This window comes from Populus alba, chromosome 11 (assembly GCF_005239225.2).
Source record: "Populus alba chromosome 11, ASM523922v2, whole genome shotgun sequence".
In the NCBI taxonomy this organism is placed as follows: domain Eukaryota; kingdom Viridiplantae; phylum Streptophyta; class Magnoliopsida; order Malpighiales; family Salicaceae; genus Populus; species Populus alba.
In genome coordinates this window covers 20895370-21018829 of record NC_133294.1, presented here as the reverse complement: position 1 = coordinate 21018829, position 123460 = coordinate 20895370, and the positions used below count along the sequence as shown (strand labels likewise).

At 34.5% G+C, this 123460-nt stretch overlaps 10 protein-coding genes and 1 long non-coding RNA gene across 14 annotated transcripts; 6 read left to right on the top strand and 5 right to left on the bottom strand.

Annotated features, from left to right (window-relative positions):
* The first annotated feature begins 23132 nt into the window (after nt 1–23132).
* Nucleotides 23133–27306, top strand: LOC118035698 (cold-responsive protein kinase 1). The gene is made up of 7 exons (XM_035041314.2): nt 23133–23306; nt 24283–24433; nt 24629–24744; nt 24859–25069; nt 25296–25539; nt 26111–26261; nt 26487–27306. The coding sequence occupies exons 2-7, from the start codon at nt 24364–24366 to the stop codon at nt 26877–26879; spliced, it is 1185 nt and encodes a 394-aa protein (XP_034897205.1). The 5' UTR covers nt 23133–23306; nt 24283–24363; the 3' UTR covers nt 26880–27306.
* A 558-nt stretch (nt 27307–27864) lies between these two features.
* On the bottom strand, nt 27865–35093 carry LOC118035697 (uncharacterized). Its single transcript, XM_035041312.2, has 9 exons — nt 33805–35093; nt 32164–32293; nt 31570–32063; nt 30848–30928; nt 30622–30726; nt 29738–29851; nt 29577–29660; nt 29239–29310; nt 27865–28301 (listed from the first exon to the last, which is right to left on the bottom strand). The coding sequence occupies exons 1-9, from the start codon at nt 34123–34125 to the stop codon at nt 28038–28040; spliced, it is 1665 nt and encodes a 554-aa protein (XP_034897203.1). The 5' UTR covers nt 34126–35093; the 3' UTR covers nt 27865–28037.
* Nucleotides 35094–37654: 2561 nt separating this feature from the next.
* On the top strand, nt 37655–42754 carry LOC118035678 (uncharacterized). The gene is made up of 6 exons (XM_073412293.1): nt 37655–37844; nt 37929–38127; nt 38477–38724; nt 41401–41685; nt 41766–41964; nt 42185–42754. The coding sequence occupies exons 1-6, from the start codon at nt 37655–37657 to the stop codon at nt 42459–42461; spliced, it is 1398 nt and encodes a 465-aa protein (XP_073268394.1). The 3' UTR covers nt 42462–42754.
* Nucleotides 42755–47675: 4921 nt separating this feature from the next.
* LOC118035701 (uncharacterized) lies at nt 47676–56523 on the bottom strand. Its single transcript, XM_035041316.2, has 6 exons — nt 54774–56523; nt 53952–54092; nt 52099–53857; nt 50580–50887; nt 49112–49968; nt 47676–49027 (listed from the first exon to the last, which is right to left on the bottom strand). Exons 1-6 carry the CDS (start codon nt 56295–56297, stop codon nt 47833–47835), a joined length of 5784 nt encoding a protein of 1927 aa, XP_034897207.1. The 5' UTR covers nt 56298–56523; the 3' UTR covers nt 47676–47832.
* A 1707-nt stretch (nt 56524–58230) lies between these two features.
* On the bottom strand, nt 58231–66016 carry LOC118035702 (uncharacterized exonuclease domain-containing protein At3g15140). Of its 3 annotated transcripts, XM_035041318.2 has the most exons (6): nt 65591–66016; nt 65187–65389; nt 64872–64952; nt 59286–59411; nt 59003–59132; nt 58231–58633 (listed from the first exon to the last, which is right to left on the bottom strand). In XM_035041318.2, the coding sequence occupies exons 1-6, from the start codon at nt 65870–65872 to the stop codon at nt 58430–58432; spliced, it is 1026 nt and encodes a 341-aa protein (XP_034897209.1). In that variant the 5' UTR covers nt 65873–66016; the 3' UTR covers nt 58231–58429. The 3 variants fall into 3 exon arrangements, with proteins under 3 accessions (XP_034897209.1, XP_073268789.1, XP_073268790.1); XM_073412688.1 differs by lacking the exons at nt 58231–58633; nt 59003–59132; nt 59286–59411; nt 65187–65389 and adding an exon at nt 60627–61490 and having other exon boundaries at nt 63118–64952; nt 65591–65729; XM_073412689.1 differs by lacking the exons at nt 58231–58633; nt 59003–59132; nt 59286–59411; nt 65187–65389 and adding an exon at nt 62605–62836 and having other exon boundaries at nt 63118–64952; nt 65591–65729.
* Nucleotides 66017–67020: 1004 nt separating this feature from the next.
* LOC118035704 (E3 SUMO-protein ligase MMS21) lies at nt 67021–69310 on the bottom strand. The gene is made up of 7 exons (XM_035041320.2): nt 69131–69310; nt 68977–69048; nt 68429–68539; nt 68234–68344; nt 67780–67919; nt 67547–67629; nt 67021–67470 (listed from the first exon to the last, which is right to left on the bottom strand). Exons 1-7 carry the CDS (start codon nt 69236–69238, stop codon nt 67322–67324), a joined length of 774 nt encoding a protein of 257 aa, XP_034897211.1. The 5' UTR covers nt 69239–69310; the 3' UTR covers nt 67021–67321.
* Nucleotides 69311–69415: 105 nt separating this feature from the next.
* On the top strand, nt 69416–72469 carry LOC118035703 (uncharacterized). The gene is made up of 4 exons (XM_035041319.2): nt 69416–69631; nt 70726–71062; nt 71163–71816; nt 71993–72469. Exons 2-3 carry the CDS (start codon nt 70742–70744, stop codon nt 71805–71807), a joined length of 966 nt encoding a protein of 321 aa, XP_034897210.1. The 5' UTR covers nt 69416–69631; nt 70726–70741; the 3' UTR covers nt 71808–71816; nt 71993–72469.
* Nucleotides 72470–91632: 19163 nt separating this feature from the next.
* On the bottom strand, nt 91633–95746 carry LOC118035679 (uncharacterized). Its single transcript, XM_073412357.1, has 4 exons — nt 95082–95746; nt 94681–94895; nt 92143–94146; nt 91633–92000 (listed from the first exon to the last, which is right to left on the bottom strand). Exons 1-4 carry the CDS (start codon nt 95744–95746, stop codon nt 91633–91635), a joined length of 3252 nt encoding a protein of 1083 aa, XP_073268458.1.
* A 4786-nt stretch (nt 95747–100532) lies between these two features.
* Nucleotides 100533–102512, top strand: LOC118035707 (probable glutathione S-transferase). The gene is made up of 2 exons (XM_035041323.2): nt 100533–100957; nt 101902–102512. The coding sequence occupies exons 1-2, from the start codon at nt 100640–100642 to the stop codon at nt 102241–102243; spliced, it is 660 nt and encodes a 219-aa protein (XP_034897214.1). The 5' UTR covers nt 100533–100639; the 3' UTR covers nt 102244–102512.
* A 4733-nt stretch (nt 102513–107245) lies between these two features.
* On the top strand, nt 107246–120364 carry LOC140956177 (uncharacterized). Of its 2 annotated transcripts, none has more exons than XR_012171269.1 (3): nt 107246–107642; nt 119130–119354; nt 119969–120364. It is a non-coding gene; the product is annotated as an uncharacterized lncRNA (long non-coding RNA). The 2 variants fall into 2 exon arrangements; XR_012171268.1 differs by having other exon boundaries at nt 119170–119354; nt 119969–120362.
* LOC118035706 (probable glutathione S-transferase) lies at nt 114949–117029 on the top strand. The gene is made up of 2 exons (XM_035041322.2): nt 114949–115351; nt 116440–117029. Exons 1-2 carry the CDS (start codon nt 115031–115033, stop codon nt 116782–116784), a joined length of 666 nt encoding a protein of 221 aa, XP_034897213.1. The 5' UTR covers nt 114949–115030; the 3' UTR covers nt 116785–117029.
* Nucleotides 120365–123460: the final 3096 nt, after the last annotated feature.

Genomic DNA, 123460 nt, shown 5'->3' with positions numbered 1-123460 from the left:
CCTTCGACATTTGGACTGACGATGAAATCACCACAGATGACCGATCTCTTCTTCCTATCCAAAGGAACCTCTCCTCCCTTGCAGTGCTCACAGTTGGAAAAGCACTTCCCCTGGAAACAATGAAGCGAACAGTACAGAGAGGCTAGATGGAAAATAGCTGCCAGACAGCAGGAGCAATAAAAAAGAGAGAACAAATTCATTTACACGTATAAAAAAGAGAAGTTGACAGCATGATTTCATATACATATATGAATTAAAAGTTGAATTCTGTCACGAGCAGTCATGGATTTTACCTCAGGATAGGCTTACAATTCCAAACAAATGAACTCGTGACCCATAATGAAAGTTCAACCAATAATTATCAAGAAGTTTTAAAGCAAGTCCTGATGGTCAATCTCGTCATGGTTGATAGTTTTGTTTTGTTTTTTCAAACAGAGGAGAGTGGAAAGCAGAACAAGACTCGTACTGCAGTCATTATTTGACTTGATTATTTGGAATTTTTACTTCTTACAACTAGGTTTAGCGATTTCTATTCAGCAGTTGAAATAGTTTTCAGCAGAAAGTAATTCCATTTCCTATTCTTATTAGGAATTCCTATCTCCATATTATGCCTCGTTTTTTTTTTTCAACGAAGCTGAGAGATACAGTGGCTATAAGATCTTAACACAGCAGCTGTTTCAATGATAATTCTCCACTTCCTATTGATAATTATTGTGTGTTATATATCCAGCGGCATGGATTCTGTTTTGGAAACAAATCAATGATAATGCTAAAACTGTGTTTGCAGATTTTACGTTACAATTTACAGCTGCAGATTTTACATTTCAAATATTGCGTTGATTGCAGATTCTGTGCCTTGACTTTCTGTTATTCCTTCGTTGTAGTGATCTGAGCAAATTCTCTGTAGGTTTCCCTGATACGCCCCCGCAAGATTGAGCTTCCATCAGCAAGACCAATCTTGGTACGTAACATAGCCGTTCGTTGTTTGGACAGAGGCTTCGTCAACAGATTAGCAAGTTGGTCCTGGGTGTGTACATGGCGAACTCGAAGACTTCCTTGTTGCACCAAATCACGGACAAAGTGGAGATCAATCTGAATATGTTTCATGCGTGAATGATTCACTGGATCAAAGCTGAGGTGCATGGCTCCTAGATTATCACATAACAGCAGAGGAGTGTCCTGTATGGGAAATGCAAGTTCTTTAAAGAGAGTGGATAACCAAATTGTTTCTGAGGCTGCATTAGCTAATGCCCGATATTCAGCCTCTGTTGAAGAACGGGCAACTGCTCTTTGTTTCTTGGATGTCCACGAAATAGGATTAGGCCCTAGGAAACTGATGTATGCAGACGTCGACGTGCGATCATCTACATTCCCAGCCCAATCAGCATCAGAATACGTGTGTAACACCGAAGATCCAGCCCTGTTAATCTAAATACCATAGAGGATGGTTTGTTTCAAGTATCTGAGAAGCCGTTTGGTAGCTGTCCAGTGACTTGTAGAGGGCTTGTGCATAAATTGAGAGAGTTTGTTGACTGCAAATGAAATGCCTGGTCTTGTCAAAGAGAGGTATTGGAGACTGCCCATAACTCGACGAAATTCTGTGCTATCCACAACAGCTGTGCCATCAACCAATTGGAGAGACTGTGAGGTGGACATAGGCGTTGATATATCTTTGGCGCCACTCATCTCGCTGTTAGCAAGAAGCTCACGAACATATTTATGATGGGTGAGAAATAGGCCGGCCTTGGTAGGAATGACTTCAACTCCCAGGAAGAAGTGAAGAGGGCCCATGTCCTTGAGAGAAAACATGTCTCCTAGTTGCTGAATGAAGGCTTTCACAAGCGTGGAATTGTTCCTTGTTATGACAAGATCATCAACATAAACCAGTAAGTAGCAGACATCAGATTCATTGCTGTAAATGAATAGAGAAGAGTCTGCCTTGGAGGTGTGGAATCCCATCTGAAGAATAACAGTCCTGAGTGCTATATACCAAGTCCTAAGAGCTTGTTTAAGGCCATAGATGGCCTTTTTCAACCAGCAGACATGATTAGGTTTGGACGGATCTCGAAACCCCGGAGGCTGCACCATAAAGACAGTTTCAGTTAATGCACCATTAAGAAATGCATTGTTAACATCCATTTGGCGTAGTTCCCAGCCACGCATGTCTGCAATAGACAGAACAGCTCTTATAGTTGCTGGTTTTACGACAGGGCTGAACGTTTCTGTATAATCAACCCCTGGACGTTGATGGAACCCCTTCGCAACTAGGCGAGCTTTGAATATGTCGACAGAGCCATCTGCATGCCGTTTTACCTGAAAGATCCACTTGCAGCCCACAGGGGTAGAGTTGGGAGGTAATGGCATTAGGTCCCATGTGCCATGTTGCATTAGAGCAGTAAGTTCATTTGACATAGCCTCACGCTAGTGGATTTGGGTAATGGCTTGGCTCACACACGTTGGTTCTAAGATTTGAGGAAGAGGATGTTTGGTTACTGTGTTAAGTTGTTTAGGTCTGAAAATTTTGTTCATGGAGCATGTTGTCATGGTACGGGTGGGAGGAGGAATATTGGATGGTGGTGTGGGACTGGAAACAAAGGAAGGTGGAAGAGGGGGAGTAGGGCTGTTGTCCAGTGTAGGAGGGTGAGGAGGTGGATTTTGCTCCAAGGGTAACACAGACGCAGGGATAGTGCAATTACCTGAGGAGAATGTAACAATAGCAGGAGAGTCTTCTAGAGACTGTGATGTGGCCGGAGCTGTGAAGACCATTGGGGATGGCACAACGATCTGGGGAAAGTCAAAATGCAGTGGAGTGATTTGATTACTGGCTGGACTAACCGGTGAGGGGTAGCAGTGATGTTGAGTTTAGTCAAACAACACATGACGAGAAACAAAGAATTTTTTGAAATGGGGATCAAAACATTTGTATGCATTTTGAGTAGATGAATAACCAAGAAAAATGCATGCTCTGGATTTTGGTTGCATTTTATTTGAATTGTAGGGACGTATGAGAGGATAACAGAGACAACTAAATTTTTTTAATTTTAAATAACTTGGTGTTTGTTCAAAGAGAGCTTCAAAAGGTGATTTGTGTTGCAGGAGTGATGTAGGTTGTCGGTTTATGAGGTAGGAAGCTATCTGAAAGGCATAAGGCCAGTATGTGAAATCAAGATTTGCATCTTGAAGTAGTGTAAGGCCCGTTTCTACAATGTGACGATGACGGCGTTCGGAAACACCATTTTGTTGGGGGGGGGTGTAAGGGGCAGTGGTGTAGTGAGTTATGCCATGATGTGAAAAATAAGATTTTAAAGCAATAAACTCACCTCCATTATCAGAGTAAAGTGTTTTGATTGGTTTTTGAAAACGAGTTTCGACAAATTTTTTGAATTGTGGAAAAATAGTAGAGACACTGGATTTAGTTGCCATTGGATAGAACCAGATATATTTTGTATAATGATCCACAAAAATGAGATAGTATCGTGAACTATCAATTCCAGTATAACTAGCTCGACCCCACACATCTGTGTAAATAAGTTCAAGGGGTGCATGACTTAGAAGGCTGGTGCCATGAAATGATTGTTGATGAATTTTATTAGTGGAACAAGAATGACATAATGATGAAAAATGTTTTTGCGATGAAATAGGAAGAGAAAAATTCTTAACAAGGTGATGAACAATTTTGAGTGAAGGATGCCCAAGACGCTTGTGCCATCCATCAATGGAAGTCCGTTCATGCACATTAGCAACTTTTGGTGATCGCACCATTGAATCCAGAAAGACATAGATGCCATTGTTACACGCTCCTTTTAGTAATATCACTCCCGTGGTCGCGTCCTTCACAAAAAAAAATGAAAAGGATGAAATTCAACGAAAACATTATTTTGTTTGGTAAAGTGATGAACAGAAATTAAATTTTTGTGAAGATTTGGAACATAGAGAGTGTCATGGAGTGTAAAATTTTGATGAGGAGACTGTAAATTCAAAGAACCAATATGTGAGACCGCCAAACTTGAACCATCACCGAGTATTACTTCATCAGTTCCATCATATTCAGAATGAACAGATAAATTGGAAAGATCACCTGTAATATTATGTGAAGCTGCCGAATCAAGTAACCAATTGTTGTTCTTCCCATTAGATGTTGTGGCACAATTGACAGATGCATTCGGTGGATGAAACTGAGGGCATGACTTTGCAACGTGACCAACTTGGTCATATATTTGACATTTTGGCTGATAACGTCGATTGAAGTTGTTAGATCTGCCAGAATTAAAACGAAGTCCATCACATTGAGTGCCACCAAAATTTCGGCCTGTGTTGGAACCATGATACCCCCGGGAGTTGTCATTTGATCTGGTGAACCACTGTTGACTCCCTTTGTAATTGGAAGGCCTCGTCTTTGTGTAGTTGGCAGAGGCTCCTAGGTGTTGTGTTGCTATGTCCAAGCGCCTCAGGTATGCCTCATGTCCCACTAGCAGATCATGCAGCTCCTCAAATGTCAGTGGTGATTCTCGGGCTCTAATAGGCGCTACAATCTCTCGAAATTCTGAACCTAAACCATTCAATACATAAAGTGTTAGATCATCATCTGAAATTGAGTTATCAATAATGGTTATTTCATCAACCAGGGTCTTCACAGCATGGAGATATTCTGTGATTGACCGGTTGCCATGCTGGATCAAGGTGATTTCCTCCTTTAACTGTATAGCACGAGTCCCTGACCGGCTAGCGTATAGATTCTTCAGCTTTTTCCAAGCTTCATAAGATGTTTTTGCCGTAGCAATGAGTGGTGTTATTGAGGATGATGTGGAGGCTAGAAGAGCACTCAGGATGAGTTTATCCTGCTGGATCCAGTAGAGCTTGCAGAGCTCATCAGTTGCTGTGCCAGAGGAGGAGGGACACAAAAGTGTGCCTTCGATATAGTCAAGTAAGTCGTAACCAATAAGAAGTGCTTCAAATTGAGCACGCCATTGAGAAAAGGTGGAGGGAGTTAATTTTTCATTGATCTGAGAGGTGATATTGAAGGCAATGAGTGGTTTGTCTGCTGTGGTGGAGGGTTGAGTATTGAGGGTGAAATTTGGGTTTTGATCTGAGGATGAAGACATTGTGATATTTTGGATCGGTGATTCGTTAGAATTTGAATGCTCTGATACCATATAAGATCTTAACACAGCAGCTGTTTCAATGATAATTCTCCACTTCCTATTGATAATTATTGTGTGCTATATATACAACGGCGTGGATTCTGTTTTGGAAACAAATCAATGATAATGCTAAAACTGTGTCTGCAGATTTTACGTTACAATTTACAGCTGCAGATTTTACATTTCAAATATTGCGTTGATTGCAGATTCTGTGCCTTGACTTTCTGTTATTCCTTCTTTGTAGTGATCAGAGCAGATTCTCTGCAGTAGGGGTGTTCACGGTTCGGCTCGGTTCGGTCTAGACTTAAAAAACCAACCGAACCGAATTTCAATATTTTAGATAAATTTTAACCGAACCGGACCGAAAACCGGTTCAAACCGGTCCGGTTGAATCCGTTTTTTTTTTTTGGAAAAAACCGGGAAACCTGATCCCTTCATCAAATCCGGTTTTTTTTTTTTGAAAAAAACCGGGGAAACCAAAATCCTTCATTAAATACGGTTTTTTTTTTCAGTTTTTTTAAAATTCACTTAGTCTTACAGTAAATTGAGTTTTAAAAGTTACAGAAACCTGAATTAATTCACAGCTTGGCTGCCATAAACGGGAATTCCTACTGAACAGTGAACACTTATCTTTCAATATGCATGCAATGTGGAAGTGCCATCTGCAAGGCTTTCTTCTCCTGTTAACTCCGAATTTTCTTCTCCTTTCAGGTTAATACATATGCACTTATGCAAACAACTTCAAATTCAAGGGGCATCCCAAGACTGATGACAAATAAATTTATTTTTCATGTTTTGTTTCCTGGTTTATAAGCCTGAAGTTGTTCAAATGATTTACTTTACACTTTACAGGCAGGCAGTGAGCTGTGCTGATAAACCATTGAATTCTTCACATGAATTTAGACATGAATTCAATCTGACAGATACAATACAATAAATCAATTTCAATATGCATGCAATGCAATAAATCAATTTCAATATGCAAGATGCATGATCAAATTTGAACACCTCAAATTAAAAGTTTGTTTGCACTAGAAAAGTTAATATTAACAAGCGAATACATTAGCAACCAGCAATAAATTATCATAAATATCCGGCATAAATTGAAGAAAAAAACACAACAGCAGCATCCAAAAATTCCAGCAACAGCAGCATGTGCATCCAAAAATTCCAGTAAGGATAATGCTATATATATAAAAAAAAACACTAGCAAATTAGCAACATATTAGAGTTCAACTATTGAAAGAATTAAATTAAGTATGAAAATATTAAAGGGAATTAACAAGGTAAAGTAAATTAATTACCCAGAATAATTATATTCCAAAATTACACCAAGCCACCAATACTGCTCACAAACAATCAGTTGAGATTTTTAAACTTTCACCAAATTCTACAAAAACATAAATTAAAAAGTTAGATTAATCATATGTAAATAAATGATATTATAAATTTTATAATACATTTAAATTTGTAAAAGAAATTACCTGACTCAATCATCTCAGAATTTTCAATATAATCCATGTAATTGTTGATGTTGATTGGAATTGATGCTAAACTCAACGAATTCTGACAACAAACCAGTGCTTGCACTGTCGATGGAGATAAAGAGCTTTGAAATGGATCTAAAATACGACCACCAGTACTGAAAGCTGCTTCAGAAACAACTGTAGATACTGGAATAACTAACACATGTTGTGCCACCTTAGAAAGAATCTTGTATTTTGTAGCATTACACCTCCACCAACCCAAAATATCTAATTTAAAATCATTAGGATCCTCATAATCATCACCTAAATACCTCTCAACCTCATTTTTTTTTTGTACACCGCCTTCTTCCTCTAAATGTTTTTTGAATTGAGAAGCTAAGTCATCCAACATATCATCATTTCCCACCATTAAATCAACATTAACATTTTCATTTATACTAGTTCCAACACCATGAACAACCTCAACATTCTCATCAACATTCATATAATGCTCAAACAACCTTAGCAAAGTGTCTTTAACCTTAATTGTAAAATTTTCAGTCTCTTCAACATCATACAATCTTCCAAAACAAAATCTCACATACTTCAATTTGAAACGTGGATCTAACACAACTGCTACATACAACAAAAAGTTTTGTGTATCTTGATCCCCCTAATATTTTTTATACTTTACCATCATATTCTTAGCCATTTTACTTACATAAACATCTTCACTTCTACAAAGTTGAGATATGCTTGTATGCATGGAAATCAATTCATGAAAGAAAGAATTAGATGTCACATACATTGAGCCAAAAAATTTCAATGTAACCGTGTAAAATAGTTTCAAGAACTTGACAAAAGATCTAGCCTTTTCCCAATCTTCTAAAACAGGAGGACCTAAGTTTTTTTGTTTTCCTTTTGAATCAACCTCAAAGTAACTCAAATACCTAGGATCGGTTTCTTCTAACCTCATAAAAACCACATCAAATTTTTCAGCCGCATCTAGCATCATATATGTAGAGTTCCATCTAGTTGCAACATCCAAGCAAATAGATTTTTTACTCCCAATTTTCAACCTCTCCGCACATTGATTAAAAACAAGTTGTCTAGAAGGAGAAGATCTAACAAACCTCACTGCATTCCTAATCTTAACAACTAAATCATCAATATCTTTCAATCCCGCACATACAATAAGATTAACAATATGTGCACAACATCTAACATGCATGAAGTCATTTGACAATATATTAGTTGCCCAATTACTTGTTACTCTTTTCAAATATTTTATTGTCAAATTATTTGAACTTGCATTGTCAACTGTAACTGTTAAAATGTTATCAATTCCCCATTCCAACAAACAACTCTCAATTGCTTGGCCAATTGTTTCACCTTTATGATTAGAAACTTGACAAAAGTTTAGAATTCTTTTATTCAAGTTCCAACCTTCATCAATCCAATGGGCAGTCAAACACATATAATTAATATTTTGGATTGATGTCCAAGTATCGGTTGTTAAACATGCACGTTAATCCTTAAGAGCTTTATTTAATTTTTCCTTCTCAACTACATAAATTTTTAAACAATCTCTCCAAATCGTCAAACGAGAAGGAACATCAAATCTAGGTTGCATTACTTGACAAAATGATCTAAATCCTTGGTTTTCAACAAAGTTAAAAGGTAGCTCATCAAGTATAATCATTTTTCCTAGGGCTTTCCTACACTCTTCATAACTATAACTCACCGCCTTAATAGTCACCAGATTTTCCTCTCCACTATTACCCCCTTTTATCATATGCCTAGGTTGTAAGACTAAAGTTTTTTGTTTTCGGTCAATCACAAAAGGAAACTTTTTGCATACACCTAGATGACTCCACATGTTACTAGTCCCATTAAGTATAGTATGGCATGCATAATCTTTTCCACAATACATACGTGCAGCCCTAGGAGCCTTAGCATTACCATCTAATTTTTTAAAGTGATCCCAAATCTGAGATGTTTTTCTTTTATTAGATCTAGAAGCTGGGTTACCTTCACTTTCAGTGTTGCTATTTGTACTAGAAGTAGCAACTAGGACTGGAGCTGGAATAGGAACAGAATGGGGTTCTGAACTTGAAGGATTTGATTCAATTGTTGTACGATCTTCCCGATTATCCATTTGAAATTAAAACAGATTATAAAATAATGAAAAAAACATTATTTGCAGCTATTAATTGAACTGGAACTGAAACTGAAACTGAAAGTGTGTTTTGTGATCTAAAAAAATTAATTGAGAAAGATGCCTTGTATATTTGTATGTGCAGCTGCCAGCTATTAATGAACTAGTTTTGTTTGTTAGTCTCTTTAAAATTGTGTGTAGAATTTAAAATTTATCACTGCTGCAACAAATTCTTTTTGGTTGAACCAGCAAATTGGAAGCTGACAGTGGCAGTAGGGAGAAAATTGTTTGAACCAGCAAATTGGACTGACATTCATGCTATGGGAACCAAAAATGAAGGAACAGACACCTGAATCCTCAAAACAACCATCAATAACTTCATATGAGAAGCTAGCAGTGGCAGTAGGGAGAAAATTGTTTGAACCAACAAATTGGACTGGCATTCATGCTATGGGAACCAAAAATGAAGGAACAGACACCTGAATCCTCAAAATAACCATCAATAACTTCATATGAGAAGCTGGCAGTGGCAGTAGGGAGAAAATTGTTTGAACCAGCAAATTGGACTTTAATCGGTCTGAGAATCATAATTCTTTTTTAAAATAAATAAGCATGAATGTCAGATTAGTATTTATGCTATGGGAATGAGTGAATATGTTTCTCCCTACTAATCGGTCTGACATTCATGCTATGGGAACCAAAAATGAAGGAACAGACATGAAAAAACCCAATTCTTTTCGGTTTAGTAAAAACCCAATTCTTTTCGGTTTAGAAAAAACCCAATCCCCGATTCCCCGATAATCATGAAAAAACATATTCAATTATTCACTCATTCACCAGACAGGCGACAAACATGAAAAAAAAATGTTGTAACAGGCGACAAACACATTTGAGTATTTGACTAATTGATAATCAAACAGAAAAACTATAACAATTAACAAGCATATTTCAATACCAACATAAATTAACAAAAAAGGAGATAGGGCCGGGAAGGAGGGACTAACCTGAAGATAGAAGCAAAAACCCTAGTCGTTGAATCGTTGATTAAATGGAAAAGGGGGCGAACCTGAGGATAAAAAAAAGAGAAGCAAAGGTCAGAGAACTGAGAAGCATCAAAGTTTGAAAATAATTATGTTGGACTTATAAGCAGTTAAGCACACGAAGATAATCTTACCAATGGAGGAGCCCTGTCGTTCTGCTGCAACCAGCAAGTGAAGAGAGAAGCAGGGGGCAAGACAGATGCAGAAGGGAAGACAGAGAAAGGAAGCAAATTGATGGAAGAGACAGATGCGGAAGGGAGAAGAGGAAGGACAAAATTTGATGGTGAAGGCCTGAAGGGCAAGACAGATGCAGGACAACAAAAAGGAGAAGACGATAAATCGTCTTTGGTGTGGGGCTGTGGGCAGATGGGAGACTCTTTGAGTTTTTGGTGTGGGGGCGGCGGCTTCTTCAGTAGTTCAGTTTAGAATGTTAATTAGATTTAGGGTTATGAGTGACTGTGTTCGTGTGTGACTGTGCGTGGTATTTATACTACCGGTTCGGTTCACCGGTTTAAGTGGTCAAACCGGAACCGAACCGAACCGGCGAGATTTTATGGTTTTAACAATCGGTTTAATCGGTTTTCTATCTCGGTTCGGTTTTCTCGGTTAATTTTTTATCGATTTTCTCGATTTTTTTGGTTAATCGGTTTTTTTAAACACCCCTACTCTGCAGGTTTCCTGATAGTGGCAAAGGGCCATTTCAAAGGCCTCTACTGTTCTGCACATCAAATCCCCAGTTTTCTTTCTAATTCCAACGAAGTAAAATCTTCCCTAAGGCACAGTACTGGAAGAATGGGACGACGTTGATTTTCAAAGCCGCGTGGCGCGCAAAAGTACAACGCAGGGATCTTCGAGCTAGTTCCATCAAGAAATTCAACAAGTAGCAGTAATAATGATGATAATTTATGGCAGTACTCTTTATTTCTATCATCACAAAAGGAAAATACCAAATGGTTCGTTGACATGGTCATGGAAAATGAAAGAAAGAAAAAATTCATTAGTTGATCAAATTTAGATTTTGAAACCTTTTAAACTTGATCTTCATATGAATTCAATATTTCTTATCATGCAAGATCCCTATTTTGTTTAGTTTGACAAGAAAAGTACTTTGATCCTTTCGTTGGACATCAATTCTTGCTTGAAAGTTCTTGTATTTGTATTAATTTGTACTTGTTCTTAATCTTTTATTTTTCTTTGTTCTATGATCTTGATATATACCTTCTATGACTATTCTATTGTTATGAAATTCAACAATATTGTGCCAAACTTACAAATAAGTGGGTCAATACAAGTACAAAACAAAACAATGCTATATTACTTTTTTTTATTTAACATGATGTTAAATTAAAAAAAAAAATACTATCATAAGTTAACTTGCCAAATTACTTGGTTTTTTTTTATTAATTATATTAATAATTTATAAAAAAAACTTAACTTGAGTTAGAATCTAATGTCACCATCTTTAGCCAACTAGCATAGGTGACTCAACAAAAGTTTAAAAGTCAACTTTTCTTGATGTGTATGAATTTATCTCATTAAACTTTTTTTTTGATAATTTTAGAGATATTATCATCAGAGTTCTATGTGTTCACTCTTGAGATAAGACAGTTATTTTTAGGTTGATGAGTAAAACCAAGCCACGATCCTCCTTTTCCTTTTTTTTTTTTTTTTTTTTTATTGTTGAGAAATTTGTATTTCTCTGAAACATAATGTTATTTTACAATTTCCTTGTAAAAATATCATGATTTTACAATATAATGTTATTGTTGAGAAATTTGTATTTCTTTGTATGGTAGGAAGAAGCATCTTGTTCTCTCCCCTCATTGTTGGCAAAAGAGATCATAGCTAAGACTTAAGAGACCTGAACATGGCCAAATGCCCAGTTATGGATGGGGTAAAATGACTCACGAGTCAGGTCAACATGAATAAAACGACACTTTATCACTCTCTCCTTTTTTTTAGCTGAAACAACATTATTTTTATTTTATTTTTCTTAACACGAAACAACATTTTATATATATAAAGTTAAACAATGTTTTGTTTTTTAAAAAAATTATTTGAATTTCACCTGTCCTTGCCAGGTCATTTGGGTTTTTCTAGGATAAAGATGGTTTAAAAAAAAAAACCTGAATTGAGTCAAAATACGAGTTGACAAGTTACTCAACAGGACCCCTAGGTGGGGACAAGCTTCATAACAGTGATAGAGACTAGCTGTTGGGTTTTCTTTCCCAAAGGCAAAGTCCTCGAGAAGGTGGACCATGATGCTGCCATTCTTTTCTTGAGTGGTTGATTATTTGTGTTGGGGGTGGTTGGTTTGGGAAGCCGAGATTGTTGGTCCGATGAAGTACGGTGCTAGTTTTGCAGGTTTGGACCTTTTAAAGATTGTTTTTTTGGTCTTCTATAGTGTTGAAGGGGAGCTCCTCCTTCCCAGGTCATCTGTTTTTAAGAGAATTTCTATGGAGGAGGTCTGTGATTGTGTACGAATTTTGATATTTTTATGTCACTGTTCTCTAGTTTCAATCCAAACTCGGCAAGCTCCAGTGGAATGTAAACCTGTAGTTGATATGATCTGACTTTTAATTTTGTTTTGTAATATCACTGGCATATAAAATCTTTGCACATTGTACCGTTATTAAATCTTGTCTTGCTGGTCAATTTAGGATTGGTCAACTTATCCATGGTCATTTGTTAAAAAAAGAAGAAAAAGTTAACATGTAGTTAATATGATTGTTGCGGGGGTGCAAGCGTCCTGATGTTGTCCGGCAATGATGGAGACTTTTATCGTGTTTTTTGTATGAGGTGTTGTGTGTTAAAACGAGTTTTGAATTTAATTATAAAATTATGATTAATAGGGGTGTTCATGGTCCGGTTCGGTCCGGTTTTAACATAAAACTTCAACCGAACCGGAAAATACTATTTCTTGTTAATATAACCCGAACCGAACCGAGAATCGGTTCAAACCGAACCGGTTTTGTTCGGTTCGGGTCGGTTTTTTAGCCTTAGAAACCAGAAAAACCGAAATCAATTAAATAAGAGAAAACTTGGCCCAATCACAATCACTTGACAAATTTGGTCAAATCACATTCAAAGAAATCCTTGTTGAAACCTTTGAATCCAAGCTCTCCGGTTGAGATCTGAAAGATCTCCATTAATTGAATCATAATCACTGAATCTATCCATATTAAAACAATGTTAACAAAGATTTCAATAGCATCCCGTAAAGTAGAGAATAGAAAGGCAACAATATAAGAGAAAATGAGTTGCTTTAAGTCTTTCTTGTGCACAGAAGAGAGGGAGAGGGAGAAAGGGAAGGGTAAGGCCACTGGAAAAGGGGAAGGGGGGGGGGAGAGCAGGGAAGGAGAGAGCGGGGAGGGGGGGGAGAGCAAGGAGGGAGGGATGGGTGGGGTTGCTGAAGGGGTTTTGAGGGGAGGGGGGAATAATTTATTATTAGGTTAGGTGGGGGGGGGGGGTTAATTTATTATGGAAAAGGAAAAGGGAAATGGGGAAAAGCTGCAAAGGTTTTGGGGAGGGGGGCGGGAAAGTTTTGGGGGGAGGGGGGGATAATTTATTATTAGGTTTAGTGGGGGGTGGGTTAATTTATTATTAGGTTTAGTGTTTCTTTTTATATAATTTTTTAAATTCAATTAAACCGGTTCGGTTTGGTCCGGTTTAATCGGTTTAAGCCTTTTTAAACCGGAACCAAACCGGACCTAGTGGTTTTTTAAATTTTTTAATCGGTTTATTCGGTTTTTTCTATCGGTTCGGTTTTTTCGGTTAATTTTTTCTCGGTTTTTTCGGTTTAATCGGTTGGTCGGTTTTTATGAACACCCCTAATGATTAATGTTCAGAGTAATCACCTATGGTTTACAAGAGTCTGGGTAAGGGATTAATTATACAAGGGGAAGACACATCACCCTCAGTGCACCCAACTTAAGGTAAGCCATATTGTTGTTTGATTTTTTTTTTCTAAGTCAGGTTTCTATTCGTTAGTTTTTTCTAAGGTTCAAGGCAGATCTTTCTTCATGAGAGAGTTTCTACCTTATCGAGTTAGATCCTAACCGTTTTAAAGTCTGAATTTTAGCATCGTATTTTTACATCTTATATCTTTAATACATGAGGGTGTACTTTATCGTGTAATTTTACACCTCATAAATATTAAATTCTACATCTGGATCCTAAAAAAAAAATGGAAAAACATTTTTGACATGTTGGCCAAATCATAATGGATAATCATAAACTGGTTATGATATCCATTTTAAATTTTTTTTTAACATGAAAAAGATGCAATTTTTTTTTTTTTATGAAGGTATGCTTGGAAAATTTTTAGGATTTGGTGGTATGCATGAAAGCAAAATATTTTTTTGGTTGTTTTAGAAAAGATAAATTAATTTAAAAGTTTTTTGAGTTTTTTTTGGAAATATTTCAATTTTTTTGAAATATTTTGGAGCAAACCGGGTATTTTAAATAACGAATTTGTATTTTACAATGTAAATACAACTCGATATCATGCAAAACGGGTAGAAAAATATGCGAGAAAATCACAATTTTTTTTTTGAAAGGGTTCTTGAATTTATTTTCCTTTTTTAGGGGGGACCGAGCAGGGCTTGAATTTATTTTTATTTTTTTGGGGCCGAGCCGGACCCGACTCGACCATTTAGGCGCACAATTGGCCCGACCCAATGGAGATGTTAATTATTTTGCAGACCATGAATAATAGTTCACGTTCTGAATGCAACTACATAGTTGCAGACAGTGAGAGAGAAAAATGGGAGGCAACTTGGCGGAGGGGATGGAGTTGATGTTACTGGCCTAGAGTGAAGTGAGTGGAGGTGCTAGTGGCTAGAGTTGGCTATGGAAGGAAGAAGAAAAAGTTGCAGAGGAGAGATAAAGGTTGGAAGGAGAATCTTTATAGGTGGTGGAAGAGGGAAATCTTCTCTACACTGGGGAGAAATTGCAGCCCTTGATTCAGTTGGTAAGGATCACAACCGTTGGTTTAAAATAGGAATCCTGAGTTGTTAAATTTACAGGAAAATATTGACTAAGTTGGCCTCTTTAGGTCGGCGCCGGCACCAATGGCTGTCATTCAGCCTGAACGGCCAATATGGGGCTGTAGATAAAGTGCAGAGGATCATTTCCGTGCAAGATTTGTCATTTTTTATGGAAGTTAGATACATTAGATGCACATGCAAAGTAGCCTCTCTAAGTTGTTATTTCAGAGATTTAAAGAAGAAGATGAACAATACCAAAGTTTTGTTTTTGGCCAAAGTTCATTTTAGTCCTCCCTCTTTAAATTTGATTTAATTTCACCCATAAATGACCCTAAAACTTCAATTTTCTTATGATTGTGCCCCTAATTTCCATCAATTAACTTGATAAAAATTAAATCTGATCTTTTAAAATCTCAATCTTCTCAATTAAGCCTAAATTAGGCTCTTAAACTTAATTTTTCACCAATTAAGCCCAAAATAAAATTAATTTGACTCATTTAAAGTATAATTAAATCCTTACACTTAATTAAATCCTTCAATTAGACTCAAATTAAACATAATTAAAATTTAATTTGGCCCATGATTACATCAAATTGGCTTATTAAAAATTTAATTATGTCATTGGACTTAATTTTTATGCAAATTCATCCAATAATCATTCAATTTGACCATGAATTTGCATTTTTCTTCAGTTTGGGCATAATGAGGTGCCTTAAGATTTCCTCGAAAATTGTTGCTTAATTTCCCGGCCTGCTTTCTTCACGTTGCCAACCTTTTATTTTATTTTGAAAAAAAAAGTGAATTTTTGGTAATAACCCATAATTGGGTTATGACAATGATCGATCCAATAAGTCAACTTAGAACTTGATCAAAATAAATATATTTATTAATAGTCCAACTTTGGTTAACCTACCCTAATCATTTGATTAATCATTCGATCAAAACCAATATAATTTTATTTAATTCAAAAAAAGTGTTTTTGTTTTAGATAATTGATCTAGATCATCCCATGATCCAAGTTAAACCCTAAACTAATTACGACAAATACCCACATTAATCGTTTGTTTGTTAGGAAACTAGAAACATAAACCTTTTTTCCTTTTTAAGATGTTGGGATGATTTCACTATCATTTTCTTAATTTAATTAAAAAGGATAGAAAAAGGAGGACCTCATCTTTGGGCTATTGAGAAATTAATTTATTTATCAAATGATAAGTTGTTAAAGTTATCGCAAGTGAGCGACGTTGTAATGATTATCCTCCTGGATCGGGATCGTCGGGAATGATATGAGTTGAAAAGATAAGGAATTCTTGTACTTTATTAGTAGAAAAAAAGGAATGAGAGTTGTCACCTATTATTTTGGTCATTAAGAACCCTAATTGTTTTTAGAGTCTAGGTAAATGGACTAATTGCATAAAAAAAAACGTATTAACATCCCTAATACACCTTACTCGAAGTAAGCTGCATTATTTATTTGTTTGATATAAATTAAAAAAATATTGTGTTTTCTAATCAATAGTTTGTTTAAGTTTTAAAAAAAGTCATCCTCAATGAGAAAGTCCTTATCTTATCAGGTTAAAAACCTAATCGTTTTAATGCCAGCATAAGAGCATAAAATAAACTATCTTTTTATTTAACATCTAGAATATGTGTTATATATAAGTTTATAATCTCGTATATTAAAAGAAACAAAATATTATTTTTTTTAGTATTTTTGAAATGTAGGCGCAAATCCTTTGGAAATTTACATACTTTTGTAAAATCTATGCAATATTTTTTAAACATGTCAAAGTATTTTAATTTTTTTTTTAAAAAATGCTTAAATAACTTTAAGATTTTTTAGCCATATGCAAGAAAAAAAAGAAAATATATTTTTCTAGGTTTTGTTTGGCAAAAACTCTTTTTTTTTTTTTTTTTGTAACAAAACTATCAAAAATAGGCTTAAAGGGTGTTTGTCAAATGCACTCTTAAACCCAAAAACCCTTAAACAAAAATTATAGCAAGTCAAACAGGGTATTAAATCCTTTGACCCACTTTTTTTTACCTGACCTGATTGGATTGACCTGAAAATTTTTATTTGACCATAAACCAAGCCAGAATTCTAGTTTGACCCAATAAACAACCCAAAAAAAATCTAAAGAAAAAAAAAACAGATTAAACACCCAAAAAACTCAAAAACTATTGAACAAAACAAATTAAACACACATAAAAACAAAGAACACCCAAAATGTACCTAGCAACGTGAGTTCTAAATCAAACCAAATTTGGTTACAATGAAGGCACATACATGTTGTAAATCATGTAAGGATCAATAACCTAACATCCAATCACTTTGATTATAACTAAAATATCATAATTTTGTCAAAATAGGTTTTGGTTCTAAATCGAAACCCTAGGATTAAAAGTAATTGAAATCATGTTATTAATACAAATAAACACTATATTATTGATTAATCATGCTTAAGGAAGGGTTTTGGGCAAATAAATTAAACAGAACAAGTCAAAATCATATAACTAAGGCAATATTCTTAGGAAGAACATGAAGAACAAATAAAGAACATTTAACGTGAACCTAACAATGTGGCTCTCAAACCAAACTAGATATGGGCAAACCAAAGGCATATACATGTTGCAAATCATGAAAGGATCAATACTCTAGTATCAATTCACTCCGATTATCAATGAATCATCAAGATTTGGCCAAAAATGGTTTTCAGTTAAAAACTGAAACCCTAAGATTAAAACCATTTAAGCATGTTATTGATCGGAATAAATACTTGATTATTGGTTAATCAAGCATAAGGAAGGTGTATGTGCAAAGAAATTGATCAAAATTAATCCAAATCTAGGGGTTGAGGCAATGTTCTTCTCAAGAACACAAAAAAACATTGCTTAAACCTAGAATAAAAACTCAACTATGCCCGAAAAATACAGCCACTGCCAAGCCTAGAAATGGGCCTTTTGGGCTTCTAAAACATGTCTCTTTTATCCCAACAAGTCATAATATCATACACAAACATGTTTGAATTACAAAAACTAACAAAAAAAAAATCAAAATCAATCAAGATGTACCAAATCCATAAAAACAAACTTAAAACAAACTATATATTCACACAATATGGATTCAAAATTGGTTTTCTAAACCAATTTTATGCATGAACATGCCTAGTAAACTCAAGGTAAAACACCCTTGATTTAACATGTATAACTTCAGTTAAACAAAAACTAAAACTAAAACAAAATTATATATATAACAAACAAACTTAAATAGAACATCAAAAAACTTCAAAACAAATATCATTAAATAAAAACACATCAACAAAGAGATGAATACAATATTATTTATTGAGTATTCAAACCTCTTTTGTATGCTTATAAAAATAAATATAACAAAAAAAAGTAAATAAACAAACATCAAAAGCAGGCCATAAATTACCTATTTTTGAAACAGAAAATTATATATAGAATAGCTACTTTCTCTTAGGGGTGAGCAAAAAAATCGAGAAACCGAGAAAATCAAGAAAAAAAGAACTGAAAAAACTGAACTGAGAAAAAAAACCGATTAAACCAATTAAAATTTTGAAAAAACCGATCGGTTCGGTTCGATATCGGTTTTAGGCTTATAACCGAATCGAATCAAACCGGTTTTTTCCCTAAAAAACCGAACCGAACCGAAACCGGCCGGTTCAAACCGATTTTGGTTCGGTTTCGGTTTTTTTTTGTAAAAAAAATTTCGGTTTGATAACTTTTTTTGATAAAAACCAAACCGAACCAAATTTGCCACCCCTACTTTTCTCTTTGTTGAGCATTCAAACATCTTTTATGTGCTTATAAACATAAATATAAAACAAAAGTAAATAAAAAAAATCAAAAGCAAGCCACAAAGGACCTATATTTAGACCAGAAAAATATACATAGAATAGCTACTCTCCCTTTTGTTTTCTTTTGGAAATTTTTGCCACTTATAAACCTGCAAAGCTAAGAAGTCTTCTATTTAGGCTTTTGGACCTCTACACTTACGTCTTTTATTGCTATTATTCTTCTTGTCCTTATATATTTCTTTTCTTTTTCTCTTGTCCTCTCTCTACCCTTTTCTCTTTCTTTAAACTTGGGGGGTATTTATAGGGTTTTGTGAGGTTTTTTGGAGGTTTTGAATTCATTTGTGACCTCTTGATCTTGAAAAAAAGGTTTAAAGCCCTTGATAAGAACTCATTGAGGAGCCTTTGTGTGGGAACACATGAAAACCAAACCATTTTTTGCATGATAGTTGCATTATTGAGGCTAATTGAGTTGCCTATTTTCAAGGCCTTTTTAGAGCAATTATGGCATCATCATTGCCTGAGACCACCTGAAGTTGGTAAAAGAGATGCACATATTTCATTTAGATCCATCCTTACTCAATTTGAAGGTTTGTAACTTCACATTTATGCGTTTGAAGTTGCTGACCGAATCAACCTGAAGTATAAAAATTGAGTGATGGTTGACGAGGGAAAAGATGTTGAGGGACAAGATTTTATTAATCTTGTATAATTGATCTTTCTTAACCGGTCTTTGAAAATTTCTTGGATGATTTAGTATACTCTTCTCATCTATATATACTTTTTATTTTCTTCTAACATTTTTTGATTTATTTTTTTTTAATTTTTTTTGTTTATGTGGTCCCAAAATGAGTAACATCAAAAGTGGAATATTTTGAAAAAGAAATGTTTGATCCCAAAAAATAATTGTCTATCAGCAGAGCAACTTGACCTTATTAATTAAAAATCCCCAGCAATTATCTATATGCAGTGGCTCTTGGCATCCATAAAACTGTATTTAACTATATTGAATGCGGCCAATTTGGTCCACGTACCAAATCATTTCTTTGAAAATCTAGAGCCCATCATAGGAATCTGCTTTTCTTGTGTGTGTCTATATATATATATATATTACTTCGATCATGAATATTTTCAACTTTAATATTAGTTTTCAATTCTTATCTATTCACCTTTAATTCGGAGGTCATGAAACCTAATTATATGTGGATAAGATAATTTAGGAAATTATTCTAAAAAAGTGTGCCTTTCTGGTCAAGACATTTACCCTAGCCTAAAGTTAACAAAACCCTTTTCACATGAATGATGATCAAGGTTTCCATCCCGTTTAAGTGGCTATTTGAAATCTCTAGCTTCTATCTGTTTCTAGATATATTTTAAGAGTTTTTGAAATGAAAAAAAAATATTAAATTAGTGTTTTTTAAGTTTTTTTTATAGTTTTGATATATTAATATTAAAAATAAAAAATAAATTTTTATATTTAATTTATAGTACCAAGCACGAAAAAATAATAATATTAAAGCAACCAGTTGTTTGGGAGTGTAATTGTTGTTGCTTTTTAAAGTGTCTTTTCTTTAAAAATGTATTAATTTGAAATAATCTTAGCTATATTTTTTAAAATTGTTTTTAAAATCAGCGCATTAAAATGATTTAAAAATATTAAAAAAATATTAATTTAAAGTAAAAATTTAAAAAACAATAATGTTTTTAAAACATAAAAAACAAACAGCGCATAATAATCTCTTTTCCATGAAACCTCCCTTCTTACTCTAATTATAGATTTATAGGTAGGTTGGAATTATTAATCAAGGGATGTTTCTTCGAATGCTTTTCTTGACCATTTGTGATCTAAGCACATAAATTTTATATGGCCTTCCAAAATGTGATATCATAAACGTTGACAAAAACATGAATTTTCCAGGAAAATAATATACTATTGCCGTCAAACCGAAATAAATAAAGCAGCAATCAAACCAAATAATAACCCTTGATTATTATATATTTTTCTGTTTGGTGTTCTAATAGAAGATTTATAGTAATTCCCAATTGAATAAATGAGTTCACACGTGAAGTTGAATTGATTTTCTTCTTCTTCTTTTTTTTTTTTTTTGTAATAAAAGTGTTGAACAAATGGTGTGTTTATATTTATAGAGGCAGGCTGGAACTGTGTTCCAAAAGGCATTTTAATAAATCTTAATTTTTTTTTTATAAAATTTTTTATATATATATTTTTATTATTTTTATGTACTGGTATTAAAAATAATTTTTAAATAATAAAAATTATTTTAATGTATTTACGAGTAAAAAATGCTTTAAAAAATAATTATTATAATATTCACAAGCATAATTATAATTAACTAAAAAATATTTATAGCACTGTGAAAAATAATTAAAATTTTACGTTTGTTTTTCTTTATTGTCTTGATACTCCCAACTTGTTGCTCGGCAACCTATAAAACGTTTTAACTTATTGACCGGGTCAAAGTTAGCACATGATGTGATATACACACACAATTAGAATTTAGATATTTTGTCTTATCTAGCTAGACAATTATGTTAATTAACTTAATTCAATTCTACCGGGGGAAATTATGAAATGTAAGAGAATGCTTGAACAAAGAAAAAGAGGAACATTTTATGAGACAACAATGGTTTTTCACCCGGTTCGGTTTAAGGCCCTGATTTCAAATTTTAATAGAGTTAATTTTTTTAAAAAATCAAAATGATGTTATTTCAATAAAAAAAATAAAAATCAATAAGTTATAACCGGATTTTTAATCGGGTCTTATCAGATTAGCCGGGTCATACAAAACTTTTTGTTTTTTAGTTTTTTTTTTAATCCAGTCTGATTTTAGACTCGAATTAAGTTTCAAAACTATAGTTTTTGGGTGCCGAAGAGTTTAATTGGAAAGATCATCAAATGTAAGCAACAAAAAATGAAAAAAACGAAATATATGTTTGATAATTAGCTATTGGTTTCCAAGTAAAAAACAATTTCGATTTGACGAGGACTTGTTGGTGCTCTATTTCATGGTCAAGGCTATAGCTTTCCATGAATTTTTCATTCATCACTTTCCGTCTCTATAAGTTGAGAGTGAGAAGTTGACAAAAGAGGAGAGGATATAAAGCTTAGGAATAGTCGCATTCTATTAAAAAAAAAATTCAATATTGGTGTGGATAGGAGAATTTGATGGAAATAGTTTTATTCTTTAACTATGCTAGAAAAAAGAAGAATGAAATCTAGGAAGGTATTTTTTTATTTGATTTAATTTTAAGCAATGAAAAAACAATATTGATGACGACATGATGGTGCCCTATTTTTTGGTAACGGGTATAACTTTCCATGAATTTTTCATTTATCACTTAATAACGACGGAACTTTTGTTTTTTTGTTTTTTAAAATTGATGAATCAAATGATATTTTTGTTTTATATTTTATATTTTTTTTTTCTTGTTGAATCAATTTTTTTCCTGCTATAATGTTTCTTTTTATAATAGTATTGAATATACAAGTTGAATCCTATATGTAAGATTATATAAAATAATATTTTTCATCAAAAACATAAATTTTATTAGGGTTATAAAAGAAAAACCAATAAACTAGTTGATAAAAGAGATATTATAATTGAAGTAGGAATCCATTTAATTATGCTATACAAATTAATTGGGTGAATGAGTTCATATTTAGAAAATTTCTTGTTTCAACTCATTTAGATTTAAGATATAATAGGACATGTGTTTGTGATGCGCTTCCACATATTAAAAAAAAAAAAATTATCATGTCATTTGAAGTATTAATGTATTTTGTTTTTTTTATTATGATATGTATTTTTGTTAATAATTTAGTTTAGTGATGATGATTTTTTTTTTCACCCTGGTTTTATGATATTTTAACTTATTATTTTAGAAATTTTATTTGTTTTAAATAAAATATTTTAATATTAATTTATTGAATATATTATATCTTTAATGTTATTTTCAGATTTTTTTGTTTTTTTTTTTTTAATAAAAAGAGAATGTCATCGCCCTATACGCCTAGGCAGGCCGTTGTAGTTGAAGAAACGTTCGTAGTTGACGGTTGGTGCTGAGAGATTCCAGCACACGGGGCAGCACTAAATGAGTAGCTGACTCAGTCATGACGTTGTCTAACTCGCAAGCTTACTTTTTTTTTTTTTTTTCTTTAACAGTTTTAATTCGATTTAGCTTATGTAGATGAGCATAAGAAGGTGATTGACTTTCCGGTTAAAATTAAAAATTTATATTTTGAATTTAAAATTATTTTTTTTAGTTTTTTAGATTATTTAAATGTGTTGATATTAAAAATAAATTTTAAAAAATAAAAAAAATATTATTTTAATGAAAAGTATCGTTCACATAAATCGACGCGCCTGGTCCATAGGACGTACAAGGTTATCAGCTGTCATCATCATCTTCTTCTTTTATTTATTTATTTATTTATTTAGTTTAAAGAAAACAAGAAAGGTCAATGACACTTTGCTTTTGTTATATAAGTCAGCCTGCTCTTCCGTTTCATAGAAAACTAAATTTAATGAACGTTGGGTTTCCTTTCGTGGACTTAATTTCCCAAGCTGTACCATTAACTAGCAAAGTTCTTCTCTATCTCTCTCTTACAGCTCAATACATCTTTCTCTCCCGGATAATCAAGCTGTGTCTTTCTTGAGCTTTTCTTTTGTTCAGGTGAGTTTTCTTTTTGTTCTTTCATGATTTTTTCAGTTTCTTGATTTAATTTCTTGTTTGTTTTGATTTTTCTGTTCCTTTTGGTTACCTGTTTCTTGTGTTTATCTGATATGCTTCAGTTCGCTGATATTGCGTTCTTTTTGTATGAATTTTTAGTCCATTTTTCGTGATCTAACTCAACATTTCGAACTAACCCCAGTTAAGAGTTAGATTTCTTCATGATTTTGATGTTAATCTCTGTTATTTTTCTTCATTTCAAAGTGAAAAGTGAGTCATGATTAGCTCCAAAAAAGTGCAAATGATGTTCTGTCCAGCTACTTACGAGAGGGGGGAAAGATTGAAATAATTATAAGAGAAAAGAAGAAAGGATAGGAAGGAAATCAGTTTTTGTGGAGATTGTTAGATGAATGACACACAAAACATTAGCTGTAATAAAACTCCTAGGCTCCATCTTCACTTAATTTATATGGTACCCATTTTTCTTCTTTGATCTTTAATAGTCTCTGTCTAAGTATGATCTTAATAAAACTCGCTGCCATGTTTCTAGTATTGATAGTTTTTTTGTACTCATTTTTGTTCTTCTCTTATGAACTTCTCTAAGTGTTGGGGGCTTTTAAAAATGTCCAAAGATTTAAGTACCCATATAATCGTTGCAAAAGCTTACTCAGTCTCTGGATCCTGTTTAATCGCTGTGGTATCTGGCTTAAGTCATTTTTCTTCTTTGATCTTTAATAGTCTCTGTCTAAGTATGATCTTAATAAAACTCGCTGCCATGTTTCTAGTATTGATAGTTTTTTTGTACTCATTTTTGTTCTTCTCTTATGAACTTCTCTAAGTGTTGGGGGCTTTTAAAAATGTCCAAAGATTTAAGTACCCATATAATCGTTGCAAAAGCTTACTCAGTCTCTGGATCCTGTTTAATCGCTGTGGTATCTGGCTTAAGTACCTGAGGTTAATTGTTTTTCTGATAATTCAGGTTTATCGGTGTTGGAAGTTTTTTATATCAAGCACGTGGCGGTTGATATAGAAGGGCTGTTCACCGGCAGATCAAAGAGATATGTCTTGTTTTTCTTTCTTATATGGTCGACGGATAGATTCTCCGCAACAATTTGGTGTAGTTGAAGAAGGTAGATAAAAAAAATGTGTGAATATGTGTGTTATACATGGACAGATTTAAATGTATCTTGTCAGGCGAAGCCTCCAGAGGGACTTTCTTTGATGGGGCCATAGCTTCCATATGCTTGAAATAAAGTTTTCCTCTTTCTACACATCTTTGTTTTTCTGTCAGCATGAAGGTTCTTATTAGTTTTATTTCTGAACAGACCTTAGCCACGTTCATAATGTTAAATGCTATTCGTACAAGGAATTAAGAAATGCCACCGAAGATTTTAGCACTGCCAACAAAATTGGGGAGGGAGGTTTCGGTTTTGTATACAAGGTAACTGTATGATTGCTATTAGAATGCATGGTCAGTGATATAACAGTAGTTTATATGGTACTTTTGTGTCTTTTAATTATGAATGGTACCTAAGAAATGATTGTGGATGTTCAGGGACGGCTTAAACATGGGGAAATAGCTGCTATAAAAGTTCTTTCGGCCGAGTCGAGACAAGGGGTGCCAGAATTCCTAGCAGAGATTAAAACAATGTCAGAGATAGAGCATGAAAATTTAGTGAAGTTATATGGCTGTTGTGTAGAAGGAAATCATAGGATTTTAGTTTACAACTACCTGGAGAACAATAGCCTTGCGCAAACTCTTCTAGGTAATTCTTGAATATCCTTCTTTTGAACGTCTTTATCAAGGCTGTTTTCAGTAGTTTAGACCTGGGAAAATAGTTCTGGCTTTTTGAACTTGGATTTCCAGGAATAAACTTGGTATTGGTAAAACATATATGCATAGGCGTACAAATCCATATGATTTAAAGAAAGCTTGCTTTTATTCCCTGAATCAAATGGCATTTGAGGGCTCAGGTATCTACTCACTTTCAGGTGGAGGTCACAGTCACATTAATATCCAGTTTAGTTGGAGAACACGAACTAGGATTTGCATTGGGGTTGCAAGAGGGCTTGCCTTTCTTCATGATGAAGTAAAACCATGCATTGTCCACAGAGATATCAAAGCAAGCAATATTCTACTTGACAAGGACCTAACACCAAAAATTTCAGATTTTGGTCTGGCCAGGCTTATACCTGACCACGTGACACATGTCAGTACACGTGTGGCTGGAACACTGTAAGTGTCTGTGATTTATTACATGTTTGAAGCTGAATATTTCATGTTCAACTTGTCATTGGATTTAAGATGTAGCTATGCTGCGCAAACAACGTATGGAGGGGGGGGGGTGTTGGGAATAAATTAAATCCATTTCGTTTTCCTTGGAAATGGAAAATGTACAATGGTTGGTGAGTTTGCATTTGCAACATCATACCCATTTTCCCACACTAAATACTTCTATGTCAATGAATTTAGTTTTCATGCTACCTTTTGCATTAAAGGTTATAGGAAATATTGATTTGGTTGAAATGATGCAAGGACTAACTATACTCCTTTAACATATATGGAACCATTGCAGTTTCCTTTTCACATGTTAGCCCCCCCCCCCTGAAAATCTTGATAAATTAGTTAATTCGCAGAGCCAAAATTCATTTACTGTCTTTCTTGTTTAGATTTCCAATACGCTGCCCTTTTATGAGCTTAGGATCTGTATGTAGCACTATTCAGCTTCTGTGAAGGGTCCTACTTTTAGTATGAGTTATCTTTATAAGCGTAGCTGCTAAAATTTCCTCTCTGTTTGTTGCTTTAGAGGTTACCTGGCACCAGAGTATGCAATAAGGGGGCAATTGACACGGAAAGCAGATCTCTACAGTTTTGGCGTCCTCCTTGTGGAAATTGTTTGTGGCAGAAATAACACAAACACAAGATTACCTGTTGCAGAACAATACCTCTTAGAACGGGTATGAATCTCGAGTCCTTGCTGCCATGTTTGAAAATTGTAATTGAAATGTGAAATGTCAATGCTATTAGTTGATGGTGTGAGCTATGAATGCTTGCTTTCATCAAGCATTTTTCTTGGTATCCAACATTTACGTAGAGAATGCATTTACATAAATAACCAACAATCAGGATTAACTCACACTTGGGGCCACAAGCTGACTTGATAATTGGTTCTACTGTTGCAGGCTTGGGATCTTTATGAGCGAAGGGAGCTGGTTGCTCTGGTAGATACGGCATTAGATGGTGACTTTGATGCTGAGGAGGCTTGTAGGTTTCTAAAAATCGGTCTACTCTGCACCCAAGATAATCCAAAGCTTCGGCCTTCCATGTCTACCGTAGTCAAAATGCTGACTGGCCAGAGGGACCTTGATGAGAGTAAGATAATGAAGCCAGGCCTAATTTCTGATTTCATGGACCTCAAAGTACGAGCACCCTCCAACACCAAAGCATCTGCTACAACATCGTTTAATGCATTTTCTGGATCAGAGATGCAGGACAGTTCGATCTTGTCATCAGAAAACTCATCATCAACTGCAACTACTACAGCTTTGACTGCGTTTTATGGTCAGAGCATTTGAACTTCTGGATCTTCTGGATTTCATAGACCTCACAGAATGGTTTTATGGTCAGAGCATTTGAACTTCTGGATCTTCTGGATTTCATAGACCTCACAGAATGATTACACTCCAAGACCAAAGCATCTGCTGCGACCTCCTTTTAGGCTTCTTGCAAATCAGAGATGCAGGGAAGTTCGATCTTGTTATCACAAAACTCATCAAGCACAACCATGATGCTTTTACTGCGTTGTATGATTGGAGCATTTGAACTTCAATGTGAGAAAAATTCCCATTGCATATATTTTATTCTATTTTTTTTTTTCCTTTTACTAGGCCTGTAAATTTTATAACCATCCCTTCATACACAGTTACACAGTTTTGCTATTCTGTTGTAAATGGACAAATTCCTGTAATGTTAATAAATAGTTGCACAAGGGTTTGGTATCTCTCTCCTTTTCTCTCTTCTCCTTGCATCTCCCTCATTTACTTCCCTTCTCTCACTCAATTACACTTTTGGTTTCTCTGTCTGATCCAATGTGATCAAGTTACCAAAAATCTTGAATTGTGAGCAATTTCATAACATTTTTTAATTCCAAATGAGTGCATCTATGGTCCTAGATGTTTCACACTCCTTTGGAAATGATAGTTGATGATTGGGAAAGGTGAAAATTGAATTTGTTGAATAATGTATCTAGAATTGATAATTTGTTGACAAAGATAGCTCTTGAATGATAAAGGGAAAAATATTTTGATCATTCTCATTCTTAAATAAACAGCATGTAAGCAGCATCCTTAGTAAATGAGATATTTATTGAAATGTAAAATTATATGTACAAAATATTGAAAATTAGTGCCAAAAGGCTAACATTATGTGCTGCTTGCGCAAAATGTATCTTGATTTTTTATTCCTTTGATGGGATGGGAGGTTATTCTGACATTGACAGAACCTATGACAAGTCGCATGCTGCAAGGTAGCTGCCTGTTACAAAAGGCTTGAACATAAAACCCATCTGTCTTTTTTTGTTTCGCCTCTAAAACCAGCTCAATTCCTCAAATTTGGCTTTGCTGGAATCACCAAATCACATTCCAATGGTGAAACAGGTGATCTCGATCGAAACCAATCACCCCCACACAGGGGAACAAAAGCACAGTTCCATTTTGGTTGCAATGGGAATTCATTCAAGTTGATGTCCTTCGCCATTGCTTCTTCCCTTTCTTTTGGGGCAACTTAAAAGGACTCCAACTCTTTCTACGTTTGGAGGTCTCACAAAAACGGCCAAAAGCCTGCTGAAGCCACACCTCAAATTCTTCTTCCTTCTCATCCATCATTTCAGCATCCAAATCCCATGGATATTTGCTTGAGTTGGACCATTTTGTCTTCTCCAAGCCAACCATGTTTACATGGAAGCTTGGCCTATGGGTGTTGGGCCTGCATTGCATCCCCTGTAAAGAGTTTTAATGATTTAGAATACTGGATTATAACTGATAATCTGATTATGATTAATTCAGTCAACGTACAAGTTATAGGCACCACTGATGCGACTGCCATGAGGAATTGAAAGATCCGGTCATCAATCATTTCCATTAATGAAGATAGGAAATAATGACAGTAACCTAAAGTCTACAGTATGAGAAAATGGTTTGAAATAATGCCAACAAGGCAAGGTACTCTTTGCTGGATCATAGGATCTTCTAATCTGACTATCTCCCAGGTGGGAATCTAACAAAGAGGAAAGAGCAGCAAGCGGCTGATTTTTTGCCATGTCTAATTGCTCTCTCTTTAATTTTCAGAAAGCATATCAGAGAAATTAAAACCAGCTATCTCAAAAAATCCATTACCCTAGGATTTGGATTCAACAGTTTTGTTTTTATCGAGGCTATTTGATGCTGCCTACACAGGCAGTTAGAAAATTCAGTAATTTTCCTGCAAAGAGATATACTTTCTAGCAACTTAGGAATAACAAGATTTAGGTTTCTCTTTCCTAGTAAAAATTAAAAAAGTTATATATTTCTTATTTAAGAGCCCAAGTCTATGATTAGTAATATGCTTTTATCCTTTCAATTTCTGCATGACAATATATTATGAATGAAGTGCAGCCCCTAGATCAATATATTCCACAGCCGTAACCCTAAAACTGCCGTCTACAACTTCCACTAAAGTTGCCCTGCACCCCATTAATGTCTTTTATAGCCCCAAGTTCAGATTGGCAAATTAGCTTGGAACTGTAAATTTCACAGATCAGAACCACCTTAGTCATCACCACAACTGATTTTGTAGTCATTAAATTGTAATACTTAGTTTTTTCTACTCAGCAAGGTTCAAATGGGATATTGAAAAGAAACAAAATCAGCACATGCCCATGGAAAAAGAACTACAGACCTGGCAAATAGCCCATTCTGACACATCAAAGATTTTGCTCTCACCACAAACAAATGCACGCGGAATTTCCATCTAAAAAACAGGAACTGAAAATGCTTAGCATTATGAATAGTTGACAGATGTCAGATCACCAAAAGCAGAGTCACAAGATAAGATCAGATGATTCTGTCGAATTATCAGACATATTTACTGAAACACAGATGAAATAATGAGTAATCACAAGGAATGTTCAGATCACCAAAACCACACTCACAAAATAAGATCACATGATTCTGAAGAATTATTGGACATGTTTACTGAAACATAGATGAAATAATGAGTAATCACGAGGAATGTACCTTTTGAGGCCTATCAAAGATCAATGAGCCTTTATATTCAACCCATCCATCTCCATCCTTGGCTTGATGATATTGGCGGCAATCCTGAAGCAAAAATTAATTCTAATTTATAAATTTAGAAAGATGAAATACAGAGTTGGAAAGAGAATCAGAAAACCAACCTGGCACCATCTTGCCTTGGCCTTATTCCTATTAGTACACACCCATATATGTGAATTGCCACACTTGGTGCACTGTATCCACCTCGATTCCTCAGAGCAGTAATCTGAATTATCCTGCTTATAACAGTAATAAGATTAGAAAATGTCGCAATCAGTGATATTATTTATTATCAGTGATTTAACTCAGAACCATATGAATCAGTTCAGCATTCAGCTGCACATAACTGCCATACATGGCATGTGGGCTTGGACTTAGGAGGCAGGTTTCCCAGATTAAACACACCTATTACTATGCCTTGCCATTTTACAACTAATGCAAGCTCATGATCCTAAAGTTCACAATTTATTTATTTGATCTCCATTCCACCTCAGAAACAAACAAACTACAAAAGTGCCAATTGAAACATAAAAATCCTTGTAAATGATACTTTCAAGTTTGTAATAAATTGCACCTCAATTGATTCTTTCTCGAACAAAAAGACATATCATTATCCTGTTCTGGTTCCATCGAAGTGTGGTCCTGGGGTGGAAATCTGGATAAGCCTACTTTCACCATTTTGCAAGAAGTAATCGCTCTCGGGAATCAAACTTGAACCCAAAATGGCGGCAAGTCAAAGATAAGCCATTGCACCAAGCAATGACTCCTCAGACATGAAAAGGCAGTATTCACAACTCATTGCACATGATAAAAATGCATCAATTAACTGTGAACATTAAAACAAGATTCCAAGTGGGGAACTTAACAGTCAGTCTCCACAAATGGTTGTTTTATTCTTCTACTTTTTTTTTTCTTTTAGTCAGGAATTTCACATCAATGATAATTGGAAAACAAAAAATTCCAAATATTGACCATAAGGCTGAAAAATACATTGGCAAGCAATTACCTGACGTGAAGTACTATGGGATTTCTCACATACACTCCTAGTCCTAGATTCTTCCTTTCTCAATTGCTCATCATAGTCCCTCTTCTTCACAGAATCAGACAAAACCTGGACATTGTATCGTTGTGGTCAGTCAATAGGACACAAATCAACACATTCTTACATTTGTTATGTTTCATCTCCCCTAACTTTCTTGAGAGGGGGGGGGGGGACAGAGAAGGATGCTTACCTCATAAGCACATTGAAGTTTCTTAAATGATTCACTTGCTAAAGGGCTTCCCATATTTTTATCAGGATGGACAAGCATGGCCTGCATATTTTAAAGGGTAAATAGAAAATCAGAAACCCCATTGACTCATCCCCTCTACCTTTTCTTTTCCCACGGGGCAAGGGGATAATGTTGGAAAATGTAATAACAGGATGATTTAAGACTTCCTCAAAGCTTGGGCAGGACATAAGCTAGTTCCACCCATGCACATCAATTCAAATATCTCATTGGCATTTTAACCAGCCATGAACACAAGCATGCAAAATCAACAAGCAGCTTTCTTGGCCAATCAAGGGACAGGTCCCTGGCATGCCTGATATGAATTCTATGATATATTAAGTAACAAAAAATGACGGATTATTGTACCGGCCCTAACTTTTCTCTCTGGCAAGCCTTTGTTCTGCAAGCTGAACATAATGGTTTTTGTGATACATTAAGAGTCCTAATGTAGTATTCTGATATTTAGGTTCTTTTTGTTTACTGTGACCATTTTAGATACCTGGTGAGATTGTTATGGTATCTCATTTACTTGCACAGAACAATCAATAAGATGCAAAACTTTTAAGAAATGATCCAACCAGATCAACTTTCCCAAACACTTTGGCCTCTCAGAGTGAGAACACTAGAACAAATCAATTAAAATGGTTACTAGTATTTCAGTTTAGAACAAAAGTGGAGCTTACCTTTTTCCGGTATTCCTTCTTCAAAATTGCAACATCAATTCGCTTGTGGCGAGGAAATCCCAGTGCTTCATAATGACCTCCACTATCTAATATTCTTTTCATCTCATCAGCTGAGCTTGTTTCTTCTTCTACAACTACTTTTCTAGCAGAAGACTCTTTTTGGTTATTCACAACAGATGCGCTTGCAGCTGGTTTGCTAGATGATTTGCATGACTGCACCTTCTCAGATTCATCAGCAGGAATTGAAAATTCACATTCCGCAGAAAACTCATCTTCCAGAACTGTATCAGTTTCCTTATGTTCTTCAAATTGGGTGCTTTCCCTGACATTATCACACCATTGAAGCAGGAAATTTAACATATCGTTTGAGAAAAATGTTAGGTTTATTGATAGGAAAACACCATGCCATCCAACTCGAACTTTCACACAATAAATAGCATATATAGTCGCCATTAAGACTACTAGCCGTGCATGATTTTGAGAGAACAAATAACCTGCAATTTCATAACAAACAGAATTAGATTCCCCAAAAGTTCTACAGATATATAGAATTTGAAAAAAAGAGCATCTACTTGCACTAGTAACTAAACTTACCTCCAACTATAAATAATGTTCCAGTTATCAAAAAGTTAGCATACATCCATAAAATTAAAATAGCAAACAGTCCTACAATAAAAAGTCCAGGAGTGTAGCCCAAATACTGAACAGCAGCTCCCGCAGCTCCCTGAAATATTGAAGCCACCGTCAGTGGCATTTAATGAAATTTCAATTTTAAAATATTCACTTGAATTATAATCCCTGACAAAGCCAATGTATCTATAGGCCCTGTTTATTTCTAGAAATCCTATCAACTCACACAACTTTATAGTGATATTTTCATAATAAGCTTTAATAAGTTTGAGATCCACGATTATAAATGAACACAAATGCTAATGGTCAAAATTGCAAATGCATGGAAGCAATTGAAAGGCTGAAAGTGGTCCAATAAGAAGGTTGCAAACATAAAATACACAAACACAGCGTTAAGATCCATCACTTTCCCAAAGAAAGGAAAAAAAGAAAAAGAAAAAGAAAAAGAAGGATTGTGGGCTAATTTAGAACTAAATGATGTAGCAGTTCTCAGCAACAGCAGTTCCCAGTAGTATGTCATCAGCATATTTAGAGCAAGAAACATTTATTAAGTAATGGTTTTTAAGAGGGGCAGCTAAAGGGCCAGGTGTCTCTCAGACCAGATAGCTAATATCATCTCCCCAACCAACTCTATCAGCAGGCCCTTTCTTTTGCAATGGAAGTGGACCAATCAGAAGGTTGTAAACATAAAACATCACCAAAGCATTAAGCTTTACCATTCTCTCCCAAGAGAATAAATGAATTTCACACAAATTAGAACTATAGACATCAGGAGCTTCAGAACTAAATCTATGAACATAAATTTCCAATAACTCTACAATTTGGATTATAATTTCTCACTATCTGCTGAATACAATGTCTAGAATTTCTAAGGATTGTGGACTTCCTGAAAGGAGATCACAGTTCTTATCAGTCTGGGAACTGCTGGTTTATCTATAACTACAATTTTAAATTTATTACTTGTTATCTCCATTATTTGCACAAACACCTCTCCAAGACTTCAATTTTAACAAGTAATTATTATTTTTTAACCGAGTATTGAGAACTATGCTTAAACTTAAATTTTTTCTTCTATAATCTCTCTTCTTCTGGTGAATTTCAGTCTTTAAGAGTTCTGAATACTGCATCACTGGAGTTGCTTGCCAAATTGGTGATTTGGCTTAGCATGTTGGATTCATAGTCAAGTTCTCAGCCTTTCAGGATCCAGTTCATTAATGCTAATTTCGTTTCATGTAGAACCCATGAGAGCTTATACCATATTTGTCCACAAACTAGCTCCACGATTGGTATCATCAGAGCAGACAGTCCATAACTTCGCATTACACAAAAACTAAATTGATCTCCACGTTGTCATGAACAATTTTAATCGCCCTCCACCTGACTTTCAAGTTTAATTACCCACAACTAGAATATGCCACAAATAAATGTGACCACCATAAATACAACTCAAACATTGATGAATCAGAAATGCAGATTCAAAACAATCGGATCACAAAAATAAGGGGAAAAACAAAAAAACACGAAGAAATGATAGCGACATGATCAGAATAAGAATCAGGTGCAAACAACAAGAAAAGTTAAATGGCTAAAAATAAGAAAACATACCATACAAAGTAGTACATAAAGCAAGGAAGACATTGACGTGAGACTAAGAAAGCAACTCCACATTATAAGAAGCAAAGCCGCCGAACCCAATTTGATAACTGAATAAAAACCCCTCACAACACAATCTTTCCAATAAATCAACAACAAACGCATCAATCTTCCAAATCTTGCACATCCATTGCACACCATAGGCCAATGCCTCTCTATAAACACACCAATCTTGTCCCGCCAACACCCCACTGCAGTTTTCGCCCGCCAATAGGCATGTTTCTGCGTTTGCAGCCATTTCCGCCCTCGCTTAACCAGCCCAATATCCTCCATTATCAAACTAGTAACTATATAACCAACTCCACAAAGAAACAAATAAACACAGCCCACAGCTTAAACAAGCATCTAGATCTTCACATACTACAGTCTGTTCATATCTCCATTGATATTACCCCAACATCCTCTACCCCTCACACAATGCGAAGCTAAAAAATAAATGCTATCCATAGTGAGAGAGGCTTGATCTACCAAAACTACCAAAAAGCAGCCTCGATCAGGGAAGCTTCACAGGTTTCTTGAGGTTGCAAATAGAAATCAGTGAATTGAAGGTTCTCCTTTTAGCAGTGAGAGTTGAAAAAGAGAGAGACCCTCATGAGAAAACACTAAAATCCATCACGTTCAACACTAAATTTTTCTTCACATGATCGTTTTCAAAAAAGCAAGAAGAACCCGAATTATTCTCCTCCTTTATTTTTTACACTAATGTCTTTATCTGTCTCCTCTCTCTTAAGACTGAACATAACTTAATAAGGCTAGAGAATAAAAAGGACCCAAAAGAGAAAAAAAAAACAAAAACAAAAAAGAGCTAGAAGCTAACAGTAACTGTATTGGGGTGTCATAAGAACGCCTCTTAGATCCCAAAAACTTTGAAAATAACAAGAAAGATTCAGACTTTAGTAAGAAGAAGAAGAAACAACAACTAGGTACAGTTGGGTTTGGTGAGGTTCACATGATAAGAGGGCTAAAAGCTAAGAAAAGACCCCAAAAATGGGGTTACGGCAAGAAATGGTAAAATGGGTTTCTTTAAAATAAGGATTTGCAAGAGAGGATAAAGACCTTTTGGCTTTGGTGGTGAAGAGAGACAAGAGAACCCTAAACTTTTTTACCAAGTGCAGAGAAAGCTCGTGAAAGGAGAGACACTGAGCTCCAAAAGGTCTGGTTTTTTTTTATTATTATTACAGTGGAGAAAGAAAGGGGGCTGGTCGAGGATGACAGAATTTACTTTTGGCTTTGTGTCGTGGAGTTGGATGAGCGTTGCATTGCATAACAATGATGATTCAGTGGGACCAACTTTGAGTTCTTCTTTTCGGGTTAATGGTTAATAATTGCTTAGGCTTTCAATTTTAGTAGAATGCATCCGTTTGCATGATTGTTGTTGTGGTAACAACTAACATCAGCAGCTCTGGCTTCTTTTTTTTTTTTTTCTTAAATATATTTAGATGGAATTTTTAAAAATATATTTTATCATAGAGAGAAGATGATAAAACATATTAGTATGAAAATCATGTAATTTAAATTTATCCTAAGACACGTGAATTTACTAACATCTTCGATAAAAGAGATAATGAAATACAAATACTTTGTGCTTTTTTATATAGTTTATTTTATTGTTTGAGTTTTAAGCTATTTAAAATAGAGATTTAGAGAATTCACTATTCATTAGACAACAAACACTACATTAATTTTCTATGATTTTTTTTTAATGTTTTAAGAGGATATTTGAAAGTATAATTTAATTGTGTTTTTTTAAAAATTAAATTTTTTTAGATTAATTTTTATAAGGTTTTGGATTGTTTTGATGTATTGGTATTAAAAATAATTTTTTAAAAAAAACATTATTTTAACATATTTATAATAAAAAAAATCTTAAAAAACAACTCATATCATTGTCCTAACACTCCCAATGAGTGAAGCAAAATCTAAAGTAAGGAATTCTGAGAGGTGCCTCAACTAGTCAGGTTTTGATTTGCTTTTTAATGGTTATGAGTTTAAACTTTTCTATTAAATGTTTATATAATCATTGACTTTTAGAACCAATAGAATTATCGAAATATATGCAAATTGGTTAGAACATTACATTAATCATTAAAAAAAAAAAAAAACTGAAGTAAGGGAACAAATATCTCGTGCATGACCAGCCAAGGAGCCACCAGCCAGACTAGTTCAGGTGGCTAAATGGGTGTATCAGCTTTCAGGCGGTGGAGCATAAGAAAGGATCAATGAGGCCGGAGTATCTAGGACATCACCACAGGCAGAACCCTTTCGGCACCTTTATCCACTCTATGTTTTCTCGCCATAGAAACAGTAGAACAAGATTGCCAGTACTGCAAACTGTCCAATAAATGGTTCAACATATCCTACCATGCATGAAATTTGGTGAGAGTTGAGTAGCCATGGTCCACCGGAGCAGAGAGCCAGGAGACCTAAATCCGACAGGATATACAAATCCTGCATCCAACAGTGAGCAACTGAGCGTGGGTGCCTCAGCCCTCTTAATCTCTTATCAATTTACTTTGTGGGTAGGTTAACCATTTTCAAAGGCAAGGAAAGCCAGGTGGAATGGTTGGTGTAGAAACCCTAGCAGAACCGATTGGAAATGGTTAGCACAGTGAGCCAATTTGAATTGGTTGGTGCAGAGAGCTAATCACAACATGGACAGGTGGGAATAGGGCAAATGGAAAGGGACAGTAGAGTAGAAGATGAAGAGAAATGGATAAAGCATTATAGCAGTACTCATCATAAAATACTATCAGTTGGGGAAGGGTTTTTTTTTTCTTTTCCTGCATATGCCTCAGAGCCTTTGGGTCTGCTGCCACCGCCAGTATGGTTTAATATTATTCTGAGCATGAACCTAATATAAGATAGATAAGACTAATTAACAACGTTCCTAGTTGATTTGGGCCTTGTATGCATGAACAATCGTCCATGGAGTAGAAGCACACACTAGGAGGCACCACCCTTTTCTGCTTGGCAAATTCTTTGACAGGATAGCCTCTCCCCCTGCAGGTTTTCTTCATGTCTGGGGTGACAGCAACATGATCCAGATACAGTAAGCTTAGCGTATGTGAGAAGTCAAAGAATTATCGACATTTTACGCAATAACCCCAAAATTTATTATTGTCCTCGATAGAACACATCCTTCTCGGAACATGTCATCTGAAGAAACCAATCACGGGTGATTTTCTTAGAAAGGTAATTTATCCTTGGAAATTTGATTCTCAACTCCATATCTTGTCCACAGTTGCTGAGGAATTACAGGGCCTGGTTCTTCAATTATTTGCTATGCGTGGATGTTCTATAAATGGATGGTCACGTCAAAACTGTCAGATTTTCTCTTGATATTAGTGATCTTTGAAGTAATTTACAAGAAGGATCATTCTCCTGCTTCATGCCACATAACCTGGTTTGGGTGGAGAATTGATTAAGTGTCCAAATACGAAACCACCATGCATGAACCTGGAGACTAATGAAACAGGCTTCTATGGGGCCAAGAAACTAGGCAACATTTAAACCTGTCAGCAGTACGAAACCACCATGCATGAACCTGGAGACTAATGAAACAGGCTTCTATTGGGCTAAGAAACTAGGCAACATTTAAACCTGTCAGCAGTACTATGGCAGACTAAAAATTCCTTGGAAATGAAACTCATCAATAACTCTCTATGAATCCCGAGGAGTCCTCATTCTGAGGGTGAGGGAAGTTGCCTGATCAGGCCTCCTGATTATATATTCATGCCAGGAGAAAAGGTTAAAGGTCACATATAGAACTGGCCATTTTCATCAAGGTCAAATATATATAGAAATGGATAGTTTAGAGAGCCACTTGGAAATGCTTAGTATAGATGATAACAAGGAAGAGAAATGGATAAAGCATTATAGCAGCACTCAGAAAATGCTTCTAGTTGGAGATGGTGATTTTTCTTTTGCTGTTTGCTTGGCTGAAGCCTTTGGCTCTGCTACTAACATTGTTGCCACTTCTCTAGACTCTGAAGGTAAAAATATTTCACCTGTCTCCGTATACATTTGTCTAATATTTATTTGATGCAATCTGATTGATCCTGTACTTACAAATTAAGAGATGATGAGGCTCAAATACAGTGGAGCTGCATACAACTGGAGAGAACTGGAGGAACTAGGATGCACTGTTATGCACGGAGTAAATGCACGTACCATGAACAGTCATCCTCTTCTCACCCATAAATTGTTTGACAGGATAGTCTATAATTTTCCTCATACAGCTCTCAAAAGTAGTGAAGCAAACATTCGCCAAATTGAGTAAGTTGAGCTACAACTTCTAATATATTGCCGTATGTGATCATTTGGGATTTTTCTCTTGTTCTTGAAGAAGAAGTGCAGGAATAAAACTGTTGAGACCTGTCTACTCTCCTGTGTCTTTTTATTTTTGATATTTTACACTAAGGCCTACCTTGTTCTCTTTGGAATAGACCTTCTTTCCTGGTAGCTCACAAAAACTAGAAATTTAAAAGCAATCCTGGACTTCCCTATGCGACCAAGGATTGACCTTGTTGGTTAAGTAGCTACAAGATTATTTGTGCATTGGCAAGTTATTTGAGTTTTGATTTGTGAACCATAAGTGAAATGCTATGTTGAATTCTGTCTTTAGAAGTCATCGAAGGTTGGTGAAGGGCTTCTTTAAGAGTGCAAGTGACATGATGGAAGAGAATGGAGAAGTTCATGTGACTCACAAGACTACAGATCCATATAGCAAGTGGGAAATTGAGAAACTAGCAGAAGAAGCTGGGCTGTTCCTGGTTGAAAAAGTTAAGTTCAGAAAATCTGATTACCCAGGATATGAAAATAAAATAGGATCTTGGTATAGAGCTGATGAGAGTTTTCCTCCTGGAAACTGCTGTACCTTCAAATTTGGAAAGAGTACCAGTCTTTGACACTGAGCAACTGTGTCATTATATCCTCTCTCTATAAGAAGATTTGTGGAATGAAAATGATGTCATCTTTTCTTTTCCTGAGTTATTAAAGAGTAATCTAGGTGTAGAGAAAATAAAGGCATTTGACAGCTGCCCCAATGGAAATAAAAAAATAAATAAACATATTATATTGAAAGTTGAAACTGGCCATTAAACCTACATACTGAAATCAAATATCAGACCAGGTCGCCTGCTAGGCAATCCAGGTGCTAAAGGCTGCTATAGCATTACTACTAGCTCTACATAGAAAAATAAAGGGACAGAGTCTTTGTTCTGAGGTAGACATGCGCTTCCAATAAACTAGGTGGCTTGGAAAAGCTTTGTGCATCAAAAAGCAGTAGAGTAATGGGTTTCAGGCATTTCAGTGCTTTCTTTCAAACATGCAATGCTCGAAAGCATGGTTGGATAGCTGTTTTAAGATGAAAGCTCTTTGGTGGCTAAAATTCTGAAAGCTTGTCATTCCCAAATAGCTCTTTCATGGATGATAAATTGTCAATGCCTAAGCTTACCTGAAGTGGCATATGAGACAACAGGTTATACGACGAGCAGCGTGCTGCAGAGTGGGAAATGGATGGACAATTTGCACCTGGAATGAAGAACTGTTCCGAGAGATTACTTTTTCCTTTCAAGAAAGGCTTCGATTTGTATTGTTGTGCTTGTATGTTGTGCAAATCTAGTGAGATGATATTAAGAAAGAAATCATAAATGAGTTGAAGATCATCACAAACTAAAGAATCAGAGTGCAGAAAAGGCCAGAAAAAATAATGGAAATCCAAGACAGACAACAATGGGCAAAGCATACAATACATGTATGAAAGTACGGTAAAACAAAGTGTAGAAAAACAGAACAGCTAAAACACCTTTGCCAATAATCAATAAAAGAAAAAACAAAACAACATCCAATGATTTAGAACCAGAGGACAATCAAAAATACAAAAACTGAAATAACCACAAAACTGAAATAACCACAAACCCTAATTCCAACACAACATGATAGAAAATGCAGACATTTGAACCCAGTGAAGGCAATCTCCAGCACAAAGACACACACACACACACACAAAAGAACACAAATACAGCAAAAAAAAGAGATAAATCTCCAGCTTCATCCAAAGGGGGTGATTGATCAGATCTCTATATGTTCATGCTAGAAGAAGAGGTCTGGGTGTTACTCAAAATAGAACAAGCCATCTTCCAAGCAAGGTACGTAGGTCAAATAAGAATGAATAGTTTAGAAAGCCAAATGTAAATTGGTGTCTTGGTACAATTACAAAAGATGGTGAGGCTAAAGTGTTGCAGAGATGACTTGAGAGAGCTGGAGGAACTTGGATGCACTGTGACAAGTAAATGCACGTACATTGAACAAGCATCCTATTCTCAATCACAAATTGTTTGACAGGATAATCTATATTTTTCCTCCTACAGTTCTCAAACGGAGTGTAGAAAATATTAGCCAAATCGAGTAAAGTTCAACTAGAAAAAGTAAAGTACCTTCATTAATAAGTCGGTGGAGGTTTTGTTTTGGTTCTTAGAGTAGAAGGGCAAGGTACGTAAGGCAGTGATTTTGGAACTCAACTAGCTTCCATACCCCACTTTCCCTAAGCGATCTCGTGTTCGAGCCTCTTTCTAGTTACCTCAAAAATAGTGAATGGAAGGAACTAGACACCTTAGACTTTAGCACATTAGAAGTTTTTTTACTTGAGTTCTAAGTTAAAGGTGCTAATTAGTATGTTTGCATCTATTCTTGGTAAGTACATTTGAGAATAGCTAAATATCCATATAGCAAGTGGAAAATTGAGAAATTTACAGAGGATGTTGGGATGATTTTGCGTCCCTTGTGCTAACCTCTTTCTCCAAGTTGGCTCCTTAATTCGCCTTAATTAGTCTCTCCTTGCGGCAAGGAAGCTGCAACTATATGCCTTGCCAAACAAATAGAGAAGCTCATCATTTATGAGCCAGATATGCACATATTCGGAAGGAGTACTGACTGATCTCTAATTGTTAATGAACATATCTTGCATGGAATAAATATAAAGGTACAATGTAATATATAAAGTTGAGAATAGTTCATCCACCAGAAGGCTTAGGGAGGGGCGTGTTGGTGAACGTTCTAACACGATATAAAGTTAATGGTGTTGCTATCTTCTCCGACGCTCTTCGCACAGCCCTAGGCTTGAGTCTTCTGTTTAGGACCCATTTTTGTTTGTTTGAACATGTGACACCGATCTTGCTTTCATTGATGTATCTACCACTTTTCTTTCTTCTTTCCCTTTCCTTTCATCTAAGGTCTATTTCTAATTGTACTGCACCATTCATAGCAGAACAACAAGGCAACCCACTTTTGCCTTTTCTTCTCTTGCTTTCCCTCCCTTTCTTTGACAAGGGTCTGCCTCTATTCAACTCTCAAGGCTCCTATTGGTGTTTCCTGCTGATTTGATTCCATAAATTGACGAGGAATGGTATCATTGCATACCAAGTATTGAGATGTAAATTTCCATGAAAAAGTTAGCTCTCATGGCCCTTTGGCATAATGGCTTAGAGATTCCTTCCACAAAGCAAAGACTCTCCATTTACTTTTCATCTCTTGTTGCTTCTCGCTGATTATTCCTTTATTCTCAAAACTTCCCTTCATTATATCTCTTTTATTGCATGCCACAAAGCACAGAAACTCCAAACAAAATTTTTTTGTGCCATATAGAAATGGATGAATTGGAGAGCCAAGTGAAAATGCTTAGTATAAATATTAAAGAAGTGAAATGGATGAAGCATTATAGCAGTTGTCATAAAATACTACTGGTAGGAGAAGGTGATTTTTCTTTTTCTGCTTGCTTGGGCAAAGCCTTTGGTTCTGCTGTAAACATGGTAGCCACTTCTCTCTACTCCAAAGGTAATTTTTTCTATAGTCAATATGATCTGTTATTGGTTGGATATATTCTGATTGATCTTGTAATTACAAATAAATAAAAGACACCATGATGCTGAAGTATTCGAAATCTGCAACAAACTTAACTGAGCTGGAGGATCTTGGATGCACCATAATTCATGAAGTAGATGCACATAATATGAGTAAGCATCCTCTCCTGAAACAGAAATTGTTCGACCGGATAATCTTTAATTTCCCAGCTACTGCTCTAAAATGGAGTGAATCAAACGATCGCCAAATCAAGTAAGTTCAGCTAAGACGATTAATGCTACATTTCGCCTTATGCCCTTCGATTTTATTTTATTTTCTGTTCTTAAGGTGTAGGTGACAGGATTTGAGTTTGTGATCCCCTCTTTTTCCATCTTCTTAATAATGCAATATTGACAAGTCTTTTTAGGTTTAGGTTTAGGTTTAAGTTTAAATACAGAGTGCTAATGACATGCATTCCTATTACTCTCTTTAGGAAACATCAGAGGTTGATGAAGGGCTTCCTAAGCAGTTGCCATGATATGTTAGAAGAGAATGGAGAAATTCACGTGACACACAAGGTCAAAGAACCATATTGTAAGTGGGAGATTGAGAAATTAGCAGAGGATGTTGGGCTGTGCTTGGTTGAGAAAGTTTGGTTCAGAAGATCTGAATATCCAGGATACAGTAATAAAAGAGGATCTGGTGCTAGAGCTGATGAGACTTTTCCTGCTGGAAACAGCTATACCTTCAAATTTGCCAGGGCTACCTGACACAGAGCAATCCCTTTGTAAATCAACACTCTTATTCCTCAAATCATTATGCTTAAACTTTTTTATTTGGCATTAATTGATGCATAGGCATTTCCAACCCTCCAAGACAGGCACACAAACCCAAATTCCTGCCTCTGTCACTAAGTGGCAATAACTATTTTTAATGTATTATTATGAGAGATTACTGATACCATATATACAATCATGGCTGAAATCCAAATGATCTGGTCAAAACATGCCTGCATGATGTGCTCATGTATTTGTTACTATATATATACAAAGTAATTATCAAACATCTTGTTGCTATCTAGCCTGCTGAATGATAGACTCCATGACAGGGTGATCCTTAAAGTTAATGATAGACTCTACAGAATCATCATCTGTGGATTGTAACTCACTGGCAAAACTTTAATGCTATGAAGAAAGAAGATATTAATCAACATGCAGCAAAGAGACCAAAGCTGCTATTGCTTGCAAATCCAAGCTGTCCAAACTCAGCCAAAAGGCTGCTTCATCATTGCTATTGATTCAATAAGAGAACAAAAGCACAAAGTCTCATATTTAGAATAGAATTTAGAAACATCCTCATTAGTATCTTTCAGGAACCATGGCATGCCATCTCTGAAATGAATTTTGGATCTAGTCCATGTTAAAGAATAATATAAATCATATCCTGAGATCTCACCTAACAGCTTAAACTATTGGGTTGAGATGGTTCTTTGACATGGTATCAGAACCTTGATGATCAAGCGGTCACGAGTTCGAATGTTACCATCCCCATTTATTTGATAAAAATTAAACACAAGGTAATGTGGGTCTATGCAAGTTTCAAGCGCAAAGAGTTTTCACTTGAGAGGGTGTGTTAAAAAATAATATAAATCATATCCTGTAACCTCACCTAACAGCTTAAACTATTAGGTTGAGATGGTTCTTTGACAGTCCAAACTACGAATTAGCATGACAACTGCATTCTATGTGGGGCAAGTGAACAATTTTCTTGAACTTTTTCTTTGACAGCTATGCAATTCTGGGCAGTCAGCATATACATTTCAGGACCTCGACCAAAGTTGAACAGGCATTGCATGCATATGGACTATTGGGCCATAAAACTGGAACCCTTCGCAGTACCATGCATGGTAGTAGTAGTATATTCATGATAGAAGAAGAGCTGCTTGAAAGTTGAATTGAAGGCAAGTATAATATATAGAAGACTGGTCATTCTTGAGAGAGAAAAATGGATGGTTTAGAGGGTCAAATGGAAGGGCTTAGTCTATATAATAAAAAAAGGAGAAATGGATAGAACATTACAGTAGCTGTCATAAGATACTTCTAGTGTGAGTAAGTGATTATTCTTTTGCTGTTTGCTTGGCTAAAGCCTTTGGTTCTGCCACTAACATCGTTGTCACTGATCTCTACCCGATCTGAAGGTAATATATTTTTTCAACAGCCTGGATGCTAGATATATTAACATCATTTGTTGGATCATGGATCCATTCTAACTGGTTTCATTACAAATAATACATACCATAATACGAAAGTACAATCAGAGAGCTGAAAGAAACTTTAGAGAGCTTGAGGAGCTTGGATGGTGTAAACGCACATACCATGAACTAGGACCCGCTTCTCAGTTGGAAATTATTTGACAGGACAGAGTTTAATTTTCCTCAAACTGCTCTTATATGGATTGAAGAAAACAATATTTGCCAAATTGGGTAAGTTCATCTAGAACCACTTGCCTCATTAAATTCTCATTAGATAGTTATTTGAAATTAAGGAATAAGTGATAATTGCACATTTTCTATTCCTATCTTTAGAAGTCGTCAAAAGGTTGGTGAAGGGCTTCCTGAAGAGTGCACATGATACATTGGAAGAGAATGAAGAAATTCATGTGATCCACAAGACCACGTATCCATATAAGAAGTGGGAAATTGAGAAATCAGCTGAGGATGCTGGGCTGTTCTTGGTTAAGAAAGTTAATTTCAGAGTTTCTGATTATCCAGGATACGAATATAAAATTGGATAGGCTCTTGTGCTGATGAGACTTTTGTTGTTGGGAACTGTTGTATCTTCAAATTTGCCTGGATTACAATTGCTTGACGCAATAAATCATGCACCGAAGGCCTGAATATGTTTCGAGTAGAACCTTAAGTTCCCCTCATCCTCATCGATACAACTATTGACATTGATACTCTTCGCATAAGCGAAGATGCAGCAGGATTCAAGTTGAAATCCTGTTTTTGCCATCCTGAAAAGAATCTACTATCTTGTGCAGACAAGTATGATACTGTGTGCTTTGAGATGGCTTTTTCTTCAAATAGTAATCCATCCAACTGAATAGCACACTTCTGTAATCTTTATCAGATTGCTTAGCTCAAGGCTAATATTGAGCTCCAATACTATGGCCATCTTCTATTGTGCTTTGATATGTCATGGTTTTCATCTTGGCTGATTAAAATTATGCCATTAAGTCACTGGAGCTGTTCAGCTTGATACTCTTGTAGCTCAATTATTCAGATTTTTCTGAGCCCTGTGCTTGTAATGTAAACCTCTTTCCCCAAGTTGGCTCCTTTCCCTTGTAGTGTTTTAGTCAATAAATTTCCAGTTTATCGGGGAAAAAAAGAGTGTTTTAAGTTTCATTTCAAACTTATTTAGTCCAATGCAATTTCACATTTCTGTTTGGTCTAGATGTGCCTGGGACTGGTTTTTCTTGAGCTTGAAAGTGATAACCTATCTGTTTTTGGTTACACACATTTATAGAAGCATGGAACTCAAAGATGTATCAAGGATATTTGTCTTACAGGAAGAAAGCTGCAACTATCGTCTCTTCAAGCAAATCTAGTAGCTCATCTTCTAGCTTAATATGGCACGAAACACAAGATTGATTTCCGTTTCTTTTCTTTTTATAAGAGATATATTGTGATTGTTTCTCATGGATGTCTTTCAGTGCTTTTGAAGATATGAATTAATGGAATCCAATTTATTTCTTCAGAAAAAGGACTACAAAGAAATATTATCACTCAGAAATATTATCACTCAGAATTCTTACAACTTCATAGCGTACAGCGAAGAATGTCTCCGTAGAACATGGCTTTTTTCTCTTGTTTACCTTTCCTTTTGTCTATGCAAATTATAACAAATGAAAGACTATTATTTCCATGCCCTACACTTCTGCTTCTTCTTTTTTTTCCCCTGTTCTTTTCACTGGTGACTAGCTACAATTTTTTTAGTAAAGCCTCTCATTAGTATGATCTCCAGCTGGTTTGATCTCATAAATTCGTACAGAATGGTGACTGAATCTATGTGATTGATTGGTGGAGTTTACTCCTGGGCTAGCTGCTGCACTGGATTCCTGAAACGTGATTGGTTTAGTCTAAATGAGCCTAAGCCATATGAAATAATTTCTCACAAATGGAAACATAATGATGTATTCTTCCACCATAAAGTCACCCTCGTTGGTCTTTTTTTAAAGAGTAGACTTCCTGTCAGCTGTTCATCTCATCTAAAATTCTTTTCCTTCATTACAACCTAGAACCGGCCATTTTCAACAGAAGAGAGAGCCAAATAGAAATTATGGATAGTTTAGAGAACCAAATGAAAATGCTTAGCATAGATGATAACAACAAGGAAGAAAAACGGATAAGGCATTATAGCTGTTGTCATAAAATACTACTGGTAGGAGAAGGTGATTTTTCTTTTGCTGCTTGCTTGGGCAAAGCCTTTGGTTCTTCTGTAAACATAAAATACCATGATGCTGAAGTATTCAAGAGCTGCAACAAACTTAAGGGAGCTAGAGGAACTTGGATGTACCAAAATGCATGGAGTTGATGCACATACTATGAACAAGCATCCTCTTCTGAATCAGAAGTTGTTCGACTGGATAGTCTATAATTTTCCTGCTACAGCTCTCAAAAGGAGTGAATCAAATACTCGCCAAATTGAGTAACTTCAGCTAAGACGATCGACTAATGCTACATTTCACCATAGGTCATTTGATGTTTTTGGTTCTCAAGGTATAAATGGCAGGATTTAAACGTGAGACTTCTCTTTTGTCTGCAATTTTATATAATGTTTTGTTTTGAACTGCTAGGTCAAAAGCAAGATTGGAAAATGTTTTTATATTTGACTGTGTAAGAACATGGAATTAATCAAATATTTTGTTTCTATTTTAGCATGCTGGAGGTAGGGTACTCCACGACAGGGTGATCCTTTGATGTCAGACTTGGTAACCATAATTCAATTTGCTTTGAAATCAAGCAAGCCCGAAGAGCAGGCTTTATACCAAGTAAGCAAGTGAAATCAGAACCAAATCTATTTAACTATTGGAATCAAAGCTGAACAATTTCGGACAGTCTGAAAGTTTTTCAGGATTCCCATGTCAAGCTTCATAAAAATGATTTGTCTGATTACTTGGCAATTAATATCAACCTTCTGTGATTGCTGAGAGCACTGAGACCCATCAACAACGATACTGCAACATCATGAACACCCTCTGCTGCTGCTCTTGCTTAATGTTGATTGAGGAGCAAGGTTTTCCTGAGTTATACCGTGGAAGACACGGAATATGGATGCATAATTGGACATTATATTTCATCCTCAAGGAATAATCTTTCTATTCCCTTCCCATTTCCTTGTCTATCCAAACAAAGAGGTTCAAGCCCTACCATTTCCTTCAAGCACTTGCCTTTAATAACCTTCCCTTCTTTTCACCTCCTATCCATACACAGTTGGGCAGTGCTTTGTTGACAAAAAGCGGTTCAAAATATCCCACAACTCAGATACATTATTAATAAGAGGGTCAGGGACTGCTGGCAAGACTTTACCTGCTGGAAATTGCCTTACCTTCATGCAACATTCTCTTGTCGCTCCATTGACATTCCCCACCACCAAGACAGGTAATCAAAACCCAAAATTCCAGTCCCCTGCTTTGCAAGGAAGCCACCGACACGCTTGGTGACAATGATGGTAACAAATTATTGTCACAGCATACATGAATGGATGATCTGCAACAACGCGGTAACAACTTGCCAGCATTCTTTTTGTAGGGTGGCTTCTTATTATTTTAAACCTTAAACTTACCCAATCACTTTATCCCTTTCTATCTTCTAGCAAGCTGGTAATAGACTCAACCACGGGGTGACCATCCATGATGTTATTGTCAGATTCTGTAATCTTGGTAGTACTTGACTTGAGAATCACGAAGAGTTGGAGCTACAATTAGAAAATAAAGCTCTTTGAATTGCTGACAATGGTAAACAAAGTAAACATCAACTTACTGACAAAATTTTGATTCTATATAGGAAGAGTATATAAACCTACAAACTGTGTTAAGGACCCGAGTTGCCATTGCCAGGCAATTCCAAGCTGTGCAAAATCAACCAAAAGATTGCTTCATCATTGCTACCGATTTTACAAGAGAACAAAGGCACAAAGTCTCATATTTACAATGGAAAGAAACATCCTCGGTGCTATCTACAAGGACAAGAATGCCATCTCTGAAAATGAATTTTGGGTCGAGTCCAAACTGGGAGCCTGGCGAATGACTTGCTTTCACAGTTACAGATTCGAACACAGAGTGACAACCACATTCTGTTGGGACAATTGAACTATCTCCAGAACTTTTACATTGACAGCTATGCAATTCTGAGAAGCCATCATATCTTTCAGGATTTCTATCAGAGCTTTCCTTGAATGAATTGCTGATTTCTTCAGTAACATCAATTTTTCTAATCACTGAAAGAAGATCGACTGACAATGATGCAACAGCATCGTGAACATCCTCTACTGTCAAATTGCTCTTGTTTAATGCCAATTTGCAAGCAAGGAATTTCTGAATCATGTCGTGTACAGCATTAAGACATACAGAGCAGCAGCGATACAAACACACAATGCCAGAATTAGGAGGACAGCTAGTTTCAACCAGAGAGACGTCAATGTCTTCAGCATGCTCGCTATGGTTAGGTTCAGTATCATCAAATGTTACCATTCCCTCTGCAGCCAATCCATTACTCTGATTGCAGGAGCTCCCAGGGTCAGAGAGCTTTAAGGCACCCAATTCACCTGAATTGCAGAGACCATTCTCAGAAAAGGGGGCAGGTTCTGTGAGTGTACATCCATTAGAATGTTTCAAGGTTTCTGAATTTCCATCAGTAACTGCAAGATTTTTAGTAATTTCAGGTTCACTTTGTCTGTGAGAGGTCCCATTCTGCTTATTTGCAATATTACAAGCCAACTGATTATCAGCAGGAGAATTTTGATGGTTATCAGTTTTGGCACCTTCAAAGAGGATGGTATGCTGTTCTGATCCATCTTCTGAAAGTACAGCTCTGTCCTCAAGGTTAAGATCACAGAAACCATTTTCTACATTATTTGATTCACCTCCTTCCTGATTTTTATCCGAAAACCCCTTGGGACTTTCTTCCAGCCTTTCACTTTCATGGAAGTTTCTATCAGGAGTGTCTCCCTTGTGCTGTCTTTCAACAGAATCATCTGCACAGGTATCATTACCTGGGAATTCCATGGTTTTCAGTTTAGCATTTTCCACTTTCACTTGAGTGTCGGGCTCTAAACTGAAATGAGAAAAAAGGTTGTGAGCGATCAAGCTACTAGTGAAATGGATGAATTAACAAACAAATGATAACAGTCCACCGTACCTCTGCAGTGCATATGCCCAGCTGTTGACCACATCTTCCAGGTAAGCCACTTGTGATAGAAGACGAACATATTGATATCTATCTTTCCCAGCCTGAATTTTTTCATTAACTTGTCCAACTAGAAGCTCAAGAACTTTCCTTACCTCAAAGGAGACCTCTCTAAGTGAATTGTACTCACCCTTGTATGCTGATAAACCAACAGCAAGTAACCCTCTGACTAAACCTGATCTCTCTTTGCTTTTAATATTGCCAGAGCTACAAGCAGCAGCCACCTTATCTAATGAGTTACAGGGACGAATAATGCAAGAATTGAAAGGCCATCCCTTCCAAGGACCACTAACATCTGCACAAGGACCTTCTTTAAGTTTAGATGTGACCCAACAAAGTTCAGCAAAATGAGGATACCGCAGAACTTGATAGCCAAATGTAGAGATTGCCAACAACATGCTTGATTTTCCTTTCAAACTTCTATTATTGGGTGGTGGTGGAACATTTAAAGGACCATGAGGACATTGTGTGCCAGCCTCATTTTTAACAACTGAACAAAGATTTTGATTGTCATATTCTGCATTTGAACAAGCAAGAATGGAATCACAAGTTTTATGATGTTTGGGTATATTTGTAGGGATGTGAGCTTTAAGATGAATCAACTGAACAAATGGTTGAATTATGTCTCTCAATAATGCTTCTGCTGAAAGACTGATCACTGTATCATGGTTGAAATTCCCATCAATATAAACAGGAAATCGGGGTACTGTGTGCTCCAATGGAGTTGAATGCCTGCTATTCGAGCTATTGTTTTCAAAGAAATGCCTTATTCTTTGGGGAAGTTCTGAGGATGGAAGCTCTGAGGTAGCCTGCAGCACACAAACATGCAAGGAAATGGACTGAATGGCCACATAACAGCACTCTCTAATCAATAGCTAAACTAATCAATCTCTATCAGAAAAAAACACTAGTTTTGATAATATATGAAGTAATTTGGTATAGTTTTAGAGATTCTTGCACAGGAAAAACTGATGCACATGCAAACTTTTATGTAGTACAGGTTAAAAGACACTGCAGATGCGAAAGGTTGCCTACTAGTAATAAATAGAATTCACTCAACATACAAGAACATTGTTTTCATGGGTAGACAACCAATTCCCAACTTGAAAACCTTTAGTCAAAGTTATTGGTTCTATGCCAAGAAAGCATTTTTGTATCTCATTTTCATTATACAGTATACACATTATGCTATAAGTTGATTACTAATTCAGTTGCACTTGCAGAATCCTAATTAAATTTATATTTGTTGAAACAGGAAGAATAACATGTACTATAATATCCTTCAAGATTCCCTAGAGTTAATTTCATATGAAAATTTCAATTACGTATTGTGAGAGTATTGCTAGATAAGTAGAAAGTGTATCTTGTCACATACTTTTAACATGAGATATCAATTATCCAAAAAAAATCAAACTCATACCAGAATCATCAAGGAAGTAGACACGGATATCGATTCCACCTGCTCAACAAATGAGCTCCAGGCAGGTGATATACTTCGGGCAGCATCTTGAGGTTCTGTCATTTCAGCCGGTATACATTGATGGATGGGTGACTCATTTTCCTCTTCCACAACTTGACTGTTTGTCAAAGAGGATTCTTTCTCCTCATAAACTTGATGGTTAATTGAAGATGCATCACCGTCGTCATTAACTTTATGACATGTCTCCACAGCCCACAAATCAATTCTTGGCAGGAATATCATGCATGATTGGAAACTGGCACACTTCACTGCCAGGGCAAATAGATAGGAGTGAGAATTCATGCAAGTGCATTTTTGAGTTTGTGTCTTAAGCTACAAAGGTCAAGAAGAGTTGACAAAGACAGCCAACTCTGTGTATCCTTAATCACAGGGAGAATATTATTTTATGCTGAAGGTACTAAACTACAAACTAAATTGTACGTCAGTCCTTCTAAAGACCAGTGTAGTTTTTTCAAGTTACCAATGAGTTCCCATGTGTCTTCCCCACTCCTCCATAATTACCAAAGAAAGGAAGTCAAGGGCAAATTATGAAAACCAATCAATCTCATTATGTGAGCATTTATATATCAGTATGAATTTAATTTGCGAGTTCTACTCCTAAATAGATAGATGGCCTATGACAGCAAAAAAATATGTATATGCTTTTTATTCCAATAAGACCAACTGAGAGACTATTGAAACCTTTAAGGAATTGTGTGGTGCTATCCAGGTGCTAGATTAGATACCCAGTGTTTTATGTCCAAAGCCAGAAGTTTTACAGTCAGTTCTCAGCTTGACTAGCAGTTAAAAGTTCTGTTAAAGTTTAAAAGGAAAAAAAAACTAAAAATAAACAGATATGTCAAATTGATAAGGGACCAAATTAGAGAGTTCAGTAGCTACTAAAATCCTTCAACAGCATCTAATTCCAATATTAATTGTTGTGGCCAGGACAGGAATCCCAAGTACAAGGACATGATATTATATATGACATTTAAATACATTACTGGATTCCACATCATATAGTCAGCAAAGCAGATCAAAGAGTTGAAAAAATCCTTCACCTTGTGTACATTTGAAAACTAACCTTCATTTAAGGTCCACAATAACAGGCCAAAACATGTGTACATTTGAAAACTAACCTACATTAATAAATAGATGAAGATCTTGGCCATTTTCTAGAAGGTAATAGTGTTTTTTTGGAGCAACACAAAAAAGGAAATACTGAAATACTCTTAGAATGATAAATTTGCAATACAAAACAAAGAGCGATGTTTGCTGGAACAGTCAATTAAAATACTCAAGCTAACTCTACAGCAATGAAAAAAAATGCACTCCAATCCCAGGAATTGAGTAGAAAACAAAATACAAGGTTACTATGCAAACATTGTGATCATGAATCTCGTGTAGCTGAAATCATGAATCTTGCCAACAAAATATGGAAGAAAGAGAAAGAGAAAGAGAGTGTGCGAGAGAGGCTTACTTAATATTCTTGTTATTCCTTGCACCATATCACCATGCCCCTCTTGTGAAACAGTAGCCAGATCAACCTTCTGAATTTCAACGTTTCCGACAAAACAATGAAGAAAGCAAGAAGAAAGATGCTTCTGGCCAGATCTGGGACTCCCAGCTATCAATACTCGAAATCCAGATTTCTTGCTCGATGCAAAAGAAACCTCTCGAAAACTAGTGTGCATGCCCCTATTATGAACTGCAGAAGGTTCAGCCTGAACACTTTCAGCATCAGTTTCATCTGCAAAGGCATCAGTATCAGCACAAATAACCTCTCTAGTTAATATGCCAACACATGAAAGTTTCCTCCATAGCTCCTTGGCAACATCTGCTTCTCTAAGGAAACTGTCAATGTGAGACCACCAACGATCAGTAGGTATATTATTCTTCTCTAAAGAAGAAACAATCAGAGTTTCAAACATTTTTGCAGCTTTCAAAAGAGTAGGAGGCAGCCAGAGGTGTTCATGCAGATACAATGAAATAAACAAGGTGGATAATGGCTGCAAAAGACATGGAATGAGGTGAGTGGGAAGAGGGGAGGAGACCAAATCATAAGCAGCTATCCCTGCTTCTCTACGAGAGCAAGGGGGTGGGGAACAAGCTAAAGCCTCCAACCAGTCCCTCTCTTCCACTGTAAAAGCTGGAAGAGGAATGCGTTTAGCACCAGGAGATCTATCGCCTGCAGCAGCTAGCATTTTGTGCAAAGGGAAATTCCTCTTCAAAGCAATAATGGCAGCTTGAGTACAAAGAGCCTGCAGATCAGCACCAGCAAAACCTACAGTTTGTCTTGCAATCCACTTCAGCAAAGACCCAGTAACAGGTTTAGGCCAACTTCGTGTGTGGAGGGAGAGAATAGCAGCCCTGTCCCCAACTGATGGCAATGGAAAGTAAATCTCCCTATCAAATCTCCCAGGCCTGCGTAATGCTGGATCAACAGCCTCAGGACGGTTGGTTGCACCAATCACTATTACTGAACCCCGGGATTTTAAACCATCCATAAGAGCAAGAAGTGTGGATACAACTGAGCTGTGAGTCTGATCTTGCTGCCTTGAACGACAAGGTGCTAATCCATCTATCTCATCAAAGAATATAATTGAAGGTTGACATCTTTCAGCAACCTGAAACAGGAGCCTCAGTTGGCGCTCAGCATCCCCAACATACTTTCCTAGGCAGTCTGCACCTTTGCGAGCAAAATATGCTATTCGTTTATCACCACGAGCACATGAACCAATTAATGCCCGCACTACAAGAGTTTTACCTGTTCCAGGGTACCCATGCAAAAGAACACCTCTAGGAGGTGTAATCCCTAAATTACTGAAGAACTCGGGATATAATAGAGGCAAAATTACCACTTCCTTCATGCATTGGATGACATTCTGAAGCCCTGCAACAGACTCCCAGCCCTCAAATAGTTTTCCACCATCAGTGTCTGAGCCTCCAATGTACACAGGAGCAATTCTCAACAAATCCCGATGAAGCCTCTTGCTTTCACGTTTTAAAAACTCTTCATCCTCGCCACAGTTCTCCAACCATTTTTCTTCCGCTTCAACATCCTTTCGCCAAGCATCATTTGAAACCTTTCTGAATTGTAACTTCATTTTCTTAGCTTTCAATTTCTTTATCCACATTGCATGTTGATTACCATAAGGTTGGAAGAGATGTCGATGATATGTGCATGCTATAAGAAATTTTCGATGGTCAAAAATGCAGCCAGTGGCTCGTGCACAAGGCTGGAAAAATAAAATAATATAAGCAAGAAAAAAATAAAATCGGAATAAAAACCAATACAGAAGAATGTTTTGCACAGCAAATAAAATAACCAACCAAGTGGTAAGTTTTCGGACACCGATCAACACGACATCCAATAGTTGCCCCTGGCCTTCCACAGCGGCTGCATTTTAATGCTTTGCCTCTGCAAAGTGCAGCCCTAACATTTTTCAAGCAACCCAAGCCAGCAAAATAAACCTGCAAACACAGATCACAGGGTATGGAGATTTACTGCAACATAATAGTCAGATGGAAGCACAAATTAATGTTTAAAAGCTCCCAGTTCTTGCAGCAAATCTACTACCTCATAAAACAAGATAGAAGAACCCATTCAATACACTTACATAAAATGAATGTCCATGAAAAATTAAAAAGTAAAGGTTGTAGCTTACTTCCAAAATATATATTCCATTGTTTACTTCCTATAATATGCAAGACTAACTGTGGTCTATTGTTGAGCCCTAACACTTTGAACAGACAACATCAGTTTACATCATGCAAAGGGAACCATCATTGTGATCAAGGAGCACTCATGACCATTAAAGTTGCTGCCAATACAATAATAGCATCTCATCTGAGTAACGTGTCCACAGCCCCTCTCTGTTTTTTTTTCTTTTTCTTTTTTTTTGTTTTTTTTTTTTTTTGATCGTGTATTGACAACCTAGGACAACTGATCACACTACGACGCACTTATAGCAATCCTCAAAGACATAACATATCTTGAGTGAAAGGGTATTTATTAAAACCTAAATGAAGGGAATAATAAACAACAGAAAGTGATATTCAAAGAACTAATGTCTCTAGCAACTGACATTTACAATCATGGAAAATTCACAAAGTATAGCAAAAATAAATAAAACTGGTTATAAGAGACTGCACCTCTGGACTCCATACAGCACAGTTTTGATGAACCCAGATTCCAGCAATACCATAACGATCATTTATAGGACCCAAGAGACGACCAAGCCACCCTGGTTCATCACCAAACCCATCCCATACATCATATTTTACGTCCTCTGAAGATGATGAACCACTATATGCCTCATTTTCACTCTCACCGCCATCTTGCACCAACCTTTTAGGTGGTTTACCATCATTTCCACACCCACACAAACCACAGCATCTACCCTGTTTAATCTTTGATCTGCCAAGACTGCTGGTTGAATCACGCTTCATTTTGTCCACCTTCACCTCTTTCTCACCCTCTAGCTCATCCAGTCCACCTTTGTTCTCCACCTGCTTTGTCAAATCTACATACTCTTCAACAACATCTTTTTCATTTTTATCACAGCACCCTCTGTCCTCCACCCCTTTTGTCAAATCTACATTTTCCACATCATCCTTTTTAATCTCGCCAGCACCACATTGTCCATCCTCCAATTCATTCACCAAAGCCCCATTAACCTCATCAACATCCCTCTCATTTTCCGCATCCATCCTCACCAACTCCTCCATTTTCTCATCATCCTCTACATTTTCCACGTTCTCATTTCCATCATCCTTCCTCTCCAATTCCAAACCATCCAATATCTCTTTCTCCTCCTCTCCCTTTACCTGCACACCATCGTCATCCCCTATTTCCTCCTCATTTCCACCATCAATTTCACCACCCAAATCCAGCACACTCTCATCACTATCATCACTCCTCACGACCTCCATCTCATCATCTTCCTCACCCTCCTCATCCTCATCGTTCTCACTCACATTTTCACTATCGTGCCCATTCCCACCCTCTTTCTCCTCACTCTCCAGCCCACTCAATGCCTTAACTCTCCCCACCCTCTTCGAACCCATAACAAACTTGCCACCATCAAAACCCCCCTCTCCCTCACCCAATTCACTCTCCCCCGCCTCCATGTCATCAAAAAGCTTCCTCCTCCTACTCTCCCCACTGCTCCCTCCCTTCCCAGCATTCCTCCCTCTTGTCCTCAACCTCGACCTCCAACTCCCCGGCGTATCATCCAAATCCTCTTCTCCTTCACTATCCTCCTCCTCCTCTATAACCCTCTTCGAACTACTATTGCCACTCCTTAAACTACTATTTCCGATCTTATAACTACTATTACCACTCCTTAAACTACTATTGCCGATCTTATAACTACTATTACCACTCCTATAACCTTTACTAACACCCAAATTCACTTTCTTATTCATCTTCTTCCGTTTCTTAGCCGGTGGCGGTGACACATCAAGCAGCTCAGGTGCCCGCCTGACCCGTGAACTCCGTCGAAGCTCCAAGTCAGCAGCCTGACCCGACCCGGATTTTTCCTCATTGAGGGACTCGCTATGGTTCTGATTATACACGGTTTCACATATCGCATCGAGTCTCTTGTGCTTCTTTCGAAGCCTAGCGCCCGTAGGCGAAGAACTCGAACCCAAACCCGAACCCGATTTCAATTGCATAATATATAAAACAATATTATATATAAATATGACTGAATAGGCGTGTGCATATATGTATATATGGACTTTTAAGAGAAAAAAGGGTTCATCGTGTTGTTTTGGAAATGGATTTTGATTTTGGAGGGATTTGAGGCAGAAAGTTTTGAATATGAGAAGCGACTCACTGAGTTGGACCGATCCGACTTTGGGGTTCTGGAGAAATTTGGGGCTCTGTTTGATTTTTGTGTTTATAAGGCAGAGTTTAGGGCTTGTAAAGGAGAGGTTTTGAACTGGTTTTTTGAGCCTTGTACCACGCGACTGAACTGACGTGTAGTCAACGCGTGAGAGGGGTTGTCCATTGATGCTGGTATTCTTTCGGAGAGTGCGGCACGCGCCAAGAAGAGAATGAATACTGTTGTGCTTAAGTATAATTTTGCTCCCTTTTTTCTTCAATTTTCTTTTTCCATGCAAGAATTGCCGCCAATTATTGATTTCTCCATCAATAGGAAAAAAAAAAAAAAAAATCAAGTCCCAAGGTTTTTTTTCCGTTAATACAGTGATGTGCAGTTGAAATCAAGGTTCTCAATTTTTTTCGATTGATGCATTGTTTTTTTAATAGAAAATTATATTTTGATTTTAAAGTATTTAGGTGCTGTTTTGGGATTATGTTATTATACATGTATACTCAATAAATATAATTTAAATTTAAAAATAAATTAATTTTAAATTATATAATTTAAATTATAAATAATAATAAAAATGAGCAAGTTAAACTAACATGACCGACCGACTTGAAAAGTCAAAAAATAACTTGGATGATAGGTAAAAATATAATTTTACTAAAAATTAAAGATATTTTTTTAAAATAAATATTGACACAACAATATATTAGATTGATCCAAATCATGTAATTATAAAATAATTTAATTCTATTCTGGTTAATTTGCAAAACACTTAATCATGGTCATAAAATTAAAATAAGTTAATTTAAAAAACTCAAACAAATAACAAAACTTAATTCATAATCAACCAAATGTTAAAAAAATTGAACAATGAAATTGAAAAAAATAAATCAATTAAAAAATAAATAGAAAAATCGAGTCAATTGAATTAACTTGTCAAATACATGACAAGGGTTGTGAAATTGAGATAACCACAAAAAAAAAAAAAAAAAAAAACCAAAACAAAACACAATGAATTATGAAGTACAATATTTAATAAACCAAGTGTTAAATAATAAAATTAAAAAAAAGCAAAAAAAAAAAAAACTATTTGGCTGAAAACGTTTCAGTAGGAACAGAACTAGAATGTTTTAGTTGGAATTTTGGAATGAGTCGAGATTTAGAGCGAAATAAAATTTATTCTAGTTTATTCTGTTTTTTTTTTAAAAATTGAACCAAGATATATCAATCATTTTAAATGGAATAAAACAAAATTAATAACCTTGCTTAAAACTATGTTTATTCCAATTATATTTTTAAAAGTATTTAGATAATCAAAATATATTAAGTTTGGCATAAATCCCAGAAATATTAAAAACAACAAAGTCATAATTTGTAAATTTTTTAAAATCTACTTTTCTAAATTATAATTATATAATAACCATAAAAACTACCACAATATCAAACACACATTTAGTTTTTTCTTGGTTATAATAACAATTTTAGTTTAGTTTTAGGGATGTTTAAGTTACACCAATAATCAAGTTTTAATTTTAGATTCAATTGCAATCAATAAAGAATCTCCAAATCTAACCACATGATATTTTTAATAATTTAACTGTAAAGTATCAAGATATTTTTAATAATATATCCTACATAAAATACATGATATTTTTTTTTTTCTCATGCCCTTTTCCAAAATTTGAATTCAAGATTTTTTATAATTTTTTTCCCCATGTAAATTCAATTTAGAAGTTGGCATGAAACAAAGGTCTTGTGTTTAGTACATCAACTAATAAAAATAAATTTAGTAAAAATGTAGGAATGTTTAGCGAGCGTGTGTAAATGATTTGTTGTTGGCCTGTGCATTGTTCTCTTTCTAGTGCTCATCTTTTTGCTCTCCTAAGTTTTGAAGGAATACTCAGCTCTTACAACTTCATGATGAACAAAGAAAGGTTTCCAAAAACAGTTGCAGAGCTAGAACCAATAACATTATATGCGATTCTTGTACAGAAAATTAACACTTCCTGGTGACTCCGACTCCGGCTTCCTCCGGGCGGTAATCGGCAATACTGCACCATCAGCTAGCATCCGTAACAAGACTCTTGCTATATTCTTTGTATCATCAAGACCAAGATGGTGACTTCCCACCATTGGTATTTTAAGCTGCGACATCATTGTCCTCATTCCTCTGGCCTGTCATCAGTAATGAAGGTTAAACATAAGGAAAGAAAGAATAATTGCCATCAACCAGTAATAATCATGAAGGGGGTCACTTGTACCCAACACTAATCGAAACTATGATTAATTTATAGTTGATAGCATAAATAGCAAATTCAGAATGGCAAGTGCTAATCGGAAAAATCATTAAGAGGGTTCGCAAAATGAAAGCAAATTCAGATCTATGCTCTAAACTTTTGGCTTGGTTTGTATTGGATGTCAGCAGCATTAAACCTAATGTAAATACATAAAAATCCTTTCTTCAGACATGATCTTAATTTTCGTGTCTAGAATTATGAATGATGTGTTATGAAACCTTAAGAGTCAAAAAATCAGTTTGCATACCTCATTTCTTGGATTATAAAAATTTTGATAGACATCTTTCAGGTTGATCCACTCCATAAAGTATGGGGGGAGCTTCAACTTGGACACGGAGCATTGATGAGGGACCTGTGTTTTCACATCCCAATTTCCACTGATACCAGATCAGAACAAAGACATGTCACCAAGTGGATATTATTTCACAAACCAGAAGCAAGAAGCCTATTTTATTATTTTGAGGGTGCGCTTTGCCCCCTTCACAATATGTCTACTTAGAAGAATGCAATTGGTTTAAAGATAGACTCACCAAGTTACAAAAGCTGCTTGATTAAGGCGCCCACCGCGAGTCTTTTCCCACAAATTATGTTGCGTCAACCATGATTCAAATTGTTGAAGAACTTCATTAAATGGGAGGGCTGTATCATGCCACACACTGCAAATGCAAGTAACCATTGTAAGACGGATCAATTTTCCACCGGACACATAGAAAACTAAGACTATGTTCAAGATGAATCATTGCTATTCCAAACTCATTCCATGTAGAATAACTTATAATACAATAGGAAAATTTAAGTTAATGGAGATGTAATTAACAGAAAAGGAAAAATATTAGTAGATTTGCCAATGGTGGTCGAAGCATGGAGATCAAGAGGAGATGCTAACGTTGCTAATAGCATCATAGATAACAGAATGGTTTTAATTGCCTTCACCTTTTGACTAGGCTTTCATTATATAGGAAAAGTTGTGTTGTACATGGCCATTACAAAGAGGGAATCTAGGAATTTAAATAAGTTTCCTCTTTCCTATCAATCATTTATATTCTTATTCCAGCATACAGCTGTAACAGCTATGACTTTCCTATTTCCTATTCAATCATTTATATTCCTATTCAAGCATACAGCTGTAACAGCTGTATGCTTTCCTATTTCCTATTCAAGCATACAGCTGTAATAGCTGTATGCTTTGACTTAAGTCTTTCTATTGACATCCCCCCTCAAATTGATGCGGGCTGGTCCATAAGCAGCAATTTGGTAGCAAGAAAATGATGACGGTGGCGGGTGAGAGTCTTGGTAAAAACATCAGCCACCTGAAGATTGCTGGACACATGTGGAAATGAGATAGTCTTTGTCGCATATGCGTCCCGAATGAAGTGGCAATCCACCTCAATATGCTTTGTGCGCTCATGGAAGATAGGATTGGCGGTAAGATGAATAGCACTGGTATTATCAGCAAAAAGAGGAGTAGGAGTGCGCTGCTGAAAACCCAGCTCAGCAAGGAGCCCGTGGAGCCAGATGATTTCGGAACAAGCTTGGGACATAGCCCGGTATTCAGACTCAGTAGAAGACTTGGAAACACGATCTTGTTTCTTGCTCTTCCAGGAAATAAGTGCAGGACCAAGAAACATACACCAACCAGTAATGGAACGGCGAGTGTCGGAACACCCGGCATAATCAGCATCACTATAAGCAATAAGATCAAGGGAAGTACCAGCAGGATAGCAAAGGCCACGTCGAATTGTGCCATGAATATAACGAATGATGCGGCGAACAGCAGCCATATGGAGATGCCTTGGAGAAGCCATAAACTGACTAACCTGCTGTACGGCAAAAGAAATATCAGGTCTAGTGTGTGTAAGATATAGTAGTAAGCTGCCCACGAGTGTACGATATGCAGCTGGGTCTGATAATAAATCACCCTCATCTTTGCGTAGCTTGAGATTAATTTCCATTGGAGTATCAAGGGGTGGCAAATGCTGGAGACCAGCAGCTGCCACCAAGTCCATGGCATACTTGTGTTGGGATAAAAAAATGCCATGGGAACCAGCATGAATCTCTAGACCAAGAAAATATGTGAGAGGACCTAGATCCTTCATGTGAAAGGATTTCTGCAGATGCTGCTTGAGTTGATTAATCAGAGCGAAATCAGTACCGGTTATGACTATATCATCAACATACACCAATAGAAACACAACTCCATTTGCAGTCTTACGGAGAAACAAAGAGGCATCATATTTACTTTTAAGGAAATCAAATTGAAGAAGGACAGAAGTAAATCTCTCATACCAAGCACGAGGAGCCTGTTTGAGACCATACAAGGAGCGGCGTAACTTACACACAGCAGAGGTAGGAGTGGAAAATAAGCCAGCTGGTGGTCGCATATATATATCTTCAGTGAGATCACCATGAAGAAAGGCATTCTTCACATCCAATTGGTGCAAACACCAATGTTGGGATGCTGCGATGGCCAAAATTGTTCGAATAGTACCCATTTTAGCCACTGGAGCAAAAGTCTCCTCATAATGTTCTCCATATTTTTGATGGTTTCCAAGAGCCACTAATCGTGCTTTATATCTGTCCAAGCTGCCATCAGCCTTGATTTTAATAGAATAGACCCATCGACACCCAAGAGGAGTCACACCAGAAGGACAATCAACAATATCCCAAGTCTGATTAGCTTCTAGAGCATTTAACTCTTCCTGCATAGCCTGCTGCCAGCATGGTTCTGTAGCTGCCTGTGAATAACCAGTAGGGATAGAAATAGAGGATAAAGTGACAGAGAGAGCAGCAGTAGAATGATGTGCCACAGATGAGGTAAATCCATACTTAGCAGGTGGTACAGATATTCTAGAGGAGCGGCGTAAAGGAGCCAAAACAGGTACCTCAGAAGCCACAGAAGGCTGTAAAGGAGGAGCAGATGACAAGACAGAAGCTGAAGGGGGCAGCACAGGAAGTCTTCTTTTGTACACCAAATGTGGCTGGAACCTGTCAACTGGAACACTTTGCAAAGGAGAAGAGTCATCAAAAGAGGGTAAAGAGGCAAGAGAAGTGGCTGAGGATGAAGACAAAGGAAAGAAACATTGATTTTCAAAGAAAATAACATTTCTGGAAACATGAACGTGATTAGTGTGTGGATCAAAACATAGATAACCCTTTTGAGTAATACTATATCCAAGAAAGGCACACCTAATTGATTGAGCAGAAAGTTTATTTCTATGAGGTGGAGGAAGATGCATGAAGCATACACACCCAAAGGTGTGAAGATTGTTGTATATAGGATGGCAATGATGAAGCCGAAAATATGGAGACTCTAGACCTAAGACTTGTGAAGGAAGTCTATTGATTAGATAAGTTGCTGTAATGAGTGCTTCTACCCAAAACTTTGGAGGAACAAAAGATTCAATGAGCAAGGTACGAACCATATCCAAAAGATGGCGATTCTTGCGTTCTGCTACTCCATTTTGTTGAGGAGTATAGGAACATGATCGTTGAGAAACGATACCATTAGATTGCAAGAATGATTGGAAAGCATGAGACATATATTCCCTCCCGAATCTGATCTAAGTGTCTTAACAGTGGCAGAAAATTGAGTGTTAACCAATGCCAAGAATAGTTTGAACATAGAGAAAACTTCTGATTTGTTCCGCAAGAAATAAACCCATGTATAGCGGCTGTAGTCATCAATAAAAGTGACAAAATATCTGTAATTTGCATGAGAAATGACAGGACTAATCCCCCAGACATCACTATGAATTATCTCAAAAGGGTTTGTGGCTCTACTGCCAGCAGAAGGAAAGGGTAAAATTTTACTTTTGCCAAGTTTACAAGTAGCACAATCAAGGAACACAGTTGAAGCTGAATGTTCTTTATTACTTATTAACCCAGATTTCAACAAATGAGAGAGGATTCTAGGATTTGGATGACCTAGACGTTTATGCCAAACTTCATTGGACACTTTAGGTGCAGTACAAAAGAAAGCTAAAACAGAGGAAGGAAGCAAAGTGCGTGGAATAGGAAGTTGGAGAGAAAATAAACGTCCGTGCTTAGGCCCCTTCGCTATCAGCTGTCCTGACATCTGATCCTGTACAATACAGCCACGATTAGAGAAGTTTACATCACAGTTATTGTCCACAAGTTGACCTACAGAAGCTAAGTTTATAGCAAGCTTGGGTGAGACATAAACATCCTTTAAAAAGGGAGGTACATCACCAACAGCGATGATGGGAAGAGTACTACCATTGGCTGTTTGAATATGTGAGGATCCACAATATTTGCGGATATTACTTAACCCATGCAAAGAGTTTTTCATATGATTGGAAGCACCTGAGTCTAAGATCCAAGTAAGGGCTGAAGAACCAGTACCTTGAAGGCCAAGTGTGGAGAAAGCACTCACAATCATTTCTTGCACCATCTCTCGGGTGAGTAAATTTGCTGGAGGCTGAGTCTGTGAAAAAGAGGAACCAGCAGCAGTAACAGCAGCGTGATAAGCTTTGTTGGGGCGTGGAGGAGGACGAATAGGACACTCCTTAATGATGTGGCCCAGCTGCTTGCAGTAGTTGCAAATTTTATGAGGACAATGGGGAGCAATGTGTCCATACTTCTTACAACTATAGCATTGTGTCTTGCTCATATCGCGACTCTTCCCCTTGCTGTAAGCAGAAGCAACATAAGCAACTGAGACACTGGCAGAGGCAACTCTTGCTTGCTCCATAATGGTTTGAGTATGGAGACGTTGCTCTTCACGCAATAGTTCTCCAAAGCAAGCATCCAAGGATGGAACAGGATCGCGATTGACTAGAGAGGCACGAACGGGTTCATATTCTGGTCGCAATTTCATCAGAAATTGGTCTCGTTGGCTGATTTTATGGACTTGTTGCACTGCCAGCACACCTTCTGCAGAAACCTTGGCTGTAACAAGATCAGAATAATCACTCCATAAAGCCAGAAAACCACAATAGTAATCTTGAATAGAAAGATCTCCTTGGGAATAGTTGGCAATAGTCAACTCAAGCTGAAAACGCCTAGCATTGTTGTCTTGGTTATAAACTTGAGTGAGATGGTCCCACATAGCCTTTGCAGATCTATAAGGACGCAAAGAAAGGATCAGATGTGGCTCCATAGAACTGAGAATCCAGGACATTATTTGTGCATCTTTGGCAGCCCATGCTGCCTTAGCAACCACAGATCCTTCAGCAACCATGTCTTTGTCACTGCCATCTATATGGCCCCATAACTCCTTTCCCTTGAGAAAAATCTCTAACTGGAATGTCCAGGCAGCATAATTTTTGCCAGTAAATCTGACACAAACATTATCTGACTTCTCCATAAAGCTATGACTAAGAAAGAACAAAAAATCTTAAGAATTCTGTGAGAAAACACCAAGCTCTGATACCATAACAGAATGGTTTTAATTGCCTTCACCTTTTGACTAGGCTTTCATTATATAGGAAAAGTTGTGTTGTACATGGCCATTACAAAGAGGGAATCTAGGAATTTAAATAAGTTTCCTCTTTCCTATCAATCATTTATATTCTTATTCCAGCATACAGCTGTAACAGCTATGACTTTCCTATTTCCTATTCAATCATTTATATTCCTATTCAAGCATACAGCTGTAACAGCTGTATGCTTTCCTATTTCCTATTCAAGCATACAGCTGTAATAGCTGTATGCTTTGACTTAAGTCTTTCTATTGACAATAGAAACTGTATTTACTAAACTATTAGTAAAGCAGCTAACAGGGCTGATATAACTCAAAGGAGCTTACATACTACTGATTTGCCAAAACAAAACATGTTATGTTCTTGAGACAGCTACAACCAGTCATCAGCATCAATCATGCATAAACTAACTACAGAAAATCGCTGGTTTCACGGCCCATTTAGTATCCATCAGCACCATCACTGATATCACTAATCTTAGATATATTGAGAGCCAATAAATATAAAATAATCAGTTTGCAGTTGTTAATCATCAAAATAGTATGCGCAGGTAAGAGCTGAGGAGGAACTACACAAAATCATCTACACGCTTTTGTGACCATCAGAATTTTGCTTCCTACGCTAAAAATGGCTCTGCTAATCATAAAGACATGAAAAGCAGAAAGGGCATCATACCGATCAACTCCAAACTTTCCATATTTGTTGTAAATATATTCATTTACTCTTTCCTCACTCATTGCTGTAGGCCTTACAAACCTGTAAAGTATAAAAGAAATTTTGAGAATACAAAACAATGCAAACTCGCAGATCATGCTACCAATTTATTTACGATTGTTCCCAAACAAACACCATTAACAATGTAACATTTACGGTGCAATAATTTACAGTATTAGAGAAACTCCATTCATATATATCTAAACTCTTCAATTTAACTTAGACAGTAAAGAAAGAAACCATTAGACGTTGCCTTAAAAAGAAAAGAGTGTTAACCTGTGAAACAAATCGACAACACCCATATTTTTTGCATCGATTATCAGTACAGGAAACTCAAGAATCTCAACTTTCCCTTCCAAATCAAACACCAAGAAAAAGTCAAAATCTTGAGGCCTTTTTCGTTCAAAATCAGCAGCACTCACTTGAAAATCCCTTGAGCAATCATGATTAAACCTCTCTACATGAACAGGGTCATCAATCTGAATAAAAACCACAAAAATCCCATTACCAATCACAGTTCAAAAGTCCAAACCTTTCACAAGTTTAACAAAATTAACAATAGAAACCCACAAAAGTTTGCACTTATTTATCTAAGTTTAGCTAATTCTCAGCAGAATTAACACTGGAAACCAGCAAAAGTAATAATTGCTAATAAAAAGTTGAAAAGTTTGAAACTTTACCTTAGTACACTTGCCATGTGTGTGATATAAGCACATAGGCTTCCATCTATGAGTGGCATTGGGATTATTAACAGGAGGAGAAGGTATTAAAGAGGGAAGTGAAAGAGGGGGTTGTGCTTGTGTTTGGGAATTGAAATCAGTGTATGTACGGGCAGTTTGGTAAGTGGGTAATGATGGGGTTTTGGATACCGGGATAAAGGGCGGGTGGAGAAGGTGAAAGCAGTTGTTGCTGTTGTGAAGATATGAAGGAACCCTAGACAGAGGAATCCTAGGGAAGGACATGTTTTGTTGGTGCGTGTCAAGGTTTGAATCGAAGAGGAAGGGACTTGGGTTTGTGGGCAGGTAAATTTCTGGGGGTAATGAGGGGTCCTCCTGGATAGAGGATGTTGCCTTTCTTTTCAGGTTGGCGTTGTACCTTTGAGTTCATGATTGACCGGCTTACGGACTGTAAAGATGAATTTAGGTGGATTTAAAAATAAAAATTTTAAAAAAACTAAAATCATATTTTTTTTTTTTAAATCAACGAATTAATAATTAAGTTTTATTTATATTACTACATCAATTCGAGTTTTTAATTAGTTTAACCAAGTTTTTTTTTTATTAAGGAATATTCTAGGTTTTAAATTAACCAAATTCCAGATTAGCCAATCATATTAGTCTAAATCTTTAAATAATGTTCATAATATAAAAATACCTAGTAATTACTTCTTTGAACTACTTTAAAAAAAAAAAAAACATAATTAAAATAATTTTTATTATTTTTTACGAGTCCATACATTTATTTTAAAAAAAAACCCAAAAAAGTAAGATTTAGTACGATCTAACTATGAATTTACATGGAATTTACTCGATCACTTTTGTTTTGAGTTACAAGCTTTCAATTCCATTGTTTGTTAACTTGAAACAAGGTTTTGTGCTCGAGATTTAGGAGCTGCTTGTTCTAACTAACTAGCAGCTAAATAAGCTTGTTCTATTGGATTAGTTTTTCCATTTTCTTGGGGTTGGATGTGTATTTTTTTACCAATTTATGATGGGTGCTTTGTCTTTTGCATTTAAGCTAAATTTGCTCTCTTTTTGCAAAAGAGAAAGCTGAGCTTTTAAAGGGCAGGCTTGAATCCTTAGGTCTCTGATGAACGCTAATTAGTTCATGTTTAGCAATATTAACTCTAATTATTTTTATAAAAGATAAAATTGTTTGAGTATGGTTGGTTCATCCCCATTTGAGCTTGGGGCTTAGTGTATCCAGGTGAAGGAGAATGGTGCAAAGAAAAACATGAAAAAAATTCTTACTTGTTTCTTTACACGGGGATCCAAATGAAATTACTTGCTCGTTATACGTCAATACAACATTGAACATCATTTTCCAATGATTGTGCTTGATTTGGATTCTTTTGCATTGCTGGGATCACAGGTGGGTGATGAAGATGAGGTTGATGAAGAAAAGTTTCAGGCTTAGATTTGAATTCAAGACTGATTAGAAATTCAAGTCATACATGTTCCTGCAGCATCGCAGGAATTACATGGAACAAGAGAAATGCATGATTCTAACCAGCAAATTATAGCAAGTAAACTAATTGCAAGCAAGAGAGAAACATGTTTGGGAAAGATGAATTAGCACAAGCTTTGAATTAAAAACAATATATACACAGTTAACTCCTGAAGCGAAGGCTGTAGTAGCTAGTTCAAAATCCTGAGAGGAATAGGACTACGTTCTAGCAGCAGGTGCTCTCATCAATCCTCCTCTTCATCGTCTGTCATTGTGAAATCTTCTACCAGAGTAGCAGTCATATTTTCTTTGCTCATTGAGCGCATTTCCTCAATTTCAACAAGTAATAGCGGATCAGAGACCACTTTATCTTGCCGCAAGTACCTGGGACATCCTGAGAGGTAGATCCATGGTCAAAAGTTAGACTCGTACATCAAATTCACAAAATAAAACAGGTGAATATGGGATACCTGTTACGGGGCATTTGGCTTGTGCATTTATGGATATGTAGCCCATGATTGCTTTCTTTTCATACACATGCTTGCAATCCACACTAGACCAGGGAAATAGTAAACATGACAAGTTTTGAAACGTAAGAAATAAGGTCAGATCCACAAAAGCTTCCATCTTAAACAACTCCGCAATTTTAATTATTCTAACTGGGCTGCTATAGGAAGATAAATTTGAAGTAAACATACAGTACCCGCGAACTGGTTCTGCTAGTTCAGTAATTGGCTTTCCACTCAATGGGCAAGTGATATTCAAAATGGTGGGCTGGGTACTTGTCATTACAATGTCCTCGTGCTCTTCACCCGGCATTGGTTGTCCTGAATGATGAACATTCTGTGGGAGAAGACAAAAATGGAACACCAAAACCAGTGGTTAAGCACAATACAACAAATCTAGAATCAAGAAACCATGAATTCTACACTGAGCTCACTAAGCAAGGCCTCAGTGACATCAACAAACCACAATCAAGTAATTAACAGCATTATATTAATGCAGCAGAGTGCGGATGAAGTCCCCCACTTAATGATTCGACCACTGATCTCAAAAACTGAAGATCATGTTACTGCTAGAAAATAGTCATGTGATGCCTTTGCAAAGTGCAATAAAGCAGGAAAGAAGTCAAAATCAATTAATGTCAGGAAATGTACCCAGACAGCTTCTCGAAATTGACGCAGTAGAGGATGATTCTGTGGGGCTGAGGATTTATTACCCTTAAACTTCATAAACTCATCGTTAAGCAACTTTTTGAAATCGGTTAGCTGCATTTCAAACACCAAACCACTGTAAGTCTGACAGCATGCAAAAACCAGAATACTAAAAATCAACCGAAAACAAAAACCCACTTCTGCCCCAGGCTGGTATGTGCTCCCAACAGATTCAATTGCAGAAGTCTGATACGTACAATCTTCATAAGTCGCTAACAACTCAGCAACAGTGTTTTCAAGTTCATTCACCTAAAATTCCATATAGTCATCAATAAACTCAAGATGTTACAAAGAAAACAGAAGATCAGCTTCATTCACAAAGAAGTTCAAGCCCTCTCCAAACCCTTTTATTTTTATCTTTTGTCATTCAAAGCGAAAGCTAGATATCCAAAATCCCAAACTGAATTCAAGAAAGATATCTACATGAAGCCAAAAAGAACTACTAAATAAAAAGCACTAACTAGTTAGAAATCAAGCAAATAACTCCATCTAATTAATTAATTAATTACAATCAAAGCAGAGCCCATTTTACATCACGAAGTTCCAAATAAACCCTTGATTACAATTTTATTAATTAAAACCAGATACCCAAAATCCCCAATTTTTTTTGAAGAACTTCGGAAAAAAAAAATTCAAACTCTTTACAAAAAGCAAAGAATTTTTTTTTCTTTTTATAAAAAAAGTACTTTTGCAGACTCGTTCTCTCTCTCAAGATCAACTGCGATCTCCTTCATCATATTGAAAACCTTCCTCATTTCCTGTACAAAAGCCAATTAAAATTAGGGTTTCAAAGGCGGGTTTAAGAAATTGGAATCGAAGTGAGGATTTTGAGAGACTTACAACGATGAGAGATTGGTTCTCCGAGCAGAGCATCGAAGCGGAGGTTGTCATTATTCCGGAGGCGGAAGGAACATCGCCGCCGCCGCGAGGAGCGGAGGTTGATGCCATGTATAGGATCCGATTCGTTAGTGGCCGGGCAGTGTGTTTTTTGGAGGGAAAGGAGATTTAAAAGGAGGGAAAGGAGATTTAATAATTGTTTTGTTCAGAATAAAGTTGCGTTTAGTGAAGCGGGTCCCACATAAATTAAATTTTCTTTAATGTTTGCCCAGGGTTACCATAAAAGTCCCTGCCCTGCTCGTCCCCTCCCGTTTGTAAAGAAGGGCAAAAAATGGAGAAACGTAGATCTGATCAATAGAGAAACCAGAGCAACCATCTACCCAGTATTCGCCAAACTCTTCCATGATCACAACAAAAAGCCTGCAGAAAAGGCACTGAACACCAATATTTTGTTCAACGTTAATTACATCCACAACGACACCATTAGACTTCTTCCTTATTTCAGTGAGTTCGATGCATTTGTTATTTACTGCGCTTATTACTTCATTTTATTTGTTATGATTATCGATCTGTTGTTGCCATGTTCAAAGCGTGGATTTGGTTAGTTCAACTGAAAGTGGGCATAGCACATAGTAAGAGCTGGTAGAAATGGAAAATACATAGTTTCTTACTGGCTTACTTCAAGGAACTTACTGTGCATGTAATTGTTGGTTTATTAGTTCATGATAGAATGCAATGACTAGTTAGGTTTTTTTTTTATGCTTCTGGAATGGGTTCTAGCAATTTGTACTTTTTATACGGTAAATTTTTTTTTTTAATTTCTGACATGATTCATAATATATCTGCAACTATTTATCATTACTGTTGTTAGTGAATTAGCCATCGAAATGTTGACATTAATGTGTCATAATAGTCTCCATAGAATTTGATTATCTTTAGTTCATTGTCATGAAAAATGGTCTTCACCGACAACTGAATTGGTCTTTTCATGCCACTACTAGAGTTGGTTTATCTACACTCCTGCAATGCTCCTCTAACTCACCTTGTGCAAGGGAAAATGATAATATTTGAGAGATTATGAGTCTGAATAAATGATTAACCTGTAGCACATGACTGAAATTTTTATAGAATAGTGGGGTAGCGGGCAATGATTACTTTTTGTTCACCATCACTATCATTTTCATAAGGGTATCATGTTTTTGGTTTTATATTCCTAAGGCAGTCAGGAATTAAAAGAATAAAGTTTGGTAAATTGCTTACAATGGCTTGGCGAGCTGGTCATTTTAAATTTATTGTACTATAATGCAATTTTTTTCACTTTCTCTTCTCTTTTATGATTGTGTTTGTTTTTGAATTGTATAACAAATTAAATGACATTATGCGTGCATCTTTGTATTCTTTAAGTTCTTCATACCTTTTGTTTTAACTATATTGTCTCGAAATTTTTCATCTCACACATACTGGATACCATGTTCCTGTTCTGTCAAGCTTTTGGTAACTATAAATGTTATTTGTTTGTATTACAATCCAACAGTAACATTCATACTGCTTGCACATTCATCCTAACATACTATAACTAATTGTATTTTTGTTTTTAGTCTTTGTAAGAAACATATGGATGGGTCGGAAAGTCATGACAAAGCTTCTTGGACCAAGGCAATGTTACACACATTTTGCGACATATGCATCAAAGCTATTGAGAAAGGGATGAAGCCTCATACTCATTTTGACAAAGCTGGATGGAAATATATTATCACTGCATTCAAAGAAAAAACTGGACATTTGTACACTAAATCACAACTGAAGAACAAATGGTACGGAATTAAAAAGGATTGGAGGATTTGGAAAAAGCTAATATCTGAAATTGGTGTTGGATGGAGCTCTGAACTTGGTACAATCTCTGCATCTGATGAATGGTGGACAACTAAAATACAGGTCTATTTTTTAGTAACTTACTATCTTAAATTGATTTTGTTTTCCTTAAAATCATGCAATCTTAACTTGAATTTAACTATATTTTGTTTATCATTGTTAGGAAATTAGAGGAGCAAGGAAGTTTAGGCATGTCGGCATAGAGCCAACATTGTGTGCAAAATATGACACAATGTTCAGTAACATTGTCGCAACTGGACAACATGCATGGGCTCCATGTCAAGGAATGACTTCTGAAGAAGATCAAGGTGGTGATGGACTGGTAAATTCAAGTAATATTGACAAAAATCTTGAGGAAGGAAGTGGCGATTCAGAGGAGGATTTTATTCCTGATTTTGTGGAAGATGTTAGTAGGATGGTGGCTGGTTGTAATGTCCCAAACAGCAGTAGCAACCACAGTAGTGTTAAGAGAAAAGCTACTGAAACCTCCATAATGCAACCTCAAAAAAAAAGAAAGGGATCTGGAATGGAAGCTAAGATATTATCATGTTTAGATCGACTTATTGACAGTGTTTTGATTGCTAGTAATTGTACAATGCCTTCAAGAGACAAGAAAGGGTGTAGCATTCAGGAGGTAATGGAAGAGTTGCATTCAATACATGATGTTGACTTTGGAAGTCCAATACACCTCTTTGCAACAGAATTCTTCTGTGTAAGAAGCAGAAGGGAGATGTGGAGAGCAATGGGAAATCTTGACAGAAAATACTCTTGGTTGAAAATAATGTATGAACAGCAATCAAAACAGTAGAAAAAAGAGGTAAATTTCTATCTTTTCATTTGAGTTTCCTAATTTTACATGCAATAATGCCTTAAGTGATGTCATTATTTACAATTTATTCTTTGAAATTACTATTGTTTGTGTCTTGTTTGTCTTTTCCTTATTAAATATGTTGTGTGAACCATATGTTAATATAAGTTATATTTTTTTAACAGCTTCTTAGAGGGAAAAACAATGTTATTGCTGTCTACTGCTGTGTTCTTGGAAGGACTGTAATGGCATGATAACTTCACGTTGAATGGAATGGATCAGGCTGTAAATTTTCTATTTTCTGTTCTTGACAAAGTTTATAATGACCTGCTGTTAAGTTCTCTAATGTGAACGTAATGTCTTATTTTGATATATTGTAATGCTATTGTAATGGTTTTATGTAGTAATTGTAATGACATTTGTTAGGCCTATTATAACAGCATATTTTGGTAATCTAATTGAACAATGATTACTGTTTTAACATCATCTATGTTGAGAACAGGTCCTGAATTAGGTTGCAATTCATGTAAAGTTTCATAATCTACCGAAATTGGTTTGTTTGTTCTGTGTTCTTGGGTGGATGTAATTCAAGCTATGCATTTCATAAGAAATCCTCTTATTTTTTAGCTGGAATTTGCAGTTATATATACAGTCACCATCATCTTGTTATTTTTTGGTTAGTTTTGCTATGCGCATTCCATTGACCTCTTATTTTTTTGGAGATAAATTATAAGTATAAAGATATGTTAGTCTCTTATAATGGCCTAATATTCACAGTGAATGATATCCCCCTCTTTTCAATACACGGTTTTTGATTTGTTTGGAAGCTTTTGGATTGATTTATTTGTTATATTTTCTTTTTAAAAAATATATTTATTTAAGTATTAGAAAATCTCTATCTCCACCAAGAAAAAACTTTTACCGAAGAGTAGTCAATATTTGAAATTTTGGATGTTTGGTACATCAAGATGGTAATGTTGCAATTGAAATCTCAAATACAATTTCTCTTATTCAATAAAATCTTTGGGATAATTTCTTTTTTGGTCAAATTATGTATATTATTAACATTGAATGAGCTATAAGAATCTTGAGAAATATAATGCTGAATTAAATAAGAAGCTTAGCCGTTTGATTATAAAAATCTATTATTTAACTCTTGTAATTAAAAATTAATTGTAGTAAACTCTGAAATTTATTTTAACGAAGATAGGCGCCACAAGATCTTATATATTGTGCTTTTAAATTAAGAATATTGATATCATTTTATATACAGAATTCTTAGACATTTTAAAGTAAAGATTTCAATAAATTTTTAATCAATGATTTGATAGTTAAAACTAAACTCATAAGTATTGACTTGTTGCCCCCAAGCTGTACAAAAAGTATCAATACTAACGAGTACAGCATCAGCCTTTCTTGACATCAGGTTTCCTTTGAGCAACCACCACATTATTTTTGAATCAGCACTTAGATCGATTTTCTTTAGTTAAACCAATTTGGCAAGTAAATTATATATCTAAATCTAGTTGGTTTCCATTTCTTCTAGAGCCTTTAATGTCCCAAAAGACTCTGAAATATCAGAATTGTTGCACGTTGGAGAAATGAAAATGAGGATAAAATCATCTAACTCATGTAATAAAAACAATTTATAATAAAATCTTAAAGGGTAACTCAACTGATCAGGTTTTAAATTTATTTTTTAATGATCATAAGTTCGAGTTTCTCGGGACTACTGAAAACTTATATGATCGTTAACTTTAAGATTCATATGATTAGTTAAAATACACACAAACTCATCTGTACATTTATATTAGTCTAAAAAAAACAATTTACAATATCGTATTAAGGTTTACTTTTGACACAATACTAATTCTTTGACCCGTTCTGGGTCTCCTCTCTGATTACACCCACGTGTTAGACCAGTTTGATGTAAAAAACAGGAATCAACGTAAATGCTAACTAAGCTAGTAGTGTTAAATAATGGTGTTGACACACACATCAAATGGCATTATTTCTTACTTATCTTTCCTAACACCACTACACTAAAGTCAAGTTAGTGAGTGAGCACGATTGCTTTAGTGGCGTGGACACGTTTTTTAAAAAAATTGTTTTTCTTGTTTTAAATAAGTTTTTGATATTTTTACAGATGTGCTAATAGTAAAATGAGTTTTAAAAATAAAAATTATTAATATTATTTTTAATGTATTTTCAAGCTATCCTGTTTTAAAAACTTTTCTGAAAAGTTCATCCAAAAACTTAATTTTTTTTCTAAATAATTATTCTATATTATATCAAGATTTTAATGGCAGAGTAATTTAATATCTATTTCAAATTTTTACCACCACATTCCACCATTTTAAAACAAAAAACTAATAAAATTAAGTATATGATAATTATGAGTTAATCCATGTTTTAAACTTAAAAATCTTTTCGTTAAAAAAATATTAAAAAGTAATATAAATTTGTTTCTTGAAGCTCTCTCTACATTTTAAACTTTTAAATTAAGATTTTTTTTTCTTTATAACTAGTTAAATTTATTAAACTTGTTTTTTCAACTAGTATGTCCATGCCAAATATAAAAAGGAGGTGCTGATTGATTAAGTGTTGTATTTATTTATTGTTATGTTTCAAAAATATTTTTAATAAAATAAAAAAATTTATTTCTTTTACTTTAAATTTATTTTTTTTAATATTTCAGATTATTTTAATAGGTTAATGTCAAAAATAATTTAAAACAAATAAAAAAAATTATTTTAAATATATTTTCAAACAAAATATACTTTTTTAAAAAATTATTACCACACTCTCAAATATCCTTTAAATCATTCATATTCAAACCACGAACTGAGGCAAGTAATTTACTCCATAACAGATAATGTTTATAAGTGAGTAAGAACAATATTATTCATAGTGATAGATTCGAGAAGCACCAAGATTTTAGACAAGGAAAAAATATTAATTTATTAATATATTAAATCAAATGAATTAGCACCATTATCAAGGGTCAATCTTTTTAGTTTTTTAGGTAATCATTTAATATTTTTTTTTATTTTTAAAATATAAACACACAAGAATCAATTAAAATATTTATTTGATTATAATTAAACATATGTATTATTCAAATATCTTCATTTTTCATATTCAATTCGAGTGCAACAATGCATTTCTCCTGGCTCCAGAAAAGGGCATCAATATGGACTAATTAAAATTAAAGAGTTTCTTACTCTTTTTTTATAAGGCCTATAAACAAAAAGCCTAAAAGAACAAAAAAAAAAAAACCTATAAATTACAATTAAGGAGGATCAAATTACATTAAAAAAGGGATAAAGTTAAAATAAAAAAGTTAAGTTGCATCATCCTAAATTTCGGATTCACTTTTATAAGCCTAGATCTATATTATAAAAATAAACATAAAATAAAATAAAAAAACTAAAAGTAGGAGGACCAAATTGACATTAAGAAGGGCTAATTTTTTTTTTTAAATAAAATTAAAGTGCTTAAAAAGCCTAAATTAGAAGGGGGAAAAAAACAAAGGTAAGAGTACCAAATTACATTAAAAGTATCTTCCAGGTTGAAACCGTTTTCCTCTTTAATTTTTTTTTTTTAAAAAATTTATGTTTTTCATATTGTTTTAATATACTGATCTCAAAAATAATTTTTTTAAAAAAATATAAAAAATAATTATTGTAATGCATTTCTAAATGAAAAACACTTTAAAAATGTAATAACTACCACAACTCTAAACAAAAATAACCTTAAAAAAAACTAAAAAAAAAATAAAGTGATTCACTTGTTTATTATATTAAATAGTGAAACACCTTGTCATATCTTAAATGGTTTAATGTTTTGTTTTTTTAACTTTTTACATCCAATTTTAAAAAATTTAGTTTGAGGATTATCTTGAAAATCATTTCATAGTTGAGAGATAATTTGAGATTTGCCAATGGAAGACTTGCTTAACAATTTCGGGTCCCATCTTTATTCTTAATTTCCCACCACTTTAATTTGGAAGCAAACTTCTTAACATGCATCAATTAATTATCATTCTCCTCACCTAAGAAGATATATTGCTAGTATAACAAGAAAATAAAAAGGTGAATATCCATGATTATTTCTAAAATCAGTAAAGAGAAAAATAAATAAATAAATAAAATAAATAAATTAACAATTGAAGACAATTAGAAAACTATTTCAATAATCTATTAAAAGAAATATCGATGAAGCATTTTATATATATTTATTTTATTATATATTTTTTAGATTATTTTTCTTGCTGTACAATTCAAATTATTAAAACAATATAATTATCTTCTATTCTATGTTTCTTCGATGACAGCTTTGACAATATAACTCAATTTATTCCTCTAAATTAACCTACCTGTTACGTTAAATTAAATAAACCTTTTCAAGCATTGCATGCCTTGAGATTCGATTTCAAAGAGAGTTCTTGTGCACGGACAGAGTTCAAATTCTATACTCCACGAAGTGAGGAAAAGCACCTCAAAATTGCGCAACCTTTCCTTAAAAATCTTGACCATATATAAAAAAAGAGTTTGTTGCCAGGATATCACATCTTCTCTCCATTTACATCTGTTTAAAGGATTGCTGTAATGATTGGCATTTCAAAAAAGATTTTTTTTATTAGAAAATCTATTAAATTAATATATTTTTTTATTTATAAAAATTTACATATTAAAATAATTTAAAAAAACATAAAAAAATAAAAATTTAAAATTTAAAAAGGAAACAATGGTTTCCACCACATTCACGAACGTTGGTGAGGACCAAGAAAAGTTTCTTGGAACCTTTTGTGTATCCAACCAACTACAAGAAAAAAACTAATAATTCCTTTAGTGTTCTACATCAAGCTAGTGCAGGGAATTTTTCTCTATAAATCCACCGACCCCATCACAAATAACATCCATTCCGAGACAATAAATTTTCTCTTGAAAATGAGAGATTATTGTAGAATATAGCTTGTTGCTTTTTATTCCTACCCTTCTTATCATTTCAGCAAATTCTACTTTCACATCTTTGTCACAAACTTCTTCTCATCCTTTCTCAGGCCACCGTTGCGTTGTGCAGTGAAAAACAGCCTTGCTCCGACTCAAAAAGGGATTTATTTATCTGCGGCCAAAACCCCAGAATCCCCTCTTCCTCTCCAGCCCGCCTCAGGTTCTTTGCTTACTTCATGGAAAAGCCTGACACTGATTGTTGCTCCTGGGAAGGTGTTATTGTCATGGAGTCACAACTGATCATGTGGTTGGCATTAAAACTCAGGGGTCACAACCCCTTTTCTGGTCTTGTTAACTCAACCGAGTTTTTCTGGACCTCCCCCTACCTCGAGAGGCTTGAAATCTTGTCAACTGCAATATTGAGAAAATCCAAGTTTCCTTCAAAAAAAAGTAGGCAGGTTATCAGGTTGAGCTCGAACCTTTCTAACAACAATATCCATGGCGAAGTGCCTAAATGGATTTGGCAGTTTGAAAGGCTAGTTTAACTTTGAATTTGTCTAACAATTTCCTTGAAACGGATTTGAAGCACCATCTTCTGGTCCCGTTTTCAAGCTCCTTGACCTTTTCTTGATCTTAGCTCCAATTTGTTAGAAGGATCAATCCCAATTCTACCACCCTCTGTCAGCTTTCCTCTCGCTTGCTAAGAACAAGCTCAACTGGAGAGATTCCAGAATCATTATGCAGGATAAGAAAATCTAACAATCTTGGGAATCTATGCTACAACTCTATGACAGGTCAAATTCCAAAATGTCTCGAGGCTCTTGCTTGCTACTCTCACCGTACTAAAATCTACGGGAGAATGAATTCTTTGGGTTGATGCTCTGGGAATTTCACCCGAAGACTGCAGCCTAAAGACACTCAACTTATACGGGAAAAAGTCAGTTGACAGGGAAAATTCCCAGGTCTCTGAAAGCATTGCAGATTGCCTTGAAGTTGTAGACCTTGGAGATAACCAGATTAATGACACATTTCCTTTCTGGTTAGGGATGCTTCCAAGCTTGCAAGTTTCTCATCCTACAATCAAATAGATTGCACGGTCCCATTGGCCAGCCATTGACATCAGAATGACTTATTCCCAATGCTTCAAAATCTTTGATCTCTCCTCGAATCATTTCACCGGAAATCTGCTCTCTGGATTACTTTGCAATATTGGAAGTCAATGAGGGTAAAGTTTCAATGGGGTCACTATTGTACATGGGATCTTACTATTATTAGGGATTGGATGTTCAATTACAAGCAAGGGCCATAGAATGGAATAATATCAAACATCTTAACAATTTTCACTATCTTAAGACCTCTCAAACAATTCTTTTTGAAAGAGAGATTCCTGAAGAATGATTGGCGACCTCAAATAAAACTAGAAGTACTCAACATGTCTAGGAAATAACCTGAAAGGGGTAAGGATCCCAACATCGCTTTTCCCGAAAGTTGACATGCTCGTGGAAGTCCTTGGACCTCTCAAAAAACAAGCTCACAGGCGCGATCCGATGCCACTAATAAGCTTGACATTCCTATCGGTTCTTAAACCTTTCTTATAATAGATTAGAGGGACGATAACCTATAGGGAATCAATTTTCTAACCTTCACTAGTGATTCCTATCAGGAAAACCTAGGGTTGTGTGGGTTTCCGCTGTCCAATAAATGTGATGAACGTTGAAAAGATCAACAGCCACCAAGAAGCACCCAAGAAGAAAGCATCCTTTTCGGAGCCAGGTAGTCTGTTCAGTTGAAATTTGCTTTTTGGATACGGATGTGCGGTGCCTGTGGGAGTTGCCATTGGTCACCCATGTTGTTTTGGAGAACAAGAGATGCAGTAAATGGATTGAACAGTCATTCAAGGGCAAAGAATCATCGGCGCCAGAGCAATGAACGGAATCGAAAAAGAAGATGAAACGCTGTACAAAGGAAAATGTTATAATTCCAAAATTGTTCTCACTGCGTTCAAATTTATTTATTTTTTTGTTATCTTCTTTTTCCCATGGACGATTGTGAAGGTTTTTTTCTCTCTTTTGTTCATAAGTTTCGACCTCACCCTTTGACTGCATGTTTCTCTCTCCCACGCCTCCCATGATGCCAAGAATTACACCACTACGCTGACGCCCAAGCTTATTTATTTTTGTATTTTAAAAATATTTTTTAAAATTTATTATTTTTTTATTTTTGGATTAATTTAAAATTAATATGTTTTTAATGTTTTTAAATTATTTTAATATGTTAATATCAAAAATATTTTTTTAAAAAATAAAAAAAAAAAAATATTATACCATATATTTTAATATAAAAAATTATTTAAAAAACACCTATAGTTATACTGTAATATGTTTAGCCTAGAAAACAAAGCTCTTAATCCTTTGAAATGCTGCAAAAACTAATGAGAAAAGGGCTATTCAAGCATGCTTACTTAAAGGGATCAATGGTCATAATCATAACAATACCAAGAAGGGTCTCAAAACCATCATCATTGCCAATAAATAAAGAGGCAAAGCAATAAATAAAAAAGATCCCAGCTAGAGAGAAAAAATACAGAAAGAAAGGAAAGAAGAAATAAGAGAGTCTTAGCTAATAATAAGAGTTATTTTGAGTTAAGAAGTAGCATAATGGAGAAAAAAAAAAAAGAGAGAGAGAAAAAAATTGAAGAGAAAGAGAGAAAACACAGAAAAGAAAAACTAATCAAAACCGAACCAACCCACGGCTCAGCCACCATCTCTGCCACCAGTAGCTACCATAGTAGCTTCTCCCTTGTCTTAAACCAGCTCCGAGGTAAGACCCTAGCTCTTTTATCTCTTTTTTTCTTTTTACCCTGGGTTTTTGCATGATAGTTACTATACATGCTTCTCCTTTTTTACTGGATTTGCAATAGTATTAGATTCATTTTATGAAACTGTGTTGGTGCCTTTTTAAGTACACGTGTGTGTAAAAATTCTTTTCTGAAAATCGGCAACTTTTCACATATGCATTTATTTTATTGTATTTTTAATGTCTTTTAATTAGTGTTAGAGACTCATTTCATAAAATTGTATTATCACATTTCAAGTACATATATATATGTGTGAAAAAAAATAATTTTTGAAATTCAACAACTTTTCAATCATGCATTTATTTTGATTTTATTGGCTTTGCAATAGCATTAGATTGATTTTATAAAAACTATGCTGTCATATTTTTAAGTATGTATGTGTGTGTATAAAATTATTTTAAAAAACTTTTTACTCGAGCATCTTTTTTTATTTTATTTCTACTTGCTTTATAATAGTGTTAAATTCATTTTATAAAACTGTGTTATGCATGTGTGATTAGAAATTTATTTTTGAAAATTGCATACTTTTTATTCATGCATTATTTTTTATTTTATTTTATTAATGGTGTTCATTTCATTTTGTAAAACTTTGTTGTAATCCTTTTACTTATATATGTGCATGTAAATATTTATTTTTAAATTAAAGAATAAAAATATATTGATGAGTTTTCATCAAATTTAACATTATTATTATTATTTTAATTAAAGTTTGGGCTTCAATAATTAGGTCGATGTATCTTCTAGTGTTGAACAACATTTTTTAACTTCATCAAAATGTGTTAAAAAATGAATTACAAGTTTTTGACAAGCTAATATCATTATTGGATTAATCTTGGTTTTCAATGGCTAGGTTAACGAGTTTCCTAGTTATGGAGACTGACGTAGGCACAACGTGATGATTTTAATTAAAAAAATTAAAAATATATTATAAAAAAAAATTCATTGAGTTCCAAGACTCCTGATTTAAAGTATGACACAAACTTGGCAAACATTTATTAATAATAAATAACTAGTAAATAGGTTCAAAAAATAATTTAAACAATATACATAAGAATAAATTTAGAAAAAAACATAAGGTAATTTTTTATTTAAAAAGATTTTAAAAAGGGTGATTTTTATGTTTTCTCATAACGAATTCTTTAATTGAATCTAAGAAACAATGAATATTTTAAAATTTTTTAGTTTTTTAAAAAATTAGGTGGCTATTACATATTTCTTTTTTTTTTTCTTTTAACCTTTAATTACTGGGATTTTTACAGGTAACAAAACCTGTATTTCTAACTTATTAAAATGATTGTTTCATTATTTTTTAATAATTCTTAATTAGATATTTAAACATTTATATGGTAGATATTTAAACATTTCAAGCAACTTAACATAAATAATTTTTAAAAAAACATATAAAGCTTAATCGCATTAATTAATCAATCCACAATGTTTATTATTTTTAATTTATATTAAATATTTGATCTTTCATTAATGAGTGGAGCTTTGGTTGGAGTTTATATCCTTGATTTGTCCCTCGAAGGTATTTTTCTTCATTTTGATAATTTTGCGTACTATGGTTGTCTCATCCTCAATCTTTTTTGGTCCTTTTAATTGTATGAAAAATGAAGTTTAGTATTTTTTGATGAAAAAGTGTTGTTCAAGTCCGTATTAAATATTTTATTATAAATGCAAAATTAATTAGCTAATTAGTGAGTTTTTTTTTTCTTGCACGACATCAATTGAAATAGGATAGCATAACGGTTTCATTGTTGCTCTGGTTTTTTTTTTTTTTTTTTTTGTGTGGGGGTGAAGCTGTACATGACAATAATTTTTTTTTAATAATATTTATTTTATTAAAAAAAACTAAATTGTCTTGTCAACTTGTTAATTATTAAAAAAAAACCTAATATGAAAAAAAAAATCAAAACTAATTCATAAAAAGAAACGATTTTGGCATTAGGATCATAATTCTGCGCGGTAGAAAGACACTTTAAAAATGTTTTTCAAAGATGTAAATATTTACTCTTCTTTTGTTCTCCCAATTTAATATTCTCTCTATTTTTGTTTTTTACCCGGGTATTTTAACACTTGTTTAAAGGGTGAGACTAGTCCCGTTTGGAGTTCGTGGTTACTCTTCTCAATAAATACGTTTCTAGAAGATTGAATTTTATATTTTCATCTTTATAAAAATATAACAATATCTTAATCGTTAGACCAATACTTTATTAATAAATTCTCTCTACTGACATTATTATTTCCTCTAGGAAATAGGTATGTTCTTCATCAAGAATTCTAGACGTATTACATTTTGAGTATATATCATAAAATAATTCTTTCAAAGTATAGTTTCTTATATTCAAATTTTTAAAATGCAAATTAGTTAATAAGTGCTAAGTTATTATATATTATGATTTTCTGTGTCTTATTAATGTAGACAATAATCATTTTCAATGAAAATAAGTCTCTCCCTTCATATAATGATACACTCTCTGAGTTTCCAGAGGGATAAATATTTGTGTATTCAATTATTAGAATTGTTTTTTATTCTTCATGAAAAAATTAAGCATAATTTTCGTATAGATTGAAAAAATAAATTGATGGATCAAATGATGAGAAAGTAACTTAGTTTATTTTACTTTTGAAAAAGACATTTGTTTCAAAAGACCGTGAAGATTTTTAACATGAACACCGTTTTCTTACATCATGGGAATAATTTCTAGGCATAATGGGCCTTGCAACAAAATGGCCGGAACGTGGGCTTTATAGGTCTATAAGGTCCAAAACGAAGTTCACTTCTCTTTTTTATCTTCATGCGATTTCTAATTCCATCCAATCTTTCCTTTCAAATGGACTTAAAAAAATAAAAATAAAATTGACGTTAGTAATGATATAAAATAGCATAAATTGCAATACCTTCCATTTAAGTATTGTAATATTAGATGAATTATCTAAATGTTTAAAGATTTTGATAAAAATCCCCTTTATACTTAATAAATACTACAAAAATTCCTTCAGGTATCCCAAGTCTCCATAGTTTAAACCATTTTTTTCTTGGTTATATATATATATATATATTACAATAAATTTCTATCAAATATGTTAATATAGTGTGTTGACAAAGCATTTTTATTTAAAGCAGAAGCTATCAAGAATATTTGATTCTTAGTTTAAATAATTATTTAGAAAAAGTGAAACCATCAACTCTTTAACTAATTTAATTTTGAATTAAAACCAGATTAAACTCTAAAAACAATATAAAAATATGGAAGTTATAATTATCAAAACAATATAAAAAAAAATATTAATTTAAAAATAAAAACTTAAATTCTACCCAAGAGTCTTCTCTTCTGCAGATAACAAGGCTTTAGGTGTATTTGGTACTATGTTTTAAAAAATATTTTTGAAATATTTTTGCTTTAAATTAATATATTTTTTTATATTTTCAATTATTTTTATGTATTAATTTTAAAAATATTTTTTTTAAAATTATCTTCAAAATCAATCATAACTATACTTTTAAATAAAGTTTCGAGCAATGCGAAACACGTTGAACTTGGGCTATGTAGAGAAGAAAGCAGAGGGGACGGGACAGCACCGAAAACCAGTGAAAGGAAAAAGAAGTGCATTCATACTTTCCACCGTGTGAGGTTGTGATAAAGGCTACGAGACAAGATAAAAAATCAAATCAGTCCTGAAAGTATTTGCTAAAGGCCAAGCAAATGCTAAATCACTAGTAAATCAGAAAATATTCATGGGACCAAGAAATCTTTGCACGGTCTAATTCAAGAGTTTTTTTTTTTAATTGTGGTAATTTTTTTTTTTAAATATAACACAAAGGATAAAAATATTATTTGAAAAACAAAAATACTTTAATTTATCCATTATTATAAAATATTATTTTATTTTACAACCATTAAATAGAAATAGAAATAATGGGTGTAAGCAACCGTTACTATTATTAACAATTATATTAATAGCAATTATAAATAGTCGCTATAACAATCATATGACGTCGTACTATGTTGATAATAAAATCAATCTTTTTAATTTTTAACTTTCAAAATATGAACGATCAAATATTTTATATTAATTTATTCATTTTTTTTAACTTTCTCTTTCCTGTCAAATTACAATAATTAAAATATAAAACAAATAAATGAGGTTTAAGACTCTAACATTGAACGCTAGAAAATATATAGAGGGACAAAAACTAAAAAAAAAAAAACATTGGGAATAAACTGTAATTTTCCATACTTCATAAACAATAAAAGAGAAAAAAAGTTTTTTTTTGTTTGTGTTAAACTTGAAATGATAAAATTAAAATAAATTTTAATTTTCATGATATTTTTTTTTATATCATGAATACAACACAACAACATGTAAATCAAACCCAACTATCACGTTAAAATTACGTGAAGAAAATAAAAATAAAAAAAAATAATGATAAAAATAAATAAATAATTTAAAAAATTTAAAAAGAAGAAGAAGAAGAAGCAGCAAGGAACTGCATATATAGAGGATAATTGTACATAATAGCTTGATTTTCTATCACTGTCACTGCATAAATTCCAGCTTTTATGTTCAAAGATTTCCTTTTCTGCATAAATTCCAGCTCTTTTAGTGAAAGGTTTCCTTTTTACGATATAGAAAAATGAAGGCACATAAATAATTATACACTTGAGTAACATATCAAAGACAAAACTTGACGACTTTTGTCTAAGACAAGACCACTAAAATAGCAATGGTACGATAGAAGAAGTGGCCGTGGACAGCTATAAAGCCCCAATCAATTGTGAAAGAAAGGAAAGGTAGAAGAGAGCCCTCTTTCTTTTGGTATTAGCTACTACCGGTAAATGTCTTTGCATTCCGAGCGCGAGAATTATACAAAGACTGCAGGGAAAAGAATAGGGTTTTCTTTTCATGGAGATGCATTTATATTGAAAGGATTGTTAAACAGTCAATGTTGATTTTAATGGGGCATGATGGAGTTGTGGCCCAGGCTGCTAACACTTAGTGCTGGGCTATTATCTCCTTGATACTAGGGTTAGATTCGTGCGCCTAACTATAAACCCAGGCAAGCGGGTCTACAAAACTGTGTGTCTAGGGTCTACAGACATGAGCACTGCATCTGCAAACCTGCTTGCTTGGGTTTGCAGAACTACGTGCTCGTGTTTGCAGACCCGCACACATGGATCTCTTCTGACACCCGCCTGGGGTCTGCAGACACCCCTAGGAGATGTAGACTCGGGCGGCTAGGTATGCAGAGAAAAAAAGAACAAAAATATAATAATAATTATTGTTGTTGTTATCGTTAAGAATTTTTTTTAAAAAAAAATTATTACCATAAAAACTTGATAATATACTAAAAAGACTAAGTGTCCCTGTTATTGTTTACCTATACATAAAGCACTATGGATTAAAGCAATGTAATGACAAAGTTGTTCTTGCCACAGAGAATTACAAAGACTATAGGAGAAGGGTGAAATTGTCTTTTTCATTGGGATGCATCTGGCATTGAATGGATTTTAAGGAGGAAATGGTTAGTGTCGATTTTGGTGGGCCATGGTGGGATTGTAGGCCCCAGGCTGCTGACAGTTGGCACTAGGGCCAGACCCGTGCACGTGGTTGCAGACCCAAGCGAGCGGGTCTGTAGAACCGCACGCTGGATCTCTAGACCACTCGTTTGGGTTTGCAAAACTGCGTGCTAGGTGCAGACCTGCACGCCTGGGTCTCTTCTGACCCACGCCTGGGTCTACAGACACCCCTAGGGGTTGCAGACCCGTGCGGCTAGGTTTGTAGACCTTGCAGAGAAAAAAATGAAAAAATATAATAACAATTATTATTATTATTATTGTTAATAATTTTTTTTACTATAAAAACTTGGGCAATACAAGTTTAATAATATTATTAATATGATAAATATTATTATTTGTATTATAAATATTATTTTTATTTGTAATATAGGCATATTGCTTCCACACCATTGGCTTAACACTACCAACATAGGTAATGAAATTGTGAAAAACAATTAGATAAAAATTGGGTTTTCCATGTCTGTCATGGGTTGATGGTGTGGCTGTGCTTGGCAGGTTCATGAGCTTTTTTGCAAAAGAAAACCTTTGTTTAAATCAAAAACTCTTTGATTTTTAAGTTAGTTAATATAGGAGGAATGTGGATTGTGTGAAAATAAATATATAAACATAGAATTTCTATGTGTAGAATGCAAGAGACTACTTTTATCTAATTGAGTCATTAAATGATGTGGCACGCCAGTTGTGATGAACAAATTGATAAGGATAAAGTTCACAATATTAAGATTGACGATAAACACTGACATCTTTATCCTAGAGTTTCAATGTTCCCAGTTCTCTGTTTGTTCTTGTCTCTGCAATTCCCATCCCTCTGCAACTACAACTCTTATAAAGAGTTCTCATTGTAACAGACTTTACGTGTATATATATGGCTGAGTAAACACAGTTTTACTCAAGCAATTTCAGTTGTAATTTAATTCTTTCATGGTATCAGAGCATCTCATAGCTAACGCTTCCAACGATCCTATGGCTACTACTTCAGATTTTTCTTCCGCTGCATTTCATCTTCCAGCTCAAGTTATTTCCATCAAACTTGATGGAACTAATTTCCTTGCCTGGACTGCTCAATTGCTTCCTCTGTTTCGGAGTTATGGTCTCATGGGAATTGTTGATGGATCTGATTTTTGTCCTCTTCAATTTTCCAGCGAAGAATATAAAATCCAAGGTATTACTAATTCTGCTTATATGGCTTGGCAGTATAAGGACCAAACAATCCTTGGATGGATTATCTCCTCATTATCTCCTACGGTGGTTTCCACCATTTATGGCCTTGAAACTTCTCGTCTTGCTTGGCAAGCCCTTGGTGCACGTTTTGCTGCGCCATCAACTTCTAGAATTTCTCTTATCAAGCGAAAGTTGCAATCTTTACAGCAAGGCTCCTTGCCTTGTCAGAAATTTTTGGATGAAGTCAAAACTCTTGCAGATGAACTCTCTGCTGTTGGCAAACCTATTGATGATTCTGATCTAATATTATCTGTTCTCAATGGTCTCAACTCTTCATTTCATTCATTTGTCACTACGTATATGCTCCTCTCCAAAGAGAAATCCATGTCATTCTCAGATTTTCATGCAGAACTACTGAACCATGACCTTATGCAACAATTTCATAGTCAATCTCTTCACCATGAGGCAGGTTCTTATGCTCTTTACTCACATAAACCTGCAGCTAAAATCAGTTCTCGTCACAGCAGTAATAAATCTCGCTTCTCCGGGGTATCTAAAGGATCGGGTAGTGCTTCCTCTCAATTTCGGCAACCACTACCTCACCTCCCACGTCCATCTTCATTAGCTCCTTCTGACTCTCGTTCCAGATCTCCATGCCAAATCTGCAAACGAGAGGGCCATCAGGCCTTGGATTGCTTTAACCGCATGAATTACTCTTTTCAAGGACGACATCCTCCTACTGACTTAGCAGCCATGGTTGCAGAAGCCAATACAACTTATTTAAATCAACATCAATGGTATGCAGACAGTGGTGCTAATATTCACGTTACTTCAGATATTGCTAATCTTGCAACTTCTCATCCTTACGAAGGTGATGCTTCTATGGGCGTAGGTAACGGTACATGTTTGCACATATCTCATACTGGCAATGCTTCCATTAAAACCCTCTCTTCTACTACTCTTGCCTTAAATAATGTTGCTTATTGTCCTCAAGCATCAGCTCATCTCCTCTCTATCAATAAATTCTATCAGGATAATAATGTCCTTTTTGAACTCACTGGTTTTGATTTTTCTGTTAAGGATATCCTGACGGGGAACACGCTCCTGACGGGACCAAGTGATAATGGATTGTATCCGATCAACCTTCGTCAACTATCTGCTTCACCATATCATGCTCTCACAATGACTGTTGGTGTCAAGGCTCCTACTTCCATCTGGCACTGTCGCCTAGGCCATCCTTCCCTAGAAACTCTTCGTCGTGTCATTTCCAAATTTTCTCTTCCAATTAGTGATTCCATCAATAAAACATCAGTTTGTGCACCTTGCCAACTAGGCAAGTCTAAACAATTGCCCTTTTCTGACTCATCAAGAGAGTCCACTGCTCCCCTAGAAATAATTCACTCTGATGTCTGGTCCAATTCCACACCTTCATTAAGTGGTTGTCGTTATTATGTTATTTTTATTGACGATTTTTCTCGTTTTTGTTGGATGTTTCCTATTTCACATAAGTCTGATGTTTATTCTACATTTGTTAAATTCAAGCTTTTAGTGGAGAAACAATTTAAATTCCCAATTCGGCAATTTCAAAGTGATAATGGTGGTGAATATTGTTCCACCATCTTTAAACATTTTTTAAGGGATAATGGAATTTTTCATCGACTATCATGTCCTCACACTTCTCAACAAAATGGCCTTGCTGAGAGGAAACATCGTCATATTATGGATATGGGACTTACTCTTCTAGCTCAATCAGGCTTATCTAAGAAATTTTGGGTTGATGCTTTTCTCACTGCTATCTTTATCATTAATCGACTACCTACTAAAGTTCTTGATTATGTTTCACCATATGAACGTCTTTTTCATCTTCCTCCAGACTTCACATATTTTCGAGCATTTGGATGTCAATGTTTTCCATGTCTTCGTCCTTACACAAATGATAAATTATCATATCGTAGCATGCCTTGTATTTTCATTGGTTATAGCTCCAATCACAAAGGATTTCGGTGTTTAGATCCTTCCTCTAGACATGTCTATATCTCTCGAAATGTGATTTTTGACGAAGAGCAATTTCTTGCACACTCCATTATCACAGATCCTGCCAGCTGCGTCTCCTCTTCAGGTATGTCTCCAGGTTTGTTCTTCACTCCTCCTTCACATATTTTCCCCTCATCCTCTGATTTTTCTCCTCCCCCAGCAACTTCCTCACCTACCCAGGTTCTCACTGACCTTCCCTTACATAATATTCATCCTGCTCCAGCTATTAATTCCAATGAATACCATCTCCCCTCCTCTCTCCCATCTCTCTATTCTGGCCAACCCGATTCTTCTGAATCCATTCCCATACCTAGTGCACCAACTCTTAGTCCTTCTTTTGACCACCATGACAATACCATCCTTAACCTCCAAAATGGTGCCCTATCTACTCATGAGTCTTCCACCAAAATAATCACTAGATCACAGACTGGTCATCATAAGCCTCGTAGGTTCCCTGACTTTCATTTATATTCCACTCGTCACCCCCTTCAAGCTTTGCATGCAGGTCTGATTTGTGTTGAGCCCCGTTCCTATGCTGAAGCAATAACCATTCCTGAGTGGCGTGCGGCAATGGACAGTGAATTCCAGTCCTTGTTACAGAATGATACATGGTCACTATGTTCTCGTCCCTCTGGTAAGAATTTGGTTCCATGTAAATGGGTTTTTAAACTCAAACGGCGACCTGATGGCAGTATTGAACGTCACAAGGCCAGATTAGTTGCTGTGGGATATCTATAGAGAAGTGGCGTTGATTTTCTTGACACATTTAGTCCAGTCATCAAGCCTTCCACTGTCCGAATGGTTCTTGCCATCGTTGTTTCTTTCAACTGGGATATTCGTCAACTTGATGTCTCTAACGCCTTCCTTCATGGTGTGTTAGAAGAGGAAGTTTATATGACACAACCCAAAGGATTTGTTGATCCTGCACACCCCCAATTTGTTTGTAAGCTTCATAAATCTCTTTACGGGTTGAAACAAGCTCCCCGTGCCTGGTTTAATCGACTGTCTACTGCTCTTTTGGCTCTTGATTTTCAAAGTTCACAAGTTGATCCCTCACTATTTATCTGTCATCGTGACAATGTCCATGCATTCTTCTTAGTTTATGTGGATGACATTCTGGTTACCTCAAATGATCAGAATTTTATTACCACTCTTATATCTCAATTACAACTTGAGTTTGCTATGAAGGATCTTGGTCAGTTGACATATTTTCTGGGAATTGAAGCCATACGTAATTCTTCAGGGTTACATCTTCGACAAACAAGGTATATAATTGATCTTCTGGACCGTGTGCAGCTTACTGGTATCCGTCCATACCGTGCACCTTGTGTCTCCGGGTCTAAGCTATCCAAGTTTGATGGAGAAAGTATTCCAGACCCATCTGAATATAGGCAAACAGTGGGGGCTTTACAGTATGTAACTCTCACACGCCCGGACATTGCATACTCAGTCAATCAACTCTGTCAACACATGCAAGCGCCTACTTCAGCTCACTGGACAGCAGCCAAACGCGTGCTACGATACTTAAAACAAACACTTGATTATGGTCTCTTCTACAGACCTGGTTCCTTTGCAATCAATGCCTATTGTGACTCTGATTGGGCCGGTGATCCTGACGACAGACGCTCCACCTGTGGCTATGGTGTTTTTGTTGGGTCCAATCTCATATCTTGGTCTGCTAAGAAACAACCTGTAATGTCAAAATCCAGTACTGAAGCTGAATACAGGTGTTTAGCTCTAGTTACAGCTGAGGTGTATTGGCTAAGAATGTTGTTGCGTGAGTTGCAGGTTTCTCTTGCTTCTGCTCCAGTCTTATGGTGTGACAATATAAGTGCCTTAGCTCTTGCCTCCAATCCTATTTTCCATGCCCGATCGAAACACATTGAAGTGGATTACCACTTTGTCAGAGAAAAGGTGGCAAATAAAGATATACTACTTCAACATGTTCCCACCTCTCTGCAACCTGTAGATATTTTTACCAAGGGACACACGGCTGATCGGTTCTGTTACCTCCGGGATAAACTTTCTGTGACAGATGTCCCTGCCAGTTTATAGGGGAATGATAAGGATAAAGTTCACAATATTAAGATTGACGATAAACACTGACATCTTTATCCTAGAGTTTCAATGTTCCTAGTTCTCTGTTTGTTCCTGTCTCTGCAATTCCCATCCCTCTGCAACTACAACTCTTATAAAGAGTTCTCATTGTAACAGACTTTACGTGTATATATATGGCTGAGTAAACACAGTTTTACTCAAGCAATTTCAGTTGTAATTTAATTATTTCACAAATAACCACAAAACATGGCCCAATGAAAAGGGAGGACACAAAGGAAGAGTAAGTTTCCCTTCAAACAAAGGGTTTTCATCACTATTTATTTTTGTTTATTGCATATGCTCTTAAAAATACTTGATAGATACTAAAAAATTCAAGAAAAATGTTTATATCTTAGATAATTAATTAATTTTTTGGTTTTGAAAATTTGATTTATTCTTCTTTAGAGATGGATGGAGTGCTTGATATTTGTAAAAAATTCTTATTTGATAATTTTTTAAGATTATCTAATAATTCTTATTTGATATTTGTGGGAGGTCCGGTGTACTGGATGCGTTCAAGCCAAGGGTGGTGGCATGGCTTTTTTTAGGTGTGGATACAAAGTGTTTCAATGTATTTTAGAGCTAAATATTCAAAAGTGCTTCTTGGGTATGCGAATTTAGTTTCAAAAGTTAAATTATTCTTGAGTTACAATAAATCCAACACCTAAGACTAAATCCAATATCATAGTTGGAGAAATAAAGCTCAATATATTGAGCAATAGAGCCAACAAGATGTATTATCATTAAAAAAAGAAAATTATACTTGATAACCTCTGTCAATTGCTCCATCTAGTTGGAGATTTGCTTTGCTTGATATGGTTGCCTAATGCTTGTGGGAGTTGTCACTGGTTACATGTTGTTTTGGAGAACTAAGCGATGCAGTGGATGGATTGAACAACTTTTTAATGCAAATAAATGGTAGAAAAAGGTACAAAATTGAAGATGAATAATATTTGCAATAGGAACTATGATGAAGAACTGTAGAGATTGAATGGCAGAACGAAAAACGACTGGAAATATGAAGTTTCTTATTCATTACAATTGTTTGGTGATCACTATTAAGATTTACTACAAGAATGGAGAATTACAGGAAACTTGGTGCAGACTTTTGAAAAGAGACAGACAGGGACAAATTTTAACTAAATATATGAAGTTCCAATCCCTCGCGAATCCTTTAGAAACTTTGCTTTGATCTTTTTGAGAGCAGTGAGAGCATCTTCAATATCTATCCTCTCCTCAGGCTGTTCTGCAGAACATTGCAGGGCCAATTCCAGAATGGATGATAGACAATCTTTTTTAGCAGCAGGATATTGTCCATGATCTTTCAAGTTAGCATCTGCAATTTGAGCTACTGCACCAGGTAGTGACTCTTTGACCCAAAGTTTCAAGTTCGTTTCTCCTGTAAACATTTCATCGGTGGGCTTTCTCCTCGTAAAAGTTTCCATCAGCACAATACCGTAGCTATACACATCACCCTTGACAGAAACAATCCCTTCGGATCCATACTCTACATGCAAATTATATTCAGTCATTAGTATCAATGAAAAGGGGGATTTAGGGAGAAGAGGAATGTGTGATTTAGTCATTAGTTCCTAACTTCTTTTTTTGTGTGATTTTTGATGAAACTAACAACAAAAATGGAGCATTACCTGGTGCCATGTAGCCAACAGTAGCTAGTGTCATTGTTTGTGTGATGGAGTGCCCTTCGCCGAGGAGTTTAGAAATGCCAAAATCACTCACATGAGCGACCATATTCTCATCAAGCAGGATATTGCTAGGCTTCAAATCACAGTGGACCACGAGTGTTGCATTGCCATGATGAAGGTATTCAAGCGCCAACGCAACATCAATCATAATGTTCAACCTCTGTAGGAGATCCAAGAAATAGTTGTGGGAATACAGCCACTTTTCAAGGCTCCAATTAGGCATGAACTCAAGCACCAAGGCTTTGAAGTCAATGTTGCAGCAACTTGTGATGATTTTCACAAGATTTCGATGGCGGATGCTGCGCAACACCTCACACTCAACATCAAAACTCTTGAATGCTCCCTCTAGCTGCGAATGAAAAACCTTTACAGCAACGTTCACTCCATCTGAGAACAACCCCTTGTAAACTGAGCCAAAGCTCCCCGTACCTAGCAAGTTGACCTCGTCAAATCCATCGGTTGCTCTCTCAAGCTCTTGAAATGAAACTCTTCTCCATGTTGCTAAATCTGGAAAATCTCCTTGTTTTTGCTTCTCATTCCTTCTGCCACGCATTACGTAGAGGACAGTAAAGGCCGTAGCCATTACTACAGCTCCAATCGCTGGTAAAATATACTTGAATACATTTGCAGTTGCTTTCTTCGATTGATGACGACCTCTAGTCTTACATGGCTGGACTTGCATCTGAGGAGAGCCACACAATGCTTCATTCCCCAAAAATGATCGAGCTGAGAACTTTTTAAATGGTCCTCCACCAGGTATCTCCCCTTGAAGTCCATTGAAAGACACATTGAAATATTTAAGATATGTAAGTTTCTCCATGTCCTTGGGAATTTCTCCTGAGAGATTATTTCTTGATAAATCTAAGAATTCCAAGCTTACCATGTCACCAAATGATCGAGAAATAGGCCCCTGCAATCTATTATTGGAGAAAGAGAGATAAGCTAGATCATTGAGGTCCCCGATGCTAGATGGGATTTCACCTGATAATTGATTTCCTGATATATCTAAATGCCTTACAACCTTCAGATTGCTGATATCTAGTGGGAGAGAGCCACTTAAAGAATTTGATGATAACTGTAGTAGCTGGATATCTTTTAGTCTCCATAAGGTCGAAGGTATTGTGGATGTAAGATTGTTGGCGCCCATTGATAACTCTCTTAGAGAACTGACATTGCCTAAACATGAAGGGATTGATCCAACTAGCTTATTCTCCCCAAGATATAAGAAAGCCAAACTCTCTATATCACACAAATCAGATGGGGCGGACCCTTCTAAATTATTTCCTGAAAATGATAAAGATTGGAGCTTCCTTAATCTTCCAATTGTAGTTGGAATGGTTCCCTTTAGATCATTGTCTTGTAGACTCAATTGTACCAAGTTACTCAAGTTGCCAATTCCTTCGGGTATACTGCCTTTAATCTGGCAACTCTCAGCAACAAAGTTTTCGAGGGAAGAAGAGAGGTTTCCTACTGGAATCGGAATAGTCCCCTTCAATGGATTATCGCTCAGGAGTACTTTTCTCAAATTCTTGGAATTTGTCAAAGACGTTAAGAAATTCAACTCTGAAGATAGAGAGTTGCTGGTAAAATTATTATACCCCAGATTGAGATCTCTTAGGCTCCTTAAACCATCGCCAAATGCATCAGGAATAGGACCAGAGAAAAAGTTTGAACTCAATTCCAGAATAAGGAGTTCAGAAGCGTTGGAGAGAGAGACAGGGAATGGACCACTGAGTTCGTTTGCTCCTACGATAAGTCGCTCAAGATTTGGAAGCTGGAGACTTATGCTTGATGGAAGATGGCCTGAGAGATAATTTCCCGTCATTTGGATAAATCTCAATGTTGAGATGTTAAAGATTCTGACGGGAATAGGGCCACCAATCCTGTTAACTGACAAAGAGATTATCTCTAGATTCACCAGATTACCAATCTCCGGTGGAATTGTCCCTGCCACGGTTAAAACACTTGTAATCATAAGTCACTTGAAGTTTTACTATTTTAATGGTGAAAAGTGGTGATAACACAAAACAGAAAGAAGGGTACCATACCTGTGAGGTTGTTTTCCATTAGGCCAATATTCAATAGAAGGGTCAGATTTCCAATAGCAGAGGGAATTGGACCAGTTAGGCCACTATTTCTTAGGTTAAGTACCTCCAAACTGCGAACATCGCTGATGGACGACAGCATTTCTGCATCTGCAACATAAAACTTCTACTTAGACCTCTACATCTACAAAGCAGAAGTAACATATAAATATTTATGCTTTTCTTCTCGGTTAGTTTGGTGGTGAGGTTAAAGAGCAGACTAAAGACTCATAGATCCAAAATACTTGGCGATGAAAAAGCTAAAATATCTCCATTTGGTAACATTTACAAACAAATAACTAAAGTTTAGCTGTTCAAAAGTCCTGGACAAAGAATAGATTCTGATTAAAGTGTTGTTCATATCATTTCCATTGCAAGGCCAATAGAGAAGACTTACCATTGAATTTGTTGTAGCCAAGATATAGCTGTTCAAGCACTGTCAAATTTCTGATATCTTTGTGTATCTTTCCTTCAAAATTGTTATGAGACAAAGAGAGATCTTTCAGTTGTTTGCATCCAAATAAAGCTGCAGGAATTTGGCCATGAAATAGGTTCCTACTCAAGTACAATCCTTCCAGATTTGGAAGATTGTTGAACAAATTTGATGGCAAGCTACCAGTTAGATTATTGGAACCAAAGTCAAGAATCCGAAGTGAGGACATGGTGACATTAGCTGAGGGCAAGGAACCTGAGAGCATGTTTCCAGTAAGAACAATGACCTGCAATGAAGAAATGTTGAAGACTGCGGAGGGGATGGAACCTGAAAGGCCAGTATGACTCAAATACAGTATCCTCAACTTGGGAAGCTTGCCAATCTCTCCTGGAATGTGCCCTTGAAGATCATTGTTGGACAAGTCCAAGGCATCTAGCTCTGAGAGGTGGAACAATGACGGTGGAATCGCACCAGTGAAACTGTTATTAGCTAGAGACAACATGTGGAGCCTCGTAAAGGACCCAAACCATGATGGGATCTCCCCGCCGAAGTAGTTATTTTCTAAGTTGAAGTATTCTAGCCTACGTAACTTAGCCAACTCGTCCGGGACAGAGCCACGGAAACTATTATTATAGAAGGAGGCAAAAAGTAGAAAGGACAAGTTTCCCAAATGTGGAGGTATGGTACCTGTAAGATCCATGTCAGAGAGTTTCAAGGCTCTGACCCTACGGTGGCGAGTTCCACAAGTGACACCAACCCAGTCGCAAACAGAGGTGGTAGCAGTCCAGTTGGTGGTCAGCAGGTTTTGAGGGTCATTAACGATGTGGTCTTTCAAGGCAAGAAGAGCATCTTGATCAGTGGTAATGCTGGTTACTCTATCAGCCACCAAGGTCGCAACAAAACTGCTCCATAGTATCACTGTGAAAGGGATCAGGAAGCAACCGTTCCGCATAGCTGTGAGAGGGTATCGTAACTTCAGAAATGAGAGTTGTTTGTATATTTGGTTCATAACTTCTGCATTTCCGTGCATTGGACAGATATTTTATAGGCCTTTACAGTCAATAAGAGATAAAAATCGAAGTAGACGGAGAAATTTACAATCTGTAAAAAAAAACAGAGTATGAACATAGGACTTAATTCCAGCTTCTTTTGCACGGCTAGAATAAATTTTGTGGCCTGGAATTCCAAGAGTAAGACTGTCTTTTTCTTTTTAGTTTCTCCACGGATGTGGATGGCTGAGACTTCATCGATGGTCTGAGTTAGTAAAGGGAGTTGAATAGTATAAAAAAGATGGAAATGGAGCTGTCCCATTCCAACGTCTATGACCCGCTCTCAGCGTCTCTCTTTCATCATTTTAAGACTGGTAAAAAGAGTTGATGATGCAAAGAACAAGGCTATGACCAGTAGAAATCGACTTTTTGTCTATGCCCTTTTTTCATTCGGTTATGCGACTTTACAGGGTCAATTTTCACACTGTTAACCAAAGCAAAAAACACTAATTATTCAGGCTAAATCGAGCTAAGTAATTTGTGACTGAAATATTACTGGCTTCATAAAAAGGGAAAATTACACTTTATATTATATAATTTAGTCATTTTATTTTATCTCCGTTGATTACACTTTTATTAATAAGAGAAAATTACACTTTATTTTATATTATAATTCACTTTACCAATGTGAATCAGTCATCTTGGTCAGCACAGAGCACAAAGACAAACCAGTCAATGGTAAATAAAAAATATAGGGATAAAATTGATAGAAAAAAAAGCTCATAACCCAACTCTTTATTTAACCTAGATTAAAAATTAAATTATATAAAAGTTGTTCCAACACAACGCAATCAACTTGGTTAGCTCAAAGACAACTCGACAGACTAGTAAAAACAGTATGAGGATTAAATTGAAAAAACAATGAATAAAATTAACAAAAACAAATTATTAAGCTAAACTTCTTATCTAACACAGGTTTAAAACTAAAATTTATGGGAGTTGCTCGGTGTAATCTAGTTGATTTTGACGGTCCAAACGATGCCAAAATATTAAAAAACTATTTTTTAAAAAATAATTTTTTTATGAAATGCCATTTAGAATACAATACCAAACAGCTTCTCAAAAGTGTTTGTAATTGTGATACAAAATGCTTATCAAAATAGTTTATTGCCTGAAAATATATCAAAATGAATTATTTTTTAATTTTTTATATCAGCACATCAAAATCATTAAAAAAATATTAATTTAATAATTTTTTTAATTAAAAATATTTTAAAAAATACTTCAAAGATACAAGCATAAATATAAAAACATATGTCAAACAACCTAAAAAAGATTTCGACCATTTCTTATCATGTGTGTTTGTGTAAGTTTCTATTTTTTATGTTTATTGTGTAGGATTATAGTTTTATAACCCGGTTTGACAGGTCGACTTGGGGTTGGAATCGGACCAAGTTTATGAAAAAATATGGGTAGTTAAAAATTCAGTTGACCCGGCAACACCCGGTCAAAAACCCGGTTGCAATCTGTTAATTATTTTTTTATTTTTTTTATCAAAATAACATCATTTTGATTTATAAAAAAAAATTAAAATTGATTATAGTGATTTGATCAGACTCATTACCCGGGTGTCGAACAAAATCATCCATCAAGGTAGGTTTAAAAACACTGTGTAGGACAACTCTCGAGAACACAAAATACAAGAACAAAAGTATTAAAATCAAACCTTTACAGGTGCATTTTTTTTGTTTATAGTAGTTGCCCCCACATCTAAAAACAAAAATGAAAACTTGACAAATGCTCACATTTCCGCACCGACAAAGCGCGACCTTTGTCCTATACGAACAGAGAAAAAAGCATGGCCACTTGCATCGTTTTTTCAATTCAACAACGGCTGGTGATGAGGTGACTTTGCTGGATTTCCCGGCTACTCGATTTCTTGGATTTTCAATTAGAATCCTGTAAATCTAGAAGTTAATTTAATTTAAAAATAATTAGAAAAAACAAAAAACAAAATAACACATCTTATTTTTCAAAATGACTAAAAACTTTTTTAAAAATTGAAAAATAATAATAAAATATTAGATGATGAAAGAAAAAGGTTAGAAAAAGAAAAAAAAAAATAGAGAAAGTTCGAGTCAACTTTATAAACCAGAGTTAATATCTTAAACTCGCAATCAGCTAAATTTAAGAATTATGTTTAACTAAAAAGTTAAACACTCAGTCAATTAAATATTGTAGGATGAAATAATAATAATAATAATAATAATTAATTTAAAAAATTTTACAAAGTAAAAAATAACAATAACAATAATAATAATAATAATAATAATAAAAGGATTATATTTGATAAGAAAAACCTCAAAAAGGATGTCATTGTAAGAAAAAAAATTCAAAAACTTTCTCAAATAAAACAAATAGTAATCAAAAGAATAATAATCATTAAAAAGATAAAAAAAATTTATTGGGGATAAAATTAAGAAAAATCTTTAATTTCATGTATTATTTAAATAAATAAAAAATATAATAAAAAGAATAGGGACAAAATCTTAAGCATAACAAACCTCCTATGCTACTTTGATTTTTTGCATAAAAATCAAGTGTGAGAAAGGAAAAAACAAAAAACAAAAGGCCTCAAGTGTGGAAGGATGTCTAGATGCTTTGGTCTCTGCTCTATAAGCAAGGTTTTGGCCACTGAACAAAGTTAAACATGATGTCTAAATCCAGCAAATATTGTTCCCACGTTTCAAGGTTTTTTTTTTTTTTTGAAGTTGCTTATTTACCAGATTACCATGCTATCTCAACTACATCCAATAATTATCAAATAATCAAATATAAAAAGATAAAGGATAAAACTTCTTAAATTCCAAGAACAAAAGCTTTTTAGATTTCGAGTGCAATGAAGAAACTTAACTCATTTAAACTTAAGGTAAAATTTAGTTTTTTTATTAAATAGTAATAACATAATTACATTGTGTAATAAAGATAAAAAAAATTATTTAATCCCTTTCATTCTTATAATGACTAACGGTTTTATAAAAAAATCCATATCCTTAAAATAAAACTAAATAATTTTTCTAAAAAATAGTAAAATTATAATTTCATCTTAGAAATACACAATGAAATGTAAGTGTGCATAGTAAATCCCTCAACTCTGTTAACTTTTGTGATAACGAGAATCTGATCTATAATATAAATTTTTATTTCCTTTGGTTTAATCTTCGACTGAAATAGGTTTTGTTTTATCTATAATATAAAAATCTTTAATAATATAAAAGATTAAAATTATTTTTTCCAACATTTTTATATTTAGTTAGTACCATAAATTTATTTTTTATTAAAATTTAATATATACTTTTTTAAGTTAATAATATAACTTCTTATGATAGTTTTTTATTTGAGTAGAGTAAAAGTAATATTCTATAACTAGAGTATCACAATAAAAATATCAAGATAACTATTAAGAGTTATGGTTTTTATTTTTTTTTATGAAAACTAGTTATATTCTTGATGCCTTTCTTATTTTTTTTTAATGGAAAAATACATCTTAACAAAAGAATGAATTTTTCTATTTTTTTTCATTGGAAAAGAAAATAAAAAAAATTGAAATGGAAAAAAAAAAATCTATTACTTAACACACCCTTATAAAATGCATTTATTTACGCATGTTTTGGGAGTGTAGTTGCAATTGCTTTTCAAAGTACTTTTTACTTTAAAATATATTAAAATAATATATTTTTTTATTATTTTTTAAAAATCAATTTTGAAATCAGTGTATAAAAATGATTTAAAAAAATAAAAAAAAATATTAATTTAAAGCAAAAAAAATAAATAAAAAAATTTTAACTTTTTTTTTTTATATTTTTAAAATACAAAAATAAATAGAAACTAGTCCATTTAGTCATTGGTTAATCAAATTATCCGAGAGAAAAAAAGGTAAAAAAAGAAGAAACATTTCAATAATTTGAAGGGAAAAAAGATATGCCATGGCAAGGCCCAAAAAATAAACAGCATGGGGTCCTTGAAGACGAACTATGCTGACACATTAGACATCTTGCAGTCTGTCACAAATAATCATATTTCATTCTTCAAGATTCCATGACATGATATGATAAGATATATTTTATTCTAACCATATAGTAGGCAGGCAACGGGTAGGAATTTGGTATCTCGATATTTTTTTTTATTTTAAATTTAAATAATATAATTATTAATATGATGATTAATATAAATTTATATAGTTATTAATTTTATAGTCCGTGAAATTAATCGAGTTGCGTGTAAGTTAATGCAGACACTCACACGTTAATTAAAAAAATATATTTTATTCTCTAATAATTCTTTCTTTTTAAATAAAAATTATTTATGCTTTAAACTATTTTACCTATACTATTTTTAAAATATATTTTATTTTATTTTTTTAAAGTGATAATTATTTAAATATGAAATTTATATAGATCTGTATTATATTTTAAAATATAATTTATTTTATTTTTTAATATTTTTTTTTTGAATAAAAAGTTTTTTAATTTGAGTTTCAAAATTATATAAATCTACATTACTTCTCTTTTTCTTCTTCCAGATATAATTTATTTTATTATTTAAATAAAAAATTTAAATTTAAAACTTTATAGTTAATATTATATTATGTTAATAATTAGATTTTAAATAAAAATAATAAAATTCAAACCTATAACTATACCTTTTCAATAATAAAATAAAATAAAATATTAAACAAAACTAAAATATAAATTATATTATTCTCCACCCTTCAATCATACAACCCTAAAAAATCTGCCGTAACCTACTCACTCCAGCCTTTTCCAACTATAAATACTCTTATTTCGATACTGCCAGAACACAACCTCATCTGTATCCCAAGAAAACAAAGCAAAAGAACCTTAACTTGCAACATCTTCTTTTTCACTTCAAGAATGGCTAGTGATCAAGTGACCCTGTTGGATTTCTGGCCAAGTCCATTTGGTATGAGAGTGAGATTAGCGTTGGCTGAAAAGGGCGTCAAGTATGAGTACACTGAAGAAGATTTGAGGAACAAAAGTGCTTTGCTCCTTCAAATGAATCCTGTTAACAAGCAAATCCCAGTTCTTGTCCATAATGGGAAACCTGTCTGTGAGTCACTTATTATTGTTCAATATATTGATGAGGTGTGGAAGGACAGCGCTCCTTTGTTGCCTTCTGATCCGTACCAGAAAGCTCAGGCTAGGTTCTGGGCTGATTTTGTTGACAAGAAGGTGTGTTTCTTTGCACTTAAAGAGTTCCATCTTTTTTGTTCTTGAATTTTTTAGATTTGAGCTATGATCTGATTAAACCTATTTTGAAATTTGATCAGCTTGAAAGGAGTAGAATCGCATCAAACAAAAATTAAAATTGTACAGCCCTTAAGATTAATATCAAAGGAAGAAATTAGGCATCATGATATGGATTGGTGGAAATTCTGTTTATGTTCATCTCAATTGTTGTTGGCGGTGATTTTTCTTTTGTTGAAAAAAAAATTGGTCTTTAAGGTTTCTAATTGATGAACTATATTTTTATAATGGCGAATTCATGAGAATTAAAGTAGAGGTTGTCAGGATGTTTTTGTACAAGGATTACCAAGTTGGGTGTATCCAACTGCTTTAAAGATTCAACAGGAAAACATAAAAAAATGTCATAGAAGGTTGCAACGAAGATAAGAATTTGGACTCAGGTGATGATATTTCTTGATATTTCTGTCTGTATGAGTTATTGGCCACAGGTGGGTTGTCCGTACTCAGTGGCCACCCACTCACCCTCAAGTATCAAAAAAATATATCATTGACAGTGACACTAGAGGTTAATTTCCTGTTGATCAAGCTTTCCTTTATTGTGGTGGGAAAAAAAGTCCAGAGCCTTCTAATTTGGTTGGTTGGTTTTTGCTCTCAAAGATTTGATTTTTTACTCTGTCACTTTCAAAACTTAGTAAAAGAGAAGACTCTGGGCACCATCACTGTTCCTCAATTTAGTTGCGTTAGATTTGTTCACTCTGTGACAGTGATTTATTTTGCTTTACCCTGTAAACAGGTATTAATTACTGTAGTTAACAAGGAAATCTCAACGAGGACTTTGGGTTTGGGGCTACTTTTGGCTTTTGTGATTCCAAAGAGTCTTTGATTTTTTTAATTTTTTTTCACCTTTGTGTGATGGTATGAATCTGCAGATATATGACCTTGGGAGGAAGATATGGTCGAAAAAAGGAGAAGAACAGGAGGCAGCCAAGAAGGACTTCATTGACAGCCTCAAGTTGATGGAAGGAGAGCTCGGAGACAAGCCTTACTTTGGGGGCGAGACCATCGGCTACGTTGATATAGCACTTGTTCCTTTCTATTCCTGGTTTTATGCCTATGAGACCATCGGAAACTTCAACATAGAGGCCGAGTGTCCGAAGCTGATTGCTTACTGTAAGAGGTGCTTGCAGAAAGAGACTGTATCCAAGGCTCTTGAAGATCCACAAAAGGTCTATGATTTCGTTCTGATGCTGATGAAGAAGTTTGGTCTTTAGTAGTAGAAGAAAGAACAACATGCAGAGGCATGTACCCTTTCCTGTTAAGAAGATGTTCTTGTGTTCTGAGTGATTTATGTTTTAAATAAGGAGGGCAGACAGTTGTGTCTGCCTTGTGTTTCTAGTCTGAGAGGCCACTTAGCTGTGCCTGCCTCGTGCTTGTAGTCTGAGAGGGCACCTCGTCGTGCCTGACCTGGGATGTGGTTTTCTCCCTGTAAAGTTGAACTTCAAGTCGGTGATTATGATATAATATGTATTAATTAATGAAACTTGTGTCAAGAACTGGTTGGCGGTGAACAACTTCCTGCAACTTTTATTCTTTTTCTCCAAGCTGCATTCATGATCATTGATCACTGATCATCCTGCAAAGGAGCTGCAGGCTGTGACTCATCAGGCCTTGTGTATTTTGGTCAAAGGTCCATTGACTTGGGCTGCCTGCCAATGCTGCACATGCTAGCAAGTTTTGAGCATCTGGTATTGTGGCTGCAGGTAATCCTCACCTGCAGCCACAAATATTGTTATCAGATAATGCTTTAAAAACAATTTTTTACTAGTAGGGTCCACTACCAATCATGACCGTGCCACAGGTTTACAAGAAGCTTTGTTGTTTTTTGTGCTGTGAAAATTTAGTGGGTTCCACTGTTCATGGTTTTTCGATGAAAATTAGAGTATATTTTTACTGTTATGGCCAACTCTGGTTCAAAACTAAAAATACATTACACTAGAAAGTTTTGGATATTCAATGAATATTTATTATGTATTATTATTTATTAATCAATAACAAAAAAAATAGTTATTATATATATTTGAAGCATGTATAACATATATTAAATGATAAAATAATAAATATTATTCATATATATATATATTATGCCAATATTAAAGTGTGTATATATTATATTAAAAAAAGTTAAATATTCTACCACCATATTTATATAATTTAAATATATGATTAAAAAAATTAAGTTGAGACGAATTTTAAAATTGTGTTTTTATAATATTCTATCTTATTTATTATTTATTAAATCCAGAAAATATCCATCAATTTCATATAAATATTCATCTATTTCATTATATTAAATCATAATTTTTAAACCCCGCTCGGTTCAAGGCCTGAGTTTTTGACTGCGTTATTGAGTTGCTTGAGTCAAATTTTTTTTAAATCAAACCAGCATCATTTTGATAAAAAAAACAATTTAACGGATTGCAATCGGGTTTTTAACTGGATCTTGCCAGGCTAACCTGCCAGATCACATCGGATTTTTTTTTTCTTTTCAACCCAACTCAATTTTAATTCTAGATAGGCTAGGTTTGACCCACCAAACCAGACCGGATTTCACAATAATAGATTAAATTATCTTCGATGTCCAGAAAAACTGATAAATGCCCCTAACATACTATCCCGAACGCTACAACCATAGACAGCTCGAAAAAAAAAATCAACAATGTAGTGCGTGGCAACCCAGAAGCCGCTCAATCAACGAGTGTCAATCAATCCACCACGTTGATCTTTGGCAAACTTTAATTATACCTATTCATTTGATTGTTATTAAATCCGGTGTAATAGCTTAATTTAAGAAACCGAAACTTAATTTATATTGGGTTTAAAAATACACTGAAAAAAGGAGTTAATTTAATGATTCCTAAATTAATCTAATAATTTAGTAACTTAGATTTATTTTTAAATTACCAAAAGCTAAACACGAAACCAAAAAAAAGAAAAAAAAAAAACTGTAAACCGTAAGTTTAAAACATTTTTCACATAAATAATGTTTTCACGGTATTAGCCTTCCCTCTAAAAAGCTTTAAACTAGTCATAAGAATTAAATTTTTTTTGCAATACTTATTAATCATTATCAAATTAATCAAGCATAAAAAAAAAATATTTTTCATTTAAAAAAACACAATAAAATAATCAAAATACTTTTAAAAATAAAAAAATTTAAAATTGTTGTCATGGAGTTTTTTTTAATCTTTTCACCATGTTTTTTTTTTTTTGTATTATCAGGTCATATTAGAGGCAATATGGTATTTAAATAAATATTAAAAAAATTGTTGGCTCGCATGGCGCCTTTTGGAAGCCAAAATCCTCCTTTTTCTGAGTTATTGAAAGTGTGGTTGTATCCTTTTTCTTTTGAAGCAGCACATATGGTCATTGGTAGCATAGTTTGTCATTGACACTTTTTTTTCTCTTTTCTCTTTTTCTCTCTTCTACGGTCAAAGTTTGCGATGGTCATGCAAAGTTTTAGAGTTGTCCTTCAATTTATGAGGATTTTCACTTTAATTCTTATTCTTTTGATTTTTAATTTTTGTTTTTGGTCTTTTTAAAAAAAATTGATTTGTTTTCAATTTCATTCTTTAATAAAATTTATTGTGTTTCAATTTGATCCTTATTCTTTTAATTGCAATTTTTTAATCCTTTTGTATAATTAAAATTATATTTTTGAATGTTATCATTCATAATTTGATTGGTTGAAAAATTAAATTTCATGGTTTTTACCAGATTTGTTGTTTTCGGTATAATATTCAGGTCATAAATTTGAAAAGTTAATATGGTTTAATATTTTTTTTTTTAAAAAATAAGATTTGTGATTTTTTTTTATTAAGTTATCTTGATCTCATAATTTAGATTATAAGTTTGATGAGATAATCCAAGAAAGATCATTGCATGAATGTTATTCTAAAGACAAGAAATAGAATCCTAGGAAAGGACTAGACTTGACAAATGTTTGATAAATTTGAACCAGATTAAGATCCTGCTTGGGATTTGGTTATAAGTTTGAGCTAATAATACACAATGGAGAACAAAGTTTGATTAAGTAAAAGGAAGATTAGAATACATAATAGAAACAGTTCAGAGTTGTCAAAAGAAACAAATACGATATGTGAAGAAATGAAAAAGAGGACTTGAAGTCACATATCCTTAGAATAAAAAAGAATAAAGAAGATGGGTGATTACCATACAATTTACTATATATTTTTCTATTTAAAAAAAATGGAAGAAAGAAGAAAACACATAACAACAACTTAACAAATCAACATCAATGCATTATAGTTTTGATTAAGTTTGTAATAACTTCAAAACCTATTTACTAGTAGATAGTTACTAGCAGGCAGTAACTAATAGGTAGTAATTTGTATGCAAGTAACCAATAGACAATAAATAGAAGGCTTGTAATCCAATTTTTTATTATCAAAAGAAAACAAGAAAACAACAAAAATATAAATTCATATTCTTTTATCAAGACATTCAAATATGTGGTTATAATTAAAATAAAGATCATCCAATGAATCTAAATCTTATAATTTTTAAATATTAATTTTTTTATTTACATTCAATATGTTAAATTAATATTTAATTACTTCTTGAGTATTAAATTATATTTAAGCATTATTATAAATCTAGGTTCGTCGTGAAAATCTAAAATTTTAAGTTTTTATTTGCGCTATAAAATTGATGAGACAAACACAAAATAAAATCTTATTTTTATCTTTCTTGTGCATTGTATAACAATCATTATCAAATTAAATAGACGTTGTTTGAATAGAAAGTTCTTTTCAAAAAAAAAAAAAACATCAAATCAAAGTTTTGGAACCACTTCAATTGATTTTTAAGATCCAGGGTCATTTTCATTTAACATCGTAAAATTTAAATAATTTTAATTACAAAGGTTTTTTAATTAAAATTTAATTGATGGTTTCGTATTTCCTTGATTGAATCAAATTTTAATTATATAAGTTGTGCCTTAATAAATAAATAAAAGAAATATGAGGTTCTGGTTGTTAATTAACAAAACGTTCAACTCTCAAGGAGTGAATTGTAATTTATCCTATGCCTTCTATTCATTATACATTATTTATTATACAATAAACATAAAAAGAAAGCGTAATTTCACGTTATTGTTTACTCTATAAACATTAAAATAATATTTCATTTTTTTAATATGATATTAAATGTGTGTATGTTTGCATGTTGAAAAGGAAAAAGTTGATATGGATTTTAAAAAAAATACTTCCAAAATAATCCTAATATATTATACTTGAAATTTAACCTCTTAGATGGTAAACTTAGTTTTCATTTTAGATCTTGTTTGTTTGCGGGAAAAAATTTTCTTTTGAAAAGTGATTTGCTGAAAAATAAATTAGTTTTGGATATTTGGTAGTGTTATAAAAAAAAAAAATTGGAAAACACTTTCTAGTATTTGGTTATGTCATAAAAAATAAGTTGGAAAATAACTTATTAATTTTTTTTCAAGTTTACTAAAATAATGAGAAACAAATCTTACAAATTAAAAAATTGAATGTGAATAAAATTGAAAGAAAAATATAATTTCATAAATTATCTTAAATAAAATAAATAACAATCAAAATAATAGAGATTAATTAAATCTAACAATAAAAAAGTCGAAAGACGATAAAATTAAAATAATAATAATTATTATAATTTTATAAATGATTTCAAATTAAATAAATATAAAAAGAATAAGAATAAGAAAAAAAATTTGATAGATAAAAAAATTTCAATTAAAAAAATATTAAGAGAAAAGTAAATAACAATCATAAAAATGAGAACTAAAGTTAATATAAAATCAAATTAAATCAAATTTTAAGGGATGAAATTGAAAAATATATTAAAAAAAAATATATAGCAATCAAAAGTTTGAGAATCAAATTTGATATAATTAACAAATAATATGATATTTTTAATTTTTTCACAACTTCTGAAAAATATTTTCTGCCCAAAATAAAAAAAAATATTTTTTGAAAAACCAAGTTAAATTATTTTAACTAAACAATATTTTTCATTAATTAATTTTTTTAAATAATAAACAAACATAAAAAAATATAAAAAATAATTTTCAAAAAACTCACTTTACACAAACCGGCCTTGATAACTAGGTGGAATACTTTCGGTCGTGAATGTCTTTTCATGCTATGAAACATTATTCTAAATATAAATATTTTTGCTCACTTATTTACTAATATCCTTGATTAGCCTATAGCTTAGCAACTTATTCCACGATTTATCACAACCACATACACTCTGCAGATGAAGATAGCAAGTCTGATATAAAGTCTTGCTTTCTACTATTTATGATCTTAATTGCCATATTTGTTTTCACTTCAACCATGGCTGATGAGGTGACACTGTTGAATTTCTGGGCAAGTATTAGTGCAGTGAACAGGACTTGAGCAACGGAAAGAGTGATTTGCTTCTGCAGATGAACCCAGTCTACAAGAAGATTGCAGTTCTCGTCCACAGAGGAAAACCAGTTTGTGAATCCCATATTATTGTTCAGTATATTGATGATGTGTGGAGGGACAAGGCTCCTTTGCTGCCTTCTGATCCTTATGAAAGAGCTCAGTCCATGTTCTTGGCTGATTTTATTGATAAAAGGGTATGGAGATATACCTTTAGTCTTGCTAAATCTTTGGTCCCCCTTCGATACATGTATCCATGCCTGCGTGAGGACAAATATATATTCCTTTGCTACTGCTATATATGTTAACTGTAATATCAATTATGTGCTGTAAAAATGAATTCTCAGATATTATTTCAAAATATTTTTATTTACTTTTACATAATTAGGACTTAAAACACTTAAACCTGCTGGATTTTCTTGTTATTATTTTTCTTGTTGTTTCTGCATCCCTCCTTTGAGGAAGAACCTATTGAATCCTGATGGACAATTTTATGTGGGTAAATATCTTTAAGGAACTTTACGTGAGCAAATATCCTTAAGGACATTGTTTGTGCATGCACACACTTAAGTTTTGGGTTCTACTATATTCCGTTTAGTCCCATTTCAATTTAGTCCTAGATTTTAAATAATTGTTTTTATTTGGTCCCAATTCTTTGATAAGTCTTCAATTTAGTCCCAAATGTTATCCTATATATTCAAGTGAATATTAATTATTACGAAACTGAATTAACAATAACATCATTTTATTATATATTTTTTAATTTCTTGTTATTATTAATCATATCTGTGATTAATCCTTAATTCGAGTCAAATAACGGAATCGATCAGCATTCATTGTGTAGTAGAGTATAACGCAAATTCTAATTTCCCTAAAACAAAATTCGAGTAAAAAGGTTTATTTATCCCACGTAAAAGGAAACAATGGCCAAACAAATGAAAATCCCAACTGGAGTCTCCTCTGTACCAACCTACAATGCCAAGCTTTCTGGGCAGAAGCAGCTGTAAAGTCTAAGAACTTTTTGTCCACAGAGAAAAATTAACCAGTTTGTGAATCCATTATTATTCTTCAGTACATTGATGATGTGTGGAGGGGCAAGGCTCCTTTGCTACCTTCTGATCCTCATGAAAGAGCTCGGTCCATGTTCTTGGCTGATTTTATTGATGAAAAGGTATGGACATATGCCTTTAATCTTGCTAAATCTCTGGCCCCCCTTCGATACAATGCATCCATGCTTTGCGTGAGGACAAATATTATATTCCTTTGGCTACTGCTATGTTACAGTAATATCAATTAGGTGCTGTAAAAATGAATTCCCAGATATTATTTCAAAATGTTTTTATTCTATATTCACAGCACTTCTTGTTATTTTCCTTGTTGTTTTTGCATCCATGTAAAAGGAATTAAACAATGGCCACACAAATGAAATTGCAACTGGAGTCTTCCTCTGTACGCCCGACAATGCCAAGCTTTCTGGGCAGAAGCAGCTGTAAAGTCTAAGAACTTTTAGTTTTTTTGTCAGAGTAAAAAGAACACAAGATATTAGTTTCAAAGCTTTAATTTCATGGGAAGCACATTAATTATCATAGGCTTCGTTATGCTACACAGTGTAAACTGTAAACTGTGCTTCGTGTGAATTAAAAAATATATTAGTTCTAAAGCTTTTTCATGCGAAGAACCATTTGCATCACAGAAGCACTGCGTAGTACTGTTCTCCACTAGCAATCTGGTCTTGGTTTAAGAAAAGACCATCAACAAATAGAGAATTGAAAATCTGCATTTTATTTATGCTTTAATAAAACTAAGCCACTCTCAATTCCAACCCTTCCATCTGGAAGGAGTCTCCACCTTCCTAGGCATACCCCACCCAAAGAAACCGTAGCCATAAATGTTGGTGTGAGAAACCACTGGTGGTGGCTTTGAAACACTCAAAGGGGATAAAACACAAAGTTTTATTACAAAAAACAAAAGCTATAATTAACAAAAGCTTAACACAATACACGCCCTCTCTCTCTATATTCTCTTTGTAGTGTTTCTCTCAATTCTCTCCACACACATTAAACATAAACTGAGCACTCTATTTATATACGAATTCAGAACAAGAAAATTCAACTGTTCCAGGTGTGAAGGCGGCTGGCGGCTGGGGGTTGGTCGGCGGCTGTGGCGGCTGGTGGCTGGTCGGCGGCTGTGGCGGCTGGTGGCCAGTTGCCTTCCTTGACCTTCTGGATGTTGAGTTTAAAATTCAACAAATCTCCCCCTTAAACTCAATCGAGGGATGTCATGCCAAGCATGAACTCTTCTCCTTTCAATGGCTTCTCTTTGTTTGTAGCCTTTATCCACTAATTTGGCTTTCGTCTTGTAGACCCTTTTGACACCTATTGCTTTTTTCTTTTCTGGTGGGTCCTTATCTGCATGGAAACAAAACAAAGTTGTATCTTCCATGACTTGAGTGGCATCGTACAGCTCTTCAAGGTTTCTCATCCTTCTTGGTCCTTCTGATGAGGATGCTGATGGTGGTGTTGATGATGTTGCTCCTGGTGTGTTCCTCCTGTTGAATACAGGGAATCTGTGTATCGGACTTTGTGGTTCAGCTGATGGTACAATCGGTTCTTCTACAAGTACTGTTGGTACTTCTTCTACAAGTACTGTTGGTACTTCTTCATCTTCAAGGATCAAATCAGTGTTGATCCATCTGACTGCTTCTTGATCATCATTCCATTCCCAAGATTTATCTTCTTCAAAGATAACATCTCTACTCATGATTACTTTCTTCGTGATGGGATTATACAGCTTGTATCCCATCCTTCTTTCACCATATCCGACAAAGATGCATTTCTCGCTTTTATCATCGAGCTTTGTCCTTCTTGCATCTGGGATCTTTGCATATGCCACACAACCAAAGACTCGTAGATGAGTTACACTAGGTTTGTGACCACTCCATGCTTCTTCTGGAATGACACCTTGCAAACTTCTGGTTGGGCAGCGATTCAGTAGATACACTGCACATGATACAGCTTCAGCCCAGTATTGCTTGGGCAACTTCTTTGCTTTGAGCAGACTTCTTGCCATGTCAAGAATCGTGGATTCTTCCTTTCAGCTACACCGTTCAGCTGTGGTGTATAAGCTGGTGTTGTCTGATGTCTGATGCCTTGTTGTGTACAAAAGGCTTCAAAGTCATTTGCTGTATATTCTCCTCCTTGATCAGATCTCACAGTTCTGATCATGTAGCCAGTTTGCTTCTCCACAATTGCTTTAAAGTCTTTAAAACAATTGAATACTTCTGACTTCCTCTTTAGAAAGTATATCCACGTTTTCCTGCTAAAATCATCAATAAAGGTGAGGAAGTACCTATTTTGTCCAGTCGACATAAGCGTTATTGGGCCACACACATCTGTGTGTACTAACTCCAGTGGCCTCTTTGCTTTCTAGTTGACTTCTTTGGCAAAACTGGATCTGTGATGTTTGCTATGACACAACTTTCACAGACTTCATCTGGATGATCAATGTGAGGAAAACCTTTGACCATCTTCTTGCTTGCTAGCATCTTCAGACTTGTGAAATTCAGATGTCCAAGCCTCAGGTGCCAAAGCCATTCTTCACTGTTGGTGATGGCACTCAAACACCTTGCTGCATCATACTGGATGTTCAAAGGAAACATCCTATTCTTGAACATTTTCACATAGGCAACCAATCTCCAATTGTTGTCTCTAATTGTCAGATGACAATTCTTCGAGTAAAAAGTATATCCTCTCTCCAACAGTTGACCTAAGCTGATCAGGTTCTGCTTTATGGCTGGGACAAAATACACATCGGCAATGTAGCTGGAATCGCCGTTCTTTAACTTGATTGGGATGTTGCCTTTACCTTTGAATGGAACCTTTGTGGTATCTCCAAAAGTAACTAGACCTTGCTTGGTCTCATCTAGATCACCAAATAACTCTCGGTAGCCGCACATGTGATTGCTGGCTCCAGTATCTAGATACCATATATCCTCCTGCTTCTCACCAAGTCCTTGTTGGACAAGTAATGCAGCTGCTCCTTTGTCATCCTTTTCTGCAAAGTTGGAATGCTCACGTATCTCTAACGGAGCGTTCCTTCGGCATTCAGTGCTATAGTGCCCAAATTGATTGCAACTATAACATTGGATATTCCTCTTGTCACGGTTATTGTAACCGCCTCCTCTTCCTGTAGGAGTGAATGCCTGTTGTCCTCGACCTTCTCTGGTGGTATTTCTACCACCTCTTCCTCTAAAGCTTGTATTCCAAGATCCTCTTCCTTGGAATCTCTGAAATCCTCCTCTGGATTGTTGACTTCCTACTTAAGTGGTATATCCACTTGTTGAAGTCTCCCCTTGCTCATATCTGTCATTGAGAGACAGCTTTGCTTGTAAGGCATGTTCAATAGCCTTATCTCCATTTCGCTTTACAATCTTCTGCTCATGAGCTTGCAAAGAACTCATAAGCTCATCTACTGTCAACTTGTCCACTTCTTTGGACTCTTCAATTGCGACAACAACAAAATCAAATTTTGGATCTAGGGATCTCAAAATTTTCTCAGTAATTCGAGAATCGATGATGGCTTCTCCATTTCTCCTCATCTGGTTGACTATCACCATAATCCTTGTGCGATAATTAGAAATAGATTCTGAGGACTTCATTTGCAATAACTCAAATTCTCCTCGTAAAGATTGAAGACGAATCTTCTTGATTCTGTCAGCACCTTTGTATTTCTGTTGGAGAGCCTCCCATATATCTTTTGATGTTTCAGCGGAAGCTATGATCTCAAATGTATCTTCATCGAGACCTTGGTAGATGATGGTCTTTGCTTTGTTGTCCTTCTTTCTGTTGACTTTCAGGGCTTGCTTATGTGCCTCTTGTAAAACATCTTCTACTTCTTTGGACTCTGGTTCCTCAAAACCATGTTGTATAACATATAAACACTCTTGTGAATCAAGGAATGCCTTCAATCTGATGCACCAACTATCATAGTTGTCTTTGGTCAGCTTCGGGATGAGTGTATGTGTACCCTCTGTAGTCATTTTTCTCTTTGAATGACTATATCACCTTTCTGGGAGCCGAATTTGGCCAAACAGATATTGTAGATCGATCCGGAATGGTCCAAATAGTAGGGAACCGGTCTGACTTTGAAGAAATCGGGTCAGAAAATGGGTGAACAGGTCAAAAAACCAATTTTGTACGGCGGGCGGTTCGCTGGGTTGAACCGGGAATATTCTGTGGAATATTAGGGGAATATTCTGGGGAATATTCTCTCGACGCGCTGGCGGCTCGGCGCGTTGTACGGCGCGACTTGTGGCTCGGCTGGACTCGGCTTGAATATGGCGCGCGTGGACGTCAGTCGTCGTCTACCTCTGGGCGCATGGGCTGTGCGTGGGCGAACAGTTCAGAATCTTCAGTCGGTGCGTGTGGGATACCGTGGGCTCCGATCAGGTTGATTCTTGCGACAGTGAGTTCGTATTGATGAGCTCTACACTGTGAAATGATCAAAACTTGTTTTTGACAACTTTGAAAATTCAGATATACCCCAAAACATTTCTGTTTTCTGACGAACGGGGCTCTGATACCAATTGTTGGGCGGAATCCGGGACCGGTGATGAACTGATCTTTGCTCATAGGAGGGGTAAGCACACTGAAACAATATTTAACGTGGTTCGGCAAATCGCCTACATCCACGGGAGAGAGTCCATATTATTTAGAGATAGAAAAAGAATACAACACATGGAGGAGGATCACATTCACTCAACTCCCATCTCTCATTGTTGCATAGGGCAGCAGCTGCATAACGCAGCAAGGCTGTTGGTGGCAGCCCTTCTCTTTCTTTCTCTCTTCTTCTCTCTACATGTCTCACTTCTCTCACATTTACTCTCTAAAATCATGCCTCTTTTATAGGCATTAATGGCAGCTCCTCTTGCTCCTTTGTCAGCAATGGTGGCTGCCAAACTCCATCTCTTCTTCAACAATGGTGGCTGCCAAAGTCAAGGTTGGTGGCTGCCACCAACAAGCCACCATTGTAGCCTCCTTCTTTGACAATGTCAACATAATTGGCAATATTCCAACAATAAACTCTGCAAGCTCTTCTTTGGCTTCATCAAGAACAATAATTTGATGTTCGGAAATATGTTGTTGACACGTGAATAGTCAGTTCTCAAGAACAATAATTTGATGTTAAAAAATGATTGCAAGTTTTTTTTTTAAAAAAAAAACATTTCGAGCCCTGATTTGGTTGTTTCCACATTCGAGCTTCCCGTAACTCTGACACATGGACCCATGGCAAAAACAAATCGTGTATAAATTGACTTGAAATTACCAAAGCTATCCTTAGTTTTCTTTGGGCAAAACCTGATAAAGTTTCAAATCTAAGGACACAACCTCGATTAGGTTTCTAATATTTTCATTTTCTCAATTTGGTTTCCAATATATCTATAAATTTTTAATTTGAATAAATTGAAGTAGATTGAAAACAAAATTTATATATTAAATAATTGATTAATTTTATTATTTAGATAATCTAATTCATTACCTCTAACTAAGATAATTGGTAGTAAGGATCTAGTATCCGCAAAAAGTTACAATGATATTTTAAAGAAAACCTCAAAAAAATATTTATATACATGGACTTTGTGTTTGGTTTAGTCTAAAAAAGTTGAGTTTAATAAATCATCAGACCAATCTATAATTAGGTTTAATGCTTGAGAAAGCTTGGAAGAACTGGTCTGATAAATTATTATACTCTTTTCATGTAGTAAAGTAATTTTAAATTGTGAACCCTAAATATTAAGGAAAGGAAATTAAGAAAGTAAATGGTTTTTTATAGGAAAGAGAAATCACCAATTTCATGAAATGAATATTAAATAGTTTTATTAACTAGAAAATGATGAAAGGATATAATTTAGAATCCATTGATATATATGTTGAAAAACTAATTTAGATGAGAAATAGATTGGATATCTAATTAAGATTTTTCATATAAGTTAGGGATTTAATTTACAAGGTTTGCACTCTCCCTTATATATGCTCTTAACCAATTTACCAACATAATAATTTCAATTTCTTTTGATATATATTTTTGAACTAAAAGTATAAAAAGATTAAATACAATCCTAATCAAAGATAGTTTGTTGGCAAGATTATTGCTTTAAATAATAATAATACTAATAATAAAATCACATAAGAAATACTCTCGTTCCCAACACAATCCCCTTAATAAAATTGATCGTACATAATATGATTTCCGGTGATAATTTCTCAAATTTATGAATAATTATCTCATTTTGTCAGGGGTAATTAACTCTGAGATTTCCTTGTCTATTTTTCAGGAATCATTGACTGGATGGCGTGATTTAGTTGAAGACGTAGAAAGGAACAAACATGAAACTGTGATATGGTATCTAATTGCCCCCTGGGCAGTACGAGCACAGCACATTTTCCACTTGTTCATTTCTACCACATCTTTTTTTGCAAAATAGATATGCTATAAAGATTCTACTCTCCACTATCAAGAGCAGAGCCATTCTGAAAGGCGAGAAAAAACTATCTGTGGTTCAGTTTTACTCCTTTTCACAACAACAATGGCTGATAAGGTGACACTAGCGCTGGAACATTTTGCAGGCTCCCCTCTTGGTGTAAGAGTGAGAATAGCATTGGCAGAGAAGGGAGTCAAGTATGAGTACTGTGATGAGAACTCGAGGGTCGATAGTGCATCGCTTCTTGAGATGAACCCAGTCTACAAGAAGCGCCCACTTCTCATCCACAATGGAAAAGCAGTCTGTGAGTCCCTGATTATTGTTCAGTATGTTGACGAAGCATGGAAGGGAAAGGCCCCTCTTCTGCCTTCCGATCCTTACCAGAGAGCCCAGTCCAGAATCTGGGCAGATTTTATTGACAAGAAGGTACGTACGTATGCATGGGAACTGGACTCTGCAAGGTCTTTTGTTCTAGGTGCTGTTTAGTCCGCTTTACAATATACTGTGCTATGAATCTTTTTTTTTTTTTTTTTGTTAATAGTCGAAATTTTATTAAAAGGAAAAAGCTACAAAGATAGTAGCCTAACTTACATCAGAAGAACAAGCAGAGGAAAGGGAAGCACAAAAACTGTTGCAAGAAACAGGGGAAAGCAACAAAAAGAGAACAGATAAATCAAAAGAAACTAACTCCTCCCGACTAAACATTCTCTATATTAAGCTTGAAAGAGTTGGAGTCAAGCCTCAGCCATAAAGCAATACTTTGGCGCACCATGGAGAAACAGATTTGAAGGTTAGGGGCAGCGTCATTAAAAATAACATCATTTCGATGAAGCCAAAGATTCCAAACAACGCATGAGAAAAGAAGTTGCCATGAGAGATTTTGTTGCTTGCCTTTAACCATAGAAGACCATTGGTAGCACATATCATCAACAGATTTTGGAAAAACACTGCAAAAGCCCCGATTAGAAAGCAGTTTCATCCATATATTCCAAGAGAAGTGGCAGTGAATGAAGAGGTGACTTGAAGATTCCAAGCTTTTATTGCAGAAAGCACATCTTGACTCCTGAAGAGAGAGGTAGTCGCGTTGAAATAGAAAATCTCTTGTGGTTACTTTATCTTGGACAAGGAGCCAAAGGAAAAGCTGCACTTTTGGTGGGGTTAGTTTTATCCAAACAGAAGATTGGAATGGTTTGGCTCCACCGTAGAGTAACTGGTCCATCAATTTGGAGCAAGATTTTACACTGAAGAGGCCATCATTGTTGAGGGTCCAGATTTTCTTATCCATCTTGTGGCAGAACATTGGCTTGGATTCCAGCAAGGATGATAAAAGTGATAGTTGTTCTTGTTCAAAATAAAAAAGAGGTCTGCGCCATTGTAAGGACCAGAGCCAGATTTCATTGCTCCATCTACCCATGTCAGCCACCAAAGCATATTTAGAGGAAGACAAAAGATATAGCCTTGGAAAGGCTGTTTTGAGAGGGTCGTCACCAATCCAGCTGGAATCTTAATTTCAGGTATATGAGACTACTTGGAAGATATGGACAACGAAAGGAGAAGAACTGGAGCGAGCAAAAAAGGAATTTATCGAGTGCCTCCAGCTGCTGGAAGGAGAGCTCGGAGACAAGTCTTATTACGGCGGAGAGAAGCTTGGGTATGTGGATGGGGCGTTCGTTCCTTTCTACTGCTGGTTTTATGCCTATGAGAAATGTGGAAACTTCAGCATAGAGAAAGAGTGCCCCAGGATCATTGCATGGGCTAAGAGATGCATGCAAAAGGAGAGTGTATCCAAGTCTCTTGAAGACCCCAAAAAGGTGTACGAGTACGTCTTGGAGCGCAGGAAGACGCTTCGGGTGGATTAAGAGGAAACACAAATGCATCCCTGAGCAGACGATCAGTATGATTTCCTCATGGTGGAGTTGTTTTTTCTTTCGAATAAAGCGAGCTCTTCGTGGCTGTGCCTTCTCTTCTGTTGTTTCTATTGTGATGCTGGAGCATAGGAGCACATCGTTGTGACTCGGCCTGGCAGCGTTTGTGTTGTTTTCGGCTCTATGCCCTGTCTTGTCGTACTGTTTTCACTATTTATTAAAATAATGTGTTGAGATTATTTTACTGGTAGATGATTATGATATCTTTAGAACACGGTTGTTTCATTAAAAAAATTTTAAAAAAATTATTTAAATTTTATTTTTTTAATTTTTTAGATTATTTTAATATATTAGTATTAAAAATAATTTTTAAAAATTACTATTACTGTATTTTTAAATGCACTCTATAACAAAAGAGATGCCCTCTCAAGCAATTCAACACCCAATAATTGTTTTTTAATAAATAGGAAAGACAAAGGACAAGTACACAATGGTAATCAATTACTAATTCTATCCAATTAATTTTGCCTTTTCAAATGAATTTTTTTAATTTTTTTAAGTTTATAAATTGTTTAAACATACTAATATTAAAGATAAAATTTAAATTATAAAATAAAAATATTATTTATATATTTTTAAATAAATAAAAATTTAAAAAATAATATTTATCACATGAGTAATAGTTTCGATAACTTTCGGTGAGATGTGATAATTGAGTTGAGAATATTAATTATAACTTGATTAAATATATTATATTTTTTAATATGTTTTTGTTTATGTAATTTTACTAGAAATTTAGTTTTATGTTGCACTTCATAAATTTAAGAATTTTTAAATATAAATTCGTAATTTTTAAAATATTAAAATTTTTATTTACATTAATTTAGTATGTTAAATTAATATTTAATTACTTTTTGAGTATTGAATTATATTGTAAACATTATTATAAATCTAGATTCGTGGTGAAAATCTAAAATTTTAATTTTTTTATGTATGTTATAAAATCCTCTTATAAATTAGACAAACACAAAATAAAACCTTATTTTTATCATCTTTGTACACTGGATAACAATCATTATCAAATCAACTAAACTTAGCTTAATTTAAGATAAGTTTTAAGGTGGGAGTTAGAGATTTTTATTTTTATTTTTTCCTAGAGCCCATTAAGGATTGGAGGATAATTAGAGATAAACTAGATGGTGTGATGTTACGGATTTGTGATATGTTTGTGCGTTGTTATGGGTTTGTTGAAAAAATAAAAAAAATATTATATGGAGAAAAACTATTACAATCCATAATATTTTTAAAGAAAAAATTACAAAGCTAAATTCTTAATTATATTAATATTTAAAAATTAAAATGAACAAAAGAAATTTTTTAAAAAAAATTATAACAAAAAAAACCTAAAGGAAAAAAAAAATCATGCAGGAAAACATTATAGCAATTTATAGTGTTTCATGAGAAAATCTACAGTTGTAATTCTCAACCAGCTCAATATTAAAAATAATAAAATTGATAAAGATAATTTTTAAAAAAATCATAATAAAAAAAATTATGTGGAGAAACATTGTCGCAATTCACAGTGGTTTAAAGAAAAAAAAACTATAAAGCTAAATTCTTAACTAGCTCAATGTGAAAAAAATAATTGACAAAGACAATTCTGGAAAAAAAATCATAAAAAAAAGAGAAAAAAAATCATGTATAGGAACACTATAGCAATCCACAGTGTTGGAAAAGAAAGAAAAACTACAAAACTAAAATTTCAACCAGTTTCATATTAAAAAAAATAAAATCAATAAAAACAATTCTGAAAAGAAAACATTAAAAAAATGGAAAAGAAAAAAGAAAAAAATTTTGGGAAAAAAAATGAAGAAAAAAAACATGTGGGGAAATCTACAGTTGTAATTATCAACCAACTCAATATTAAAAATAAATCGACAAAAATAATTTTGAAAAAAAAAACATATGGGAAACACTGTAGAAAAACAAAAACTATTTTGAAGAAATATTATAACAATCCAATGTTTTTAAAAAAAAAAACTACAATACAAAATCAATAAAAATTATTTTGAAAAAAAAAAGTCATGTAGATAACCATTATTGCAATTTATAATATTTTAAATAAAAAAAACTATAAAATTAAATTTTTAACTAGTTTAATATTAAAAAAAAACCGACAAAAATAACTATGGTTGAATGCTTTTGGTCGTGAATATCTTTTCATGCTCTGAAACATTATTCCAAATATAATGTTTGCTTACTTTTTTATTAATATCATTGATTAGCCTATAGCTTAGTAACTTTTTCCACGATTTATCACAACCACATACACTCTGCAGATGAAGATAGCAAGTCTGATATAAAGTCTTGCTTCTGCAGATGAACCCAGTCTACAAGAAGATTCCAGTTCTCGTCCACAGAGGAAAACTAACCAGTTTGTGAATCCCTTGTTATTCTTCAGTACATTGATGATGTGTGGAGGGACAAGGCTCCTTAATTTGCTACCTTCTGATCCTCATGAAAGAGCTCGGTCCATGTTCTTGGCTGATTTTATTGATAAAAAGGTATGGACATATGCCTTTAATCTTGCTAAATCTCGGACCCCCCTTCGATACATGCATCTATGCTTGCGTGAGCACTTCTTGTTATTTTCCTTCTTGTTTCTGCATCCCTCCTTTCGAGGAAGAACCTAGCTATTGAATCCTGGTGGATAATAATTTTATGTGGGTAAATATATTGTTTGTGTATGCTAGAGAAATAATATAAATTATATTTTGAGATTTTATTTAATAGTTTAAGTTATTAAGTTGAGATGGTTTTTTGATATGATATTAGAATCTTGATGACCAAGCGGTCATGAGTTTAAATCTCACCATCTTTATTTTTTTGATAAAAATTAAGCACAAGATAATATGAGTCTATGCAAGTTTCAAGCCCTAAAAGCTTTCACTTGAAGGGGTGTGTTAGATAATTAATATAAATCATATCCTGGAACTTCACCTAATAATTTAAGCTATTGGGTTGAGATGGTTATTTAACAGTGCACACCCTTAAGTTTTGTGTTCTACTATATTCTGTTTATTATATTTCCAATATTATTCTGTGATATTTTTGGCATTTTACTTACTTTTACATAATTAGGACTACAATTTTGTTATGAAGTGCTGTGAATCTTCAGGTAAATGATCTTCCTAGGAAGATATGGACAACAAAAGGAGAAGAAGTACTGGAGGCGGCAAAGAAGGGTTTCTTTGAATGCCTTGAGTGATATATTGGAGGGTTTATTTATCCCATGTAAAAGGAATTAAACAATGGCCAAACAAATGAAAATTGCAACTAGAGTCTCCTCTGTACCCCCCGACAATGCCAAGCTTTCTGGGCAGAAGCAGCTGTAAAGTCTAAGAACTTTTAGTTTTTTTTGTCAGAGTAAAAAGAACACAAGATATTAGTTTCAAAGCTTTAATTTCATGGGAAGCACATTAATTATCATAGACTTCGTTATGCTACACAGTGTTCTAGTACTGTTTTCCACCGACAAATAGAGAATTGAAAATCTCCAGTTTATTTATGCTTTAATAAAACTAAGCCACTCTCAATTCCAACAATCCTTCCATCTGCATTCTCCTGCATGGATATTGATCCTGTCTTGTCAGTGGAAGGAGCCCCCACCTTCCTCGTCATACCGTAGCCATTAGGTGCCATAAAGTCTGTAAACTCTTCTTTGGCTACATCAAGAACTCCTTTTTAAGTGTCAGAGTCTGATGCACGGTCACCTCAATGTTAGTGTTTGTTTACCGTCTAAAAAAGTGAAAAATTATATTTACAGCTCACAAGTCATATGAATCAAGGTTGTCAATACCGTTTCGACAGGTATTTTATTCTTTCAATTAGAATGGAATGTTTCGATTTCAAAACGTTTTGGCGTGTAGTTTCAGAGTTATATTGTTCATATATATATATATATATAAAACTCAAACTAATAATTTTTAAAAAAATAAATTTAAAATAAACTAATTAAATTATATTTTTCATGGCTTCATCCTTTCGGCTTATAATTAAGTGATAATTAATGACATTAATTTTGAAGTTGTTCGATACCACAACAAATTAATTAATCACTACCACTGACAATGAGATGACAATAATTAGGAACTTTCTTGTGTGTAATTAAAGAATATAATTCTGCCTGCTATGTGTAGAATTCAAAGCTTTGGCGTGGTTAACAATCAAGAACTTTATTTATTTATTTTCAAAGTTTCAAATTAAAACGACAAGGATCAGAGGCTTTGCAATTTAAAATTAGTGTGTCATCATCCTCCCATTTGGAGATTAATAATTTAATATTGCTAATTGTCCAAGAAACGACAAGCACTAGAGTATTATTTGTTGACCGATGATAAACAATAATTTATCTGCACAAAGGGTTAGTGCTGGAAGGACATTTTTATAGTTTATTGATTTGAACTTGAACAGAGAAAAGAGAAAAGAGAAAAGAGATCGCACCTTAGCTCTGGGTGTACTGTGCAGTTAATGAAAAGGAACCGGGTTTAATTTCGAGTCTTTGACTCGATGGCTTTAACCCGAAACGGAACACCTGTATTTCGGCTGGAACGTTCCGGCCGAAATTTGACCGGAATTTCCGGATCAACCCGAGATTTTAAGCGGGGTGAAACTTATTCCATTTTATTTCGTTTTTTTAACTGGTATGAGACATTCCTGGCATTTCGGTCGAAACGGAACGATATTAACAACCCTAATATGAATACATTACCATCTACAACTTTCCATGTTATTTTTAAAAATATTTTCATTGATGTATTATTTTACTAAATTTTAATTTTTATTGTGCTAGAGTCGATAGTTGCTCTAAAGAACTAGACATATTTCCAAGGTAAACAAGAATACGGTCGTTGACATTGAATAGTCATTTCTCAAGAAAATGACAATAATTTGATGTTTTCAAGAAAATGATTGCAAGTTTATTTCAAAAAAGTTTCAAGCCCGTATGTGGTGGTTTCCACATTCGAGCTTCCCGCGACACCGACATATGGAACCATGGCAAAAACAAATCGTATTTAAACTGACTTGAAATTACCAAAGCTATTCTTAGTTTTCTTCATGCAAAACCTGAAAAAGTTTCAAATCCAAGGACACAACCTCGATTTGATTTCCAATTTGATGATATCTCTGCAAATTCAAATAGCTTGAAAACAAATTTTATATATAGAATAATTGATTAATTTCATGATTTAGACAATTTAATTCAATCTCTTTAACTAAGATGGTTGGTAACTAGAATCTAGTATCTACCAAAAAAATTTCTAATGAATTTAAGGATTTTATAATGTTTAAATAAATATTTTTTAAAAAAATACAATAATATTTTAAAAATAAACTTTGAAAATAAATATATTATGAAGAACCTCCCATTCTAAAAATTTCAATTGGTCTTTATAACTCATCATCTTCTTTGTCAAAGAGAAAAGATCAAAGAAAAATATCATTTACTTGATCATGGGAGAAAATAAAATTTTATACACTTGAATTATGTGATTGGTTGAGCCAGACAAGCTGAGTCTAACATATCATTAGACTGATACATGATTGAAAACAATGTTTGGCTAAACCTAAAAGAATTGGGCCTAAGAGATTGTCATTCCCAATATCTAGACTCATCAGACTTATTAAAAGATGGGTTTAACAGATCACCAAATTATCATACTCTTTAGTGTATTGTTTTGACATATTTAACAATATTAGTCTACTAAATTTAACCTTCTGAAATATTATGTTTCCTAACTCTATTTGACCTGAAAATTTACTACAATATATTTTTATATATCTAATATTTCCTTGTAAAATTTTAGTTTTATCTAATATACGATTTCAAAAATATGTTTAATCTCGCAAAACTAATTAGCAGACATTTTAAGATCAAATTTGAACGTGATTTGAATCATATCATAAATTTAATAAACTCATAAAATCAAATCAAGTTTATTAATTTTCCTTATTTTTACACGAGTTAAGTCCGATTTAGCACGTTAAAACTTGCAACTGGTAATTAACTCTGAGATTTCCTTGTCTATTTTTCAGGAGTCATTGACTGGTTGGTGTGATGAGTTGAAGACATAGAAAGGCACAAACATGAAAATGCGATATGGTATTCAATTGCCCACTGGGCACTAGCACAGTACATTTTCCACTTATTTAATTAATTCGCCACAATAATTTTTTAAAATAATAAATTTAAATTTTATTAAAATTCTAGTATAAACACAGTCCGAAACAATGTTTTAAGCACCGTTTGGAAAATTGCGTTTCATAACAATTTAACTTTTTATAAAAACAAATTAAATTTTTTTATATGTTTTAGATTGTTTTGATAAACTAATTTTAAAAATAATTTTTAAAAAATAAAAAAAATATTTTTAATATATTTTAACATAAAAAAATATTTTTAAAAAATAATAATAACTAAACTCCCAAAGATTGAGTAAATGTTAATAGTATACTCAATAAAAAGCACACACTTTCAAAAGGCCGAAGAAGAAATAACCAGCCCTCAAAAGCCTACTAAAAAATTTTATTCCTCTCTTTCTTTTTTCTTTCTTTTTTGGTACTTCTCTGGATCAACTTGGCTACTTAGCTAATTCAAATAGAATGGATT

Coding starts and splice junctions, on each gene's coding strand:
- LOC118035698 (XM_035041314.2), top strand. CDS start 24,364: ATGTCTTGTTTTTCTTTCTTATATGGTCGACGGATAGATTCTCCGCAA. Junction 25,070..25,295: donor CCTTGCGCAAACTCTTCTAG/GTAATTCTTGAA, acceptor ACTCACTTTCAG/GTGGAGGTCACAGTCACATT. Junction 26,262..26,486: donor AACAATACCTCTTAGAACGG/GTATGAATCTCG, acceptor CTACTGTTGCAG/GCTTGGGATCTTTATGAGCG.
- LOC118035697 (XM_035041312.2), bottom strand. CDS start 34,125: ATGGAGGATATTGGGCTGGTTAAGCGAGGGCGGAAATGGCTGCAAACG. Junction 32,294..33,804: donor TTTATGTACTACTTTGTATG/GTATGTTTTCTT, acceptor TCAATATTTCAG/GGAGCTGCGGGAGCTGCTGT. Junction 30,727..30,847: donor AACTTCAATGTGCTTATGAG/GTAAGCATCCTT, acceptor TACAATGTCCAG/GTTTTGTCTGATTCTGTGAA.
- LOC118035678 (XM_073412293.1), top strand. CDS start 37,655: ATGGATAGTTTAGAGAGCCACTTGGAAATGCTTAGTATAGATGATAAC. Junction 38,128..38,476: donor GCAAACATTCGCCAAATTGA/GTAAGTTGAGCT, acceptor TTCTGTCTTTAG/AAGTCATCGAAGGTTGGTGA. Junction 41,686..41,765: donor CACTTCTCTCTACTCCAAAG/GTAATTTTTTCT, acceptor AATAAATAAAAG/ACACCATGATGCTGAAGTAT.
- LOC118035701 (XM_035041316.2), bottom strand. CDS start 56,297: ATGCAATTGAAATCGGGTTCGGGTTTGGGTTCGAGTTCTTCGCCTACG. Junction 53,858..53,951: donor GTCCGAAAACTTACCACTTG/GTTGGTTATTTT, acceptor TTATTTTTCCAG/CCTTGTGCACGAGCCACTGG. Junction 49,028..49,111: donor TGGGCATATGCACTGCAGAG/GTACGGTGGACT, acceptor TTCTCATTTCAG/TTTAGAGCCCGACACTCAAG.
- LOC118035702 (XM_035041318.2), bottom strand. CDS start 65,872: ATGTCCTTCCCTAGGATTCCTCTGTCTAGGGTTCCTTCATATCTTCAC. Junction 59,412..64,871: donor GGAAAGTTTGGAGTTGATCG/GTATGATGCCCT, acceptor TTGCATTTGCAG/TGTGTGGCATGATACAGCCC. Junction 58,634..59,002: donor TTTATAATCCAAGAAATGAG/GTATGCAAACTG, acceptor TACTGATGACAG/GCCAGAGGAATGAGGACAAT.
- LOC118035704 (XM_035041320.2), bottom strand. CDS start 69,238: ATGGCATCAACCTCCGCTCCTCGCGGCGGCGGCGATGTTCCTTCCGCC. Junction 67,920..68,233: donor AATTTCGAGAAGCTGTCTGG/GTACATTTCCTG, acceptor CTTCTCCCACAG/AATGTTCATCATTCAGGACA. Junction 67,630..67,779: donor CTAGCAGAACCAGTTCGCGG/GTACTGTATGTT, acceptor TCCCTGGTCTAG/TGTGGATTGCAAGCATGTGT.
- LOC118035703 (XM_035041319.2), top strand. CDS start 70,742: ATGGATGGGTCGGAAAGTCATGACAAAGCTTCTTGGACCAAGGCAATG. Junction 71,063..71,162: donor GGTGGACAACTAAAATACAG/GTCTATTTTTTA, acceptor TATCATTGTTAG/GAAATTAGAGGAGCAAGGAA.
- LOC118035679 (XM_073412357.1), bottom strand. CDS start 95,746: ATGCACGGAAATGCAGAAGTTATGAACCAAATATACAAACAACTCTCA. Junction 94,896..95,081: donor GAGATTGGCAAGCTTCCCAA/GTTGAGGATACT, acceptor TCTAACTGGTAG/CTTGCCATCAAATTTGTTCA. Junction 94,147..94,680: donor TGGCTACAACAAATTCAATG/GTAAGTCTTCTC, acceptor TAACCGTGGCAG/GGACAATTCCACCGGAGATT.
- LOC118035707 (XM_035041323.2), top strand. CDS start 100,640: ATGGCTAGTGATCAAGTGACCCTGTTGGATTTCTGGCCAAGTCCATTT. Junction 100,958..101,901: donor CTGATTTTGTTGACAAGAAG/GTGTGTTTCTTT, acceptor ATGAATCTGCAG/ATATATGACCTTGGGAGGAA.
- LOC118035706 (XM_035041322.2), top strand. CDS start 115,031: ATGGCTGATAAGGTGACACTAGCGCTGGAACATTTTGCAGGCTCCCCT. Junction 115,352..116,439: donor CAGATTTTATTGACAAGAAG/GTACGTACGTAT, acceptor TCTTAATTTCAG/GTATATGAGACTACTTGGAA.